We start from the raw sequence: 144,179 nt of genomic DNA on the forward strand, positions 1-144,179 counted from the left end.
AGTTGAGGAAACTTTACAAGGTTGCCTTACTACAAATTGTGGACAGTTAAAAAACAAATTTCAATGGAGTAAATTTTAAAGGTCTTATTGTCTTTCTTCAACCATTCCTGAATTGAACAGCAACCCATCTAGCAAGTTGTAAAGAGCTCCAAAGAGCTGCACAAAATGAAAGACTTTCATAGCATAAGGGGGTGGGGCAAGGAAATTACTAGCAATGACTGGACTGTTCCAGGCAAGGTCCCCTTCCTGTAGGGAAGTGTCTATCAGGCAGATAACTGCACTAGTTCTGATCAAGTGAGTCCAGATTGACTGGTTTAAAATCAGTCCTCTGGAGAGGTTGAAACTGTAATTAAATTAGTATTAAGTCTTCATTTGGTGACATGGGCTTAACACTAGTGACTCCATTTTGGGCCTGTTGTGTCTTTTTAAGGGGAGCCAAGTACACATAAGATTCCTGTGTTTTGCAGAAGCAGTGATAGCCATCATCTGTCTTGAGCTTTCTCTCTAGTAACAAATCTTCTGTCACCTGGGAGTTCCCACGGGAACTTAATGGAGCCAAGAGGTTTCCCATGGGCCCCTTCTTTCCTGAGGCCTCAGTTGTCAGTCCCGATCTTGCCCAGCCAAACTTCGAAGACAGGCTCCTGGGGAAGGACTGGGGAAACCCAGGAAAAGCATGAAGGAGTATGCACTGTAACATGTCAGAGGAAGCCCTGCACATTCAAACTGCACACAGCCCTGCACACTCAGCATGATGTCACCCAGTGAGAACATCAGGGTAGCAAGCATGAACTTACTCCCTACATTTCAGGTTTAAAAAACACATTCTTTTGGAATGCATTATTTTTTCTGAACCAAATAGAATCTGGCTTCTAGCGCCATTAGTGAGTATTAGTTCCTCTCCATAAGGTCACCAGAGAACTCAAAGCGACAGAATCAGTACAGAAAATGTTATGGGTAGCACTATTCTTTCTTCCCGCCAGGCAGTCTCCCTGGCTCCCTCTACAGAGGATGGCTCCTCTTCTGAGAAAATTCCAGCCCTAAAGACCACCCTTGAGGGGCAGGGGGGATGACCATTCATTCCCTGTCAGTGCAAGTGAAAGTCAACCCTCCATATGCTGGTGGTGGAAGCAAATTGCTATACCGCTTGGTACTTCCTGATGAGCTTAGGGAAGAACCAAATTATCCTCTGCATGTGCATGTGTGTGTGTGTGTGTGTGTGTGTGAGAGAGAGAGAGAGAGAGAGAGAGAGAGAGAGAGAGAGGATAAAAATTTAAAGAAAATACTCCAAATATGCATAACAATAACTTCAACATATTGGAATTTGGGATGATTTTTATTTCTTTCTTTGTACTTTTCTCTATTTTCTAAATTTTCTGAAACTGACTTGTAGCCATGATCAGAAAGAAAACCATAGAAACCCTTCCTTCCTTCCTCCCTCCCTCCTTCCTTCCTCCCTCCTTCCCTCCTCCACACTTCCTTCCTTCCTCTCTCCTCCCTTGCCTCCTTCCTTCCTCCCTTCCTTTCTTCCACTCTTGTCTTCACTCAGGCCTGTGGACTTGCAGGGCGCCTCCACTGACTGTAAGCCCCTGGGGTTCCGCTGCACACCAAGCTGCATTTTTGTTCCCTTCTGTCTGACTGCCATGAGCAGCCACTGTTCTTATTACCAGCTTGCCTCCTTCTTCACCATCTAGAGAGACAGGAGCTAAGAAACCCAGCGTCCTCATCTCACACAGATTAGGTCTAAGGTTGAGATGACTGGGACCCATGCCTGGAGTCTAGAATGGAGAGGGGATTTCCGGAGGCCACATTAGTCTTAGCCAAGAGGAGAGAGAAAGAGAGACAATTGGGACAGAGGGATCTAAGACACCACGGTGCTGGTTCTGCAATTCTGTGTGTTTTCACAAGAGTAATTTAGTCCTAATTACTGACAATAATTATTTCAGAGGCTGTGCCTCTGTTGTGAAGCAGTCTAGACCCCAGAGGCTCTCTGGTAAGAAAGGTCCCATTTAGAGATCAAGTGGGAGAGGGGGAGGAAGAATTCCAGGAAGGAGGGAAAGAGCCAAAGAAGGCCAGGGTGGTGACCAGAGCATCAGCAGAACATTAGCCTGTGGAAAGAACACCGGCCACCGGGCTGGGAGACCCAGCTCTGCGGCCAACTTGGACCTCTGTGCAAATGTGGTCTTTCTTTTCTTTATTTTTTTTTTGTTCAAGTATAGTTGACACACACTCTTACATTAGCTTCCGGTGTACAGCTTAGGGATCTGATGTCTGACATCTGTCACCTCTACATGTTATGCTAAGCTCACCACAAGTATAGCTACCAAATGTGGACCTCTTTCAGCCCTTACTGTTGCAAATGTAGACTCCCATCATTAAACCTCAGTTTTCTCATCTATAAAATAACAATAACATAATGCCAACCTTACAGGCTTGTGAAGATTGAATGGAAGATTCTAGAACAGAGGGCCTTTGTTGGATTATGGCCTTCCAGCACTCTTTCTACCTTCCTTGAGTAACTACACGTCAACTTCAGACTGAAGAACTTTCCCCTCCCCCACTCTCTGCCACATGCCTCAGTGGGCACCCCTCACATGGCTCAAGTGGCACAAAGCCAATCACTGCGCACAGCTCCCTGGCCCTCCAGTTCTCACAGGAAGAGTGCGTGTACACATTGAGTAACAAAAGCCAAATAGAAATTGTACATGAACCCAAAGTGAGGCCACTCAGGCAAACTGAAATGTCAAGTTTTCTTTCCTTTTTTTTTTTAAGACTCAAACTATATTCATTCAATGTAGGGAAACTGATTAATTCATGCCTGTCAGAAGGTCTTTTTGTGGAATGCCTTTGGTTTTTAAAAAGCATGAGTACAAATTAATTATTGCTTAACAGATGCACTGTTTTAGACATAGCCTTCTGAAACATTAGATCCCAGGGGGAATTAGCTACGGGGCTGCTTGGGTGTTAAAAATGATGAAATCCTAACTAATTCCCTTCTGGCTCTAACAATCCATGAGCATCATATGGAAACTGTAAGCCTTTGACAGGAAGAAGGGAGCATTTGAGGATTTGGGAGCAAAGCTTAACAATCAGGAAACCGAGTCATCAAGCAAAAGGAAGGAATAACTAAGCAAAGGTTAGCACTTGGCTCTTTCCACGAGTTTTCCCACTGAAGTCTCACCAAAACCTGGCAGGTTGGATTCCTATGCACACTTTACAGATGGGGAAAACTGAGGCATGGAGAGGGTATAATCATTTCCACAAGGTTACCTGTAAGACAGCAGTACAGTTAAGATCATGGGGCAGGGTTCCAGAACTTCAAAGGCTTGCATGCCCAGCAGCAGGAGAGCCCCTCTGAGCAGGCCCGGAAGCAGCAGCCACAGTCAGTTCCCTGAGCCTTGCATGGTAACTCAGTCGTGTTGTCTCTGGAGCCAATAGTTTCTGCACTGGAACTTTTTGATTCTCAAAATTCTTTTTTTTTTAATGTTTTATTTATTTTTGTGACAGAGAGAGACAAAGCATGAGAAGGGGAGGGGCAGAGAGACAAGCAGACACAGAATCCAAAGCAGGCTCCAGACTACAGGCTGTCAGCACAGAGCCCGACGTGGGACTCAAACCCATGAATGTGAGATCATGACCTGAGCCGAAGTCTGAGGCTTAACTGAGCCACCCAGGCGCCCCTTCAAAATTCTTGATGCTGTAGAGAAAGCTCCATGGAAACAAGGGTTTCACCATGTTGTTCTTTGGAGCCCCAGACAGAATGGCTGCTCCCCCAACCCTCCCAAAGATTTGGAAGTATTCTACTGTTCTGTTTAAAATTCTTCCTGCTAAAATTATCTACCATAGCCTCTGTTACCTGCAATGGATTCCCATTCAAGTCAACTCCGAACCTCATTCAGGTTAGGAATGGAAGGGAGGGAAATAGCCAATGTGAGTATTTGAACACAGAGCAGAAGTAGAACTCTTCCATGGAGCGGGGGGGGGGGGGGGGGGGGCTCACTTTCATTTCTTTTTCCAGTGGGTTCCATGTTCTTACCTTGGAGTAGCTCTGACTGGAGCAAGTTTGGGACTGTCGATTCCTGTTCTTCCTTTTCCACATTGTTGCAGAATTGCTCACAGAACACGTGCATTTAGGAAGCAGTGATAAATCTTCTTTCTTGGGTGCCCTCTAATTATATATCAGCATTTAGGAAGCCCTTGCATGTTTACAAAGAGTTTAACAAAATGTTTCATTAGCTATTCTTATGCTGATGATGTAATCTCACCAGACTCTGGAACAGGGCTCCAGAACTCATGTGGGGGAAATCTAAACATCTGTGTGACCAGAGTAAGAAGGAGCACATTCTGGGATTGGAGCCCTACCTCCATTGCCTCCCTGATGGAAGGTAGCACAGGGCCCTGGAGCCCCCAGGCCCTGTGTGAGCATTTCACATCCATCCCAGTGCTTCATGATACTATGCACCCATGGACATTTATTTAACCATTTGGTGTTATCTGAACCTTGACTATAAAATTAGTTGAAATTTGACGCCTGGGTGACTCAGTCAGTTAAGCATCCGACTTCCGCTCAGGTCATGATCTCATGGTTCTTGGGATTGAGCCCCATGTCAGGCTCTGTGCTGACAGTTGGCTCAGAGCCGGGAGCCTATCTTCAGATTCTGTGTCTCCCTCTCTCTCTCTGACCCTCCCCTGCTCACGCTGTCTCTCTCTCTCTCTCTCTCTCTCTCTCTCTCTCTCTCAAAAATAAATAAAACATTAAAAAAATTAAAAAATTAGTTGAAATTATAATAGAACCTAATTCCAGAAAATTATTGTAAAAATTAAAAGAAATAATATGTATGCTTCACTTAGAACAGGTCCAAGCAAAATTAAGTTCTATCTAAGCATTTTCACTATTAGAATTTTTCACTTGATTTATACATTTTACATTACATTTTACATTTGAGGGATGGGAGGCTCAGAGAAATGCAGTAGCTTACCTCAAATTTCTGCTGTCCCTTCCTGTCTGACAAAATGTCATCCTACTTCCTGGCCCAGGTCAAATGCTCCCTTCTCCGTGAAGCTCTCTGTCGTACACACACACTCCCCAGGTTAGATGTAATATTTCCCTTCATTATATTGTATACTTTCATAAGACTTAACACATTTTTGCCATATAGAGTCAACAAGGGCACTAATAATGTCCCTTGTTATGAATATATTTTTTAATGTTTATTATTTATTGTGAGGCAAATAAATGGTTGTTTATTTATTTATTGTGAGAGAGAATACATGTGTGCATATGCTGGGGAGGGGCTGAGGGGGGAAGAGAGAATCCCAAGTAGGTGCAGCACTGCCAGCACAGAGCCCAAGGCGAGATTCGATCTCACGAACCATGAGATCGTGACCTGAGCCAAAACCAAGAGTTGGCCATTTAATTGAAGTGAACAAGCCACCCAGGCACCCCAGTGTCCCTTGTTATGAATTGCAAGACTCCACAGAGACCCCATGTTCTAGTGTTTGAATGTGCCCCAGTGGCGAGCATTGTGGCCCTACACATGATAATAATCATCATAACATGTGTATATGGAACCATCTTTCACTTGTGTCCCATGGTTGAGGTCTAACCCTCCCCGTATGGACTAGGTATTGTTCTCCACTGCCTACAGTAATGAGTCAGAAGCTGAGAGATGTAATGTCATGTACCTCGTAAGAGATAGAGCCGGTGTTTCCACTGAAAAGCTTCTGGCTTTTCTAAGACAGTTACCGTCACTTAAATAAGAAGCTCTGGGATGGAGTGGGGGGGGATGGAGGCATAGAGAGGGGCCTAGAGAGTATAGTGTAGAGATAAAATGCAGTCAGGAGGGGTAAGGAGAGAACAGTGTGTGCAGGGAGAACATCGTGCATCGTCAGAGTCCTATGGTAGAAAAGAACAGTACAACTTGACCACTGGACCACATTTCCACAATAAAAGCAATAAAACCACCTGTCCTTTCCTTTTCTTCAAGGCTTTTGTGAACATGAAAAAAAAAAAAAAAACCAAAGCTAGAAAAACCCAGTGCTCCCCAAGAAACAAAGGATCCTTAATGTTATCCCAGGGGCAGTAGAGACGACTGGGCCGTCGGGTGCTCTCCCAGTCAGAGTATCCTGATCCGGCGGTGCTAACATCAAAACTACTGGGGAGGGAGCGCCTGGGTGGCTCAGTCAGTTAAGTGCCTGACTCTTGGTTTTGGCTCAGGTCATGATCTCACGGTTCGTGAGTACCAGCCCCCATGCTGGGCTCCATGCTGATGATGCAGGGCCTTCTCGGGATTCTCTCTCTCCCTCTCTCTTTGTCCCTCCCCTGCTTGCTCTCTCTCAAAATAAATAAATACACTTTAAAAAAAATGTTAAATTGGGGGCAAAGAGTCATTCCTCCTCCTAGCCACTGTTGTGTCTGATTCTCCTTCTCTCCAAGGAGCTGAGATGTGTCAGGACAGAAGATGAGGGACTAGACCTGCTGGGCTCAGGTCAGCCTAGAAGGAACCAGGTCCCCTGGGCAAGCATTGGCCATGCTTCTGGCAGGTCAACAAGACGTGGAAGTCCTTGTGGGGGTGACACTGGGGATCTAGACTGGAGGCCACAGCTGATGGTTGACATCTTGACACCCTAAGCAGAGGCAGCTAGGACCCATTTCACAAAAATAGGTTGATGATCAGAACTCCATTGTTTTAAATGAATTGTGTGCAGAAAAAAGTAAAAAAAAAAAAAAAAAAAGATGGGCACCATTTTCCCAGGTAAAATGCAACACCATAAGCAGTAAGTAGGCCACAGGGAAATTCTTGGTCACGTCAACTCAAATGGAAGCCCAGGGCCAGAGCAAGTTGAGAAGCAAAGGTTTCCTGCTGCCATATTGCTGGAACCCCTCACTAGGAGCCATACGAGCTTCGGGATGGGCCACACTGCTCTTCCAGGTGGAGTCAAGAGCCTCCATTTCCTGGGTCCTATCTCTGTCCCCTGCCCCACAGAACCTCAGGACCTGGCACCATCTGAATTTACAACAAGTTATATCTCTGCTTTAATAACTGATGGGATATGTGTGCCTGTGTGATGAGATGGAATTGTGGGATCACAGCCTGAGCTATGTGCCCACTGCATATTCAGTCATTTCCAGACTCTGAGGATCTATTTATATGAGAGTCCAAGGGGCATATGAGAAGGTCAGTGCTCAGACATGAGCACACGGTAATTCATTCTTTTCCCCCCATTTATCAAACATGACAAATAAAAGATTGTTCCTGACTTTAAGGTGAGAGAGGGAAGGCTTCCAGGAAGAGATGAGGCTTAGCAAAAATACTATAGGATAAGAATGAGTCCACTGGATTAAGAAGAGAGAGAACATCTGGGAAAATACCTAGTTTACTCAACATTTCTTTGCCGAGACTGTATGTGCCAGGTACTCTCCTAGGGAATGGGTACATAGCCAGAGAATGAAATAAACATGGTCCCTGACTTCGTGAAAACTGTACCTAAGTACTTACCATAGACACCTTATAAAACCCTAACTGGGAACCCTAATGGACAAAGAAATCTGAAAGAGATTTATTTTCTAAAAATTGGTAGAAGAATTGGACAAAGGTCAAAGCAAAGCCAGAATCACACCAGATGTGAATCTAACCAATGACTTTTAGTCTAGGGACTTGAACCAGTCCTAAGAAACTAAGTAGTATGACGAAGCAGCAGGTTGATGTCACAATAAGATCAATCTGATGAAATAGCTATATCTCTGAGTCCTTTAGTAGGATCCAGAACTTTATAACCCAATGTGCGAAAAGGCCAATGTGGGTGAAATACACAGTGAATCTCTGGGTATTCACTTGATGACTTTTGGAGCAGAAGAAATATAAATTGTTAAGGAGCTGGAACATGATCTCATATCAATAGCTTTGAGGCAGAGAGAGAATGACCCTGCAGCTGAGGGGTCGCTTAGTGGTCTGCGTCAAGGGTGGAAGTACTAGCAGGTGCCAGGAGGTGGAAGAAAATGGTGGGTGGGTGCAGCCATTGGTGAGCCCCTATGAGGTCCCCTCACAGACTCCTGAGAGGGACAGAAAGATTCAGGTGGGGTTAGAGTCCTAAGGACTCCATGGTGGCAACTGAGCCACACTAACCATTTTGGCATTACCTTCAGAGAAGGCAGGATACCCCAACTCAAAGCCCACCACCTCTTGTTCATCAAGACTCCTCCTCCTGGAGGTCAGAACACCAGATCTCAGGCCAAGATCCCTTGAAAGACAGAATGGGTACGAAAGTAAAGTGAGCCTGACTGACCAGTTTCTACATAATAACAGCTTTTCCATTCCAAAGTGGAGTAAAAGAGGTAGAAGCAAAAGGAGTGGCCAGTGCTGGGGATCACAGGGAAATCTGTCACAGACTTTGAGAGATACACGGATAAAAGGCAAATGCTCCTCCTATATCAAGACAGCCTTGCCCTCTGACCCTCCACATTCTTTCGTACACTCCTTGCATTTCAAAATATCTTACCTCTCCTTACTACGTATAACCTTCTTTACATTACCTGACCTCAACACCAACTGCCCACATGGGTAGTAGGTGGGGCTGATCCCCAAATAAGCCTGGAACTGCTCACTGCTCTCTGCCAGGCCTTGATTCTCCAAGGCGGGAGCAGGGATGGGAAAGAAAGATCTGGGTGAGGCAGTTTGGCACCTTAGCTTCTGGTATCAGCTTATAACACAGTATTTCCTGAAGGCAATGTTTACCTGGAGGAAGGACGATGAAGAGAAAGTCCAAGAGCAGCATTCAGCTGAGGTTACAAATCAGGAGAAACTGGGGCTCAGAGAGGCTAAGTGACTCAGCAAATATCACACAGCTCTGAAGTGGCAGAACTAAGCTGCGAACCCAAGTCAGATGTGAATTCCAAGTCCAAGTCAGAAATTAAATCATGTCCACAGGAATAATCCCAGTTAACATTTGTTGAATAGTTAGCACACATCATACCCTGCTTTAAGCACATTTTATGTGAAATAGCTCACCTAATCCTCACAACAAACCATGATGAAGATTAGTATTAGGGGCACCTGGGTGGCTCAGTTGGTTAAGCATCCGACTTCAGCTCAGGTCATGATTTCACGGTTCATGAATTCAAGCCCCACATCAGGCAATGTGCTAACAGCTCAGAGCCTGGAGCCTGCTTCAGAGTCTGTGTCTCCCCCTCTCTCTGCCCTTCCCCTGCTCACTCTCTGTCTCTCTCTCTCTCTCTTCTTCAAAAATAAATAAATATTTTAAAAATATTAGTATTTAAGGCAGGTACTCATAGGCTCCCCCCATATGAAAGTAGAACCCTCTTACTTTCACAAAAGACCTGCATTACTACCTATTTTTGCTATTTGAAAGTATTCTGAAGAGGATTTTCACTTTTACAAAGTCCTTACAGTACTAATATAGGTTTATTATAAAAGCAAAAGGGCATCATGTGAACTTCCAGAAAGTAGGAAATACTCTTATATCCATTTTACAGATGGAAAAAAAAACAACTGAGGTCACCCAGTTAGTGGGTGACAGCACCAGGGTTTAAATCTATACAGTGCACCTCCAGACTTTCTACTTTTTGCTCACAGTCAATAATCACTTCATTAAGCCCTTGGTGGGGAAATAGGCGCACACTGTGCCCTGAAAGCAAAGTAACCCTTGATTTATTCACTGGGACAGGCTGAGAGTCCAACACAGAGACCTCTGCCAAGACAGGCGGGGCAGCACAGCACCCTTTCCCCTAAAATCAATTAACCTGCTTCTAACCGCTGCAAGCCTCGAGGCTGCTCTATTTTCATACCAAAGCTGTACCCCAGATCTTCCTTACCTCACACCAGGCCAGCTGGTCATGAAGCGGCCGGGTACTTCTGCAGTCCAGAATGTAGGGAGGCAGAAGTGATAGCTTGCAGAGGAATGTGAATTTGGTCAGGGAGGAATTTGGACTCAGGAGAAGACATGCCAGTGAAGAAGATTGAAATCAGGTGCTAGAGGATCCCATCCCAGAACGATTTTAGGTCACACCAAGGGGAGGTGCTCTAGATATCCCATTCTCCAGATGCCATTAGCAGCCAGTGTCCTGGACCTTGGACTCTAAGCCATTGCAGAGAAGGGACAGGATGTGATGCTGGGTCTCTTGTCTTTTCAACTTTGACTCTGAACTTTGTGGGATGTGAAACCACTTGAATCAGGACCTCTAGGCCAATGGGCTTAGCTCCTGGCACTGAGCTACCCCATCCTTCCTTTCAGTGTCATTGAACATTTAGGTTCGAGGTCTATCTTTGCCCTTCTGGGCTGTGCAACATTGGGTGTGTTACTTCACCTCTCTGAGTCCCAGATTCCCATCTATCAAATTAAGAGAGCTGATAGTGATGGCACCTAATTTGCTGGATAATTATGAGAATTAAATGAAAGAGGAGATTTAGAAATACTTAGCATCAGGGTACCTGGGTAGCTCAGTCATTTAAGTATCCTGCTCTTGATTTCGACTTAGGTTATAATCTCATGGCTTGTGAGTTCAAACCCCACATTGAGCTCTGTGCTGACAGCTCAGAGCCTGCTTGGGATTCTCTCTCTCTCTCTCTCTCTCTCTCTCTCTCTCTCTCTCTCTCTCTCAAAATAAAGAAATAAACATTAAAAAATATTTTTAAATGCTTAACATCACACTTGGCACTTTATAAGATTTCAGTAGATGTGTGCTAATGCATTATTTTTTTCTACCTTTCATGAGGTACGATTGACACAAGAAAAGTATATATTTAAGGTGTGCAAGGTGTTGTTTTGATATTCATATACAGTGTGAAATAATTAGCATATCCATTATTTTGAAGGCGAGAGAAACAAAATCCCAGTTGGCACCCACTCAGGGACTTCCAGCACCCTCAGATCTGCCCGGTTAGCCACTGCGGGTGCCCCACGCCCCTCCCCTCTGAGGCCGCTGAGCAGCCAGCTCCCCCTCGTTCTGCTACCGTTTCTGCTCAGAAGGAAGGACAGATGTGGACATGACATGGGGATGTGGCATCAGAACCTGAGATTCCGAACAGCACACTCTGCCTACACTCACTCTGTCCCCATGAATTCTGATACTCTTCTAGGAAAGTTTTGAGAGAGAGAGAGAGAGAGAGAGAGAGAGAGAGAGAGAGAGAGGGAGAGGGAGACACAGAGAGAGAGAGAGAGAGAGAGAGAGAGAGAGAGACAGAGAGAGAGACAGAGAGAGAGAGAGAGAGAGAGACAGAGAGACAGAGAGACAGAGAGAATGCATTCTTTTCCTGAATTTAAAAGCACTGACGTTTTAATCTGTCCTTCCAAAGAGAAAATGGTTGGTGCTTCACAATTTCTTTGGAGTCAATGATCCTGAATACATTCATCGAAGCCGACTCTCATAAATCTCTATATGTACAAGTTAAAAAGATAACGAAGCTCTCTGATTCTGAGAGCCAGCCATCCTCGACAATTAAACATCCAAAACGCATTCACTTCAAACTCTTCTCTTTTGGAACCCAAAGAACTTTCCTCGCCTTCTCACTCCTTCTCATAATGATGCAATCAAAACAATACCCCTTGAGCATGTTTTCTCATCCGGTTCCAAGGCAGCCCTGGAGAGAATACAAAGTAAATAAGAGAATGGGGGCCCCTTTTTTTCTAAGAATTTAGACCAGGCTAAAGGCAAATTTAATTCTTTATCCCGTCAATATTGTCAGGTGGGTGCTAGAGACAGAGCAGTGACCCAAACAGCCATGGTCCTTAAGGCTCTGAAAGTTAGGGGCACCTGGGTGGCTCAGTCAGTTGAGCATCTGACTTCGGCTCAGGTCATGATCTCGTGGTTAATGAGTTCGAGCCCCATATCCGGCTCACTGCTGTCAGCCTGTCAGTGGGGAGCCCCCTTTGGATCCTCTGTCTCTCTCTCTCTCTCTGCCACTCTCCCACTTCTGCTTTCCCAAAAATAAATATTTAAAAAGAAAAGAAAACATTGCTTTAAAAAAAAGGATATGGAAGTTAAAATCTTAAAAAAACTATTGAAAATGAGTAATGAGCAAACCCCAGCTAAAATCAGGGGCACAGACTGGTAGTGGGAGCCAGACTAACTTGAGTTCCCACTGTGTGACAACACCCCAAAGAACACTGTGGGTAGGATAGGATTGAGCTCTGTAAGGGAGGGGCAGCAACATGCTGCTTTGTGAGGGCATTAACTGAGTGGCCCCCAGTCACATAGAGTATGGTGACTGAGCTGAGATCTGAAGCCCAAGTGTGTGTTCTGCAGCAGTAGAAGTGCCACTGTGGGAAGATTTGCCTAAGATCTTGAATGCAGAGCCCAGAGAACTGACTGGCTCCCTAATTTCTGGTGCCTGCTAAAGCAAATTCCTCACTTGAGACTGAGGTCCATGGAAATGGACATGATTTGCCATAGGTTTAACACATGTGTTGCTCTTTCCTTGTCTCAGGTCAAAGCCTCTTGCTTTGGGGAATTCCTGTTCCCAGCTCCCCTTTGTGTGAGATGGAAGGTTTCCCACTTTGTTCCTGGAAAGAGCCAGTCTTAATTTCTTAGGGTCACCATAACAAAGATCACTAACACGGCGTCTTTAACAACAGAAATGTATTGCCTCCCAATTCTGGGGGCCAAAAACCCCAAATCAAGGTGTCTCCAGGACCATGTTCCCTCCGAAGTTTCTAGGAGAGAATCTTTCTTTGCCTCTTTCAACTTGTGTTGGCTCTTGGTGTTCCCTGCTTGGTGACTGTGTCCTTCCAATCTCTGCTCCTGTCCTCAGATGGCCTCTTCCCTGTGTGTCTGTGTCTTCTCATAGGTACACCAGTCACTGGATGTTGGGTCTGCCCTAAATCCAGGATGATCTCACTTTCGTATCTTAAACTAAATATATCTGAAGAGATCTTATTTCCAGATTGGGTCACATTCTGATGTTCTGGGTGGACATGAATTTTGGGGATATACTCTTCAACTTATTACTGGACCCTATCATCTATTTCTTTGGTTTTGTTTGTTTGTTTTTAAGTTTACTTGTTTATTTTGAGAGAGACAGAGAGATCACAAGCAGGGGGGGGGCAGAGAAAGAGGGAGAGAAACAGAATCCCAAGCAGGCCTTACACTGCCAATACCGAGCCCAATGTGGGGTTTGAACCCACAAACCATGAGATCATGACTTGAGCTGGTCAAGAGCCAATCACCTAACCTACTGAGTCACCCAGGCATGCCTCTATCTCTGTTTTATAAATACAGATGTTGGTCAACTCAAAATAGTCTTTCCTACATGTAATATTAAGATAGGAGGGGAAAGTGGAGGAAACAGGGTCTAGAAGAACCTGAAACATTCTTAGGGTGTCATCAGGTGAGCTGGCAACCATATGGAATATGAACTATGAGATATTGCTTGTAGAATTAACCTCATCATTTGCCAACTTTGTGACCTTGGACAATTTATTTCACCTCTCCAGGAGCTCCATTTCTCAGATAAGTATTGGAAATTTCCAGGGGTTTAGAAATAGTGAACCACCCACCAAAGATTTTTATCTCTTCAATACTAGAGATTATTGCTTGAAAGCACCTCATCTGCCAAAGATCACATATCAAGTTCACTTTGCATCCTGTTGGGACCCCCTGGCAAGATCTTGCTGATGGTACATGTGTTACTTCCAGTCTGAGTCGTCTGAGTGGTTATACTTTCTCCACCCTCCATTTCCCCATATTTAGACTGAATGAAAGGGATGCTGAGGTCCCAGGGCAGGATGCAGTCCCAAGAAGGGCAGAGTCAAAGTCCCTGAGTCACCACAGGGAAGGCTAGCCACTAACAAGGAGCAAAGATGTCAAACTAGTAAATGGACCAGAAAGAAGCATCTGCTTCTCTTTGAGTTGGGGCTTTATTTGTGAGAGCACATAATGTCAGCCAAATGATACCCTACCCAAAGTCATGGAATAGTAAGATCACACGATTCCTCCGAGCCCCACACCCTTCTCACCATGCTTTCCTGTTCTCAGATATGAAAGGGAGTGGGATCTGGACTGAGGTCAGAATCTCCAGCCCAGAACCAAGACAAGCATTTGGCCCAGATAGAACTTATCCAAAATCTCTCAGAAAATGGCATTTGATGGATGCGGTGCAGAAAATCCAGTGCTAAGGGGCTGCATAGAGTAACGCTGGGAATGTGGCCTGCGCTTATCAGCATGAAGATTGAGGGTGAGCTCAGTGCCAGATTTGGAGGGAAATCTCCACACAGATGAGCAATTCCTCGGTTTGTACAAAGGGAGAGATTTTTGAAACCCGAGTGACCTCTTCCAGACTTATCTGCGTCTTCATTTTCCACACAACCAGCCCAGCACAGGACAATGTCTCAGATATGTTTTTACTGTTCTTTTAATAAACCTAAGCCCTCTCTTCTCTCTCCTGCCAGAGAAATGTATGGGCCTGACATAAAGAAATCACTAACTACAATTTTGAACATCAGATATTGTAAGTCAACTGTTGGAGTTTAAAAAATAAAATAAAATAGAACGCTTCTTGTAGAGTACATTCCTTTGAAAAGCCTTTGTGTTTCTCGGTATTGAAGTGATGGTGTTTCATTCAGTCAAACATAAGAAATTTGAAGCCATTGTAGAATATCCAGAGGAAATTTGCGGATGGAATTTTCTGCCTGGGATTAAAGGCATGTTTGAGCAAATGCTTAGCATTTTATTATACATAGGAGATCCCATCAGAGCTGGGGCTTTGTTTGGTTGTGGAAAGGCCTTTATTACTGCATTTAATGCCTTGTGTTATAGTTAGTTTTATACATTCAGAGCCCTGGGTTTGAAGCCTGACAGACGTGATGTTTAGGAATTCGTCAGAAGGTTTTGTCCTTGGAACCCAAAACAATGTTCAGATCTAGCCATCCTGGCTTCATCCCAAGGGAGAGACACTCCTAAGGGACAATGACAAGTGGGAAATGTCAGCAAAATTTTATTGCTCTTGGGCTCGTGCCCAAACTCACATGTCGTGCTCTCTGGTAGATTTACCTGGAGAATGTATAGGCATTCACCATATGTCTGTGAGGGATGGGTCTACTCTGACCCCACAGAGCAAAACCCCACATTTACCAGGTGACAACATTCAAGTCTGAGAGAGGGAGAGAGGGAGGAAGAGAGAGAGAGAGAGAGAGAGAGAGAGAGAGAGAGAGAAGCCATTATCATCCCTTTGCTACATAGTCAACCACCTTCTAAAATACCAAGCCTAGGGGTGCCTGGGTGGCTCAGTCGGTTAAGCATCCGGCTTCAGCTGAGGTCATGATCTCACAGTTCGTGGGTTTGAGCCCCGTGTTGGGCTCTGTGCTGACAGGTAGCTCAGAGCCTGGAGCTTGCTTCAGATTCTGTACCTCCCTCTCTCTCTGACCCTCCCCTGCTCACGCTGTCTCTCCCTGTCAAAAATAAATAAAAAACATGAGAAAAAAAATCTTTTAAATAAATAAAATAAAATACCAAGCCTAGTCAGAGGTCCAGAACTTACCTATCAGATGAGGAGCTCTTGAGCAGAGGGCAAAAGGAAAGCAAAGTTTGGGGGCTGGTGGGGGGGAGGGGGCGAATCATCTGGATGTATCTCACACCCTAAAACCTACCTTCCTTCAAAACACAACCCTCTCTCTCTTACCACATTGTGTGCCCCTGGGTAAGTTATCAGTCCCGCTTTAACCCTGTCCAGATGGCTGATGCGAACAATGAAAGGAATAATAATAATACATACAGTTCCTAAAGCAATGCCTGAACTCTACCGACGTGGCACATGTCCTAGCTCAGACCAAAACAGGCCCTAGAGATTAGGGGGATTCTGAGCACAAGCTAGAGATCAGGTGGCCTCAGCCTCAGCCGCAGAAAGGAGGAAGGCTGAGTTAGAAGATGCTGGTCTGGGAGGGCTTTGGGAGGAGGGCTTTAGTCTTTGACAAGACAAACCCTGGAGCAAGAGACGAGAAGCAAGCTCTCTCCAGGGCACGAGTACAGGTCACAATGAGACCCTCAGCTAGGCTGAGTATCTGGGGATTTTTTTTCCCCTCTGATGAAGCAGCTGGTTAGTTCCAGAGCCTTAGGCGGCCCTGGCCTGCTGTGGGGATAAATGGCCTGGGCTGCTGAGGATTGGAGAAAGGTGGGGGCAGGGAGCCAGGCAGGTTATTACAGATTGCAGGTGCCAGCCTACAAAGGAAGTGGAGTCTGGCGATCACAGGCCAAAGAAATGCCAGCGCTTTTTGACAACTGTCATTTGATTTAATTGTTCCGAGGCAGCATTGCTCAGCAGTAAATACACTGAGGAGGTTCAAGAGAACTCAGAGGTTCTGCTGGTCACTGTGACGTGAGGAACAACTGAATAACTCCATCAAAGGGGGCGGGCCAGGGGAGGGGCGGAGATGGCCGTGAAGGATGCCATGCTGCCCTATTGTTCCGGCAGGAAAATGTCCAGGACTCAGAGCTCTACGGCTCCTCTTCCGGGCCCTGCTCCCTGATCTAGAAGTTTATTCAAGGTCATCATTGGTCATTGCTCCTGGGAGGCCAGGGAGAGCTGGCATTTGCAGGTCTCCCAACCACTGGGCATGTGCAAAGAGTTTTCCTTAACCAGCACTGTTCAAGGTCATAATGACTTATATTTATTGAACACTTATAATTTCTTTTTTTAATGTTTATTTATTTTTTGGAAAGAGAGAAGACAGAGCATGAGCAGGGGAGGGGCAGGGAGAGGGAGACACAGAATCCGAAGCAGGCTCCAGGCTCTGAGCCCGACTTGGGGCTCAAACTCATGAACTGTGAGATCATGACCTGAGCCAAAGTTGGATGCTTAACTGACTGACCCACCCAGGTGTCCCTGAACATTTGTAATTTGAAAGCCTTGTGTAAGAGCATTTTAAGAATTACCTCATCTCAGTCTCTAAATAACTGTATGGATCCACAACAGTTATAATACCAAGTGTTCCAATGAAGAAACTCAGGTTCATGTGTGTTAAATAACTTGCCCACGAACACCCACCTGGTCAGCAAGCCCGAACTCATTCCAGTGCCCACACCCCCAAACTCCATGGCCTTTCTTCCAGGAATAAGAGCCTGACGGAAGCATACAGTTGGTGCCATTTCCTTAGGACGCATGTGGTTACAGGTAACAGATTGCTTGCCTAGGAGTTAGCTAGTATTAGAATCATTAGTACTTGCTTAATAAATTCAGCTCCTCATCAATGTAAGGTCTCTGGCCAAAGTCTCTGAAGTTTCCTTGGCCTTTTCCCAGTGTCTGAAAGATCCCATCACAGTTCCAACTGTGACATCCTACCTAAGAGCTACCACCCCTTTCCCTGTGCTCCTTTAAAGGGAGACTCAGGGGGCACCTGGGTGGCTTAGTCGGTTAAGCGTCGGCTTTGGCTCAGGTCGTGATCTCACAGTTTGGGGGTTCAAGCCCCGCGTCCGGCTCTGTGCTGACAGCTAGCTCAGAGCCTAAAGCCTGCTTCAGATTCTGTATTTCTCTCTCTGACCCTCCCCTGCTCACACTGTCTCTCTCTGTCTCTCAAAAATAAATTAAAAACATTAAAAAAAAGGGGGAGACTCTTCAAAAGAATTTTCCTTACCCTCTGTTTCTCCTTCATCTCCTGCCATTCTCTCAGGAACCCAAACTAGTCAGACTACATTTTGCACCAACCCCATTAAATTAGCTCCTTTGAAGGTCACCAAATGACCTCCAAATTGCTCGATCCAACAGTCAACTCTCGGTCCTGACTCTTAACCCATCAGTGGACTCTGATACACATGACAACTCCCTCCTTTGGGAAAGACTCTGCCCACCCTTGGTCCTCTTACTTTTCCATTTCACTCCTCTGCTGGCTTCCCTTCATCTTTGCCAGCTCCCAACTCTTGGTGTGTCTTGGGGATCATTCTTCTGTACATCTTGGACAATCCCTAGGTAATACTATCTGGTAGGGCTTTAAACACCACTCATAAACTCATCAGTCAAAGAGTATGTCTCCAGCACTAGATTCCATACCAAAATATAAGGCTGATTTTTTGATGTCTCTACCTAGCTGTCTCTAGAATTTACATGCCCCCAACCTGAACTTTTGATCCCACTCTTTTCCCCAAATCTAATTCTTCCTCAGATGACTCTTCTCAATAAATGGTAACTCTGTTCCTCTAGTGCTCAGTCTAAACCACTGGAATCATCTTTGATTTCCATTTTTCTTTATCACTCTACATCCAAACTATCAGAAAATCCTGTTTGGTCTAGCTTTGAAATCAATCTGTAATCAGACTATGTCTTACCAACTCTTCTATTAACCCTCTGACCCAAGCCACCTTTACTGCTTACCTGGGCTGTTGCAATGGCCTCTTACTCTTCTGTGCTTCTACCTTTGCTTTATCATATTACATTCTCCAAAGAGCAGCCAGGGTCATGTTTTAGAAACACAAGTCATTCCTCAACAATAAGAGTTCTCTTAGCCTTCCTACTCAGCCTTCTTCAAGAATGTGAAAGTCCCTCCTCTGACCACCACCACCCCCACTACCTCTCTGATCTTAATTCCTAATGCTTTCAGCCTACCTCAGTGTAATTGTAGGTTCTAACTACTGGCGGGTTACATAATCAGTTTATGTAGTCATGGCCAGAATTTTTTAATAAAATAGAAGAGACACTATTACAGAACATTGCATATAGTAAAGGTAAGCATTCTTTTGTAAAACTTTGAATTCAGTGAGAGCGTGTGTGCAAGTGAGTGTGTGTGCATGCATGTGTGTGTGTGTGTGTGCATGTGCGTGTGTGTGTGTGTGTGTGTGTGTGTGTACTGGGTCTCCATATAAAATGTACATCTCACTATGAGTCATGGTCCAAAAGTTTAAACCTTAGCTCACTCTGTTCCAATCACTCAGATGTCTCTTTAGTTTCCACAACATTGCAACCATACCTCCTCCTGAAGGACTTTACCCTCTGCCTGGATTCTCTTGCACCAGACACTTCTTTGCAATCTTTTCTCAAGGTTCACTTGATGAGAGAAGTCTTCTCTGGTCACATTATATAAAATAGCTCCATCCATCCTACCTTGCTTAAGTTCTTCTCATTTGGCTTCTTAGCACTTGTCATACTATAGATTAATTTGTCAACTATGGTGTGCACAGCAGTGCAGAACCATAAAAATGACCATGCATCTCAAGAACAATGCAATCTCAACAATGTGAAAGATTATGATTATTCCATGACCTTGAAAAACGTGTGTCAAGATGGTACTCTTACTATCACTTGTAAATCTAGAGAGAAATGATAAAATAAAACTAATACCCACTTTCCTTCCTACATGCCCCCTCTCAGTGACAGGATTCTATGTCGGCCCCATTTCCCTTAGATTTGCCAAGGACAATAGAACATGAGAGCAAATAATATCTAACTTCAGAGCAAAGTCTTAAGAACTAGCTCTTGGTTCATCATGTCTCTCTTTTCAGTCCCAACAGGGGCTTCTCCATATGCTGGCAAAGTAAGATATAGAACAGAGCTACAGACAACTCCCAGTGCTCTTGTAAGGTAAGTAAAAAACAAATCCTTACTGTTTTAAACCAGCAGTTCTTAAACTTTAGTGTGCACAAAAACACCCAGAGGTCTTGGTAAAGCAAAGATTGATTGGTCCCTTCCTAAGATGGTCTCAGTAGGTATAAGGGAGAGACAAGAAGCTGCATTTCTTTTGTTTTTTCTTCATTCAAATCAGTCAACATACAGTGTAGCCTTGGCTTCAGGAGTAGAACTCAGTGATTCATCTCTTACATATGACACCCAGTGCTCACCCCAAATGAACCCATCACCCACCCACCTCCCCTTCTGCAACCCCCAGTTTGCTCTGTGTATTTAAGAGTCTCTTATGGTTTGCCTCTCTCTGTTATACGCTGAGTGTTCTAAGTCAGAGAAAGAGCTATCATATGATTTCACTCATGTGGAATTAGAGAAACACAACAGATAACATAGAAGAAGGGAAGGAAAAATAAGATAAAAATGAATCTGCATGTCTAACAATTTTTAAGGGGAGGATGCTGCTGCTTTTTAGGTACCACATGCTAAGAATCACTGTTCTAAGTCACTAAAGATTTGGGGGCACAATTGTTACTGCAGCATAACTTAGCCTATGCTGAGTGGCAAAGAGCAGAACAACTTATACACAGATACAGGAAAAGAAAGACTCAGGCAGAAGGTACTTCAGGGCTTTGAAATCAGACAGATTGGAGTTAAAGTCCCCTTCCCCAATGTGTCAGCAATTGTACCAAGATTCATAAAAGTGAGTTAGAGTTTCTTCTCAGAAAGTTCATACCCTTTGGAATGTTATCTAGATCTTTTAAAAAAAAAAAAAACTGGTTCCCTAATCACTTCCATTGCTCAATGGTGTGACACAAATCCCTCAAGTGACATTACACTGAATCAAGATGGGCCAATTAAATTTATCCCAGAAATTTAAAATTTGATTGAAAGTATCGTAGTTAAGTTAGTTATTTCATTTTTCAGTTTGTTTAATTGTTGTTGTTGGTAAAGTAACAAAAAAGCCTGCGGGAAAAAAAGAAAAAAGAGACATTGAGAGAACTTTGGTGCCATAGCAAAGAGAACATGCTCTCAGTCTCGGTGTTCTAGAACGTTGATGGAGGCTCTCATCCCAGCCCTATGGAGAGGAGAAAGAGGAGGCCAACATCTCCTTTGGCCTCCCTGTGGCTGACCTGGACCTGCCTCTCACCTCACAGTTGATCTTCACCCCGTTCCTTCTCTCTGCTTATCACCTTCTCACCCCTTACTCATCACTCCATCCCCAAGCCCAGTGCCCATTCTCTCAGGGCTGGCTCTGGACTTAACTGCCTCTGTGGTGTTCTAGGTAATTCCGGCTCTCCATTACTGTGCTTGTCACAGTGTTCCGCATGTACTAAACTCTCATTAACTATCGGATGGGTAGATAGACGGATGGGTGGGTGGATGGTAGAATAGTATAGTTATTAAAAGTGTGAGCCCTGAAATCAGGCAGAATTGGTTTGGAATCCAGCTCCATCACTTACTACCTCAATGATTGTGGGCAGACGATGAAGTTTTCCACACCAGTCTTCTCATCTGAAAAATATTGTCTGCATCATGGAGTAGAATATTTAGTAATATTAGCTTTTCAAAAATCATTATAGGAGCTAGTTTATTGGATAGTGAAAGACCCTCCTTCAAGATTGTTTTGACAATGATGGACAAGGAGGAGGCACATGTTGAGGTAAGGGGAGGGGCGGGGGGGGGAGTGTAAAAGATCATTTAGAATTCAAGAATGTGTAAAATGATTCTTGCTATTCTGAAGACCCACATTGATAAAAGTGGATGAAACAATCAGCTTCAGGGATCTCCATGGACATCCAGAAGTGATTTGGGGAGGGTGAAAGGGAGATGCATATACTCCCTTTCTCCTTCTACAACCTTGAAAAAGTGAGTAAGAAGTGGCTTTAATTCCCATCTGCTGGTGCTCTAACAGGGGAAGCCATTAGAAAGCAGTTAACCCTAAAGGCTCTGATACTAAACTGCTTGTAATCCCTCTTCTTGTGGGGTCAATAGATAGAAGTCACTGCTTTTAAGAGTCAATGTCCACTCAGGAAAACAGAAATCCAAGTAGGAAATTGAAAAAATAAAAAGATACAATCCAAGGAACAAGTTATAAAGTGTTGCTGAGGCTGAGAAAGCAAAGAGCAGAAGGTGTGATAACCTGGGGCTGAAAAACTGCAGGAAACAGAAGCACCATAGCGCGGGAGGAAGAGGGGGAGGGGATGGTGGCGGCAGAGCCCAGGGTGCATTCACACCAGTGCTGCAGCCGTCTGGTCAGTGCAAGAACTGCCTAGGAGAGCTGGCTCCCAGTCTGTGCTCAAACCTTGGAGAAGGGTTGCTGATGACAGACACATGGAAGGACACACCCTTCTGAGGCTATGGTCACCAAGAACCAGGTGCTGTGTCTGACACCAGGATCATTACAGAGGGAAGCAGCCCTCTCCGGAGATGCTGCCAAAAAAGCACAAAAGGGAGCCAATACAAAGCCTTTCCCTTTCTGACAGCGTCTCCTTATTGATACAACTGAACAAGGAGCCAGATGGCAGGGAGTTCAGGAAATGTAATTTACAGAGGCTCCCAGCCTCAGCATTACAAAGAAAGGTACAAGTCTATTACCTTTACTGCAGAAGGTAGAGTAGGTTGGGAGGGAGGAGATGATGATGCTGATAATGATGATGATGTAGATGATGATGACAACATGTAAAGACAATGGTGATGATGACAACAATTATAATAGATATACATCAACAGCAGCAAAACCAGCATTTATGGCCAGGCATTGTCCTAGGCACCATATGGATTTACTCAGGAGCAAGAAGGAAGGAAAAGGAGAGGAATCAGAGGGAAACCAAGGGAAGGAGAAGTAGCCCCACTGCTCTGAGACTAAGCATTTCATCCCTGAGCATCTTCTGTCCTCTTCCTCTCTCACACGCCTCCCCTTACACACACAGACAGAGGAGAAACACACACACACACACACACACACACACAAAACAAGTGTTCACGGACAGCTGGGTGCTGGCCATGGTCTGAGAACTCTATAGAATTACCTTATTCAATTTTCACAAAACTCATATGTTGAAAAGAGAAACAGGACAAGAGAGGTTAAATAAGTCGCTCACAGCCAGTAAATAGCTCACAGATGGTAAAATTTAGTTCTGTCTGATTTCAGAGCCCATGCTCCTTCAAATTAAGTAGAAAGAGTAAAAGCTGTTCTCACCCAGATGTCCAAAACCAACGCTCCTACCTGCTCCCTCTCAGAACACCGCCTTCATTTCCAGAGAGGCTCTGGCTCTGGGGCTCTCTTTTAACTGGGAATCTACTGAGGGATTGGGGAGCTCCTGGCCTGGGGCTAGCCACTCTGGCCAAATGGGGATTTGCTTTGAGAAAGGGGTTTTGAAGTTGACAATGAAAGTAATTTCCCTTCTAATGGAGCCTAAATAGCAGATCTTGAAAGCCCAGTCAAGTGAAGAATCGTTTAAAAGAAAGAAAGAAAAATTCAAAGTACTGTCACAAGCTGCCCAACCCCCAAAAGCAGACAGGATTCAAACACAGTGAACTATCTAAACTGGAGAGAAAGGACCAGTAACCCTTTTATTGTCCACAGCTTTACTGAGATATCACTGAAATGCAGCACCTGTCGGTTTAAAGTATGTAATGTGATAATTTGATACATGTATACATTGTGACTTGATGATCACAATAAGGTTAGTTAACACCTCCACCTCCTCACATAATGACCTTTGTGATAACATTCAGCACAGTCCTGATAATCATAGTCACTCTGCTGTATACTAGTGACCCCTAGGACTTGCACATTCTATAGCTGAAGTTCATACCCTTTGACTAACATCTCATGTCCCCAACCCCTGTTCCTGGTAGCTACCCTTCTGCTCTCTGTTTGTGCTCTCTGTTTGTATGAATTTGGCTTTTTCAGATTTCACATGTAAGTGACATCCTACATACAGTTTTTATCTTTCTCTGTCTGACTTACTTCCTTTAGCATAATGCCCTGAGGTCTGCAAATGGCAGACTTTCCCTTTTTTGTGGCTGAATAATATTCCACTGTGTATACATCACAGGTTCTTTGTCCATTCATCCACCAATGGCCACTTAGACTGTTCTCATGTCTTAACCCCTATGAATGAAGCTGCAGTGCCTGGAAGTGCGCATATCTCTTTGAGATGGTGATGTCATTTTCTTTGGAAATGTTCCCAGAAGTGAGATTACTGGGTCACATGGTAGTTCTATTTTTAATATTTTAAGGGACATCTGCTCTGTTTTTCCAAAATGGTTGCACCAGTTTACATTTTCACCAACAGGGCAAAAGACTTTCCTTCTCTCCACACCCTTGCCAACACTTGTTATTTCTTGTCTTTTGTTGATAACTGCCACCCTAACAGGTGTGAGGTAATATATCTCATTGCTGTTTTGACTTGCATTTCCCTGATGATTAGTGATGTTGAGCACCTTTTATGTACTTTTTTTTGGCCATCTGCATAACCTCTTTGGAAAAAAGTATCTATTTCCCCCGCTCATTTTTTTGAAATTAAATTTTTAATATAAGTTATTGTCAAATTGGTTTCCAATACAACACCCAGTTCTCATCCCAAAAGTACCCTCTTCGATGCCCATCACCCACTTTCCCCTCTGCCCCACCCCCCAGCAATCCTCAGTTTGTTCTCAGTGTTTAAGAGTGTCTTATGATTTGTCTTCCTCCTTCTCTGTAATTTTTCTCCCTCCCCCTCCCCTATGGTTTTCTGTTAAGTTTCCCAAGATCCACATATGAATGAAAGCATATGACTGACTTACTTCACTTAGCATAATACCCTCCCTTTGCCCATTTTTAAATTGGATTTTTTAGTAATTTTTTTATCCTTGTTCTATTGAGTTGCATGAGTTCCGTATATATTTGATAAGGTGCTAACACCCAGGAAACTTTTTTTAATTTTTAAATTTTATCTATTTATTTTGAAAAAGAGAGAGAGAGAACAAGTGGGATAGAAGCAGAGACAGAGGGAGAGAAAAATCGAAGCAGGCTCCACACCATCAGTGCAGAGCCCAGTGCGGGGCTCGAATCCACAAACTATGCAATCATGACCTGAACTGAGAGCAAGAGTCAATCACTTAACCGACTGAGCCACCCAGGCACCCCTAATAGACATGTTTTTATAAGAAGCTGCAGGTGTTAAGGTTCATCTGTGTATGAATGCCTCCACTGAGAGAAGCAACCTAAACAGTGGTCAGTCAAGTTCATGTCTATATGAATGAGTGCTGTCTTTTTCTGAGAGATTTTCTGATATGAAAAAAGATAAAAGCATCCACTTGTGCCCCAGGCAAGAAGGAAAAGGGGCCGCTCTCTTTGTTTTCTTTTACTATTGATTTCCATCACCAGAACAGATTACAACAGACTTAGCAGAACCCAAGACAGCACACAGTTTCTATGCATCAGGAGTCTGATCATGGCTTAGGGTCCTATGGTTAAGGGTCACGAGGCTGCAACAAGGTATGAGGAAAAGCGGAATTCTCATGTGAGGCCAGAGATCCTCTTTCCAGCTCATTCAGGTTGTCAGCAGTATTCGGTTCCCAGCCATTGTAGGACTCAAGAAGCCTTGCTTCTTCAAATCCAGACACACACACACACACACACACACACACAGGATGAAGGAGAAGAGAGTGTGGGGTGAGTCACCTGTCAACACGAGACTTCCATAACATAATATGATCCCAGCAATGATGCCCCATTACCTTCTGTGTATGACTGGTGGGAAGTGAGTGATGGGGCCCAGCCACTCAGAAGGGGGATCATACAAGCGTGAGAACACCCAGAGGTAGGGACCAGAGGGAACACCCTAGAGTCTGTCAGCCACAATCCCTGAGGCTGCCAAACACGACAGTGATGCCATGTTGCCGAGAACCCCCCTGCCCACCTCCTTTCTCTCCCCATCTTGTACCGATATACACCCACTCCTTGCCTCCTACTAGCCCACGCAGCAGCTCCTGATCACACTCCCCAGGGGCCCGATGACGGGTCCAGGACAAGGAGGAAGGCCCTGGAGGGCCCTGCTTGCATTGGCGGGTCCGCACCTCAGGCCCCACACCCGCACCTGCCGTGGGAATGGAGAGGAGGGGTAGCAGCTGATGAGAAGAAGCATGGGTGTGTTTAAACCTTCTCCCCACATAATCTCTTACTGACCGAGAAACATCACAGGGAGGTGTCTGCGAGGAATTAACACTACTCCCTTCCCAACTCTTGGGCGGCTTTGCTCACCAGCCCCTCCTCCCTGGACAACCACGGGAGTGGGTTAGTCACAGAGGATGCTGGGTCATCAGTTAGGATGCTAACACACCACCTTCAGAAATGCATTAGCCCTGGTCCCACCAGCACATTCTTAAATAAGTCACAATAAAAGTGAGATTTGGAGCATCACAAATGAATTAAAAGAGGAAGATGAAAGTGGAGAGAAACACAGGCACGGCATGAAGTTTCATTTAAATAGGAAAGAAGACAGGATATAAAAGGTAAGAAAAATGAAGGGAAAGGAGGAGAGAAAAGGAAGGGATGAATAATTTTTCTTTTAAAACTTAATTCTGTGGCTATAAAGTAGGCCAGAAAAGCCCCCCAGGCCTGCTCAAAGGGAAGATAGCAGGGAAAGTGTAATGAGAGCCAAGTGGTCTGAGGTCAAGTTCATGACGATTGCGAGAAGGCCGGCCCTGTCTCTTGAGTCCGTACTGCCAATCACACTGCTGGATACAGAGGAGATATTCTGGAAATGTTTGTTAAATGTATCAGTCTTTTGTTTCCTACCCCAGCCTTATCACTCCCCTCCAGACCTCTGGTCACCCCATCTTCATTCATGCTTCCATCGATTCATCTATTCATTAGATATTTACTGAGTGCTACCAGTCTGTGCCGGGCACTATGATCATAAATGGTGTTATCACAGTGAGTCAGTGGACACGGTTGCTTTCCCCTTACAATCCTGCTCTTGGGCAGAAATCCTAAAAGCTAGAAGACATTGTAAGCAATAAGTATAAGTTAGTACCCATAGGCGAGGCATTTAACCCCAGTTTTTATGGGGTATAGAAAGCCTTCTGGAACTAGTTACACCCAAGTTAAGACTAACAGGTGACAGCAGATGAGGGAGCTTGGGCCAGAGGTCTTCCATGCAGAGAGAGGAATGTGCTCCAAGCCCTGGGGTCAGAGTAGCACATTAGAGGAAACCAAGATGGTTCAGAATGGCATGGGCAGGACCAGGTCCATGTTACCATGTACAAGAAGTGCAGGAACATCTGAGATACAAGACTGGAGGAATAAGCAGTGTCAGATAATATTAGATATTATGTTCTAAGGCAATAAAGACCACCTGAAGGGTTTTAGGCAGGCAAAATGGCATAATCCAATTTGTGTTTAGTCCAAAACTAGACAAAAGGAGATAAAATGGAAGGTAGTAATGGACCAAGTGAGAGATGAAGGTGACTTGAATACGAGGCATAGTGGAGATAATGGTAAGAAGTGAAGGGATGGGGAAAAAATCCAACAGAGCTTAGTGGCCAATGGGACATGGCAGAATGAGTCAGCAATGACCTTCCTCCTGGTATCTATGTTGCCCAACTGGGTGGATGGTAGTGCCATTTACTGGGAGAGTAGGAAGGTGTTTGGAGAGAAGACAAATGTCAGCTTCAAATGTAGAGGAGTTCATGGGACATCCAAGCAGGGAGATGTCCAGTGGCTTCCTGGGAGCAGTCTGAGCTGGCAGTGCCAGCAGAGAGGTGCTAATCGAGGCCACGAGACCAGGTGAGATTACACAGGCAGAGGTCGTGCCTGCAGCCATGCCCTGCCCTCTTCATTCTTCTTCTCCTGCCAGACCCTTAACAGACCCTGCCAGGTCCTTGACCAGAGGTGTGTGCATGGCTGAGCTCCCCAAAAATGGACTTTGTAGCAGCTTTTGAGAGGAGGGGGAGGGAGAGAGCTTCCTTAGCATCAGGTTTGGGTAGCAGAAAAGCTTTCTGCTGTTTCCACTGTGATTCCTAGAGCCAGAAGTGTGTATTTGGAAAGTTGGCTATTTTTATACTGCCTGTATCTGCTGCAATTATTTCCTTTCAGTTTTCCTTCGTGTTCAGTAAAAAATCTTTCTGAAATTATCAGTCTGTCTCAGTGGTGTTCAAGGGAGGGAGGAAAAAGAGAGTCTTGTCAAGCTTGGGCTCAACTGTTGAAAGGGATGCTGTGGGCCTTGGTGGCTTGGTGTGGTGTCCCAGGAGGAACCAGCCAGAAAGAGACCCAAATGGAAGGTAAAACCCTAGGGAGTAGGGTTGGGGCCTTTTGTACATCTGCCCCCTCCAACCTGGAGATACAGTCTTCCAACCTGGTTTTCTGCTCTCACTTTCTCTGTGAGATATAGCAGAGTGCTGTGAAAAGAAAAAGAATGTGGGAGTCAGACAGAAATGGCTTTGACCCCTAACACTGCCACTTAACAAGCCGAGAAACCCTGGGCGAATTATGTAAGCATTCTGAGCCTCTGTGTTCTCATAGTAAAATGGAAATAATAATAACCAACCTGCAGTGTTGTAAAAATGATGTCTGTAAAGCTCAAGGCTTAGAGTGGAACTCAGTAAATGGTGCCTGTTGTTATTATTATCCCTATTATGGGTAGTCAGAAGTAGTGAAAACAGCAGAGAGTTCAAACTCAGAAGTCAAGGATGAGGCTAAAGGGAATGAATCAAGGGAACTTAAAGACAGAACTGGGCCAACAATGGGAGTGGGTCCAAAGCCAGGCCACAAATTGAAACCCAACAACAGATCAGAAACAAGCGACTTAATAGGAAGCAGAGACAGAGAACAAAGAGGACATTAAGAGACCCCAGCTTTCGAAAGACGTCAACTTGAGACCAAGATTTGCCCCAGCCTTTCCATTCTTGTATTTTTCATGCTGAGATGGAAGCCTGGCTCTCGACTCCATTTCCGCGTGATCTGAGGCTGGTCCAGTGGCCAGGAGCAGCTGGTAGCCAGAACCAAAGTGGGGATTCTGAGGTTCTTCTTGGGATGATGAAGTTCTCTATAGACCCATTCCCACTGAGCCCCCACAGCTCACCAGTGGCTCTAGGTGCAGCCCATAAGCTCTATCCACCTTCTACATCTACTCTGTCCTTCAATCCCTAAGACACCAAGCAGGAGAAGACCTTAGCTGCATTCCATCCTGATGACCTTTTAAAGGCCGGACAAATGACTACAAATAACAATGCATGTTCCCCAGCCTGCCTCCTCCCTTTACCATGGTCTCTATTCCTCTCCCCACCTCTCATGGGAGGAGGTATACAGAGAGCAATCCCTTCCTGGGACTTAGAACTATAGAGATGACAATATGGCTGGGAAGGAGGTATACTGGCATGGATTTTTCTAGATATTTTTAATGCCAAAGCTTACATCACAAAATCCAGGGATTGCAAACTCAGTACAGTCAACCCAAGCCTATGCCCCCTTGTTGTTGGCCTATACTACCAGAACATGGCATCCTCTTGTGGGCACAGGACCTACACTGTCAAAAGAGAATGAGGTGGAAGACTTTTATTCAGTGGTTGGCAGATGAAAAGCCATTTCCCTGTTCCTGGACGCCAGCGAAGAACCAAGTAGCCTCAGGAGCTGTCGGCATCTGTACCATTAACATGAGAAGTCAGCTTAAGATCAAAGCCAAACTACAAAGGATAGAAGAACCAAGAGGGATAGGGGGACCTGGAGCTGTGGCCCCACATCCGTCGTTGAGCCCCTAAATGAAACAGACCCTGAAACCCTCTCTACTTCTGGATCAGTGCCAGTAAGCCAGCTTGAGGCAGATTTTCATTACTTGGAAATATCAGCACCTCTTCCTGACTTTTCTGCTTTTAAAGACTTTCTTTTCTCCTCCCACTTTGGATCAGCATGGACCCCAAATAAGGAAGGCCATGTCGTCATGCTCTTCACTCCCTGTTTGGAGTGAGGACTGCCCTTTGACCCTAAATTACTTAACCTCCATACGTCTGGCTCTTTATCAGTAAAATGGGACAATAATAGATCCACTATATGCAATGTGCGTAGGCCAGCAATGAGTGCTCAGTATATATCAGGAAGTGTTGTTGTTATAGGTAGTAGTGGTAGTAGCAGCAGGGGTAGAAACAGTATTAGTATGGGTATTACTAACCCTCAACTCTGATTCTGGGCAAATCTTCAATCACTGCCTTGTTCTGTGACCTGGGGAAAGTCGCTGGGGGAAGATCAGTTAACTCTGTAATGAATATCCCCCAGGTCTGGGGAAGAGCCCAGGATCTAAGAGATGCCTGGGTGGGACACCTAGTTAAGCATCAGTTCAGTGGACTGTGGTGACAAGGGGTGAAAGCCAGACTGAGGTTTCTTACCACAGAACTGGGAAAGAACACAGTTGACCAGGCAAGTCAGAGAAAGCCCTTACTGCTCATGGTTAGCCAACCTACGCAAACTGAGGTCAACCAGCAAGTCCAAATATAAAGAGCTGAGTCACAATTCAGGCACAAGTTAGAACAGAACTGGAGCAGGGCAGGAGGAATGAAAAATTCTAGGGAGACTGTATTCAGCCGTGCAGCTTTTGGCGAACTAGACTGTATCCACTAGATACTACTGTCACCAAGGGAGATGCTATATTCTCCACTTCCCCTTACTGGTCACTCACTGCTATGTGGGCCACAGGGATGGGGTGAGGGAGGGCTGGATTAAAGAATCAAGGTCCAAGAGGACAAGAGGTACTGAGGATTCAGTGGGAGTTATTGCAAAACTTCTTTGGGCTACGTGATTCTGTGAACTCTTAAACCCTAGGGGTCATCTCTGATATTTACTTTGTGCAATCGGCAACCTCAAAGCATCCTGAAAACTTCCTCTGAGACAGCAATCACCAGCCTGCCTGATTCCTCCCAGATCAGCCCCTTTCCCTGCTACCAAATCAGCCAGGTGGACAGAACACTTCTCCAGGGAAACCAGGCGCTATGACTTCCTTCCTTCATAATACAATTTGTCTCTGATAATCTACTTGTCATATGTGACTTTCCCCCTGGCTAGCGGCAGCGACAAGGGCCCCTCTCATTACATGGCTGCCAGGCCTGCTCCAGCCCAGCCTGCTGCAGAATTAACTTGTCATGTCCGCCCCACCACTGGGGACCCACAGGGTGTCACAGCCTCGAGCAGCTGAAACGCCAGCGGGAACGAGGATTGGATGCCTGCGTCACTTCCCATCTGCAGCACCGCAACCAGCTCGTTAAGGAGCGCACTGGAAGGTACCGTGGACAGATCCACGAACGAGCAGGATGGGGACCTGTCTTTGAACCGAAGGCCACAGGACACATGTTCGTAAGACATTTTACACCTTCCGGAACAGCTTCTCACATTCTCACATGTGAAGCAGGCCATGGGGAGGTGATTATGTCTCCTTTCACAGAGCTAGTTGCCAAGCTGCAGAAAAATCCCTGAACTTAGAGTCAGGGGCACCCGTTGAAGTAATGTCTCGGCTACTGACCAATTTGTGAACCTGTGCAAAGTCCCCTAGCTGTTTCAATCCTCCATTTTCTCAGTTCCAAAATCAAAGCCATAAAACTGACGTTAAGAGGACTTGATCAAACAAACAGAATTTTTAAATGCTTTGTAAATTTTAAGAGACTATGCTCATCGATCCATTATAAAGATGCTACTAGGAGATGAGGAAGTGTCAGCAAAGGCGGGAAGAGGAGGGGGTGGCCTGGGGTCAGAGTCCCTGGGCTCCAGTCTCTGCTCTTCCTCCTCCTCCTCACTCTGTGGCCTGGGGTAAGCTCCTCCACTTCCTTGTGGATCCCCGATTGCATCTATAAAATGGAAGGTAATAAAAGCTATGTGGAGGTTTATTTGGAGGATTAAGTTAGATAGCACAGGCAAAGTCCGCAGCACAGAGGCTTGAGAAACAGACGTGCAATGAATGGTTGGCACCATCATCATCACTACTCGCTTCCAGTTACTACACTTCAGGTTCAGAATCCAGCCTCCAGGATCACTGGTCCAGTGCTGCAGAAGGTCCCTGCCAATCAGATGACTCCAATGACGCTGACTTCAGAGAGATGGTTGGAGTCAGGGGCACGGGCAACCACAGTCCCCCTTTCTGGTTTTGTTTTTCTTTTTATTTTTTTAAGTGTATTAATTTATTTTGAGAGAGAGACATAGAGCATGAGCGGGGAGGGGCTGAGAGAGAGGAAGAGAGAGAATCCCAAGCAGGCTCTGCACTGTCAGCACGAGCCTGATGCAGGGCTTGAACCCACCAACCGAGAGATTATGACCTGTGTTGAAACCAAGAGTCCGATGCTTACCCGACTGAGCCGCCCAGATGTCCGCTCCCCCTTTCTGTTATTACAGACAAGAGACCTGGGGCTCCGAGAGGGAACTGAATTGCGCACTGTCACAGATAGAGGGAGGGAAGGAGCTCAGATGTTAACATAGGTTCCTGGGCTCCCAGTCCAGTACTGGCTCCTTCTACCCTCCTACTGACCCAGAGACTCACTGACCTTCGAGCTGCAGAGCTTGAGAGGCCACCGACTCACCCCATTTCTCAGGAAAAAAGGCGGTCTCGATGCGGACGAGGACAGCCACATTGCTACTCAGTGTCCCTCTCAAGCCTCCCGAGGAACCTCACACTGAACACCACTGCTGAAGCGAAAATCCCAAACTTGCAAACAAAAAGGAGAAATCGCTTTCAGGGAAATGAAAATGGTAAGGTGACTCATGAAACAAAAGAATGGCCTCTTTAAAAAGCTCTAAGAAAAACCAAGCCATCAAACAAACAAAACAATGGCCAGGCTAAGAATTCTACGCAAACTGTCCTTCCGAAACAAAGGTAAAATAAAGACATTCCCAGACAAACACATTCGGAGAAAATCTATGACCAGCAGGCTTACACCACCAGGAATGAGGCTTTCCAGAATGAAGGGAAATTATTGCAGACAGATGCATGAAAGTTCAAGAAAGAATGAACCAGCGTGGAGAGGATAAACGTGTGGGTCACTTTAACAAATATACGTACGGTTTAAAGTGACAGTAATAACAATGCCTCTTAGAAAGCACCACATGCGTTGAGGGAAACATACAATAACAAAAAACAGGAAGCAGCTGAGTGTAGTTAAACTTTAGAAAAGATGTAGCAGTGTTTGGAAGGTGATAAACAATAAAAAAAATTAGAGGTGATAAGCCAGATGAAGGAAAATAGGTAAATGATAAATACCAAACTAGCAAACAGGGAGTAATAAAGCAAAGAGCAGAAAGGACCCATAAAAAACAGCAAGATGATAAATTTGATCAATTTAACCTCAATTATGTCAGTAGTGGTATTAAATTAAAATAAATAAATACTCAAATTAAAAAGTTGTCAGCCTGAAGTAAACCAAAAAAGAAAAACCCCACAAGACTTGCCTATGTTCTGATTAAAAGAAACATTTTCTTTTCTTTTCTTTTTTTTTTTTTAAGTAGGCTCCATGCCCAGTGTGGGGCTTCAACTCACAACCCTGAGATTAGGAGTCATATGCTCTACCAACTGAACCAGCCCGGCACCCCAAGCAACAAATTTTTAATTATTTTTAATTTATTTGTAATTATTATTTTGAGAAAGAGAGAGGGACAGAGAGAGAGAGAGAGATCAAGAGTGGGGGTGAGGGACAGACAGAGAGGGAGAGAGAATCTTAAGCAGGCTCCATTCTGGGTGGAGCCCGACGTGGGGCTCAATTCACGATCGTGAGATCATGACCTGAGCCAAAATCAAGAGTCAGAAGCTCAACTGACTGAACCACTACTCAGGTGCCCCAAGAAACACATTTTAAACGTAATGGACAGGTTTCAAGGATGGAAAAGTATATGTCATATAATATGCAAATACTAACCAAACATTAAGCAAGAGAAAGCAGGCATAGCTACATTAATACAAAGGGATGGCAACTTCAAGAAAAGAGTTATGATGAGTGAAAAAGAGGAACATATTATAACGAGAGAGTAAATTTAATTGGAATATATAGCTATCTTCAAGTTAAAAGTACTGAAAATGCACCTTTAATATATACAAACTTCCAGAAGGCAGAGCCAATAGGAGAGACAAAACCACACAAGGGTCGTTTATTGCAACACACGTATCTCAATAATCACAGAACAATCAGAAAACATTCATGAGGCTATAGAAGATTAGAACCATAGGGCCAAATCTGACCAGTCGGACCAAACTGAATACATTCAACCACACCAAATATATATCTGTTGCAAGTGCATATGTAACATTCAGCCAAACAGACTAGACTGTGCTATGAATCTGATTTCAAAAAATTTCCAAAGAACGCAATAACTTAATGTGTAGACTCTGATGACTGTGGAATTAAATTAAAACTCAATCACAGAAAGATAACTAGAAAATCTCCAAATGATTTGAAATTAGATAACACATCTCAGACAGCCCATGTGCAAAATGGAAATTACAATGGAATTTTGGAGATAGTTTCGTCTGAATATTGAATATCTCAAATACTAAATATCTGTATTTGTGAAATGAAGCTAAAGCAGAACGGGGAGGGAATGTGTGTATTTATGTGCATATATTAGGGAATGAAGAAAAGTTGAAAATCAGTTATATAAACTCAAAGCTTGAAAAATAAAAAAACAAATTAAGCCTCAAGAAAGTGAAAGGGAACAAAAGTAGAAGGAGAAAAAAACTATAAGACAGTATAAAATATAAGACCTATGATAGAGAAAGTAACACAGTCAAAAGTTAATTCCTGAAAATATTAATCACATAAAAATGGAGCAAGACAAAGAAAACAAAGAGCAAATATGAGTGACACAGTTACCATATCAGGAATAATCAGGTACATCATTATAGAACTTGCTGATGTTTAATGGTGTCTTCTATGAATAACTTTAGGCCAATAAATCTTTTAAATAGATGAAATGGACAAATTCCTTGAAAACTACAATTTACCAAAACTCTTGTTAGAAGAAATAGAAAATGTGAGCAATCCTACAGCTAAATGGCTTCACTGGTAGATGCTATCAGACAGTTGGGGAATAAATAATTCAAATCTTTTTAAAATTCTTCCAGATGATGGAAAAACAGAGGACACTTGCTAACTTTTATTACAAAATCAGTATAATTTTGTCCTAAAGCCTGACAAGAACATTATAAGAAATAAAAATTAAGGTCAATATCTTTCATGAACACAGAAGCAATAATCCAAAACAAAACATTATAATATAATTCCATGGCTACTTTTATTTGTACGAGGAACACATTGAAAACATAAAGTATAAGAAACATTGTTTAAAAACTGCATGTCAATCTCTCTTGTGAAGCATTGAAGTAAAAATTATAAGTAGCAAGAAGAGGGAACAGAGGGAGGAGAAAATCTTGTAGTAAGATTTATTCTGGGAAGGCAAAGTTGATTTTATATTTAAAAATCAGGGGCGCCTGGGTGGCTCAGTCAGTTAAGCCTCCGGCTTCAGCTCAGGTCAGATCTCACATTCGTGGGTTCAAGCCCCGCGTCAGGCTCTGTGCTGACAGCTAGCTCAGAGCCTGGAGTCTGCTTCCAGATCTGTGTCTCCTTCTCTCTCTGTCCCTCCCCCTCTCATGCTCTGTTTCTCTCTGTACCAAAAATAAATAAAACATTTAAAAAATATCAGTCCTATAATTTGTCATAAACAGAAGAAAGAGAAAAACTATATGATTATCTCAGAAGATGAAGAAAAAGCATTTGATAAAATTCAATACCCATTCATGATCTTAATACAAAGAAAAACTTAATAACTAAAACTTGAAAAAGTTTTTTAATCTGATAAAGGATGTCTTCAACAAACACCTACCACTAACATACTTAATGGTAAATGTGACACTGGGAACAAGATGAAAGATTTCTACTATGATGACATTTATTCAATTGTATTGGAATTCTTAGACCAATATGGCAAAAAAAAAAATTATAAGTAAGAGTCATAAAGTTTGGAAAAGAAGGACTAAAAACTATCTTTTTGCCCAGAAAATGATTCATAAAATTGTGTAAGGAAAAAATCTGAAGGATCCAACAAGGAAATTATTATATTAATAAGTTAATTTAATAAAGCCAATGAATACAATATAATTAGATTAAAAATCAGGTGTATTTATATATGCCACAGCAAGCAATTAAAAAATAAAATTTTAAAAAAGTAATACATTTACAACATCAAAAATATCAAATCTTGGAAGTACAACACTTCTATACCAAAAACAACCAATTAAAACATTGCTGAGGGAAATAGGTGTGTTTAAATAAATAGTCCATATTTATAATTTAGAAGACTTACCATAAAAAGGATGTCCATCTCCCTTGAACAAATATATAGATTAATGCAAAATAATCCCCATCAAAATACCAGAAGTGGTGTGTGTGCATATGTATGTGTGTAAATTAACAAGCTAATTCTAAAATTTACATGAAAGTGGAAAGAACATAGAATAGTCAAGAAAATCTTGAAGATCAAATCTGGGGGACTTCAACTATTACATTTCTATATGGACTATTAAGTTATAGTAATTATGACTGTGTGGTATTGGTTCAATGATAAATAGAATAATGGAAGACAATAGGATACAGATACAAATCCTCACATACACTGAACCTAATTTTTGGCACACGCTTAATGCAACTCAGTGGGGTAGAGGGTTACGGTCTTTTAATACATGATTCTGAAGCAACATGGATATTCATATTTTTTAAAAAAGGATCTTAACTCCTGTCTTTCATCAAAAGTTCATTTGAGGTGATCACATTCCTAAATATCAAAGGCAAAAATATAAAGTTTCTGGATGAAAACATAGGAGAATATTTTTATGACCCTGGGGAATGTGAAATTTTAAAAAACAGGACAGAAAACAATAATCATAAATGAAAAATAGATAATTTGTACTTCATTAAAATTGACAACTATTATTAATCAAAAGAAATGATTAAGAAAGTAAATATGCAAGCCACAGACTACAAGAAATTCTCACTATATGGATCTGATGAGAACTCACAACCAGAAAGAAAGTGTATTTTTAAAAATGTCAAACAACCCAATTTAAAAATGGGCAAAAAACTGAATAGACAGTTCACAAATGACAATATCCAACTGGCCAATAAGACCGTGTAACAGTATTCAACATTGGGCAAATGCAAATTAAAACCACAATGGGACAGTGGCTCACCCCCTCCCCCATGAGAATAGCTAAAATTAAAAAGACAATTTCAGATTTTGGCAAGGGTCATAAGTGACCAAGAAATTTCACTGCTATGCATGTACACAAAAGAAAAGAGTACATATGCCCACTAGAAGATACATACATAATTTTAAAAGCAGTTTATTCATATTAGCCAAATCGTAGAAATGATCAAACAGTCCAACAACAGAGAAGGTGATAAAATGTGGTATATTTGGTATGGAACAGTAAAATAATAAAAAGGGACAAACCATCGAAACATACAAAAACATGAATGAATCCCACAGGTATTAGGTTAAATGAAAGAAGCCAGTAGTTTCCATTTTCTGGTGGTAGTATCCATCTCTGATGGATACATACATCAAGTACAAACTGTATGATTCCACTCACAGACATTCAAGAATAGACCAAATTATTCTTTTTTTAAGTTTTTAAAAATTTTGTTTATTTTGAGAAAGCATGAAAGTGGAGGAAGTGCAGAAAGAGAGGGAGAGAGAATGAATTCCAAGCAAGCTCTGCACTATCTGCACAGAGTCCGATGCAGAACTTGAACCCACGAACTGTGAGATCATGATCTGAGCCAAAACTGAGAGTCGGATGCTCAACTGACTGAATGACCCAAGCACCCCCAGACCAAATTAATCTATAGTTGATAGAAATCAGAACAGAAATTACCTTGGGTGGTGGTATTGACTAGAAAAGGTAGGAAGGAAGCTTCTGGGGTGTTGATGGTATTCTCTGCTTTGATCAGTATGGGAGCTATACCGTTGTATACATATATAAATACTCACTGAGATCTTTACTGGATGTTAGGTCTCAATAAAAAAGAGAGTGAAAGGGGTACCTGAGTGGCTCAGTCAGTTAGGTATCTGACTTTGGCTCAGGTCATGATCTCATGGTTCATTGGTTTAAGCCCCACGTCAGGCTCTGAGCTGTCAGCACAGCCAGCTGCTTCAGATTCTGTGCCTTCTTCTCTCTATATCCCCCCTCCCCACCCCACCCCCCTCTCATGCTCGGTCTATCTTTGTCAAGAATAAATAAAAAACATTAAAAAAATTTTTTTTCAGGTTTTTATGGGCCTAAGTTTTCTTTATTTTTTTTTAATATAACACAATTTATTTTTTTAACATATGCAATCATTTTCCATCATTTACAATACAGTAGTTACAAAATTTTTTAAGAGAGTGAAGTATTGAATTACCCTTTCAAATCCATTTTCCTGTTATCTTTTCCTTGTCACATTTTAAGCACATATTTATTTTATAAATAAGATGTCTTGATCTATTAGCAATATTAAACTTTTTCAGGTCTATTATTGATTAATGCTGTCCACTGATTATGTTATAGTATCTTTCATCATACAGAGTTTAAAATTTTTATATAGTCAAATATTTCTATCTTTTAAAGCATCTGAACCTGTAACTATGGTTGGGAAGTTCTCAAGATCAGATTGTACATGTAGTTCCCTTGACTTCTTATAAGATTTTTATTCGTTCATATATATGTATTTAAATATATTCATACATATTTAGAACTTTAATCTATATGGAATCTATTACTGTACATAGTGTTTTCTATGGACTGCATTTTGACCCTCTTCAAATTCATATATTGAAGCTCTAAACCGCAATGTAACATATTTGAAAGGAGGGCCTATATATGGAGTAATTTGGGTTAAATGAGGTCCTAAGACTGGGGTCCTGACACTATAGGATTAGTGCCCTTAAAGGAAACATGAGAGAAAGGGTCTGTCTCTCCACCAGGTGAGGACCCAGTGAGAAGGTGGTTGTCTACAAGACAAGAAGAGAAACCCCACCAGAAACCAAGCCCTTCCAGAACCTTCTTCTTGGACTTTTTAGCCTCCAGTACTGTGAAGAAATAAATCTCTGTTGTGTAAACCCACCCAATCTATGGTATATTGTTCTGGCAGCCACAGGAGACTAAAAAAGCATGTTCTGGGAATCCATTCTTCTCTTCTCGCAGGTACATAATCAATCCTTTTTAAATTACTTTTCTTTCTCCTACTGATTGAACTTCTCAAATATTTTGGGATCAACATGTGGATTCTCTCTTCTATTCCATTGAAAAGTTTTCCATCTCCCTGTGGATTTCAATACCATATGAATGAATAAATGCCCAGGAACAGCCACAAAAAAGGAAGAAGAAAACATGTATCAAACTAAGTATTATGGCTCCTGCCTGATTAATATGGGAGTTGCCAGTGGAGATGAATGGAGAAGTGTACTTTTACATATAGTTGGTGGAAAGGTGAAAGCCACAGCATTTGTAGAAAAAGATGTGTTTACCATCTATTAAATTTCATAATGTGTATTTCCTTCAATCTAGCTGTTTCAATTCAGGGTATATGCCTATAGAAATAAAAGCTTAAGTACAAGAGGACATGAATTCTAGGGTGTCCATTTCAGTAGTGTTCTAAGGGGCAGTGCACTGGAGACAAAAGTGAATGTCCATCAATAGAGAAATGGCTGAGTAAACTGTGGAGCATTCCTACCATGGAATATTAGTTAGTTCATTACAGAAAATCAGTTAAAGCTACCCAAGGATTTGGAAAGCTTTCCAAAAGGCATCACCGAGTGAGAAAAGCAAGAAAATGCAGCAAATACTACCCAACTAAATGGCTCTAGTCCCTAACTTTCTTTGTGGAAAGGTGTGGCCATGTGACTAAGTTAAATCCAAAGAAGATATAGAGGTAGTTGGTAACCTCTTCTTTTCTGTTTGTTTACTTTGTGTTGTTTTTTATTTATTTTTGAGAGAGAGAGAGAGAGAGAGAGAGAGATGAAAACTGGGTGTGAGCCCGGGAGGGACAGAGGGCAGAGAGAGGGAGACAGAATCCAAACCAAGATCCAGGCTCTGAGATGTCAGCAGAGAGCCCAACATGGGCTCAAACCCACAAATTGCGAGATCATAACCTGAGCCGAAGTCAGACACTTAACCAACTGAGCCACCCAGGTGTCCCTAGTAATCGTTTCTTGAAGGGAAAAGGATATACCTGTCCTTTGTCTACTTTTCTTCCATCTTATTTCCTAAAGTACAGATGTAATGGCTGGAATTTGAGCAGCCACCCTAGATTCCGAGGATTAGCCATAAGGACTGATGAGGATTGAGTCTATCTCAGGAGTAGCAGACCCAAGAGCTGGAAAGATCCAGAAGTAATGACCATTAGCAGTGGTCCCCAAACTGGCTGCATATTAGGGTCAGCTGGGCAGAATTTAATACTCCCAATGTCCCCCCAAATTAGAATTTCTGTGGGCATCTGTATTTGTAATAGCTAGGGTTGCCTTGTATGGCCAAGAGTGAGAATGATTATTTTAAATTTTCTTCAGTCTTTTCCCAATAGTGTACAATGAATAACAAGAGTCCCTAAGCCCATCCGTGCCCATCTGGTGGAAATTATAATTCAGTAGGGCTTAGGTGGGGACCCAGGAATCTGTTTGGGGTTTGGTTGGGTTGAGTTGGGTATTTTTGTTTTTACCAAGCACTCCGGGTAAAGCTTATCTTCAAGCAGGATTGGGTAACACTGTGTAGATCAGCGAATCCAGGCCAGGCCATCCAAATCACAGCAAAGCCATCAGGACCACTTGGACAGCTTCTTTGGCCTTTTAACAGCTTTATTGAAATATATTTTACATATCATAAAATTCTCCCATTTCCAGTGTACAATTCAATGATTTTTAGTAACTTTGCTGAATGACATTGTAATTTTAGATGCATTTTCATCCAATTTTAGAACATTTCCATCCCCCCTCCCCAAGTAAGATCCCTCATGCTCATTGACAATCAATTCCTATTCCCACCCTCCACCCCTGGCAACCACTAATACCCTTTCTGTCTGTATAAATTTGCCTTTTCTGGATGTTGCATAGAAATGGAATCACACAGTACTGGTCCCTTGTGTCTGCTTTCCTTCACTGAGCATATTTTTTAAGCTCATTCAGGACATAGTACTTACCAGTCATTTGTTCCTTTTTTGCTGAGTAGTATGTGGAGAGTTTGTTAAAATTCAGACCTTGACATGTGCCTGGGTGAGGGTCTAACTTTAGCTCCATTCATGATCTTGTGGTTCATGAGTTCAAGCCCGACGTTGGGGTCTGTGCTGACAGCTCTGAGCCTGGAGCCTTCTTCAGATTCTGTGTTTCCCTCTCTCTCTCACTCTCTCTCTCTCTGCCCTACCCCCACTTGCACTCTGTCTCTTTCAAAAATAAATGAATATTTTTTAGAAATCCAGACCTTGTCTTGGGTTCTTCCCTGAAGATTCTTCTTCAGTGGGATTTGCATTTTTAAAAAACATGCTCTCAGGCCTTGCTGGTGCTACTGGTCCACAGACCACATCTGAGTAGCAATGGTCTAGAAAATACAAAACCACAACCGCCTACGACTCACACACCAGCTTACAAGTAACCATTCATTGCCAAGCAACAAAATCTTGTTAGGAATATGCCCGGGGCACATGGGTTCATCCTGAGGAGGCTTATCATCAGAAGTTGCCTTTTACTTTTACTACATTTGTCCAACATGGAGAAGAAAATGTTTAACTTCACTAATAGTTGAAAGGATAAAAATTGAAGTCATATTAATCAATTAAACTGTCAACGATACATTTAAATATCCAATACTCAGGGTAGATAAAAGCATAGTGAAATCAGTGCCACCATTTATAGCTGATGGAAGATTAATTAGTAAACCATTTGAGATAGCAATATTTTCCATATCAGGATCCTTAAGATGTTTATGCCCCTTTCTCTTCTTAATTCTATTTTTTGAAATTAACCCAAGGGTGCCTGGGTGGTTCAGTTGGTTAAACATCCCACTTTGGCTCAGGTCATGATCTCACGATTTGTGGGTTCAAGCCCTGCATCGGGCTCTGTGCTGACAGCCTGCTTCATATTCTGTGTCTCCCTCTCTCTCTCTCAACAATAAAGAAATGTTTAAAAAATTTTTTTTCAAAGAAACTAATACTAACAAAATAGAAACACATGTATATACACAATGTTGTCCAAGGCTGTGTTGTTTTTCATGTTGAAGTGTCCAGCATTGTAGAGAGAGGAGCTATGCACATGTTAATGCATTTTAATGTATTCAAAATGGTCAGAGGTTAGGAGCAGTGATGAGTCTAACTTAGATGAGTTACATCCCAGCTATGCTGATTGCTGACTCCACGACAATGGGCAAATCATTTAATCTCTCTCTGCCTCAGCTTCTCCATCTGGAAAATGGCTATAATAATATTACCTATCTCAAAATATGTGATGACTGATTTTATATGTCAACTTGATTGGGTCACAGGTGCACGGACACTTGGTCAAATATTATCCTAGGTGTTTCTGTGAGAGCGTTTTGGAGTGAGTTTAGACTGATTAAATTGCCCTTTTCATGTGAGCTTCATCCAGTCAACTAAAGGCATGTATAGAACAAGAAAAGAAAAGGCTGACATTTCCCCCCTGGATAAGAGAAAATTCCTACTACCAGACTTTGAGTTCAGACATTGAATTTTTCTTGCCTTTAGACTCAACCGAAATGTTGCCTCTCCTGGGTCCTCAGCTTGCCGCTTACAGATCTTAGGACTTGTCAGCCTCCATAATTGTATGAGCCGATTCCTTACAATAAATTCTTTTTTCCCTCTCTCTCTGTCTCGTATATCAATTGATCAATCGATTGATCATGTATTGGTTCTATTTCTCTAGAGAACTCTAATACAGAATAGCAATATCTCCAATAAGTGGGAAGAAAATGCTAAAAATAAATTTTAAATTTGTTCTGAAAATTAAAAATATAATTATCCAGTGACCCAGCAATCCACTTCCAGGCATATACAAGAATTGAAAGCAGGGACTCAAACAGGTATTTGTGCATCTGTGTTCATAGCAGCATTATTCACAATAGCCAAAAGGTGGAAGCAACTCAAGTGTCCATTTATCTATGAATTGATTTAAAAAAAAGGATATATCCATGGGTGCCCAAGAGGCTCATTTGGTTAAGGTTTCAACTCTTGATTTCAGCTCAGGTCATGATCTCACAGTTCGTGAGTTCAAGCCCCACATTGGGCTCTGCACTGATGGCATGGAGCCTGCTTGGGATTCTTTCTCTATCTCCCTCTCTTTTACTCTCTCTCTCTCTCTTCCCCTCAAAATAAATAAAGGGACACAAATCATGAAAGACTATTAAATACTGAAAATGAACCATGGACTAAAGGGGTCGGGGAGGGAGGGAAGGGGTGATGGTCATGGTGGGGGGCACTTGTGGGGAGAAGCACTGTGTGTTATATGGAAACCAATTTCACAATAAACTATTACATTTTTTTTAAATAAATAAACTTAAAAATATGTTTTTACTGGAGCATATCCATATAATGGACTACTATTCAGGCTTTAAATAAAGGAAATGTTGACATGTGCCACAATGTGGATGAACCTTCAAGACATTATGCTCAGCGAAATAAACCAGTCACAAAAGGAAACAAATATGGGGCACCTAGGATTATCAGATTCATAGACAAAAAGTAGAATGGTGGTTACTAGGGGCTGTGGTGGGGAGGGAAATGAGGGCTGAGTGTTTAATGGGTGTAGTTTTGGGTTTGGAAGGCAGAAAAGTCTAGAAGGGTACCTGGGTGGCTCAGTCAGTTAAGCGCCCAACTTTGGCTCTGGTCATGATCTCTCAGTTCATGAGTTTGAGCCCCGCATTAGGCTCTGTGCTGACAGCTTGGAGCCTGGAGCCTGCTTTGGATTCTCTCTCTCTCTCTCTCTCTCTCTCTCTCTCTCTCTCTGCACTTCCTCTGCTCACGCTCTGTCTCTCTCTTTCTCAAAAATAAGAAAACATGAAAACAAAATTAAAATGAAAAAAAAAAGATCTATATATACCTGTCTATACATAGAAAAGAATGCAATCAAGACCAAGCAAATGTTAACCTCGTGAGTTCTGAGAGATGGTATTATAAGATACTATATGTTCACTTGTCTTGATATGTTTCTGCTCATCCCCATTTTGATAAAGGATATGTATTATTTTTTATAAGTGTCACCCCTAAATGATGATTTTACATGTTTAAGGGAGCATGTCTGCAGTACATAACCTTAACACGTCCTCGTTAACTGGAGATGCCATCCTCTTCCAAAAGGCAGCCCACCCTCTCCCCACAAACTTCATCTGCGCGTCCAAGACAGATCAGCAGTCCCCCTAGTATGGGCACGCCTGGCAGCTTCTGTCTCCCTGCATGTAGAAGAATTTCGAGAAGCAACAAAGACCTGGAGACTAGAAGTTCAAGGGAAGAGGAGTCAGGCAAGAGACTTGGCTCTTGTCACTTATGGACAAACTTGACACTTTCAAGTGTGACGATCAGTTCCAGTGACATCAGGGAACTCCCCCACATTCTGTGTAATCAGGGCTCAGTTCAACATCTCCAAGACCGTACATACTCATCTCTGGGCTCTCTGTGTCCATCACACTCCCTCTCTTGGCTCCTGTGTGATTGGAGGGTTTCAGGAGAAAAGCAAAGCTCCAGAGAATGTCACTGAAGGTCCTTCGCAATTCAGACTCATGTGGCCGCAGCCTGCTCCAGGTGTCGGATATGTGAACATGATGAGGCTACATGTCCCGTCCCATGCTGCGAAAGTTCAGACTGTGTGTGTGATTTTCTCTCTGCCTGGGCCTACTCTTCCTAGTCTTCTGCCTTTGTCAAGCTATCTCCCATTTTCCAAGGCCCAAGTGGATTGTCATCTTTGTATAGCCATTCTCATTCTCCAGGCAAAGTGGAGTTCCCCAGCCTCAGAGGGCAAGGGGCAACTACCCAGGCGATTCCCTCGTGATGTCTCTCCCCAGACAACTAGAATGGGAGTCTCCTATAGGCACGGGTGGTACACCTCTGTTACTACAGATCAGATATGTTTTGTTCAGTTTGACCTTGACTGTGACATATCACTAATGGCAGCCACAAGCCATCTGTTACATGGAGAGGCCATCTTATCGACTGCATAGCTGGCAAGAGAATGTGAAAATCTACGAGGTTCTTCGGGTGGGGGTGGTGGAAGAAAGACAACAAAATCTCTTATTCAGAAAGTTTTGAAACCATCCAAAGGATCATAATAATAATCATGAACTTGCCTGACTCCAACTAAGCAAGTTGGGCCCAAAACATTGCCCTGGTCACAGTTTTGCTTTGTACTGCTAGAAATGGAAACTTAGCTGCATTCGCCTGAATAATTCAATGGTTCACCACTTGGGAGAGGAACAATTGCGCTCACTCCATTGTTTGGGAGAGGACTGATTGAATGTTTCATTGCTTGAGAGGAACAATTGAGCATGAGACTATTTGGAAGAGAAATAATTACACATCCCATTGTTTCAGAGAGGAACAATTTAATATCTCATTCCTTGGGAGAAGAACATTTAAGGACAGACTTTCACCAATTTAGGACTCTATTCTACCTAAAAGTTAGCTTCCAAGCCATTTATTTGTTTGGAACAGAGAACACATTTACCCAATGACACAACGTTTGTACTGATTTGTAGATTTGTCAGCTTTCAGAGTAGGACCTTCACCCCCATCAACATCTATTATCTTTCCTTTATATTTGAAGATTTGAAGTATGCTGGATTGGATTTCATTTATACCATGCTGCCACTTTTGATACCGCATCCATAAGGATTTTCATTTCTGAATCCAGCTCTAGGTGCCAAGAGGTGGTATGATCTACCATCACTGCAAATATGTGACCTCTGCTTCCACTGTCCTTGTCAATTGTGTTCCTTCATGGATAGATGGGTTACATGATCCAGCTACGTGGCTGTAACTCTCAACCTTCCATGTAACTGAAATCAGCTGTGTGTGTTTGAATGAGAGAAGGTAACTCTCTGGACCAATCACTCCCCAGAGTATCCTGAATGGAACGCTGACTCAAACATTCTGCATCCAAAGGTCGTGTTAAGTCTCAGGTTAACAGAGTTCCATTGCTTTGTACGTCTTGTTTTCCAAGAGTAAGTGACAGTGAGTGGAACCATCTGCTGAGCCACTGGACAAGATTTCAAAGAGTTCACTCTTCATCTGGTTGCCCTCTTCTAGGCACTGAGATAAATCTCTGACAGTGGGGTGCCTGAGTGGTTCAGTGGGTTGAGTGTCTGATCCTGATTTTGGCTTAGGTCATGATCTCACAGTTCATGGGATTGAGTCCCACATCAAATTTTGTGCTGGCAGCCTGAATGGAATTCCCTCTCTCTCTCTCTCTCTCTCTCTCTCTCTCTCTCTCTCTCTCTCTCTCTCTCTCTCTCTCTTTCTCTCTCTCTCTCCTCTCTCTGTCCCTCCCCACCTCTCTTACTTACTCATTTGTGTGCTTCCTCTCTTTCTCTCTCTTTCCCCCATCTCTTGATAAAAATAAACTTTAAAATTTTTTAATAAAAAATAAATACATCTGACAGTGATAATGTCCTTCAGATAGATTTTATTTTTTTAACTTTATTTTTGAGAGAAAGACAGAGCATGAACATGGGAGGGGCAGAGAGAGAGGGAACCACAGAATCTGAAGCAGCTCTAGGCTCTGAGCTGTCAGCACAGAGCCCAGCGTGAGACTTGAACTCATGGACAGTAAGATCTTGACCTGAGCTGAAGTAGGATGCTTAAGTGACTGAGCCACTGAAGCGCCCCCTTCAGATAAGATTTTAAGTAAACCTTTTTACTTTCCATCTCTCTGTATTATGGTGGATTGTTTACAAAACTGGCTGCCATGGTTATCCTTCCTATAACCTCAGCTTTGGTTATTTTTTCCCATGCTGCCTTGGGCTTGGCTATATACCTTGACTTACCAGTGGGACAACATAACATGCAATGGAGACAGAGACTTGAAACGTGCTTATGGACTGCAGCTTGCTGTCTATTCTTAAAACTCTGCTACCATGAGAAGCCTGGGCTAGCTAGTTGGATGATGACAGACACTTCGCCAAGTCCCCTCTATCACCCCAACTCAAAGTCTGCCAACTTCCAGGTGTGTCAGTGAGGTCATAGATTAGTCACTCAGTCACCAATCCATCAGCTGACAACAGGCTCAAGACCAAGCTTAGCAGAGCTCAGCCAAGTTGACTCAAACCAAAAGAACCAATGGATCCACCGAATCAGAAGCTGAACAAAGGGTTGTTATTTTAAGCCAGTAAGTTTTGGAGGGTATTTTTACACAGCAAATGCTAACTAGTACAGGAATTGATACTTAAAAGCTGGATGTTGCTATTAGTAAAATCTTATACATGTGGTGTTTGGCTTTAGGACTAATGGATGAAGCCTGGAGAAGAGGCCAAGAAAATGTTAATGAAAGGGACAAAAATGGTGAGAAAATTGTTTGTGGAAACTGGAAAAACAGTGATGGAACCACGAGAGAAATAGGAAACAATGTTGACCTGTGTTATAAAGCAATGAAGCAGTCACCAACACTGTCATCTGTGGCACTATATGATAGCAAATGTACTTGAGCTTTTAAACCTTGGAAAAATTATTTCCAAGCATAATGTTGAAAGAGTCAGTTGGCTTATTTAAGTGTCTCTGTAAAGATACACAAAAAGAGAGGTTAAGGAAGAATTATCCTGTTTTGCAAGCAGAATTTAGAAGGCATAGAAGAGTCAGAATTTTCTTGATGATAACATAAATCTGTTTCTCAATCCAAGTCTTGAGCAGGTTAAAAAATTCTCAGAGTAAGTAATACCCTCAAGGTAAAGATAAATTAAGATGTGGCTGCAAAAAAACCTCTAAGCCTGATGAAAAGACTTAATGAGTTACCTATCAGGCATTCTTAGTTAGAGAAAGGGACTTAACAGAGTCTCAGAGAAATTGTCCCAGAGTAGAGATAAGCTTTGGTCAAATGGAGTGGACTTATAATTTGATACCTGGGAAACCCACAAAGTGTTGAGAGACTTGTATCAGTAAAAGAGCCATTAGCTTTAACTGGGGTAAGACTGATACTGCTCAAACTGTGAAAAGGCCTCTAGGCTCTGGACTCTACATGGGCATAAAGTGAGAAGAAAAAGCTATTCACTACCAACCCAGGCCATTTATTATGGAAAAGGAAATATATTTCAAAAGGTATGGGTGAGAACCAAGAGAATGGGCCCTTAAAAAATTATAGACTCAGAGTCCTTATCAAGGAGCTAAACTGAGTCCTCATGAAGGAACGTTTCCTTTGTCCACAGTAGGGGGGCAGGGCACCATCTGCCTGGAGGGCTTTCAGAATTGCTCTGGGTCAGGATTGCCATATGCATCCCATTAGTTTCACTTATATGGCTGTCCTTACCTGTATTACCAAGATATGAAGGGCACCCACATTGAAAGAACCACACTCGAGAAAGGGGCAAGATGGCGGAGAAGTAGGTACTCTGTAATTTTCACTGCCTGCATCTATCAAACTAAGGAGAACTAAAGCCATAATACTCTGATCTGCAAGAGTGGGAGGAAAACACACAGAGTCCACAAACAAGATAGCCTCATAGGTGCCTGAGTGAATGTGAACTGGGGAAATAAAAATGGCCCAGGGCCCAGAGGCACAAAGGGGAGGGACCCCCCCACCCCCAGCGAGGAGCCACAGAGAGCGTGCAGAGTCACTGAGAGATGAGGGCAAGAGAAAGAGAGACTGAAAACGCTCACAGAGCTGTCCCTAGAGAAGACAAGAACCTCAGCCTGGGACAGAGAAGGATCCTATTATCCATCTATAATCTCAGGGCACAGGGAGAAAGATCCATCCCTTTTAGCTGGTGCATTTTCCTTGGGCTCAGCACGCCGATTCCAGGTGGTGCCAGGAATAACTGCTCCCTGACTCCCCCTACTTGATCCTGGCTAGGAATCCACCCACCTGCGGGAGTACATCTCATCTAGGGCGGTAGCACTAAAGTGCATGGAATAGGATCTGGAAACGAGGCAGGGCTTGGAAAATACAACTTGGCCCGGCCACTGCACAGGGAGATCAGACCCAAAAGAGTGGGTTGCAATGCTTGGTTCGAGAAGGGATTGGGGAGTCACCATTCTTCTCCACACAACCACCAAGGCGGGGTCTCAAGGAGCAGCCTGAAAGACCGACCTACACCAAACCACGTCCATCAGCACTGGAGAGCTGCCTTTTTTTTTTTTTTCTTTCTTTCTTTTTCCTAATCTCCTTCCCCCTCTCCACCCACACCAGAGCCCGGGAAAGACCAACATTGATGCATTGCCATGATGAAATCAATCCTTGCTAATTAGATATATTTTCCCTTATCTCATTCTTATCTCTCCCCTCTACTGGTTTTACACGTTTAGACTGTTTTTTGTCTTCTAGGTTTTTTTGTCCTCCCCTTCTTTTTTCCTTTTCTTTTCTTTTTCTTTTCTTTTCTTTTTTTTTCTTTCCCATTTCGTTTGCTTGTTTGATTTATCTGTGTGTTTGCGTGCTTTTCTGCCCTGTGTGTTTGTTTTCCTTTCTAGGGCTACCTCAAGAAACAAGCCAAAGTACACATGGTGGAGAGTCCCAAATATCACTGAATAGGAAAAGATAATAACCAAAGGCACAACAAGAGAAATCAAGAGACACCATTAAAAGAACACTTCCCGAATGGAGAGGCCCTGGACAGTCAATGAGCCTCCTTTAATATAGCAATACTAAGAGGTGCAGAGTGCATAACAAGCTTTTAAAACTGACAAGAGACAGAAAGCTAGCCAAAATGACAAAACAGAATAACTCTCCTCTAAAGAAATTCCAGGAAGAAGTCACAGCTACAGAATTGCTCAAAACAGATATAAGCAACATAAGTGAGCAAGAATTTAGAACAATTGTCATAAAATTAATTGCTGGGCTTGAAAAAAGCATGGAGGTCATCAGAGAAGCTATTGATACCAAGACTAGGGACCTTAAAAATAGCTGTGACGAGTTAAAAAAATGCTATAAATGAGGTGCATAATAAAATGGAGGCTGCCACTGCACAGATTGAAGAGGCAGGAAGGAAAATAGGTGAATTAGAAGACACAGTTATAGAAAAAGAGGAACTGAGAAAAAGAGACAGAAATTGATCCAGGAGCATGAAAGGAGAGTTTGAGAACTGAGTGATACAATCAAATGGAACAATGTCCATATCATAGGAATTCCTGAAGAAGAAGAAAGAGAAAAAAGTTCTGAAAGGGTGCTTGATCAAATTATAGCCAAGAACCTCCTCAATCAGGGGAAAGAAATAGACGTTGAAATCCAAGAGGCACAGAGAACTTCCATCAGATGTAACTTAAATCGACCTTCAGCATGACATATTATAGTGAAACTGGCAAAATATAAGGATAAAGAGAATTCTAAAAGCAGCTAGGGATAAAAGGGCTGTAACGTACAAAGGGAAAACTATCAGAATGGTTACAGACCTATCTACTGAAACTTGGCAGGCCAGAAAAGAATGGCAGGAAATCTTCAATGTGATGAACAGAAAAAATATTCAGCCAAGAATCCTTTATTCAGCAAGCCTGTCATTCAATATAGAAGGAGAGATAAAGGTTTTCCCAAATAAACAAAAATTGAGAGCTTTCATCACCACCAAACCAGTCCTACAAAAAATCCTAAGAGGAACTCTATGAAGGAAATGCTGCAAGGAATACAAAGTACCAGAGACACCACTACAAACATGAACTCTACAGAGAACACAATGAATCTAAACCCATATTTTTCAATAATAACACTCAATGTAAATGGACTAAAATACTCGAATCAAAAGACATAGAGTAGCAGAATGAAGAAAAAAACAAAATCCATCTATTTCCTGTTTACAAGAGACTCACCTTAGATCTGAAGACACCTTCAGGTTGAAAGTAAGGGGATGGAGAAATATCTACCATGCAACTGGAAGTCAAAAGACAGCCAGTGTAGCCATACTTATATTGGACAAACTGGACTTTAAAGTAAAGGCAGTAACAAAAGATGAAGAAGGACATTATATGCTAATTACAGAGTCTCTCCATCAGGAAGAGCTAAAAAAATTATAAAAATCTATGCACCAAATTCAGAAGCACCAAAATACATAAAACAATCACAAACAGAAGCAATCTTATTGATAAGAATGTGCTAATTGCAGGGGATTTTAATACTCGACTTACAGCAATGGATAGATCAACTAGACAGAAAATCACTAAGGAAACAATGGACCTGAACAACACATTGGAACAGATGGATTTGACAGATATATTTAGAACTCTACATCCTGGGGCTAGGGATTAAACTTCTTCTCAAGTGCACATGGCACATTCTCCACAACAGATCACATATTGGGTCATAAAGCAGCCCTCCATAAATGCAAATGCATTGAGATCATACCATGCACACTTTCAGATCACAATGTTATGAAACGTGATATCAGTCACAGGAAAAAGTCTGGAAAACATTGACAAACATGGAGGTTAAAGACCACCTTACTAAAGAATGATTCGGTTAATCAGGCAATGAGATAAGAAATTTAAAAAAACATACAGAAACAAATAAAAATTAAAATACAACAATCCAAACTCTCTAGGATGCAGCAAAGGCAGTCCAAGGAGGAAAGCATATTGCAATCCAGGCCTATTTCAAGAAACTAGAAAACGTGCAAATTCAAAATCTAACAGAGCACCTAAAGGAACTAGAAGGCGAGCAGCAAGAGCACCCCAAACCCAGCAGAAGAAGAGAAATAATAAAGACCATGGCAGAAATAAACAATGTAAATTCCAAAAAAATAGTCGAACAGATCAATGAAACCAAGAGTAGGTTTTTTTGAAAAGAATAAATAAAATTTATAAACCTCTAGCTAGGCTCCTCAGAAAGAAAAGAGAAAATATCCAAATAGACAAAATCACAAATGAGAATGGATCTATTACAAACAATCTTTCAGAAATATAAGCAATTATCAGTGAATACTATGAAAAATTATATACCAACAAACTGGACAACATAGAGGAAATGGACAAATTCCTAAACACACATGCACTACCAAAATTCAAATGGGAAGAGATAGAAAATCTGAATAGACCCATAACCAGTGAAGAAATTGAATCAATTATCAAAAATCTCCTAACTAATAAGAGCTTGGGGCCAGATGGCTTCCCTGGGGAATTCTACCAGACATTTAATGCAGAGTTAATACCTATTCTTCTCAAGCTATTTGTAAAAATAGAAATAGAAGGAAAACTTCCGAATTCATTCAATGAAGCCAGCATCACTTTGATTCCCAAACCAGACATAGACTCAACAAAAAAAAAAGAGTACTACAGACCAATATCCTTAATGAATACAGATACAAAAATACTCAACAAGATACTAGCAAATTGAATTCAAAAGCACTTAAAAAGAGTTACCTACCATGACCAAGTGGGATTCATTCCTGGGTTATAGGGCTGGTTCAATACTCGCAAATCCATCAATGTGATACATCACGTTAACAAAAGAAAAGAAAAAATAATATGATCCTGTCGATAGATGCAGGAAAAGGATTTGACAAGATACAGTATCCTTTCTTAATAAAAACCCTCGAGAAAGTCGGGATAGAAGGAACTTACTTAAACATCATAAAAGCCACTTATGAAAAGCCCACAGTTAATATCATCCTCAAAGGGGAGAAGCTGAGAGCTTTTCCCCTGAAATCAGGAACACGATAAAGATGTCCACTCTCACCACTGTTGTTTAACATAGTGCTGGATGTCTTAGCATCAGCAATCAGACAACAAAAAGAAATAAAAGGCATCATAACTGGCAAAGAAGAAGCCAAACTTTCACTTTTCACAGATGACAAGATCTACTGTTTTTAAATACTCTACATAATTAATTTCTGCTTTTATCTTTATTATATTTACTGTGTGCTTTCTTTTGGTCTGTTGCATTGTGTTTTTTTTATTTTTAATGTTTATTTAATTTTTAGAGAGACAGAGAGAGAGAGAGAGAGACAGAGAGACAGAGAGTGAGCAGGGGAGGGGCAGAGAGAAAGAGAGACACAGAATTCAAAGACAGGCTCTAGGCTTTGAGCTGCCAGCACAGAGCCCAACACGCGGCTCAAATCCATGAACTGCGAGATCATGACCTAAGCTGATGTCTGACACTTGACCAACTGAGCTACTCAGGAGCCCCTCTATATCATTGTTCCACTTCTAGCTTTTTGTGTGAGAATTTAATTCTTTTTTTGGATTTTTACATTTTAACAATATAAGTGTTTAAGAATATAAATTTTCTTCTGATATGCTTTAACTATATCCTATACAGTTTTAAATGTAATTTTAAATTACATTTCATTGTTTTAATTTTGGCAATTTTTATATCCTCCTTTCATTACTGTTTTAGTTGATAGAAAAATTTTTAAATTTTCAGTTGGAAGAGACTTTTTGAAAATTTTTAATGTTTTATTTATTTTTAATAGAGAGACAGACCACAAGTAGGAGAGGAGCAAAGAGAGAGCATTTGACAAAATACAGCATCCCTTCTTAATAAAAACCATCGAGAAAGTCAGAATAGAAGGGACACACTTAAACATCATAAAAGCCATTTATGAAAAGCCCACAGCTAATATCATCCTCAATGGGGAAAAACTGAGAGCTTTCCTTCTGAGATCAGGAACACAACAAAGGTGTCCACTCTCACCACTGTTGTTGAACATAGTGCTGGAAGTCCTAGCATCAGCAATAAGACAACAAAAGGAAATAAAAGGCATCAGAATTGGCAAAGATGAAGTCAAACTTTCACTTTCCTCAGACAACATGATTCTCTACATGGAAAACCCGACTGACTCCACCAGACGCCTACTAGAACTGATCTGTGAAATCAGTAAAGTTTCAGGGTACAAAATCAATGTACAGAAACCGGTTGCATTTTTATACACCAATAATGAAGTAACAGAAAGAGAAATCAAGAAACTGATCTCATTCACAATTGCATAAAAAACCATAAAATACTTAGGAATAAACCTAACCAAAGATGTAAAAACCTGTACAATGAAAACTATAGAAAGCTTACGAAAGAAATTAATGAAAACACAAAGAAATGGAAAAACATTTCATACACATGGATTGGAAGAATAAACATTGTTAAAATGTCATTATTACCCAAAGCAATCTACACATTCAATGCATCCCCATCAAAATTGCATCAGCATTCTTCTTAAAGCTAGAACAAGCTATCCTAAAATTCGTATGTAAGCACAAAATATCCCGAATGGCTAAAGTAATATTGAAGAAGAAAACCAAAACAGGAGGCATCACAATCCCACACTTTAGCCTCCACTACAAAGCTGTCATCATCAAGACAGTATGATATTGGCACAAAAACAGACACATGGACCAATGGAATAGAAGAGAGAACCCATAACTGGTCCCACAAATGTGTGGCCAATTAATCTTTGACAAAGCAGGAAAGAGTATCCAGTGGAAAGAAGGCAGCCTCTTTAACAGGTGGTGCTGGGAGAACTGGACAGCAACATGCAGAAGAATGAATCGAGACCACTTTCTTACACCATACACAAAAATTAACTCAAAATGGCTGAAGGACCTGAATGTGAGACAGGAAACTATCAGAACCCTAGAGGAGAAAGTAGGAAACAGCCGCCTTGACCTCAACCACAGCAATTTCCTACTTGACACATCCCCAAAGGCTAGGGAATCAAGAGCAAAAATGAACTATTGGGATCTCATCAAGATAAAAAGCTTCTGCAATGCAAAGGAAACAATCAAGAAAAGTAATAGGCAACTGTTGGGCAGATAAAGGGCTAGTATCCAAAATCGACAAGGAACTCTCCAAACTCCACAACCGAAAAACAAATAACCCAGTGAAGAAATGGGCAGAAGATATAAACAGACACTTCTCCAAAGAGGACATCCAGATGGCCTACAGGCACATGAAACAATGCTCAGCATCACTCATCATCAGGGAAACACAAATCAAAACCACACAAAGATAACCACCTTATGCCAGTCAGAGTTACTAAAATGAACAAATCAGGAGACTATAGATGCTGACGAGGACGTGGAGAAACAGACACCCTCCCACACTGTTGGTGGGAATGTAAACTGGTACAGCCACTCTGGAAAACAGTGTGGAGGTTCCTCAAAAAACTATCAATAGAACTCCCCTATGATCCAGCAAGACCACTGCTAGGGATTTACCCAAGGGATACAGAAGTGCTGATGCATAGGGGCACATATACCCCAAGGTTCATAGTGGCACTTTCAACAATAGCCAAATCATGGAAAGAGCCTAAATGTCATCAACTGATGAATGGATCAAGAAAATGTGGTTTATCTATACAATGGAGTACTACATGGCAATGAGAAAGAATTAAATCTGGCCATTCGTGGCAACATGGATGGAACTTGAGGGTGTCATGCTAAGTGAAATAAGTCAGTCAGAGAAGGACAGATACCATATGTTTTCACTCATAAGACTAACATGAGAAACTTAACAGAGGACCATGGGGAGGGATGTTTTCACTCATAAGACTAACATGAGAAACTTAACAGAGGACCATGGGGAGGGGGAGGGGGAGGGGGGGAAAAGAGTTAGTGGGGGAGACAAATCATGAGAGACTCTTGAATACTGAGAACAACCTGAGAGCTGAAGGGCGAGGGGAAAAGGGAAAGGGAGGGGGATGGTTATGGAGGAGGGCACTTGTGGGGAAGAGTGCTGGGTGTTTTATGGAAACTAACTTGACAATAAACTATTAAAAAATAAGAGAGAGAGAGAGAGAAAGAAAGAAAGAAAGAAAGAAAGAAAGAAAGAAAGAAAGAAAGAAAGAAAAAAGAAGGAAGCACACCCAAGAAACCCTATCCACATCTGGACCTGATGTAGATCAGGAGATCCTAGATGTTAATGCTGATGTTATAATTGGATGATATTGTAGAGGACCCAGAGATGGGACAAGCATATTTTGTCTATGAGTGGAATGTAAACAATTTTACAGAGGGCAGACTATGGTAGATTGGAAAGGTAGCCAAAGATTCCTCTTCAAAAGGCTTACCACTGGGGTTTTCCCTCTCTTGGTCTTCTTGAATAAGCCATCACTTGAATAAGCTGGGCTAGCCTGCTATGTGAAAATTCCTGAGCTAGCCCCCTGGATGATTATACACATGTGGCACAGTTACCTCTTGTTGCTCTCAGCCAACAAACCACCAGACATTTGAATACCTCCTGGCATCATCTGGTACCAGCTAGCCTTTAGCCAGTGCCCCAGGACCAAATGAACTTTTGACTGGATGAAAATATATGGGAAAATGCTACTGAGATTCACTGAGTCTAACGAATCCAGAAGATCCACCCATCAGAAATGTGAGCAGAAGGTGACACACTTCTAAATATCTATGATCTATTATTAACCACCTTATCAGGATGGTACCATAAAGCCACTGGAATAAATTATATATATTCTAATTTGGAAGCCTTAACACTGGTTAATGACATGCTCCATCCATGCTGTGTATGTACCACTTCCCCTCCTTCATTCAAAACAACACTTGCTACTTTATTTACTGTGGAGAAAAGTCTCTCCTCTTCTCTAACTAGACTGTAAACTCTTCTAAGATGAAATGTGGCACAGTAGTTCGTAGCACAGACTCTGCAGCAGGATTGCCTGGATTCAGCCCCTAACTCTATGACTACAAGGTCTGTGACTTTGAGTAAGTCACGTAACCTCATTGTGCTCAATGTCCTTAGCTCAAACATAGGGGAAATAATGGTGCTCGCTCTAGGGCTATGGGAGAATTACATGAATCAACATGTGTGTATCTGCTGACAATGGGTCCTGACATATATCATTAATAGTGAATTATATACGTTTCCATTATGTGAGGTCCAGGATGAGTCTTGGGAATGCTGGATCCCTTTCACTTCTTGGTGTTTTGAGCAGTAACACATAACTATAAGGAAGAAATCGTTAATCAAAGAAGTGGAGAATTCCAAGGCACTAATAAGACTATAAGCCAGTGAAGCAGGTGTCACAGATTCATCACATTACTAGTATAAGGTATCTGGGAAACACTTTTCTTTTGAGGATCTGGGAGGGCTCCCCAGCCATTATCTCAACCAGCCCCCACCACGCACTGCTAAGCTCTAAGCCTAAAAACAGGTAGATGGTTTTTCCACAATGGTTCTCTGCTTTATTATCAGAATGTACCTTTGTGTGCATAGGAAACAAGAAAATATCTATTGTGCTACCTCAGAGGCTGGCCAAGGCTGAAAACAGCCCCCATGTGTTGGCATCCCAACTTCTTGGTAAAGTCTGCCATGTGGTCTGTGGGCCCTGCTTTTCACAGAGTTTTATCAAATTGCTGGACAATTACTGAACCATCAGGCAGCACAGTTTCTTTGAAGGCAGTGCTATGACACTGTTACATGAGACAAAGTCTGGGAATGAGAGTCCTCTACGAGTCGGTGACAGCAGACTTTCCTTAAAGGAGATGAAATGATGAATGGGTATTTCCATGAAAAGAGGAAGCTGCTTCAATGTAAAGAGTCTTATTTCTTCACACATGAGATATGTTAGCCTCAAGCCACACGTGGTCCCAGTAAGAATGGGGACCACTGAGCAGTCAGACACATTTTGTTGGCATCAATAAATACCTGCACAGATTCAATCACTCCCTATTACATACTGTATATCTATTGAATGTTGTCTTGACTCTACATCAGTATTTCCAGGAAGCCAGCTACAAATCTGGTGTTGAGACTCAACTCAGACCTATCTGGTCAATGTCCCTAGGGTGCATGGGGCCTGGGAAGCAACTCTCACCAATCTCCCCAGAAGCACCTTGTGTAAACTGACATTTAGGTCAGGTGTTGGCTTGTACTATAATAAGAAGATGCACTGTGAAGAGATCTGAGAAGTGAAGAATCATATATCCTTTCTTAACAAGTCCCTCCAGTATTCAGAAGAAAGAGACAGAGACAGAGGGAAAAGGAGGAGGGGAGGAAGAGGAGGCAGAGGAGGCAGAGGAGGAGAGAGGAAGGGAAGAAGAAAGGTAGAGAGAATGAATATTTGTAATGAACACTTTTTACATCGAGACCTGACACACAGCCCACAAATGTCACACGCTTAACTAAAACCAAAGTCTCAGGAAACAATATTTACTGAAACTTCCTGACACAATTTGGACACCTATTCTTTTTATTGTATTTATTGTGAATCCTGGTCACATCCGAGTAACTTGGTGCTTCCATCTACCAATGGATTGCACACACTGGTGTGCAGGACCTGGGGGTGGGGAGGGGGTGGTGGTAGTGGAAACCAAGGTAGACAAGAACTAAACGAGCCTGGGCTTTTTCTCTTTGCAGTGAGAGCTAATGACTGTTACCAATCAGAAAGAGGATATGAGGAGCACCGTCTCCTCCTCCAGCTTCAGTGATGAGCCTCCTGTCCTTTTTATGAAGTGCAAGTCACGAATCCCCTAAGATAACTAAAAATCTTGGGGAAAATGAACAGAAGACAAGAAAGGTGGTTGGGCAGGAATGAAACACACTGACGTGAGGGAAAAAAACAGATTAAGGTAATCTTATTTTTCACGGAGACTCTGAAGTTTCTCTCGTGTATGAGAAACTGCACTTTGGCTAATATGAATCTGCAAAGTGTCCAGAGACATTAAGTGATGCATCTGCAGCCAGAACCCTTAGCTTTCCAGACCATTCTTTTGTTCATTCAACATATATTTGTTGAGTGCCTCACAGAACTACAACAGCAAATGAGGGATGAAAAGTCCCTGCCTTCATGGAGCTCATATATCAGTGGAAGAAGGCGGAGTTTTTTTTAAATGAACAAAATATAGAGTATACTAGATGGTGATAGAGAGCCCTGGTTTCTTCTGTTGGGAAGTGGTATCTGGAGACCACACTATGGGAACTCAGGGTGCTCATTGCTGCCAGATTGGTCACTGTATCCAGGTTTTTCCAGTGGACCAAGCTCAAAAACAAGGTTTGGTGATCATTTTTCATAGGAGGAGATTCATTATGAGCCACACTCGAACTTCCAAATCAAATTCAGGACTAAGGAGCCTTGACTTAATCTCTTCAATTTGAAGCCTTCATACCATTTCTTCCACATGAATAATTCTGGTCCTTGACAATATTAACTCAAGCGCGTAATCTGTCACATGGCATACACACATAAGTCTCAGAAGAACCCCCTTGGGGGAGCCTTGGTGGCTTGGTCGGTTGAGCAACTGACTCTTGATTTTGGCTCACGTCATGATTTCACGGTTCATGACATCGAGCCCAGCATTGGGCTCTATGCTGATAGCACAGAGCCTGCTTGGGATTCTCTCTCTCCTGTCTCTGCCCCTTCCCCCTTAGCACTCTTTCACTCTCTCAAAATAAATAAATAAACTTAAAAAGAACCCCATTAACCCCACACCAACAGTAAGATCACCGCAGATGTCCACGTTTATTTTACCAGTGTTTCTATCTGTAGAGTATATGCCATTAGAGATGTAGTCAAACTATTGTTTTGAAGTCATTTGAAACAATTCTTCTCTAATTTGATTGTGGAACACACAAATTCATTCATTTCACTTTGCTTTCAATCTTTGGAGACTGCTGTTTCCTAGATTTGATTTTGCTTTGTAATTACGTAAAATATCTTCTTAGTTCCAGGGTTCATCCTGTTTCATATTGTTTCTTCACTGCCCTTATAGATATGCATAACCTTTCTTATCTGTTTTAGGTTTATCTTCCTATCATTATTATATACATATGCATATATACATGTATACTGTGTATATATATACATATATATTTTATTTATTTATTTATTTATTTAAAATTTTTAGCCTTGTCCCCATGTTCTAAAATTACACATGCTTTCTTCCACTTTGCTTAATTTACTTGCTTTGGCCCAGAATATTTCCAGAGACCACTCCACTGTTGTCCACAAACATATTCCCTGTTACAGCTATGTGGATATCTCAAGGTTTATTCGACTAGTGCCCTGTTGATGTACATTTAGCTTTTTCTATTCTTTTGGGTGCCTTTCTGTTTGCCCAAGGGCATTTTTAGATCCTCCTGTAAATTTCATGAAAACTTTGGCTCTATAGACAACAGAAATCTCAAGAGACCAGTTTGGAGGTAATACATGGAGAGAAATACACACTGTTTATGTCTTATTTCAACCTAACAAGGGTTATTGATCCCGTGTCGGGTCGAAAGCACAGTGGTAAGAACAATGGCTGTAACAGGGAATATGTTTGTGGACAACAGTGGAGTGGTCTCTGGAAATATTCTGGACCAAAGCAAGTAAATTAAGCAAAGTGGAAGAAAGCATGTGTAATTTTAGAACATGGGGACAAGGCTAAAAATTTTAAATAAATAAATAAAGGTGTCAAGGGGGAACACCACAATATAGAGAACCATCCTGCCCTAAAGGGCCCCAAGAGGGTCAAAAAAGCAACAATTAATTGTGCAATAAAAAGTAGAATGAGCTCCATATTACAATTATGGAAGAGAAAATATGTGATGATGTATTGCTGGGAAGAATTAGACATGACTCATGGTGAAAGACTACTGGATCCTTAAAAAAAAAAACTACAGACATTTTGGCCAACATGAGTGGAGGATGGGTACCCTGGGAGGGATTGAGGGCATGAACACAGATACACTCAGGAGATACGTGAGGCGAAGCTTGGAAGGGGTAAGAGGTGACTTACGGAGAGTACAGTGGTTCAAGCATGAGGTAGACATTGGAGTCCAAGTCCCAAATGCTCAATTAACTCTGATTTTCGACAAGTTCACTCAACAGGTACCTATGCCTCTGTGGAACCAGGCATTGTGGGGTAGCCCTTGTCCAGCTGAGTGCTGAGACAGAATTTTGCAGTGAGTGATATTATGGATGACCTCCCCCTTAAAACTCTTCACCCTGAACTTCCACCATGACCTCCCCATTTCCAAACAAAACTGTCTATTCTTCCCCCTCATATGTTGCCTTTCTCCTGAGGACACAGGGAAACGTCTGCTGCAGAGATAATCTGGCCATTGTTCTTAGCACAAGGTGTCTTCTTCCCCAGGTGGCCACCTCCATGGCTGGGGATGCACTGGCTTCCTTGACAGCCACCTCCGCTGCATACACATCTCTTTCCAAGGACACCCCAAGAGAAATTTCCCAAGCTTGGGATGTGGCTTGCATGTGTAGCATCTCAGCCATCCTACAATTAATATGGCAGACAAGATTCCCCACTTTGTCTTTGCCTTATTCCTCGGAGCTGGATCAAACTCCTTTAGACATTGGCATGTAAAGTCACCCTTCATCTTTCCACAGTAACAACAATGGCTAGTTTGATAGCCGACATTTTCATATGATTTCAACAAATTTCTATTGATTGCCTGTTTTGTGTCCAGAAAGTTTTAGTCACTGAGGGGTTATGGAGCACACAATATGTGCCAGGTGCTCTGATAAATATTTTAGGGCAGTTGGATGGTTGGATCCTTGCAACACATCTCTGAGATTAATATTTTTGTCAAGTCATTAAGTAAATGAATAAAATGAGTGTTAATTGGATTAACTAATGCAATAACTGAGCTTGTATCCAGTTCTTCCTCTGACTTGTTATCTAACTTTGGGAAAGTTTCCTTAGAAGTGTTTGGGGTGCCTGGGTGGCTCAGTCACTTGAGCAACCAGCTTCAGCTCAGGTCATGGTCTCACAGTCTGTGGGTTCAAGCCCTACATCAGGCTCTGTGCTGACTACTTAAAACCTGGAGCCTGCTTTGAATTCTGAGTCATCCTCTCTCTGCCTCTCCCCTACTCTCTCTCTCTGTCTCTCTCTCTCTCTCAAAAATAAATAAGCATAAAAAAAAAACTTAAAACAAGTGCTCTGCCTCACTTTCCCAATCTGGAAAATGGGGATTTTAGTAGCAACCTCATACTGTTTTATAAGAAATAAAGGAGTTTTATCTGGAATAAAAGTAAAAGAGTACCTGACCTATTTCTAATTGTATATGACATAATGACCATTTGTTTAAGCATTTTCTCCTATTAGAGAGATTCTAAAGACTTGAGTTTGTTTTTATCCTCTTATGTGAAATGGGGTTAATAATACTGACTTCACAGTTGAGTTGCAGGATTAGGGAGAATCTTTTCTGTTTCTAGGAAGGACTTCATAGTTCCTAATCTATGGTCAGTGCCTAGTAAATTTCCATTATTATAATTATGATTGTGATTACTATTAGGGCCACCAGTATTATTCTGTAATGATTAGCACTAGGGATAGAGAGAGTGTTCAAAAAGCATTTTGTGACTCACATGGAAATAAATGGTGTAGCGCTGATTCGGAAGTGCCCCCCACCACCCATGGGACCTGAGGGATTAGCACTGCCTCTCTCTGTTTCCTGAGTGGCAACTCATCAGTCGCTTTGGTTAACATTGAGTAGTAAGGGCTCACCCCTGCTAACTACTTAAAAACTAATATTGAGTTTGCAAAAACTGCTTTTTAATGATCTTTAACATCCCTCCAGGAAACCTCATTAGCAGGCACCGGCTCACTCAGGGCTGTGCAGAAGGTTTGCACGCATGGCCAGAGGCCTTTAGCCCCATTTGTCTCTGATTGAAGGCCAAGCACATGCCATGTACAGGCTCCACAGAGGCCCCTCCACCAGGTCTTTGAATCACTCCTTCCCTTTTGTCTACCTTGTCTGGAGCCATGGACCTTCCAGAAAGAGTATTGCAGTCACTTTTCAGACTTCAGTTCCACTCAGAACCTCCCTGCTCCTAATAACAAAGCATCACTCCTCTGCTCAGATGCCCAGCATGGCTCCCTAGTGCTTCTTTTACCAACTCTGAGCTCTTCGCCAGGAGCCCTTCCCACCTCTCTCCCTTACCTCTCATGACACCCCCACACTGAGACTGTCTACATCAGATGAATTAGGGTGTCCATCCCAAACCAAAGTTTGTGGTCTATTTTCCCTGCTTCAAAGCTTTTATGCATACAACTCCCATAGCCTGGCTGGGCACTGTTCATTCCACAGTTGTCCTGGGGCCAATATAATGGAGGAGAAAGAACTCAAAACATGGACTATAGAGAGAGGAGTTCTTATCTCCTTTTTGCCCTAACCAATTCTTGGATTGAGCCCAAATACATCATTCCAAGGTGCACCTGCTCTTTTTCATTGTTCAAAATATTACAACAGTGTTCCTAAACCCTGGCATGATTGACATCAAGGGCAAGATAACTCTTTGTTGGGGGAGTGGGGAGTGCTGCCCTGTACATTATAGAATATTTAGAAGCATCCTGGACCTTACTCACTAGATGCCAAGAATTGTCTCCTTTCCCCCAGTGATAACAGTCAAAACTATATCCAGACATTTTCAAATGCCCCGTGGGGAGCAAAACTGCCTACAGTGAGGGGGCATTTCCTTACAATGACTGTAAGACCCCTGTGATATTCTACCCAAGGAAATGTGACTTTCTGCCCTACCTGTCTAGACCCCTGTTAATAAGAACAATCATAGCTAATAGTTATTAGCATCCACTGTATGACTGGCATTGTCCTTACGAGATTTACTTCTGTTAGCTAAGTCTCATCACCTACCCCATGAAGCCCATACTTTTGTTGTCCCCATTTTATAGGTAAGGAAATTGAGACACAAAGAAGACAAATAACTTGTCCAAAGTCACAGAGTCAGAATTCCCTTCTAGGCAGTATGTCTCCAGATTCCCTCCTCTGAATCCATAATGCATCTTAGAATAGGAAGATACTTTGAAATATGGAAGATCTAAGCTTACATTCTAGCTCCAGGATCTATGGGTTCCAGAGCTTTGGGTAAAAGACAGATTCCCAATTTCCTTAGCCAGCAAAATAGAAATGATAAACCCTATATTGAAGGATTGTTTGAAGCTTAAAAACAATACATATACCTAGCTCCTAAAATTCTGTCTGACCTACAGAAAATGCTTAATGTAGGAGGCTGATGATGGTAGTGATTGAAATAAAAAAGTAAGAGTTGAAAAAGCAGGAAAAGGGAAACAATAGAATTCTAGAAAAAGTCAGTATATTCCTATGGTCCAGACAGTGCCTGGCATAGTGTCGCCACTACATCTCCATCTTTCTGGAATCCTAGAGCATGAGTTGGCAAACTAGATCCCACAGGTCAACCCACCCATCATCTATTTTTGTTAATAAAGTTTTATTGGAACACGGCCATGCCCGCTCATTTATTCATTGTCTATGACTGCTTCCATGCTATAATGGTAGAGCTGAGCAGTTGCAACAGAGACTGGTGACTCACAAAGGCAAAAATGTTTGCTATTGGGCCTTTTTCAGAAAAGGGTCACTTACCTCTAATGTACCCTTTAAATTAAGAAACACAATGTGAAGATCACTCATATCCTTTCATGGCTCAAATATAATTCTGTGATTTTCTCGATTCCCGCCTCTAAATTCACCTTTTCCTTGTAACCTTCTGTAATTGACTTCATCCAGCAAGGGCTTTGCTGACTATTTCCTTTCATTGTCCACCTTGCCCCCTCGGATGGAAGCACCATGCTATTAATTTACACCATCTCTCGTGTTGTTCATATGCAGGTGTCCATGACTGCCTCGAGTGTGTGCATGACAAATGCCCTCGTGTTTGTTCAGTGGTATTGTCAAGGGCTTCCCTCTGAAGCTGTTTGACAGTGCAATTACCAGCCTCACATTCAAAGGGAATAACAGAAAAGACTCAGGCCGGCCCATGACTGGCCCAAACCTTTCCATCTTCGTTTCCCTTCTATCCTTGCTGGTGGCTCTAGACCTGACTGGTCTCCTGTAGCCACCATCAGCTGTCAAAACTCTTCTCTGTCTTGACTGGTTACAGTAGGACAGACTCTCTCTTAAGAAGGATTTTGAAACTGGAATGGGAAGTAAAACAAAAACAAAAGCAAAAAGGAAAATAAGCTCTGAGGTAATTTTGTTTCCTAGGGACTAATGCTTAATTTCCAAGTTATATTCCAACTCAGAAAATTATTCTGCAGAATGATGCTATGATATTAACAGACACTATGTTCAAAAACGCAGCTCAGGGCCACCTACCCACCGTGTGACAAGGAGACATCTTTCTTCATTAGGGAAGAAAACTCTCTCCAGAAACACCCTCAGATGGGTTCCCAAGCTCCTACCATAGCTGCAAGGGAGTCTAAGGAAGTAAGTACCTCTCATTTCAGCTTCTGTTGTGAGAAGTGGTCTCTTTCAGAAGGAAGAAGAGGGAGGTGAACAGCTACCGAGCAGGAGCAGTCTGTGTTTGCCGTAAGTAGTCTCTGCTAGATAACAACATACAATGAAACATCCCATTTCTATATTCAACAATGTATATTGTTGTTTACAAATGTCAGCTACTCAGAGGGCCCTTGCTGTGAGCCTGTTTTTATCTTTGTTCTCAGAGGGACAGGCATCTGTTTTCCTTAGGATGATGGTTTTTTCCCGTCAAGAGGCTGGAAATTTCTAACAGATTCCTAGGGTCACTTTCCCAGAGTCTGGTGAGACTGGCACACTGGAGCTAAGAAAGGGAGGGCCCCAAATAGTCACCAGTCTTATGGCTTGGGCACTCTGCTAAATACTATTTGTGTGTGTGTGTGTGTGTGTGTGTGTGTGTGTGCGCGCGCGCGCGTGTGTGTGTTTATGTTTTGCTGTATTTGTTTTTGAGAGCAAGAAAGACAGAGTATAAGTGGGGGAGGGGCAGAAAGAGAGGGAGACACAGAATCTGAAGCAGGCTCCAGGCTCTGAGCGTCAGCACAGAGTCCGACGCGGGGCTCAAACTCACAGATCCCAAGATCATGACCTGAGCCAAATTCCAATGTGTAACCAACAGATCCACCCAGGCACTCCATGTGTGTGGGTTATTTAATTGTCACTGCAGCCTTATGACATAAATATGATCATCACAGGGCAGGGGAGCGAGGATGAGGAAGTTGGGTGCCTAGGGCTAAAAATTTAAGGAGGCACTCATTCTCAGGGCATCCCTGACCCAGAGAGCAAGTGCCCCCTCGAACTTTACCCACTAGGCTCCTCACTCACCTCGGGCTCATCCTGGCCACAATCCTCATGATTATACAGATGAAACAATCAGGGAGCTGGCAATTCATCCAAAATTACATTCCTGAAAATTGACATTAAACCCAGTCTGCCCGACTCCAGAGAACTCACACTGGGCAATGCTCCTTTGGGCATGAATGATGCAAATACCATGCAAACAGGATGTGTGGTCAGAGAGCTGACCAACTGCTGGCCATATATCTTGAAGACGGTGGACTCTGCCTCAGCAAGTACTTATTCACTAAGCATTGCATATTGACTGTAGCTGATAGAAGACAGCTCCCCACCTCCCTTCCGTCCCTCGTTTGCTGTCACTCCCAGCCATGGCTCCTCCCCCTTTTGTTCCATTCCTCTTCTGTGCCATTTGCCATCCTTCCTGGTGAAATACACGTGCAAGTCCCTATGGCACTACCGAACCTCTCTTTCGGGTAACTAATTAAAAATGTAAAATAGAGCGTTACCCAATGCCTCCCTGGTGTCACCCAATAAGAGACATCTCCCAACTGGATGCTTTTTGTTGTCTGCCCCTTAGTTTATATTTCCCGTATGGTAACCACTGAGGAAACTGAGCAGCACAGTTCTTTTCTACATGCAGGTGAATTTCACAGGCCAGTTCATCTAACTCTGCCTATGTTCTTTAACTAACCTCAAGAATCAGAGTATAGAAAAAAATCCATCTGGTCCTTGGAAAAGTGGAATAGGTTCAAATGGTGTTTATTATCTGATTAACAAGTACACACTGAGCTGCTGATGTGTGAGGCACTGTGCCCATCTTTACCAAAGACACAGGACACGTGTGCTGAGCTCCTGAGATTCTGTTCTCTCTCCAACTTAAGTGAACCTAAATTGAGGGGGGGAGGGCAATTAACCTCTACCCATAGGTCTGTCCTGCCACAAACATGAAGACCGGTTTTTATTACCCCCAAGTGAAGGGTCCATTACGTACACACCTCCAAATCTACCCAGCCACTGGTTCTCACTTTTACTTCCCTAATTAAAGAAGTAACAATTTACTATTTAACCATCTAGCTTCTCTCTACCTTATATCCCCAATTTAACAAGCAGGTCTCGGTCCTGTCCCACCAGACTCAAAGAGCTCCTCTCCTAGCCCTGGGTAGACATCATCATGTGATGGAAAGAACAAGGGCTTTGGAATTAGTTAGGTCTGCTTCAGAAAACCTGAAGTAAAGCAAGAACTGGATCTTGGTCTAAATATACTCTATTGATACTCATTAACAATTATACAACACACATCTCAGGGATTCTGAGATCACAGGGATCACTGAGGAGATGGAAGGCACAGAGAGGTTAAATTACTTGTCCACATTTTCCCAGCTGGAGAGCGGCAGAGCCAGGACAGCCTGGCAGCCCGGCCTGAGACATTGTGCTCTTTACAACTGTGCTTCACAGCCTCTCACATAGAATTCTTAGATAAAAATAATGACAACTAAAACAAAAATGCAGTAGCATTTGAAAGCAATTGGGAGGATTCTCAGCTGTAAAAAAAAGGCAACAGGTGAGCAGGAGCTGAGGTCAACATCTAAATTGGGCTTTGGGTTTTGATATCCACTCAGGAGCAGGAACAGAGATCTCCCTTCCTATGTGACCAGAGACACCTTCCTGGCACAGAATTCATAGAAACTCTGAATAAAGAATAAATAAATAAGGAAATTCTACAAAAGTTAGAACTGATGGGGAAACGACAGGGGTCTGAAGAAAAAGTATCACTTTTTCTATGTCTGTCAATTCTTGGCCATCAAGAACAGGTTTTAATAATCCACACAGCCAGGGGACAGTAGATAAAATGTAGGACTTGCAGTGGTGGGGGCAGGGGTGCCAAGGGAGTTGAATTTGGAACCCCGATCTAAAGATAAGACTCTCAGACAGAAATGCTGATGCATAGGAGCACATGTACCCCAATGTTCATAGCAGCAATGTCAACAATAGCCAAAACATGGAAGGAGCCTAACAAATGGATCAAGAAGATGTGGTATATATACACGATGGAGTACTACATGGCAATGAGAGGGAATGACATATGGCCTTTTGTAGGAAAGTGGATGGACCTTGAGGGTATCATGCTGAGCGAAGTAAGCCAGGCAGAGAAGGACAGAAACCATATGTTTGCACGCATAGGTCTAGCAGGAAAACAGGAGAGACCTAATGGAGAACCAGGGGGAGTGGAGGAGGGAGAGAGAGTTGGGGAGAGAGAGGGATGCAAAACTTGAGAGACTACTGAATGCTGAAAATGAACTGAGAGTTGAAGGGGAAGGGGGAGGTGGGGAAAGAGGTGGTGGTGATGGAGGAGGGCACTTAAGGGGAAGAGCACTGGGTGTTGTGTGGAAAACGATTTGACAATAAAATATTATGGAAAAAAAGAAGAAAAATAAATAAATAAAGATAAGACTCTCAAAAGTGATTTGGGAAAAATAATTAAAAAAAAAAAAGCTTGCTCTCTAGAAAGCAAGGTTGGAATGTTTGTTTATCTCTGGGTAAAACAGATTAAAGCCTCCACAAGAATCGTTCCCCATGGGGCTCCTGGGTGGCTTAGTCAGTTAAGGGTCCGACTCTTGATTTCAGGACAGGTCATGCTCTCACAGTCATGATATCGAGCCCCACATTGGACTCCATGTTGGGTATGGAGCCTGCCTCGGAATCACTCTCTCCTACTTCTTCCTTTCCCCTATCCCCTATCCCCCATGCTCTGTCTCTCTCTCCCATCCCCTCTGAAAATAAATAAATAAATAAAAAGTGTCCTTACCTATAAGTCTATCTGCACATGGGTTTGGGACCAGAATTCATATCCAATACATAGTCCAAAAAATATCCCAAACCAAAAATGTAGTCCAATATTGTAGTAGTGCACTCAGGGTCCCAGAAGAATAGAAGTCAAATTCTCCTCCAAGAGGCCCCTGAGGAATGAGGTCCCAGGGAATATGAACTCACAGTAACAAATTACATAAAGTATAGAAGCAAGTCACTATGATTGAAATCACAAACAACAAACTCTAAATTACAGAACTAGACTCTTAAAGACTCTCAGGGTATTGAATGTATGACAGAACATCATGTCCCCTCCCCAAAAAAGTTACTAAAACTGACCAGGAAATATTGAAAAACAATGAAATGGAGCTTTTAGAAATAATAAACAAATAAATCAAAATTAGAAACACTATGAATGGATTAAGTGGCAGATTACATAGAGACGAAGAAAGTCTTCCTGAACTGGAAAATAGGTTTAATTAATTACCAAGATTATAGTCCAGAAATGCGAGAGTCAGGAAATATGAAAAAGCAAGTAGAGCAAAGAGGTCTAACAAACAAGCAACTAGTGTCCACAAGGGGCCAAGAGAAGACTAGAAGATGGGAGCCATTTGAAGATTGCCATCAGAGAAATGTGCAGAATCACTGAAAGGCCTAATTTCATAAGTGCACTCAATCTAATGAATCCCAGAAAACAGAAATGCATGTTACTATCAAAGGGGCTATGGACTGTAAGCTGACCTTTCATCCACCATCCACAAAAATGGAAACCAGAAGTCAAAAGAATAATATCTTAAAAGTAGTGAAAGAAAATTTTTGTCAATCTAGAATATGCATTCTGAGAAACTACTTTTTTCAGGAACAACACTGAAACAAAGACATGTTTTGACAGAAACAAAAAAAAAGTACTTACTACTAAGAGACCTTCATAAAGTATGTATTTTGAAAAGAAGAAAAATGAGCCTCAAGAAAGATGGGATTCAAGGAGGGAGGGTAAGAGGGGAAAATTAACGTGTGTGAATCTCAACAATGTAGGAATATATAAATAAATCAGATGTTTTATTTGTGAGGTTTAAATAGAACTAAAATTGGATATCATTTTATTATTGGAGGGTAAGCAGCATAAAAACATCCTGTGATCCTTTTATTGTGCAGGAAGAAAATAAAGACAAATTTTTGGCTATTTTAAGTATACATGTCGAAATATCGAGGATAACCACAAAAAGAAATGAAATAGCTAACATGAACATGTGTAGTCATAAAAATATAATTTAAAAGATCTCAATTCAAAAGATGGCACAGAAGGAGATAAAACTGATCGGCACATGAAAATCAAAAACAAAAAATAAATAAATAAAACCTATGATCTTTACTCCCTTCTGCTGCTTGGAGAAGAGCAATGGAATCTGCCAATCGCCTGAGCTAGAGGAAGAGAAAGCACTGAGTAACGGAAGCTCCAATCCGTGCCATGATGCATGGCATCCAAATGAACACTGTCCACATGGTGGTGTCCACCCCAAACTGGGAAATGTACAAAAAGACTGTTCTAGAACAGATTAATCCTGTAGTTCCTCTTTAGCGGCCAATGGTAAAATCCTCAGTAGGATGTTTGCGTAAGTCAGGACCTGGACGATTCACCAGCAAAAAAAAAAAAAAGGTTAATGTGACCCAGCTGTTGGAGCAAATGTCAGAGTCGTACACATGGAAGAACCAAGGATAATAATAAACAAAAAATAACAGACACTATTCTGCAGACATAGAACTCAGTGTTTAGTGAAATTCAGTCGCCTTTCTAGCCCTCAGTATTCCACACTTTGCCCAGATTTCTGACAATTTTGGAGGTGAGGCCAGATTGGGAATACAGCTTCCACTTAAATATGTTTAAAATACTCAGAGAGAAAAAGGACAAAAGAGCATCAACTGTATAATAACTATGAAAAAATTACCTACAGATTTAAAAAGAATCAAATATACATTGTGAAGATAGAAAATACAGTAGTAGAAAATAAGTAAATAAAACCTCATGGATGGCTTCCATGATCAATCTGTAATTGAATTTCAATTCTACCACCTACTAACTAACCTTGGTTAAGGAAGTTATTTTATTTCTCTGGGCCTTAAATTCCACCTTTACAAAATGGTCTGTCAACGGGTATTTCATTAGGTTATCGTGGCATTTAAATGACTAATATACATAAAGCCTAGCACTTGGTTAATCTCAGCCTTGTTCCACATTCCTGCCTAGTTTACTGCTTTGTATTATAGTTATATCTATATTTGGTTTTTCCACCATTAGACTGTAAATCTTTCACAAGCAAGACCTAATAGAGAGTTTGCATAAAGAAGTCTCTAGATAAATAAAATTGTATAGAATATACATAACATGAAACATGCACAATATATGGAAAGTAAAAATATATTTGAAAATGAAAATAAGGGGAAAATCAAGGATGGGTATCCAAACATTATTCAAGAATTCTGAACAATTGCTCTAAATTTGGTTAGATGATTTCTAGCATTCAACCACACTTTTTAAGTTAGCTCAGAAGTCAGCCAACATTTTCTGTTAAGACCAGGGAGTCAATATTTTAGGATTTGCCAATCACAGAATTTCTGTTGCCACTACTCATTCAATTCTGCCCTTGTAGTGCAAAAGCAGCCGTAGACAGCATGTGAGTAAATAAGCATGGCTATGCTCACTAAGATTTTATTTATAAAAACAGGTTTCAGGTTGGATTTGGCCCACAGGCCACAGCTTTTCAACCTCTGAGGGAGGCTACCTTTTTTTTATGGCCTTCTGCCACTTAGTTCCTAGGCCGTTTTCTAGCTGTTATCTCACCACATGACGTGAACTTCCCCAGTTTAGGAACATGAGTGATTCACTTCTGCAACCGCCATTAGTAGCTAGCAAATGGGTAGGCACCGAATAGGTAGTCTGTAAATATTTGTCATGAAAATGAGTGCTTGAAAGCTGGGGTCTAGTTCCCCTCCCCTTAAACCCATACCAGTTTTAAGGACTCCTGACTAATGGAATGTGACAAAAGTGACATGGTGGATGTCTGGAGCTAGGACATAAGAAGTCTAACAGCTTCTGTGTGGGTCTCCTGCAACACGGTCTGAGAGCCATGTAAGCAGTCTGACCACTCTGCGTGAGAGAACATTTGGAGAGACAGATACCGAGACTACGTAGAAGAGAGTGACCTAAGACCATTCTTCCCATCCTCATCATCAAGGCACCAGGCATGGGAACAAGCCCTATCGTAAACAAGCCCTACATTCCAGCCACGATCAGCTGAGCACCACGAGTGGGCTCTAGCTGATGCAGTGTGCAGCAGAAGAATCATCCAGCTGAGCCCCGTCTAAATTCCTGAGCAAAGACATCACTGGAGACTACCATAAAATGGTGGTTGTTTTAGGCCACTATGTTTTGGGGTAGTTTGTTATACATCAGATTACTGGAACAGTTAGAGATGTAACCACACCATGGAGGTAAGCTCCATCCATTCCTCTGGGTGCTACTGTCTGAGAAGCTGTCTTTCTCTGTCTTAGAATTTTCATCTCCTGTCCTTCACTCCCAGGAGGCTCCCTGACTCTTGTTGATTTTGGAAAGTTCTGCCATCTCTATAGTTCAACAGTATGTATTTCTTATACCATCCTTTGGAATTCCATCCAAATCACTATTTCTGTGAAATTGTTGTTTAAATCTTACCCGGGTTTTTACTTTGTATGTTCCTGTATTTGTGGAAGATGGGACTGTAGGACCCCTGAACTCTTTTCCAGCTCAGCCAGTTCAAGGTTACACCAAGGATATCTGTACATTTAACTTCAATCAGGTCTTAATGTCTTTGCAAATCTTTCAGGGATAGGGCCTGGGCAAAGCCCAAGGTGTCACTTAATGAAGGGCAACAGTTCATGGCCCTCCCATAATCTCTGCATCCTGCAGCCAGGTGTGCTTAGACCTGGGCACAGCCGGACAACTTGTGGGTCTGGGCTCCCAGGAAGCGACACCCCACCTGCTGCTCTGCCTTTTATTAGGTGAGCATGAGAGTGGCTTCAGAGAAAGAAATCGGCATTTTGGGCTCCGATACCAAGCAGATTGAGTCTAGCTGCCAGATATTTAGAATAGCCCTGGAATGTCCAGATGACCAGCACGTAGAGGCCTTGGGAAGTGGGTGTCAGGCATAACTCCTCCCACTAAAGGGCAGGGCTCAGAATTAGTTCACTGGTTGCGAAGCAACTTGAAGAGAGCTGCTGGGGTCATTCGGCACAGGGGGTCTTGCCTTCCCCTGGCATATCCACCAAATGGTGGGCTCTCCTGTGTTGCCCCCTTGGCCCAAATCATCCTAAACCACCGTCTTTGTGTACCAGGCCCATCCCCCACCAGCTTTGCCCAGTGACCAACAGACATGCTCCTTGCCTCTTCTGAGCTGTCAAGAATTTTCTTTGCTCACACTCTGCATCCTTGAGCAGTCCTTCATGAATCCACAGCAGATGTTTCGTAGTCCTTTCATTTTCCTTTTTCAGAGGAATTGTAACAGGCTGTGCTTTAATTAGGATTTCCCTCAGGATACTCGGGCTTTTTTCCACACCCGGGAGTTTGCAGATTCCCTCCTAGTGCACCAGGCTGATTAGATTTCTTAATTCCCTAAAATTTGCTGTCTCAAAGCCTAATACCCTTGTAGTGATGAGGTCTGTTTCTCTCCCTCTCCTCTCCCTATTGTGCCATATCCAGGCACCAGTCACTGGTAAGGTGCTCAGTCTCTAATTTTGTATGAATGCCTTTCTAGAGTGGGTGAGCTGGACCTGCTGATGGAGCCTCTCCGAGATGGACAGCTTTGGGGAGCTGAAAGGTGCCTCTGCCCTGCTTTGGTTGGTCGTCCCCCATTCAGCAGAGTGGAACTGGCCCCACTGGGTTGGATCTCACTTGGAGTGTCCACAGCAAGCCCAGCACAGGGTTCAGTTGTAGCCTTTCATTCATTGTTCCAAGAATTTGTATCAGGCTCCCACTCTGTGCAAGGGGGACACAATGATAAACATGGGTCTTGATTTGCTGGAAACTATTATCTAATGGGGGAGACCAGTAAGTGAAAAGACAAATACACTGTAATGATGAGGAATGTGCTTGCAGCAAAGCAGGATACCTGGCTTGGGGAAGAAATCCACATCTAAAATGAGACTTGAAGGGTAAGTAGGAATTTTGGACCAAAGAGACTGGGGATAGGTTGAAAAGGCAAGGTGAAAAAGAGGAGAGTGTTCTAGACAAAAGGAAGCCCCTAAGAGGCAGTGAGGCTTGACCTGCGATCTGCAAGCAACACTTTGTTGCTGGAGGACAACACAAGGGGCAGGGAATCAGGGAGGGGCATATGCGTGAGGGGTCTTGAGGGCTGAAGATGGAATGGCAGCAGGGCCCAACCATGTGAGAACCAGTGAGCCATTTTAAGTCAGTGACACTGCCCTGGCAGAAGTGGATCTTGCCCCCTTTCTATGATTTATAGTATGGATTTCAGGACCCGGCACATCATGCTCCCAGGAACTGAGAGAGCCCCTAATGACTCCGGTGCTAGTGAAGCCTGGTCTTGGCAGCAGGTGTCTCCAAAACCTAAAACATACATGATCTCTGCTTGTTGAGGGCCAGCAAGATTTCTGACAAAGGGAGCAGCCTTGGAAAGACAAAGTGGGTCCAGTAGAGACATAGATGGAAAATGCAGCCTCAGTGAACCAAGAGCTGGGTGTTCTGGGCAGCAGAAGAAGAAGCCAGAGCTACAGGCCCAAAATGCTTGCGACTCTATTTATTGTCAGTGGCATCCTTGCTAGTTCTGTGTATGGCCCAACAGCCACCCCAGGTGGACCTGAGTGTGAACACTTATCACAGAAACATGGGTAAGTTGCAGTGTTTCAGACTTTGTCTCCAAAGATTCTTGTTGGTCTAGAGGGCAGAAGAGTAGAGGAAAGGGGCAGAGAGGACAGGAGTGTTTGTATTATTTTTTTGTCCAGATTCAGAGCAAAGCAGAGAAGTAGAAATCTCTTGAAGAATCCAAGTCCAGGAGAAACAGGAGTTCGTGGAGACTGGAGATCAGCCTGGAGTTAGGGATCAGGGTGAGAAAAACACAGTTTAAAGGGTAGAAAGACACCAGAAGCTGAAGTTGGCCAAAGGACAAAACCACAAAACCCCAATAACAGATTGGACCAAACCATCAGCTACAGAACATTATCAATTATCAATCAATTGATAACCCTTGTTACCAGTATTAGTTGATAGCAATGGTACTATTGATATCAACTGATTACATTCACAATTGATAATAAAAATGACAGGCATTTGTCAGGGACTTACTGTGTGTCAGACACTGCATTTTATAGAAGGTGGGCACGCAGACAGACACATACATACACACGTTTGTGCATCCATACAGTCAGATTACTAGATATGTAGGTAGACAGATAACAAGGTCTGTCTCCTTTTTCCTTCTGATAAGGAAATAAAACCTAAGGATTTCAAAGCCATAATTGGGCAAAGTGCTTTCAAATTTAATAGAAAATGTCTATGTAGAGCAAGAAATGGACACAGCCACTCTTATCTGATTAAAAATTATGGTAGTGTAAAAAATGGAATCATATATAGCCTGGGTGATGACTATTGGTACAGTCTTAACCCATACAGGACAAGGTATCTGATTCTTTTCTTTTTCTTTGTCTTTTTCTTTTCTCTCTTTCTTTCCTTCCTTCCTTCCTTCCTTCCTTCCTTCCTTCCTTCCTTCCTTCCTTCCTTCCTTTCCTATTTTAGGCTATTGCAGAAACATGGGAAGTAAAAAGTCAAGGAGGACCCAAGGGCAGATGGCTCTCCCATCTTTCCCCAACTCTACTTTGTCATCTTGGCTTTCCATGTCCCACTACTAGCAGCAGAAACAGATGCAAGAATCCTGAGATGCAAAAGGAGGCTGGGAGCTTGACAATTGCTAGGGAAGAATGATGGCCTGGAGAAAGAGGGGGAGGGGACAGGAGAGGAGGAGGGGAGGGGGCTCCTGTAGAAAGGCAGGAGTCTACCTGTCATTCTTCACTGGCTGTAAGATTGTCTGCAAGGGTGCCTGGAGGCTGGCAGCTGGTGCCACAAGCTGCTCTAAAAGCCCTGTTATCCGGAATGATTAGAACCAGTGAGTTGAAAGAAGAGAAATCTTTAAAAATAAAAGATGCGCACCTTAGAGATTTTGTTTCAATTTTAAACATCAACGCACCTTTGTTTCCCTTTTGCTGTAGAGTGCACATCTTCGTATGGGCTTGCAAATTGGAAATCCCAATCTTCTTGTACAAACCTCCTTTCCCTCTCAATTTACAGGTTCAAATCCCTTAAAACAGGATGAGGATGTAGAGACCAAGTGAGGCAATGTGAGTGAAGGCTCAGTCCCCATTCTTATGATTGTTTTCCAGCTGCTTACAATGATCTCTCACATATCTGGACAGTCTTTTTAAATGACTTAGCTTTTTAAGTTTTCTTCAATAGATTTAACTTAGTTTTTATGGAAACACTGCTCTATTTCCTTTTACATGCACATTTTATCAACTTATATAATTTCTAATTAGGTTAAGATAATAAGAGATGCAAGATGGCAAATGGAACTTTTACTGTTGACCCAGAATTAGCTACTTAGACTCAAAGCAAATGGCAAAGGAGCTTCCAGTTACTCACATTCTGAAGGGGGACTGAGAGTCCTGGGTGACAACACACCCCCTCTGTGGTGATGGCATCACTCAGTAGCTGAACCAACAACAACAGACTCCTTAATCCTATGAATAATATCCACACCTAAAAGCCTTATACCTCAACTACTACACGCCTAGATTTAAAATCCCTTCTATTTGGCTCAGTTGCACATTTAAGTACATTACATCAGTAATACAAAATGAAGTGACACAACTATATCACTTATACATTAAGAAACAAAAATAAGGCCCCTTTGGGAGACTTGAAATGAGTTAAGAAGAAGAATGTATAGATACAGTAGTACTCTATGGAAAGTATCTTCTGTATAATTAGTCAACCTCAGATAAGAAGGGGTTGAAGGGCTTAAAAACAAGGTTCTGATTGGAAAAACTGTATCATCACAGAGTTTTATCAGAACAAGTGAAGTTATGGTCTCATTAGTTTTCCGAGTCTGTCTATTCTAATGATAAGAGAGTAAGATTTAAAAGTGAAGCAGAAGAGGTGTCCTTAGGAGAGAGAAAAAAATGGGTGGGGGGGGGGATATTTGATGAGTACAAAGACTGCTTCCACGCTAATTAGGAGTAAATCATAAAAGGGAAGTCAAACTGCATATTGAACATGAACGTTTGCTCCCCAAGCCAGCAGACCAAGCTGTCCAGGGCAGCTTGGGTTAACATGCATCGTGATTTAGCGAGAACCTGTATAGTTCTCCCCCATTTGTTGAAGGTGTGCATTCAGACTCAGGCTGCAAAGTGCCCTGAGTGAATATTAACCACTTGGCACTTGTGGACTCCTGAATGGACCACCCTTGACAAGGCAAATCTGCTTCAAAAAAGGGATTAATAGGATCTTCAACTTTTGAAAAGCAGAGGCCAGGAAAGTATCTCGTTCAAATGTCTTTTGATTGCCAATGACAGAACTCAACTCAAACCACCTTCCAAAGAGGGGCATGGAGGGCGTGATAAACTGTTTATGGCTCATTCAAAGAAAAAGTAGGGTATTCTAGCTTTAAGCAAGGCTGGATCCAGTTGGCCAAACAATGTGGAAAGAAATCAATCCCTCTGTCCCTCAACTCTGCTTCCCATTATAGAGGCTTAATTTCAGCCTTCTCCACACTGTGGGAGAGTGGGGATAGAGGGCAGACGCTCCTACAAACTCAGTGCTTGTGCAATCCCAGCTTCAAATGAAGTGGAAAGACAGCTTCTTTCCAAAAGTAACAACAAAAGTTCTAAAATTGTGTTTCACTGATGCCCAGAATGGGTCACATGCCCAGGGTCTTAGTCTGCTCAGGCTGCTCTAACAGAAAACCACAGATTGTGTGCCTTAAACAACAGACATTTCTTTCTTGCAGTTCTGGAGGCTGCAAGTCCAACATCAAGGTGCCAGTGTTGTGGTCTCTGGTCAGAGCCCTCTTTCTAGTTTTCAGACTGCTGCCTTCTCTCTGTGTCCTCATGTGGTGGGGGAAGAGAAAGAGAGAGAGAGAGAGAGAGAGAGAGAGAGAGAGAGAGAGAGAGAGAGGGAGAGAGAGAGAACTCTAGTCTCTTCTCCTCTTCTTACAAGGACACTAATCTCAGTATGGGGTTCCCATCTTTATGACCTCATCCAAACTTAATTACCTCCCAAAGGCCCTCACTTACAAATACCATCACATTAGGATTTAGGGCCCCATATAACTTGGTGGGGACCCAAACATTCAGTCCATAGCACTGAACAAACAACTGCTGAAGGGGATGCTACATGGTGAATGGCCATGGCCACATTCATGGGATTTTATGCCCTTCCCTGAGGCCAGGGGGGAAGTCAGCTATGCCTGGACCATACACATTGAGTGGACCAGGAGGGCTTTTCTGGAGGAATATCAAGACACTGTAATAAGGAGAAGGGGGATGGGTCCCTGGCGGGGGGGGGGGGGGGAGAGATTTCTTCTACAGCTAAGAAAGGTCATTGAACTACCATTAACTGAGTATATATTATGTGTGGAGTAGGCTACATGCATTGTATCTTTTCATCTATAGAACCACTTTCAGAGGTGAATATCATTATCCCTATTTTACTATGAAAGAAACTGAGCTCAGGAACCATTAGAAGACTTTGCCAGGCAGCACAGAACTAGTAAGTAGGGATGCAGGGGCTCTAAGACAGAGATATTTCACCCCAAAGTGGCTCCTTCCCAGTGTTCTGACTTCCACTGTCTCATTTATAAACTCACTGACATAGCATAGCTCAGTCTGAGGTGGGGGTCAGGTTGGTATGTATCTCCCATGTGCTTGGAGCCAGGAGGTAATTTCACAGACGAGCAGAGAACTGAATGGAACCCCGGAAGTGGAGGCAGAGTTTGTTCATTGTGAAGAGAAGGCGCATTCAAAATTGTAAATACTGAAGAATCTAATTCTGTAAAAATCCGGCAATGAAAAGAAAAGAAAAAGACTTAAATCATATCCAAAAAGGTTGGGAGTAGATGCTTCAGGGAGTTAAAACCAAAAGAAATTATTTTCTTCTTTATGCTTTTCTGATCTTTCCCAGTTTTCTACCATGAGGATGATTTATTTTGAATCAGGGAAGATCTATTTTAAACAATTCTTGAAATACAGGGAGAGAAAAGGTAAAATAACCTCTAAGATTTTTTGAACCAGGTTGATAAGGTGGAAAAAGGTGTAAAAATCTTGTCAGTTTTCTGTGAATGAATCTTTTAAATGAAGCATTGGAGTTAATAGCAAATTCTCTGCATGAACAGAAGTTAATATTTTCATGCCCTCCAGCACTTGGAGGCCAGCAGCACACAGTGCAGGCATATATATTAACAACCTGGACATGGGTGCAAATAGCAAGGTTGAAAAACTTGCTGACTCAGCCAGACTCCCCTGACTGTTGGGGAGTGAAGCAAGGACAAACCCTGAGGACTTCTGAAGACTGGGAGGTTCTAGGATCATAGGCAGAAGAAAAAGTGAGCATGAACCTGGGAAAGGAAACAAAAGCGATTCTTCCCTGGAGCACAGGACCCTGGACAGCTCCTGTCCAATCCTCGCCTAAAATCCTTGTTTCTGGTGAAATCCACGAAAATAGTCCTCATCACAGTCATGGTCCCTTATGTATCTATCACTCATCACAGTTGACAACCCATTTTCTCATCTACTCTCTCCTTATAAGACAGGCAGAGCAGGGAACCAGGTCTCTTAAAAGTCTGTCTGTAATTATCCCTCATTGGAAGAAAAAGAAAACAGTAAGCTTCAAGCTATGTTAGAGGTTGGACACAGCGTTTTCAGAAAGCCAAAGTGAGCCTGGAATTATTAGCAATGGCTGATTGCAAAACCGTGAGCAGCGATGCTGTTTCTGCGTGTTGCACTGAGGGGAGAAAAATGGATTTGAGCCATTAAGAACTAAGCCTCCCTCCAGTAATGGGACAAAGCAACATCATAGGCCTCCCAACATGACACACCAAGAAGGACACAGCATCACTTCTGTGATATTCCTGCCAAAAATTTGTAACCTGAATCGAATTGCAAAAAAACATCAGACAAACTCAAGTCGAGGGATATTCTGCTAACAACTGGCCTGTTCTCTTCAATAATAACAAGGTCATGAGCTACAAAGAGTGAGCAACGATTCCAAGTTAAAAGACACCAAAAAGATAGCAACAACTGAACACACTGTAGGATTCTAGACCAGCAAACATTTTTTTTTTTACCAGAAAGGTCATTATAAGAACTACTGATGAAATGTGAGTAAGTCCTATAGACTAGATAATATTATTAAATCAATGTTAATTTCCTTATTTGGATCATTGTACTCTGGTCATATAAGAGAATGTCTGTTTTTAGGAAATATACACTGAAATACCTGGGGTAAAGCAGCAGGGGCATGAAGTTTGCAACTTGCTCTCAAAATTATTCAGAAATGATAGATAGATAGATAGATAGATAGATAGATAGATAGATAGATAGATAATGATATAGAATGATATTTCTAATTATTACATAGGTAAAGATATAGAGATGTAGGTATAGGTATAGAAATGAAATGATAAAGCTTATTGACAATTGGGAAATCCAAGTAAAGGATTTCTTTGTACTATTCTTGCCACATTTTGAAACAATTTCAAAATAAATAGCTTTAAAAAAGGAAAAAATAAATAAGTCCTCATTTCTGATAGGGCAAATTTGTGATAGATGGGCAGGTAAGAAGCAAGTCCCCACTGCATCTGCCAAAAGATGCAAGAAGAAATTAGGTGGTTGAATATGGTCACAGGTGAGACTCATAAGGTGAACACTGCTTGTCTGCAAAGTGCGTTGGACCTGACTTGACTCTATTCTTTCCTTACATAAGCTAATGTCCTAGAGTACTCATTAGGATCACCAAGAACCTCCAGCCAAACCTTTACCTGGAGAGATATCATAGCTCATGTGAGTATCATGTCCTGGGACAAAGGATTGGAGATGAGGGAAAACTAGCCGCTATGTCTCCTCTAATAATAGACTTCAGTCTCAAAAAACAAAAAGTAAGTGGTAAGGGGCACCTGGGTACTTTAGTCAGTTGAGCATCTGACTCTTGATTCAGCTCTTGTCATGATGTCACAGTCATGAGATCGAGCCCTGCATAGGGCTGTGCACCGGGCATGGAGCCTGCTTGGGATTCCCTCTCTCCCTCTCCTTCTAGCGCCCCCCCCTCAAAAAATTAAGTTTTAAAAGCACTTATTTGAATTCATCCAGGGGGACCGGCAGCTGAGGACTGTAATAAGCTGTTCTTACAACTGAAACAGTGGAACTTACCCATGAGCCAAACACTACATCCTTCACTTTAGCTATAGTAAGATGGCCCAGCAAAGCCCAATGTTCCTGCCTTCAGCCCACTCAAACAACATGGATGGATGATAGAAACCCTGCCTTCTGCAAGATGCCAGGGCAGGTGCATAATACTCAGTACCCAGGCCAGACAACGCCTGAGGAAATTGACACACAAAGACATCTTAAATAATGTGTGTGACATGTTCACAGTTTCTCAGAGGGCAATCAATAGAACCCCACCAGCAGTTAAATTTCAAGTCCCCCAAGACTTGAAGGGTAAGGGCTGCTGCTTTTTATTCTACCTAACCCAAGATCTATTTCGAGGAATAATTTCATTTCCACTTTGAAGATAAGAAAAGCTCAGAGATGTTAAATGGCTTGACCAAAGACACACAGAACAGAAGCAGAGACCTGAAAATTACACATTTTATATCCTCTAAATTACACATTTTACCTGAGGCACTTCAAGAACTTGTGATTTCTACATTGTTTCCATTTTTTATCCTCGGCCATTAGACAAAAACATTTTGTGGACAAAGTCTTTGTAAATTCAATTTTGAATGCACCACATTCCTGGTATAATACCAGTTACATAGTGCAAAATAAATATGTTTTGACTAGTTAACAGTGAAAGCTTTGTGACCATCTAGCCATGCAGTTCCCAACCTTGGCTATAGATTAGATCTACCTTTGGATTTTTAAAAAAATATATAGTTTATTGTCAAATTGGTTTCCATATAACACCTAGTGCTCTTCCCCACAAGTGCCCTCCTCCATGACCATCACCCTCCTTCCCCTTTCCTCCTTCCCCTTCAGCCCTCAGTTCATTTTCTGTATCCAAGAGTCTCATGATTTGCCTCCCTCCCCTCTCCCTAACTCTTTTCCCCCTTTCCCCCATCATGGTCCTCTGTTAGGTTTCTCCTGTTAGACCTATGAATGCAAACATATGGTATCTGTCCTTCTCCGCCTGACTTATTTCACTTAGCATGACATCCTCGAGGTCCATCCACTTTGCTACAAATGGCCAGATTTCATTTTTTCTCATTGCCATGTAGTATTCCATTGTATATGTAAACCACATCTTCCTGATCCATTCATCAGTTGATGGACATTTAGGCTCTTTCCATGATTTGGCTATCATTGAAAGTGCCACTATGAACATTGGGGTACATGTGCCCCTATGCATCAGCACTTCTGTATCCCTTGGGTAAATCCCCAGCAGTGCCACTTCTGGGTCACAGGGGAGTTCTACTGACAGTTTTTTGATGAACCTCCACACTGTTTTCCAGAGAGGCTGCACCAGTTAACATTCCAATCAACAGTGTAGGAGAGTGCCCATTTCTCCACATCCTCACCAGCATCTATAGTCTCTTGATTTGTTCATTTTAGCCACTCTGACTGGTGTGAGGTGGTATCTCAGTGTGGTTTTGATTTGTATTTCCCTGATGATGAGTGATGTTGAGCATCGTTTCATGTGCCTGTTGGCCATCTGAATGGTTTTTTAAAACCCCAAAGCCTAGAATCCACCTTAGACTGACTAAATACAAATAACTTGGGGCTCTTTGTGTGAGGGGATGGGAAGGGACAGGTTCTGCACCTCTTTAAAGTTCCCCAAATTGTTCTAATGCAGCCAGGATTGAAAACACAGATCTAACCAAAATCTCTCACTTTTCAGATGCAGAATTGAGGTATGTGGAGAGGGGAAGTGGATTTCTTAAGGTCTTACATAATTCAGTGGTACTACTGGGACTAGAGTGCTCCCTTCCTGGCTTTCTACCTTGCAATCTTTCCAATTATCATGCTGCTTCCTAATGCAGTCATATGTTTTTGAATGCGATGAGATGGAGTTCAGTGGTGTGGAACAGAATGGATGGCATAGAAAGAAGATCGATGGGATGGAATGGGAAGGGAAGGGAAGGGAAGGGAAGGGAAGGGAAGGGAAGGGAAGAGAAGGGGAAGGGAGGGGAGGGGAGGGGAGGGGAGGGAAGGGAAGGGAAGGGAAGGAAAGGAAAGGAAAGGAAAGGAAAGGAAAGGAAAGGAAAGGAAAGGAAAGGAAAAGAAAAGAAAGGAAGGGAAGGGAAAGGAATGGAAAAGAACAGAAAGAGGTGGGATAAAATGAGATGGGTTAGGATGGATAGATGGATGGATGGATGGATGGATGGATGGATGGATGGATGGATGGATGGATGGGGTGGGTTGGGTGGATGAATGGATGGATTGATGGATGAAGTGGAGTAGAGTTGAATGGAACAGAAGGAATGGGGATGATGGAATGGTATAAAAAGAAAAGAAATAGGAGAGCTAAGGTACAATGCAATGTGATGTGGAAGGATTATAAAATGAGAAAGACACTGTCAGGCTGAAAACACAGACTAGATGGTAGCTCCTGACATTCATGAATAAGACAGCACCTGGATAGTGCTCTCCAAACTCAAGATTTGGGGTGATTTTATTCCATGCTCTTCCAATTTTCTTCTCAGCTAAGGACAAAAATCCATAATATAAGTATTTGGTTTTCCAGTCAGGAAGCTCTGGATTCTTTTTTTACCCTGGCACCACCACTTTCCAGCTGGGCAACTTCTGGAAAGTTCTTCACATCACTAAACCCCAAGCCCTCTTGATGAAAATCATGCCTGTGTCACATGACTTTTGTGAGAAAATGTGAGGTACATGGGATACATCAAAGAGAAGAGAGCTTTTGATTCAGAGTTTTATCCATGTTTACGTTCTCAGAACCTGGCTGCTTCTGTGTCCCAGAGGGACTAGAGAGCTAGGCCAAGCTGTAGGCTCCTTCCCCTGGAAGGGCTTCATCTCACCATCCTCTGCTGAGTGACCATGCCTGACCTAAGACTGGGATCATGAACCACTGGGGCTCCTTATGAAACTTATCCTCATACACACCAAGTAAACATTTTGAAAACATTTTTATTCAAAAATAGGTGATAAAACCATTAGCGAATGTAATGGAAAGTATAATACGAACCACCTTATCTCTTTACAAAGCCACGAAAATGAGGCACCATTATTAATAATGAAAAGGGATGCTTCATTGCACTTGGCACAATTTGTGATTTTTGTATTTATTCATTTTTATTTTTACAGTGTCTCTCTCCCCTCCAGACTAAGCCCCAGAGGGCAGAAATTAAGTCTTACTCATCAATGTTTCCATAGTGCCTAGTATTTCTAGTACATGGTAAATGACAAATATATGTGTGTTAGGTGTATGAATAGCAAATAAATGAATGAATTAATGAATGGGATTTTCTAGGTTGGGGGCCTATGACTTTGGTTTGCATCCATTGAATGTCCAACAGTCTATTCAATTCTCAAAAATTATCCATAGAGACATGGAGTATGGAATTATCCATATTCTAATCTTGCCTACCTCAGTTCGCTGGGACTCATCCTGAGATGATATGCCTCCAGCTCCCTGGGTGCAACCATCTTGGAAGACATTCCTTGTGTCCCTATTCTCAAAAAGCTGAAGATAGGGGTGCCTGGGTGGCTCAGTCGGTTAAGGCTCTGACTTCGGCTCAGGTCAGATCCCATGTTCCTGGGTTCCAGCCCCGCATCAGGCTCTGTGCTGACAGCTGGCTCAGAGCCTGGAGCCTGCTTCGGATTCTGTGTCTCCTTCTCTCTGTGCTTCTCCCCCTCTCATGCTCTGTATCAAAAATAAATAAAATATTTTTTTAAAAAGCTGAAGATAAAGCTCCAGGGGACTGATCTGGTGCCGTGTCCTGGAGTGATCCTGTCACCTCCAGAGGCAGAACCATCAGCCTTCCATTTATAAGCTAAAGTGGCCAAGTAGTAGGGGACCTTGGAAACCAAAGGAGACCTGGAGGGGAACCATTGGAATTCAAAGCCGATCTGCACAAGAGTCAGAGTGGAATGACTTTCTGTGTCCTTACTACCTATGTCTGAATCCCAGGTCCACCAGGCAGGTGCTCTGTGACCTGGGAAAAATCCCATCAGTCAGGAATACCTGCTTCCTTGTCCTTCAAATGGAATGGGATAATAGAATATATCTAAGAAGATTTTGTGAGCCATCAATGAGCTAATGCAAGTGAAGAAATTAGAACAGAACCTGGTACATAGTAAGCACTCAGTTTTTGCTGTTTTTATGGTGAAGGATCCAGGGTGAAGAATGAACAGGTATCAACAAGCAACCAAAATAAGAAGACCTCAAAGAGGAGACAAAAAATTGTGACTTAAGAACTTCATTAGACTGCTTCTGGGACAGCATGCTCTTAGAGGCCTGCAGCACAGTGTCTGGACCATGCTGACCATGCCATGGCCTTCTCAAAGGTTCCAGCAGCATCTGATAATGGCCACTGCTGAGTGCTCAGAGCATAGCTGACTGGCAGAAAGGCATTATGTGTCCTCTGCCTGAATTCAGGGTTTGCTTCCTCCTGCCTCATCACAGGCTCCTGAGAAGACCAACTCGAAACTCATATCAACATTTAAATTGTCAGGATATGATTAAGCCTTGGAGAAGATTAATTACCAGCTTTCTTATGCATCAATTCCCCCCTGCCCACAAATGTTCCCTACCCCCCACTAAGCCTCTGAAAGAATCTAACATTATAAACAAGGATCTAATTAGCAACTTGAATTCAGGCTTAAGATCTTTTGTGAAGGTTTGGTCACAGATGCTGCTTTAATCTCTGAGGATTATTCTTCAGCATCCTGAGAGACTTCAGTTACTTTCCTAGGCCTTTGAGGAATTTTATCTCACTTGAATACGGCTGCCAGCCCCAAGGACCTGCTGAGGAGTGGACCCAAGATTAGCCCTTGCTGGGCTATAAAGAACTCTCTTTTTGGTATTAGAAATCCTTCCCATTTCATTTACATCTTCAGAGAAAGCTAAATCCCCCCACTCAAGTTTCTTTTAGTCCGGGTGACAAGGGAGATACGGATCTTCAAATGCTGGCTTCAAGCGGCAATTCAGCTATAGTGGTGAAGGCTCACCACGTGGCCTCCAGGGCTGCTGTTCCTTCCCCCTCCTCATTCCCACCACTCTGCCTTCAGGGACTCTACATGGCCTCTCACCAGGACCACAGTCTATCTCCACTCCACCTGGTTTTCACTCCTAGATGGCTTTCACCTTCCAGCCAGATTCATGGTCCTCCACACATCCCTGTCCAAATAAAACTGTTAGAGTTCCCAGCTGTCCAATGACGAATGTCCAGAGTCCTTACTCTAGCATTGGCGAGCTTTCCTGCTATGGATCCAAACCACCATATATATCCGCCCTTCTGCTTTACCCACTCTTCCATGCCTCTATTCTATAGCCATTCTGCAGCCAAGCTGCAGGCTGTGGCTCATTAAGGCGGTCCTGAAATCAATAGAGTGTGTTGTGACCAGCATTTTTAATGTGGTTCACAGCAAAAGAGCAAACACTTACATGACGTTCACCATACAGCAGGCTCTGTTCTCAATCTTTCACATAGATTCACGGACTTCTCACACTGACCCAGTGATGTAGGCACTATTGATACAGATGAGACACCCATGCACAGTGAGGTTAAATATACTGCCCAAGGTGATTAAGGTAGGCTGGAACCCAGATAGCCATGGCGTCAGAGGCCATGTTCCTCACCACTATGCAATACCGCCTCCATATACTGTAGAACTGTGTGAAAGAGGATAGAAAATACGGGGTGCACTGAACACAGAAAGGTAACTTTCAGGAAGGTCTGTAGAAAAATATAAATGTATACAGGCATTAGTGTCATGAGAAGTGTTCATCGAATTGAGTGTATGATATAAAATGTATGTCTTGCTGTAGCTTGTGGTCAAAACATGTGAAGTCCTAACCAAACCACAGGACTGACACCGGTCTCTCACCATTCCCTGCCTCCATGCCTTCTTCACCCACTCTGATCCTAGCCCTTACAATGTCCTTCCCCATCTTTTCCCTCTCTATACCTCTTCAGTCCAAATGTTGTCTCCTATACACAGCCTTTCCTAGTTCTTCTTCCATTCTGTCTTCCAAATTCTAAGTTTCCAGAGGACTTGAGTGCATTGATTTCCCCACTGGGACTCACTTTCTGAGTGACTGAGCCCCATCTTCCCAGAGGCTTTCTCCCTCACTCTCTGTGGGTCTGATGGTTTTCTGGCACTCAGCTTTCTGTGTTAATTCAGGGCAGTGGGAAGTGTGGTCCCCAGCCCAGCAGCTTCAGCACCACCTAGGAACTTGTTAGAGATGCAGATTCTCAGGCCCCACTCAAGACCTACTGATCAGAAATTCTGGGGAGGGAGGAGGGGGACAACAGCCATTTGTGCCATAACAAGCCCTCCAGATGATTCTGATGTTCACGCAAATTTGAGAACTACAAGGGTAAGGAAAAGCCATTCTTATTCAGTATCAGAGAAGAGGTTTCTCCATGAATCTGGGCCAGTTGACTGCAATGTGATGCTTATGAGGACAGGTCATGAGATCATCCTCATATATCAAGGCCAGTGATATTTCTCCCCCCTATACCAAATCCCCTAACCCTGGCCTCTGTGTATTTGTAAGCTATTTAGTCCTAAGAGAAGGGATGGATGTTTCAGTGCCAATCTGTTTGCTCAAGACTAATTCTCAGCTCTAAATTACTAGTGCACTGTTCTTGCTCATTTGTGGAGCCCAGCTTAGGACGGTGAGCTATCTGCACCCAGAAGGAGGCAGTAAAAGCAAAACCAGGATATTGTTCAGGGCCAAGGGAATTTGGGCAGAACACCAGTCTGTAAGGTGAAAGAAAGCATTTTAGGAGGTATGTTCAAGACACTGCAAATGATAACAATAGGCAATGAAAGTCCATGTGGATTTAAAATAGGAATAAAATTTTACAGAAGATCCAAGGTCACAGAAACAGCAAGCCAAGAAGGCCTGGGAGCTACGTTTTGGATTCAAAAGCATTTGCATTGACATTTTATATTTGAAGAAACTCAGATCTGCATTCTAAGAGGTTAAGAAACAGGATCACACAGTGAGGAAGTGGCAGAGGTAGGGTGTAGACAGAGCTTTGTTGCCCCCAGCCTCTCACCCTCAGGGAGCTTCCCCCCACTCATCTGAGTGCCCCCCCATTCCCCTTCCTCTCTGCTCCTACAGCTCTGATGATCGCAGGGCTCTGGTCCTTCTATAACTGCCCTTCCCTAGATGTCCCCACAGCTTCTCTGCTTATCCTTTTGGCCTCAACCCCAGTGTCACTTCCTCACAGAGGTCTTCCATGACCCCTCCACTGACCCTATCCCCCAGGTTAGTTTCCTGGGGGTGCCGAAGAAATCAGTGACCGCAGTGGGTGGCTTAAAACAACAGAAATGTATCCTCTCACAGATCTGAAGGCTGAAAGTCTGAATCACATAAACCTCAGCTGCATCCCACATGGCACTGTCCTCTCTGTGTCCATGTCCACATTTCACCCAGCTCACCAGTCATTGGAGCAGGACCCGCCTTAACACAGTATAACCACTGCGTGACATCTGCAAAGACCGTCTTTCCAAATGAGGTTGCATTTCATAGATACTGGGGGTTAAGATTTCAACATATCTTTGGGCGTGGTGGTGGGGGGCAGACATAATTCAACCCCAAACGGTGCCAGACAGTTCCCTCCATAGCACTTGATTTTCTCTTCTCCATAGCTCTTTGCTTATTTCTACATGAAATTGTCTATTTACTCAGAAGCATCTGTATTCATTGTCTCCATTCTCCCATTGTAGAAAGTAAGCTCCTTGCAGTCAGGGCGCCTCTGTCTTGTTCACAGTTGACCTGGAATGAGGCCTGGCACAAAGTATTTAACAAATATTTACCAGCTGACAATGACCTCTTCCTACTGGGGCCTTTTATTACACAGACCAAACTCACCAACCAATGGGGTATTTCTCCTAGGCCATTTGGAATCATTTTAAGAAAAGACCATGTGAGAAACTGAGATGTGCTCTTCTCTCTGAAGCTATTGGTTATGAGGATGATACTGCAGCGTTGCCCAATAAAATACAGAATGCTTAATACATTTTTTTAGTATAAGTATATGCCAAATGTTGCATGGGATATACTTATGCATGCAACATACAATATTTTTCAAATGTTTATCTGAAACTCAAATCTAACTGAACTTCCTATATACTTATTTGATAAATCTAGCAACTTAATGATGTTAGTCCCAAATTACCAGCCACCGTGCTGTGACCCCATGTAGAAAGCCTGCCTAGAGTGAAGCTTTTCTTCTTTTTTAAATAATTTTTAAAGTTTATTTATTTATTTATTTGCGAGAGAGAGTGCATGAGAGCTTAAAGAAGGGGGACACACACACACACACACACACACACACACACACACACACACACAGAATCCCAAATAGGCTCTGTGCTGTAAATGCAGAGACCATGTGGGACTCGATCTCACAAACCATGAGATCATAACCTGAGCCAAGATCAAAAAGTCAGATGCTTTGATGGTGGTGATGGTGGAGGGCACTTAAGGGGAAGAGCACTGGTTGTTGTATGGAAAACAATTTGATAATAAAATATTATGGAGAAAAAAAAAAAAGTCAGATGCTTAACTGACTGAGCCACCCAGGCATCCCAGGCTGAAACCTTTCTAGAAGAAAGCAGAACAAAGAAAGACTGATTCCTGGTGATATTTTCCAAGTACCTAGATCCAGTCAGGCCTAAATGCTTCCTTGAGCCCTGGGACTCCCACCAATCCAGATTAATAAAATCCTCTTCTTTTTTTCCCCTAAACTTTTTGTTGTTGTTCAGTTAAGCTTTGCCACTTTCAAATGAAGAAGTTCTGGGGAAAGCAAGTCACCTGGCAATCACTGCTGAGTCTTTGCTCCAGGAAGACCCGCAAGTGCACCACGTCTCAATCTCCTTCCTCGCTCTTCCACTGCTTCCCTGGGGACCCAGTTTCATTCTGATGTGGGCCTTTGTGTTCAGGCCAGACCTCTCAGCCGCCACCCCTGCACCAGCATCATCAATCCCATCCGGACACAGAACGAGCACCGACAAGACAGAAAACCTCCCTTGTGCTCATGTTGGTCACCCTTCTGAGCATGAATTCAGTATGTCACACCATGCACCTGTCCCGTTTGGGTCAGGAATGAAGAAAGAGAGGAACCAAAAAAGTGAAGAAAGTAGAAAACCCCATCCTGCTGCAGCAGAACCTCAGCCACGGCTCCAAAGAGACAGGGCCTGTTGCTAGGGCTGGGCACTGTACTGCAGGCAGCAGCAGTGGCCCAGCCTTTTGGTCTTCTCTCCAGCTTCGCTGCAGAGGTTCAAGAAAGACCCAGCTGACCATACAAGAGTGACAGCAAAGGGTAAGGTCCACAGAAGCAAGACAGTACCCCAGATGGCTGTACCCACAGGTGATCTGTGCAGTATCCTGCTATAAATTGCACCTCTATGGTTCTACATAACAACTTTCTTGGGAAGTGACAGACAGCTGGGATTGATACATTTAGTTTTGGCAGATCCTGATTTGATAAAGATCAACTCCTCCATTCCAAGCAGGAGAGAAAGAATAGGCCAAATACTAAAGTGCCGGTCCCTTAGCATCCAGGCAGGAGAGAAGAGAGAAAACTCGGGGCCTTGCCAAGAAATCACTCAAATGGTTCTGGGCAGGGACATTGACCTCTCTCCAAATTAAACACTCAGCCTTCTGAGCCGAGTATTTGCCAAGCATACAGTTTGCAAATCAAGACATTGTTTATCCATCCCACAAATATTTATTAAGACCAAACAATGTGCAGACCCAGTGCTAGGCACTTGGGAAACAATAATGAGCAAATGTAAACACTCTCCCTTCATCTGCCTTCTTCTCTATTTGGGAACATGGACATTGATCAAGTAGATACTTAGGTAAGTGAGAACATTATTGTGCTAAATGCTACCAAAGAGAGAAATGTGTACTATAAGAGCAAGTAGGGGAGGCTCAACTGAATTCATTCAATATTCAACAAACTCTTTGTGGTACTCCCTGCTATGTGCCAGATCCTGTTGTGAGTGCTAAGTTACAACCACACTTTACCCATCAACAGCTTGGATCTATTTATTAACTGGAACTATTTACACACACCCCCACCCCACGGTGAAGCTCATCTCAGTCCTGGCTTGTGGGGTGAACTTTCCTCCCATCTGATTACTGGCTTCCTGGCTACCTCCATCCCAGAATACACGCTTGCTGTACTTATTAGTTCAAGCCCACAGAAGTCCAGGGTCTGCCATCAGTCTCCCTGGGCTCCTGGGAAAGCAGGGTGCAGGCAAATGAGGACTCACATCAGAATGGAACAGGCTGTTATTTCAGTTTTTGGACTCCATCTGTGAGACTGTAGAATTTGGAGAATTACACAGTGGAATTAATGTCATACCCAACTGGTTCACATTCAGGAGCTCCCCACTTTGCTGGTGAGTCACAGGCTGGGCAGTTCAGAATTTTAACGGCCATGTATTAGCCTTTGTATTTTAGTTTAACATCCCTGGCTGCCCGTGGCTTCTCTCCAAGTTGTATGGTCTCGTGGCAGCTGAACTGTAGACCCACGAACCATCGTTAGCTGAGGAAAACCCAGTGGCTATTTCCTTGCCAGGAAAAGTGCCCTTGCTCTTGCCATAGAGTATTCTGGCTGTTTGCCCAGACTCAAAATTCTCAAAAATTCTATAAACTTAAAAAGCATCCTCCAGCTGCTCTGGACCTTAGCATCCCATGTGTTAGTCTTTGGCTGAAGGTAAAAACAACCCACTTCAAATGAGCCTAAGCAGCAAAAATAGAAGTAAGGAGAGGGCAGGGGTTATTAAAGGGAGATGTGGGTGAGTTACACAACCCAAGGGAGTAGAACACCACTGGGCCCTGCAAGGGTCGGGAGCCAGTAACTGAGAAGCCAACAAGAAGCAAGATGGCCCCAGATCCATCCATCAGTGTCCCCCAGTCTTTCATCTCCACTGACCTCTACCATACCTGGATCATTCTTCTCCTATGCAAAATGCCTATCTCTTTGTTCTGTGCGTAGATGGAATGGGTGGCTCGTCTACGGTTCCTGCTCTTCCATTCCTTGCTTTCTGCCACACCAGAGACTGACTAGCTGTCATTTTCCTCCAAGGTGCATAAATCTGCCCCTTCATTGCACTGCAATTAAGAAGGACCCACAATGTGCCAGACAGCGCCCTAAGCACATTATGAATATCCCCTCATTGAGTTGGGCTCCTCAGAAACCCCGAATCATCATTGTTGGTTAGAATCTTTTGGTTTTGTTTTTTAAAGTTTATTTATCCATCTTGAGAGAGAGAGAGAGAGAGAGCAAGAGCGAGAGCGAGAGCGAGAGAGAGAGAGAGAGAGAGAGAGAGCACAGAAGCAAGTGCACGATGTGGGGAGAGGGAGATTAAGAATCTCAAGCAGGCTCTTTCCTGTCAGCACAGAGCCTGATGCAGGGCTTGAACTTAGGAACCATTAGATCATGACCTGAGCCAAAATCAAGAGTCAGATGCTCAACCAACTGAGCCACCCCATGGCCCAGTTCAGGTTTTTTGTAAGGGTCCAATAAACAGCCTCCCCTCCCACACTTGGGAGAGACAAGAATATCAAGCCAAAATATTGTCTTTATTATTGATGAAGACTAGGTTGGGTTAGTATGCTCTCTAAAACAGAACCCCAGAACTGAAGGGACTTACCTTCTCAGACACAGACAAACTTGCCAGGATTGGCCTGGGGCTCTGAGCAAAGATAAGATGCACTGCCTGGAGGAGCAGCTTAGAACTCATTTACCCTAAGGGCAGCTAAGTCCCAACGAGAAACCGGTAAGAGCTAAGATGAATGTGATCCATTTGCTTCTAAATTTACCAAATAGATAAATCCCTTCATCTCCCCTGGGGCAGGGTGTCTGAAGAAGCCGAGAGAGAGGTCAGGAAGAGTGGAGCAAACTTTCCATGTGGAAAGAAACATTGAGAACAGGACAAGACAGCCTATCCTGAAACAACCATATTCCATACCATTCTTTGTCTTCATCACTTAAGGTTTTTAAATCTTTCATTAAAAAGTCTGATTTCCTTTTTCTTTCTTTCTTTCTTTCTTTTTTTAATGTGTGGTCATGTTTACCTGCAGATATTTTTTAGTTTGATTTTTTTTTTTTTTGTTTTGTTATTCTAGCAGTTGTCTCCGCAACTCTAACTACATATGATACTGAATTCTCTATTCCTTGGCCAGTGTCTACCAACTAGGACACAAGTCTCTTTTCTTTTCCTGCCACATCCTCTTTTATTTTCCCCCATGGCCACCCAGTTTTAGTTGATTATTAGATCTTTGAGTAGATTTCTGATACAAGACTTATCAGCTTTAAATAATATCTTTTGAACTCTGGGTAGGAAAACTTCAAAAGGCAGCATATGAACCTTCACCTTTTACCCTTCTGCCCTCTTCTTCCAACCTCACCTAATGAAATCATTTCTGTCTTGTGAAAGCTTACACAGTTTTGTACTGCAACTACAGTCTTCTGGTTTCCTTTAGTCGTTAGTCCCATGGTTAGATGGATTCCCACTCATCGTGTGTGAAGGGCATTGTCCAGTAGCTTCTTCAAGGACTCTGGGGAAATGCCTTCTAAGTGATTGCATGCTCAAGACTATCAGTCCTCTGTCTCTACACACAAACAATAATCCAAATGTGAAAATACATATATATATATATATATATATATATATATATACACACACACACACACACACACATATATATACACACACACACACACACACACACACATATATAATGATATAAATCACATTTTTTTCTGGTGTGTTTTATAACTATTGCTTCACTGCTTTCCCACTCTGAAAATTGCTATGGAGAAAAGACCGAGACCTCTTGAATGACATGACACTTTTCATGGTTGCCAAAATATTGATTCTTGACCTCTAAAATCTGGTGGCCTAGTTATTATAAGGTTGATCATTCCAGGCCAATATCTCCAGGGTGTGTGTGTGTGCAGGCACACACATGTGTGTATGTAATTTCTGGAAACTTTTCGTGAATTATGTTTTGATTATTTTTCTGTCCCACTATTAAAAAATTTTTTTAACATTTAATTTTATATTTTGGGAGACAGGAAGAGAGAGTGCAATCAGGGGAAGGGCAGAGAGAGTGGGAGACATCGAATCCAAAGCAGGCTCCAGGCTCTGAGCTGTCAGCACAGAGCTTGATACAAGGCTTGACCCGTGATCACAAGATCATGACCTGAGCTGAAGTCAGATGCTCAACCGAAATGAGCCAACCAGATTCCCCCATCCTACCATTTAAAAGGATGAAATCTCTCGTTGTGTTAAAGGGAAACTAAGAAAAAAAACAAAGGCGGACCACCCATTATGTGTATGTTGTATCCCCTTTATCCACCTTCCATCACTATTGTTTTATTTCTAATCCATTCTAGTCCTTTCCTTTATCCAGGGACATTTCATTTAACTCACTTTTCTTAATTTCTCTTCCACACCATTCATTATGTTTTTAGCCATGTGTAAGTATCTACCAATGTGCCTCCTTTTGTAAAAATCTTCATTCCTGTGATGGTTTTATTTTAATCTTTCTCTCTTTTTTGTTTTCCTGAGCTCTGCCAGATCACATTTAAACTTTTCTGTTGTTTTACATTATTTCTCCTTACCAATTTATGTCCACTTTAGACTAATTTTACAAAGGTTTTTTTTAACATAGTGATAAAGTATGTCTTTTCAAAAATGTGCTTTATAGTAATACTTTATAGAAAGAATGGCAAAGCCCCAGAGGTTGGCTTGATCTTTAAAAGCATACAACCCTCCTACCAACACACACTCACACACAAGGAAGATATCCACAACCTCACCACCACAAATTGCCCAGGGAAGGCTCAAGATCAACCTCATCACACCTGTATTTCTATTTGTCAAAACCACTAGATCTGTAAGACTCTCTGGATAGCACTTATCATTAGACTTTCAATCCCATCTGGTGACATATCCTCTTTAATTTAACAACTCACCTACCTTTCTGGAAAACTCTCTTCTCTGTCCTCTGGAGCTCATAGTCCATTATCAGCAAAATCACCTATATTGTCACCTCTTCTCTGAGTTATTCCTTCATGTTCCCCCATTAAGTGAAGCATGGCCCTAACTAAAGACAGACAGTTCATCTCCTACAGAGTTTTCCAGAGCTGGCTTATTCCCCCCAAATTCCTCTACACCATTGGACCTGGAGGTATGGTATTTGCCTACCTACTCATCAGTGCTTTTTGTTTTTCAAAGAATTTTCACTCCTTTCCCCCTGAAAAACCTTGGCTTTGAAGCTTATACCATCATACTACATCACTCACCACCCCACCCCTACCCGCCCTTGTCTCCAGAAGCCTGGATCAATCCTCCTCATCTGTCAAAGATTTTAGCCCCTGGGTCGCCTCAACACTCTCTGATGCTATTCTCAATTACGTCAGTATCTGTGTGTAAGATCCTCCTGATACCATATTCTCTGGATTTCTTTATGTCTTCTAGTTCAATGATCTCATTGTCCATTTAACTCAGTCTCTCATTCTTAAAATCACATTTAATCTTATTATTACTCCTGATTGTACTCCCTCCTCAATGGTTTTGTGCATCCTATGCCCTACCTCCTTTGAAGTGTCCAGTCCATTCTCCCTCTTTTCCCAACATCAATGATTTTTTAATCCAACTGGGACCTTCAATATACTGATTCCACCACCACTTTACTGCATCCCATTGTATACCCTTATTGCCCTGCTTATTGAGCTCCTATTTTATGTTCCCTTACATACATCTTCAAACACTTTTTTTCCCTCCCTTCAAGACATCATTAGCTTGGGGAAATAAAAGAATCTTGGTTAAATGCTTATAAACAAGAGGATATCTTCATATGATATGCATATGTACACACATGCACATGCACACACACAACTTCCCTGGGCTTACTTTGACACTGTGGCCATCAAATCCCTATGGGACCTTTAGAAATATCCAACAGGATAATAATTTTTTTCCTTTGCCCCTTCATTCTCTCTTCTAGAAAATAGTTGTTCATTTTCTCTGTTCTCAAATCCTTCACATGTCTTTCCCTACTTTAATCTCAGCTGATAATAATGCCTTCTGTGATTTTGAAAACATAGAAGCAATGAGAACCCCAACATGCTCCTCCACCACATACATGAACCTGCCAGATCTAATCCCAGGTACTGCATTCCCTTCTGTTGCCAAATATACACATGCTCCTCCTATTAAATTCTAGTCCTTCTCCTGTGCGGCAGACCCCCTCCTGTCTCACCTCTACAAGAATACTGCTCTCACATTTGCCTCCCCATTCCCCCACCTTATCAATATCTTTCTTCTAGTAATTACCATCACCACGCTAGCATGCCCATGCTCCTTGTATTGTTGGGGTAATCCAGAGAAGCAGATCCAATCAATATATCTGTATCCATAAACACAAAGAATTGACTAATAACACAAGCAGAGCTTTTGAATGAGATGATTTTGAAAAGCCAAGGACATTTTAATAATGATGAGATCAAGTTAGAGAAGAATCATCTCTACTGATTACTATTTTAAAAGTTTAAAAATAAAGTTCTTGTATATTTCAAAAAAAAATCTGTATCTTCATCTTTTAAGAGATGTATTATGAGGAATGGGCTCGTGCAATTATGGAGGCTGAGAAGTCCCACAGTCTGCCATCTGAAAAATGGAGACCCTGCCAGTGGGGAAAGCCAGTGGTATAGTTCCAATCCAAGTCTAAAAATCCAAGAACCAGGGGAGTTCTAGTCCAATTTTGAAGGTCCAAGAACCAGCAGAACCAATGGAGTCCCAGTCCAAGGAAGGAGAAGATGGATGTCTCCACTTAGCCAGGCTGAGAAAGCAAATTCCCCCTTCCTCCACCTTTTTGTTCTATCCAGCCCCTCAACAGATTAGATGAGGCCCACCCACACTGGGGACCTTTCTTCCCTCTATGAATTCAAATGCTCATCTTATCCAGAAACACACTCACAGACACACCCAGAAGTATTGTTTAACCACACATCTGGGCACACCATGACCTGGTCAAGTTGACACATAAAATTAACCCTTGTACTCCTCAACCCCATCTTCCTGCAGCTGCTACCTCATTGCTCTGTTCCCCTTTATAGCAAAACTCATGTTGCACTTTCTCACCACCCATTCTGACCTTAGCCAGTGGGCTTTCATCTCTGCCCTCTCACAACCCAGTAAATGTCATTCTACCCTTCAACTTGCTCAAGCAGAAAGCAGTGAGCTGTGTTTTGCCTCCCATGCCCCACCTGTAGGCTGCCTCCTGGATTTATGGTCTGCTGTGTGAATGTCTCATTCGGTCCTGTCTTCTCTGCTTCTCCTTCAGGCTTAACTAAGCCCAGGGAAACTCCTGCCATGAATCCACACACCTGTACCTATTGCTCCAAATAAGGACGTTCGTTCGTTGCATTTGCCCTTTGGATGTGCCATGTACTTGGGAGAAACACGTGTGACCATGTTCTCCTGAGATCTGCAGCTGTGATCATCCTTTTCTGCACCTTCCCTCACCTTCCCTGCTATTCACTGCATTTGGCCCTTCCTCTCTCTATATATTGGGGTCCAGGCCTGCAGATATCTTCTGGTTTCATCAGAGATGGAGCTTTCATCTCTTTCCACATAATTCTTCTTGCTTTGAGAGTAATCTCCAAGAGAAGGAAGAGGAAACAATATCTCCACCATTTTAACACTAGAAATCACAAGGTATGTGATTAACACTTTGCTTTGAGAAGATAAATCTGGCCACAGTATTTAGGTTGGGTTGGGAATGGGAAACCAAGAAGAAGGACACCATTTGGCAATGGCAGATGGTCCAAAGAGAGGTGTTCAGGAGGCTATTTATTGGAAGTTAGAGGCAGAAAAGGCTAGAGGATTGCGTAAACGAGAGCCTTTGGTGCCTCCAGCGATATAGCCACTGCAGTATGCCAGTCAGGGCTCAATTAACTGTAGGTAACAAAAACTAATGCTGTTTTAATTTTCTTCCTTCCTTCCTTCCTTCCTTCCTTCCTTCCTTCCTTCCTTCCTTCCTTCCTTCCTTCCTTTCGTATCCAAGGCAGTTTATTAAAGCTTATAAAATCATTAGAAAGTCTGGGAAGTAAGTTCTAGACAGAGAATGACAAAGACTTTATTCTAGAAGAATCTAGGAGAACCCCCCCCCCACCCTCCGCAGAACCAGCTCATAGAGAGAGGCTTGGTAACAATAAGGCTTTTAGGGAGTTGGGCAGACAGAGCTCTAACTACTGCCTCCAGGATGGCATCACGTTAGCCACAACCCAACATCTAGGAGCCCAGCGCCACAACTGGTGGATCCAGGGACAGTGCAGGCAAGGGATACTGTGGGAGTGGGGAACCACTATTTGGAGAATTGACCTCTCTAGAGTCACCGTGGTTGAGACATGGGTGGTAGTGACACCTCTCTTGTGCTGTGTTCTTATCTTGCTCCTGAATCCAAGCCTCACCTGAGGGGTTGGCTCCCTCCTCTCCCACAAATAACTTTTTACTCTACATCCCATATTATCATATTTGATTATTATGACAGGTATTATTAACCCTCATTTTACAGACAAGGACACTGAGGCCCATACAAGGGGAAATACTGTATCCAAGGTCACCTAGTCAATAAATGACAAATTTGAGACTTTGCTTAACAATCTAACTCTAAATATCTTTGTCTTTCTTCTGCATGTTAAATCCATGAACTTCTTTGACTAGGTCTCCTTTTCAACTGAGAAGGGCACCAGCCTTTTCTGAGCGAGTAAAATAAATAGGCTTCTTCATCACGATTTCTTTCTGTTTATTTGTGCCAGATGGTTAATGCTGTCACCAGGCCAGCTGAGGGCCACACACAACATTACTCTGTTCTGTAGGGGCTTGCTGTCTTCCTCCATGTTGGATTTGCCTATATGGATCATCAATTAAGTTTTCCCCTCACTGGTAAAAGTTATTGATGGTCACATGCTCCTGAAAATCTGAAAAGAACCCTCTGGTCCCTTCAAGCCACAAGTCCTTGTTCAGCCCATAAACTGATTAGGGCCCTTACTGGTCCCAACTTTCCCTGATGACTGGAAATTCCCTCCACAAACCCAGCCAAATCAAACTTCTTATTATTCCTGGATGTGTCCCTTTGCTGATATGATTTTCTCTGCCTAGATTTTCCTTTTCTTCTTCAGTGCTTGGGTATCCACCTCTTCATCATCCTGCAAGACTGATCTCAATCACATCCTTTTCCACAATATTTTCCTTGTATTCTCTACCATTTCAAAGTGAGGTCTTCAACTTTTGAGTTATTTTGACACTTCGATCTGTATCTCTTTTATCACATCTCTAACTTTCTACTTGATATTAAATAAACCTGATGGAGGCTGAATTACCAGCCCCAAACCTTTTACTACCCTGTGATAATATTATAGATCTGCATTCTTGGCGCAGTCAGCAGTACATGGCCTTGGGCTTTGACACGTGACTTGCTTTGGCCAATGGGACTGTTAGAGAATGTGACACAAGATGATGCTTGAAATGGATTTGCAGAGCTGAGCCTGGGTTCTTGCATTTATTCTTTTCCTTAAAATTTTTAATGTTTATTTATTTTTAAGAGAAAGAGAAGAGAGAGAGAGAGAGAGCACAACAGGGGTGTGGCAGAGATAGAGGGAGACACAGAATCTGAAGCAGGATCCAGATTCTGATCTGTCAGCACAGAGGCCAACTCAGGGCTTGAACTCACAAACCATGAGATCATGACCCAAGCCCAAGTCAGACGCTCAACCAAATGAGCCATCCAGGTACCCCATCTTCATGCCATTTCTGCCTTTTGCCAGGAGAATATCCAGAGGTAGATGTTGCTCCAAGGAGAATCAGAAGGAGCCAAACTACAACTTGAAACCAAGCCCAGCCTGACCTAGATCAGCCAAATCCCAGCCAATCCAGTATCTGTATGAGTCAAAAATACTTGCTTGTTTTGCATGCCAATGTGATTTTGCTAATGTTTTTATACAGCAGTCACAGACTAAACACACATCAATGCAATTTCATCTCCTTTCCTAGCTGGTGCAGTCCTGGAAGGCAAGCTTTCCATCTTACTCTTTGTACAGCTTTGTAATGATGACTACAGCCAAACATTATAAGATGCCTACTATAGATCCTACAATAAAGCCAAGGCCCAGAAAGTTTTGGTAAGTTGTCTGAAGTTCCATAATGAAGCAATAGTGGAGATGGGGTTCCAATCTAGGAAGCCTGCCTACAGGAGCTTGATGCAATATATCCATCTGCATAAAAAAAAAATGTTCACGAAAATATTTGTGTATGGAAAGGAGAAGGAAAGGCACAGACAAAGGGGAGAGAAAATTGGGGTGCCTGGATGGCTCAGTCGGTTAAGTGTCCGACTTCAGCTCTGGTCATGATCTTGCAGTTCGTGGGTTTGAGCCCCACGTTGGACTCTGTGCTGAGACCTCGAAGCCTCGAGCCTGCTTTGGATTCTGTGTCTCTTTGTCTCCCTCTCTCTCTGCCCCTCCCCTGCTTGTGCTGTCTCTCTCTGTCTCTGTCTCTTTCTTTTTCAAAAATAAATAAAACGTAAAAAAATATAAGAAGAAGGGAAATAAGGAACAGCTCTGATTTTTGTTGTATTTTTAAAAAATGTTTCTAGATTTGCTACTGAGATTTCTAAAGCAGCATTGAAATTTATACCCTTGGAGAGGATGTTTATCATTTTGATTGCCCAGGAGTCATTCCTTTCCTAAGAGCACCCAACTACCTTTTAGGGAACACCTGTACCTGTGTGTCTTGGCGACGTGTGCATCCTGGCAAGGCCTCTTGCTACAGAACCCCTCCATCCACAGGGTCTCCTGCCCCTCTGCCACAAAACAGAATAGCCAAGGGATGGGCTTGTGAGGCAAGCTGACCCAAATGGCCACTCTTCCCAGGACTCAGGTGAATGGTGGACATGTGCATGCCCGGCCCTTGGTTGGGAGCCATGGTTGGGGCTCTTAAGCCGAGTTCTCCTGAGCTCTCCCCAGCTCCTTCCCTTTTCCCTGCCCAGTCTCAGCCTCCATTACATCTGTGAGTTCCCCAGACCCCGCCAGCGAATCTTCTAAGAAACCCAGTGTTGGTTTCTGTTGCTTGCAACCAAAAACCCTGATTACACTATTCTTTTCCTCAAAACAGTTCCCATTGGAACTGTGTGCTCCACTGGCCTGAAATCATGAATGCCCTAGATTTTGAAAGAAGTACTTTCAAGGCCAAGTTGCCTGTTGGTTGTTCTTTTGCCAACTGTAGTCTGAATGAGAACAGTTCTGGGCCTAGTAGCCATTGGCCAATATACATCTACTGTCCAGAGAAAAAAACGAACATGATCTATGTAACAGCTTCTGTCACTAAATCACAGAATGTTAAAACCAGATAGGTTTTTAGAGAATATCAAGGCCACCTCCCTCACTGAAGACGTGAAAATAAACAAAGCCCTGAGAGGGGAGATGACTTGACCAGAGATGAACAACTTAATGGCAGGGCTGAGACTAGAATGAGGGTCTGCTGATTCCCATCCAGGGCTCGATTCATCCCTCCACCTGCTGTCCATCCACCAGAATGTTTTGTTCCTTTGGCATCGTGGTTAAGAATGCAGTTTTAATGGACAGACCCCTCGGCTCATATCCTAAGCCACTCATCAACTCTCTAACCCTGAGAGCACCTCTTGCCTATTTGCACTTTGGTTTACACATCTGTAAAACGGAGATCATTACAGGATCTATCCCCTAGGACTGTGATGAGTAACAAATAGTATAGATATATTAGCTTAGTGCCTGGGAGATAGCAAGTGCTCAATGAATATTAGACATCATTACAGTTATTCATAGAGGAAGTGACCTTGCATTTCAATTATTCTTCACTGTAGCATTTTAGCAGAGATAAAGCGAATGTGCCAAGGTCATGCATCTTGAAACTGACATGCTGTTCCCACACACATGAACGTGTTGTCCCAGGCCAGGCCACTGTCAGCTGCAATTGACAGGAAATCTCAACCTAGTGAGAACTTTCTGATTCATGTAACTGAAAAGGATGGTTGCTTATTTCAGTGTTGGGTCCATCTACTTACACAGTGGTCTGTCATTCTCTCTCTCTCTCTCCTTCTCCTCCCATTGCTCCCCCACCTTTTGGCCTTGTTTCCTACTCAGTTGTCTTCATCCTTAAATAAGCCCTGCCCACATGTAGATTCTTACATCTCTAGGCCATCTATTATTATTATTATTATGGTAATAATTCCTGTGAGGAAAAAAGAACGATTATTTCCCAATTATTCCTGAAAAATGTCTGGAATTCATGCTGATTAAAGTCAGGTGTTTGAGTCTAAACGAATCATCTTGGCCAGGGGCACTTTAGTGATTGATCAGCCTGACTGATGTGCCCATTTCTGGATCTGATGGTATGGTCACCCCCACTTAATCACATAGAGTATAGAAAGGGATTTGACAGCAGAAGATAGGATGGAGATGTGCAGGCCAATGCAACCAGAATCAGGAGCCCACCTTTCCACTCTTCTCTATTATGGAAAGACCCCTAAGGCCCTCATTTGCTATCACTGCTCTTCCCCTCTGGCCTCCTCCATTCTGTCAATCTCTTCATTCTTCTTCCATCTCTTCCTTAGAACTTAAAATTTCTTTTTTTTTAATGTTGATTTATTTATTTTGAGAGGGAGAGACAGACCACAAGCATGGAGGGACCGAGGGAGAGGGAGAGAGAGAAAATCCCAAGCAGGCTCTCCACTGTTAGTGCAGAGCTCGATGTAGGGCTCCATGCCACAACCTGCAAGATCATGACCTGAGCTGAAATCAATAATCAGACACTTAGCAGACTAAGCCACGCAGGCACCCCTAGAACTTACAATTTCTAGACTCCTAAAAGATCCCCAGTCCCAAATCTGAGCCTCAGCCACTGTGTATAGCTCCCTGCACCAAACATAGCATCGTGGTAACCTATAAGCACAGTTATCTTTGGAGCAGATCTGGAGACTCAGGCAAGAGGGTGACCTACTTCTCTTTTCTTTAGCACCTCAGATCCCTCCTGGGTCAGGGGCTCATCCATCAGCAGCTAGGATCCTCTAAAGAAGAAACAGTGGGAGCTCAGACTTGCTGAGAGCCAGCATGACCTTGAGCACTACCAGGGAAGGTCAGAGTCATCCTCCCCTACTGACCGTAGTACTGTAACAGCAAGCAGGCTGCCTAGCTGTTCATTCATAAGCCTTGGGCCCGTATAAAGGAGCACATATAAGGGCTTTGGAGGCATAGGTTCTAATACTACATCTGCCATTAGTAGTCAATGACCTTTGGCAGGGCACTTCTCCTCTTGGATGTCTCAGATTCTCATCTGTAACATAGAAACAATAATATCTATATGCCAGGGGTGATGTGAGCATTAGATGAGACTGCATGTGTTGATCTCTAGGGGAGGCTCAGCACTCTTTGGGCCCCAACCTTTAGGCCCAGCCATTTGTCTACTTTGGAATGAGCCAAGATCTAGAACAAATATCTCCACCTCCTTAAACAGAAGAATGCCAAACTGGTGAACTAGATTGCAAGACACAAACTGGGCTATGTGTTCAAAGGGTCAACTGTTAAATGGGTGAATGGGTCAGTATAGACACACCAGGTGTCTCTTCCTCTTCCTCACCCCTGCAGCGTGAGGGCTGGGGCTCCCTCCCGGATGTGAAAGGATCGAGTTATTTTCCTGTCTTTGTCTGTCTATATCCCTTTGTGGCTACTGGTATAGATTAAGAAATATTAGGACAGGAGGTTCCAGGCTTCGGGGCCAATCTTTCTCTTTCTGTCTGTCATCCTGACCCCATATCCTCTAGGGCCGGGGAAGTCTCTCTTGTTGCAATGGCATATGGGCAAGAAATTTAGACTTTCCTGCCCTCAGTGTTCCCTTCCACAAAATAGACATAAATAAAACCAAACCTCCAGGTCATTGTAAAGATGATGTGAAATTGCAAGAGCAATGCAACTAACAGTGATTGAAATATTGTAGGTACTAATTATAAGTCATTTATGCTTTGCTCTCATTCTTCTTGTAAACATGATGGCATCTATCTTTTGTCGCCTTGGCTCCCTAGCCCAGCTCCATCAAGTAGCTTCTGATAAATGTATATCCTTCCCAGACAGTGGACAGAACCCAGAACTTTCCTTTTGATCCACTAGGATTTCTTTTTAATTCTCTTTGTTGGAATTCATCTGAATACCAGATATTCCTGGTGTTAGAAAAAACCATTTATACGTTTGATGTCTGATATTGGTCAAAAGGTGTCTGACCAATGTCTTGTCTACTCGGAGCTTCACACCCTCACATCAGCCAATAGGATCTTCTGATGGGCTTTTCTTATCCTTTGTGTGCCATTCATCCCATTTTGTTTGTACTTAAGGGGAAAAGAATAGCCATGCAAGGAACCATGGACTTGTAGCCATCCTAGGTTTGAGTCTTGGCTCTCCAAGTGCCAACTGGGTTGCTTTGGGCATATCACTGCCCCTCTGTGAACCAGTTCTTTTACTGAGATGAAGATAATGATATTTTCTTCATTCGTGTTGTGAGGATTTGGGGATGGTTATGATATAAACCCACGCACCTATTGAGTATTATTGAGTATTTTGTATGTTTTCTACAAATCTCTCTCCCTCTCCTACTAGACAGTAAGTTCTTAAGGTTGATATATTATTACATCAATGATACCATTCATTCACTGACCATTCATCATTTATCACTGATATGATTCGATATGTCAGTCATGTGAGAACCCTGTAAGTTCTAGACCACAGAAAATATCCAATGTGTTGAATAATCAAATAGATTGATGGGGATTCTCTTCCAGAATATACTTAATTTATTTCATTTGCAGGACCTCTTGGTAAATAATCTTTCCGATTCATTTTTGGATTCCTTAGCTTCCTCATCTCTCCAGTAAATCCTTCCCAAAAGAATAACTGAATAAAGGAGTGATAGAGAATTCATACCTTCCTTCTCTCCTTCTCTCCATTCCTTTGTTTCTCCCTTCCTTTTAGCACACATCTACCACCTAGCTTGTGTTGGCCACTTTACTAAACTAGACTTCATTCAACTCTGTGTCCCTGGCATATACAGCCTGCACCACACAGTGAGCAAGTGTATAAAAAGGCAGTTTCATTCAACTCTGTGTCTCTGGCATACACAGACTGCATCACACAGTGAGCAAGTGCATAAAAAGGCAGTTTGGCACTGTTGTTTAGTTATCAGCCTCCAAACTAAGACTACCTGGGTCTGAATTCCAAATCTTATCTTACTAATGGTCTGACCTTGTACTAGTTAACCAACTTCTTCAATCCTTAGCTTCCTCATCTGTAAATTAGGAGTGACAGTAACTATCTCACAGAACTTTTGTGAGAACTATATCAGGATATATGTTCAGAGCACATAGAACAGTTCTAATCCATAGTATTATTAGTATTATGGGCTGAACTGTGTCCCCTAAAAAGATATGCTGAGGTCCTAACCCTTGGTATCAGCGAATGTGACTTTATTTGGAACTAGAGTCACTTCAGTTGTAATCAGGTTAAGATGAAGTCCTTAGGGTAGGACCTAATCCAATACAACATATGTCATTATAAGAAACGGAAATTTGGACACCGAGACACAGACATGCAGAGAGGGAAGATGATGTAAAGATGTGGGGAGAACACCATGTGAAGGAAGAGAGAGAGACTGGAGGGAGCCTCTATAGGCCAAGGAATACCAGAGATTGCAAGCAAATAGCAGAGGCTACAAAGGAGCAAGGAAGGATCTTTTCTTAAAGCCTGGAGAGAGGACATTACCCTCCAAACACCTTGATTTTGGACTTCTGCTCTCCAGAACTGTGAAACAATACATTTCTGTTGTTTTGAGCCAACCAACCTGTGGCACCTTGTTATAGCAAGCCACAGAAATGAATACCCTTAGCCGCCATGATGCATATGTGATTTAAGTGCTTTTTAAAATAATTTTTAATGTCTATTTATTATTTTATGTTTTATTTATTTTTGAGAGCAAGAGAGACAGAGCATGAGTGGGGGAGGGGAAGGCAGAGAGGGAGACATAGAATCTGAAACAAGCCCAAGTTCTGAGCTGTCAGCACAGAACCTGATGTGGGGGTTGAACTCACAGACCACAAGATCATGACTTGAGCCGAAGTCAGACACTTAACTGACTGAGCCACCCAGGTGTTTCATAATGGTCATTTATTTTTGAGAGAGAGAGAGTGGGGGAGGGGCAGAGAGAGAGGGAGACACAGAATCTGAAGCAAGCTTAAGGTTCCAGCTGTCAGCACAGAGTCCAATGTAGCGCTCCAACCCATGAACTGTAAGATCATGACTTGACCCAAAGTGGGACTCTTAACTGACTGAACCACCCAGGTGCCCCTTAAATGCTTACTGAATACAAGAATGAAGAAGGGCACCTGGGGGGCTCAGTCAGTTAAACATCTGACTTGATTTCGTCTCAGGTCATGATCACATGATTCATGAGTTCAAACCCTGCACCAGGCTTCATGCTGACAGCACAGAGCCTGCTTGGGATTCTCTCTCTCTCCCTCTCTTTCTTCCCCACTCATACCGTATCTCTCTCAAAATAAATAAATAAATTTAAAATAAAGAATGAATTCATGCATTTTGGACTCTTCTTTGGGTTTCTGGTACTCTTTGGGAGGATTCAGAAGGAAACCTTGTTTGCAGAATCTGAGGAGTTTTTATTGGAACCGTTGTTTCATGACATTATGGAAACAGGGTCATGAATATCTTCAGCCTGGTTTACTAGGTTCACTTTTTTTAAGTGTATTTATTTATTTTGAGAGAGAGAGAGAGAAAGGGAGGGGCAGAGAGAGGTAGAGACAGAATCCCAAGCAGGCTCTGGGCTAATAGTGCAGAGCCCAACGTGGGGCTTGATCCCACAAACCACGAGGTCATGACCTGAGCTGAAATCAAGAATAGACCACTTAACCAACTGAGCCACCCGGGTGCCCCTCACTAGGTGATTTTTAACTGAAGTTTATCGAAGTCATAAAAAAAGCCCGCTCCTTCACTGATGTCTCCTCATTCTTATACAGCTTCAACCTTATGCCCATCACCATGATCAAGCCATATCTAAGGACAAGCAACAGGCATATCACCCAGAGAGATGAAAAGAACCAGCCAAGTCAGGCAGCCTCTGTCCCCATTTCAGAAGGCTGATCATCAGTGGTCACATCCTCACTGGTCTACTCTCTGCATTTGATTTGATTCTCTCCCATGAGTTCTAAAAGGGCTCCCCAAGGAACAAGTCTTCAGTCAAAATCTTGGCACCAAGTATATATATGACCTGAAAACATGTTCCATGTCTTAAGAGTATTTTTCCATCAAACATCCTCCTGATGGTCAGATCAGTTGGAAGGTATGTATCTTCATGGATTGATGTATTCTTGAGGTGGACAGAGTTGGTTATCCACCCAGTATCCATTTGTCCATTTCTTCGGCCTACTCCACAAGCCACGAGCCTCAGGACGCTCACACCCCTGAGTTCAGGAAGAGATCCTAATTGGCTTGAGCGTAGTCTCAGTTTCCTGTACAAGGGTTGGTTCAGGAATGAGCACTACCCAACTCAGGGCCATAGCATGTGAGCGGAATTCTGCCAATGGGCCAGTAAGAAAATTTCCTCACTCAAGCAAAGAGGCAGGGAGGGAGAAGAGGAGAGGAGAGAAGGAAGAGATAGAACCTCTCTTCTTCTCCAGACATTACTGACTCTGGATTTGACAGTTTCAGCCTAATGATGAAGGTAACACTCAGAATAACAGAGGAGAGATTTATAGAGAATCTGGATCTTTAATACAAATATTGAATGGCTAAATCAACCAATTTGGAAGCCTGACATGTTTTTGGATATATTCTGTCATATGAGCCTGTAAATTTGCTTTATTATTTACACCAGATTGAGTCAGTGTCTGATACTAGCAAAATCAAAGCATTTCAATAAATAAAATATGAAATATTTTAAAAACAAAATTAAAATATTGAAAATAACATTTATCTTGCTTTTTCACTTACCAAGAGATTTTTCCAATGTCAGTAGATAATCTTTATAAATTAAATTTTATAGAGACATTATTATAGTTTGAAAATGCATCATAACTTATTTAACTATTCTCACACTTTGGGGTAATTAGGTTATTTCCATTTTTCACTATTATACATAACATTGAGGTCAACATCTATAAACAACCCTATTCAGCTCCTTAAGATAGATTAGAGAAATTAAAATTCTGGCTTAAAAAAAACTTTTTAAAGGTTTCTGATATTGCCAAACTGCTTCTGAGAAAGACCAAGTCAATTTATACTCTCATTAACATGGTATAAGAGAGCCTTTCTCACCACAACATAAGTCATGGGCAATTTATTAAGATAAAAGAATAGTATTCTCATCTTAATTGAAATATTTGATTACTAGTGATGCTGTGTTTCCTTTTATTTAATGGCCACATATATTTTTCTTCAACAAATTGCCCGTTCATGTTCTTACTGATTTTTAATTGAGATTTTACATTTCCCTGCAGACTTTTGAGAGCTCTAGGACTAATATGTACCATTAAGCTTAAATTCATAATTTATTTTAGTGCTCAGTATAATTTCGTTAGGTGGGTTTGATTAAACTCATCTTACAGAGGAGAAGACAGGCTCAGAGAACTTAAAGAACTTTGTAGCCATCACAAAGGTGTGTTTCAAGTGTGAGTGCAGGTGCACACACCCTAACACCAACTTGACATTCGCCACTTGGAGTGACTTCAGCTAGCACCCACACTGTGCTCTCTTTCCTGCAGCTGGGCCTTTATACCTTTGCAATTGTCCAATTCTCCATGTAAAAGAGCTTCTGGTCATTTGCTTTAAATTTTTTAATGTTTTATTTATCTTTGAGAGACAGGGCATGAGTGGGGGAAGAGCAGAGAGAGAGGGAGACACAGAATCCAAAGCAGGCTCCAGGCTCTGAGCTGTCAGCACAGAGCCCGACGTGGGGCTCAACCCCACAAACCACGAGATCATGACCTGAGCTGAAGTCGGACACTTCATGAGAGAGCAAGCCAGGCGCCCCCCTGGCAATTTAGTTTTGAAAAAGGTAAGTTTATATTTCTTCCACTAGATATATTTCCTCCTCTTTTGACAATACATATAACCTCACCTTCTTGTGAGTGAGATATTTCCCACCACCAGAATACCCCCCAATGTGGCAACTGTAGCAGAAAATACAGATGTTCCTAATGCGTGAAACCCATCCAATAACTGACTGCACCACCTGCTTCTTGCTTGTTAGCAAGTGCAGGGATAATTGCATCCCATGCTTGAACTGACAGATGATACAAGGGGTAGGGGACACTCTGAGCTCTCATTTTGGGGGCGATCATAAAAGGAATCCAAAGGAGGAGACTGATGGGGTTTATCAGGGCTGGGAACTCTAAAGCAGTGGTTTTGAACCCCTTGTAAGCATCACCACGGAGATTTTTAAAAGCGCTCCTACTTCAGGCTACACTCGATACCAACTAAATCGGGATCTCATGGGGTGAGACTTAGACATCAATATATTTTTTTAATCCACAGACAATTCCACTGTGCAGCTAAGTTTAAGTACCAATGCTACAAAATCACACCCTTGGTTTTCTGTCTTAAAAAGGAAACCTTGCACCCAGAGATGCGGGAAGGCTCTAGGAGAGAGAAGAAAAGAGTGCTCAGGGAGAGTGTGGTGATCTGGCAGGACCAGCAAGACCACACTGGGATGGCATCTTTCCTCACAGCATACCTCAATGTGAAGATGTCCTTTGATGTAAAAGTAAGGTCTCTCTGCTTGTTTAGGTGACACGTGTTGAGATTCTTCCATCCACCTTTGAGTGAATTCGTACACTGAAAAAGTCAACTCACTATCTGAAGAGAAGGGCATAAGTCAAAGACTGAGGTGGGTCCTTGGCTCAGAAACCAAGTAATAGGAGATGAAGCTTATACACTTTTAATAGACATCTCTTTTGAGCCAGTGAAATAGATAGGAGTTTGGGGGCAGACAGGACCCAGAAACCCTTCTCACTGAGTGTGATAATACTATGATACTCCTCCAACTCCAAGCTCCAGTCACATGCTTCTGAGCCAGACATTTTCCTAGAAGTTTAAAAAAGTTCTAAGAGGATGCCTCCCTTCCCACACCAAACAAACCAAAACAAAAAGGGCAAACATGCAGAAGTAACCACTGGCCTCTAAATACAGTGAATTTCCATTTCATCCTTGCCTCTTTTGGTTCATCTTCACACTTTCACACTGTCTCTCTAATTAAAGGCTAATTAAATGGTCGTTGTCTAGGCACAAATGTGCTTCAACATTTCTGTTGTTCCAGAAAAATATTGCTCTCATGATCACAATTCAAACTATTGCTTTATGTTTTCCCGTAGTTATGTGTTTCCTAAGCTTTCTTTCCCATCATCATTAGCAACTACATTCTAAAAGTTCTCTAGTGCAGAGCAGGAACTACAATTCCCAACCCACATATGGACAGGTCAAGAGCATTCCCAGACCCAAAGCTACACAATGGGAAAGCTGAGGAACACTGAGGCAAGGATGTGCAGAGAGAAAAGCAGTTCAGAGATAATCAGAAAGCAGACAGATGCTGAGAGATCCAAAGAAAGAGGAAGACATAGGGATTCTGGGGTTCACAGACACATGGAGACATAGGAGAGAAAGATCCAGAGTCAGGACTAGAAGGGTCTTCCTTCCTGGTTTGAGAGTAAAGCACCTGCAGGCAGGTCTTAGCAACAAAATCTACTGATGGATGGTGCTAAGTCATTTCCACTGCTCCTTTCTTCTATACAACTGCTGTGACCAGATCAGGGGTGACAAATGAGTCTCAACATGCCAACTGCAATCAGTTGGCAGTCACTTAAATGCTGTATTGACAGGATTTGAGGCTACACCTGCATGCACAGCAAAAGACTACAGTGATGGATTCTCAATGTCTGCCATGGATGTGGGTGAGGAGAATTACAGCACTCGTGCCAGGTGTTCATCTCGGAAGTGGATTACTTCTAAATTCAAATTTCAGCTCTAACAGTCTATGATTCAATGCAACCATAGCAAAAATGCAAGATCTTTTCACTAGACCACGTTTTTCTCTAAAATTGTGACTATTACCTGCCATCATTGAGTATGGGGAGAAAAAAATATGATATAAGGAATATTTCAAGAGGGAACATTTGTGGTTTTTCTTCTTTTTTCCCAGAGCTTCTAGAAATATGAACATTTTAGAGTGCCAGAGGCTGCTTTTTGCATCCCTTGGAGAGGTAGAAGAAGGGAGACAGCTGGAAAAATTTAGGGCAGTTCTAAATTATTTAAGACCCTTTGCTTTAGTTGTACTTTCCAAAAGAACACAGGCACCAAGGTTTCAGCCACATGTACCCTGCCCACTCAGTAAGAAATATGGAAGCTTAGGCTGCAAAAAATGAAAACCACAGTGTGCGCTAGGAAACATCTGAAAGCTGGAACGTAGTGATTTGTGTTTTATAGTACAAGCACTCTGTCCTCCAGGAACGAAAATCTGTGAAGGAGGGGGGATCATTGGAAAGTAGTTCAGACACATGGTAGTTCAGAGGGTGGTGATCTTTGGGAACAGAATATCCTAGCTTGGGATCTAGCACGAGGCTGCCCTTGGGGGTCTAGCCCTCCTATGCCTTCCAGCAGAGGCAGCTCTATAATGAGATGCTCTGGGCTAAGACGTCTAGAAACTGAGTTTAGAGTCTAAGTACAGTGGGTCCTTGAACAACACGGGGGTTACAGGCACAGACCCCTCTTCCCGCCCCCCCCCACAGTTGAAATTCTGAGTATAATTTCTGACTCCCCAGAAACTTAACTATTAATAAGTAGCCTACTGTTTACCTGAAGCCTTACTGATAACATAAACAGTTGACGAACACCTCTTTTGTATGTTGTATGTTGTATGTATTTTATACTGTATTTTTACAGTAAAGTAAGCTAGAGGAAAGGAAATGTTAATAAGATCACATGGAAGAAGGAGAAATACATTCACAGTGCTATAGTGTAAGAACTCCATGCAGAAGTGGACCCTCTCAGTTCAAACCCAGTTGTTCAAAGGTCAAGTGTATTTCAGAAATCTGCTCATCTCTTTCTGACTCTCCTACTGTCACCCTAAGATGAGGTCCTCATTAATGATCTCGCAGACTCCTGCCAAGGTCTTGTTTCTCCTTCTCTGTCTCTTGTGACACACTTGTCCATCCTCACACTGCAGCCACACTGATCTTGTCAAAGTGTACACTTGATTGTATTGCTCCTGTTTAAAACGCCTTGATGGCTCCTTTTACCTTTGGATAAAGTCCAAGGTCCTGAAAATGTCCAAAGAGATCTGACCCTACCCAAGAGACTTCGTATCTCCACTTGTAATATGCCATTAACTCCAACACAGTTGAGTTTCCCTGCAGAGTGTGCTCTCTTCCCTTTATCCCTGTCTTCGCTTAGGTGGCTCCATCTGGAATCAATGACCCGTAGGTGTTCTTCTGGAGAATTCTTTAGCCTTCCATTTTGACCCCTTCGTCATATCATGACATTTACCATATTTTGCTATAATAAGTATACTTGTTTCTATGCTCTACCAGACAGGAGCTCCTTGAGAATAAGAGCCAACCTTCTCATCCCTAATTTTTGCCATCTGAATTTGTGCTGGGCACCTCACCCATCTTTGGTCAATACAATGAATGAATGATATAAAAAAAATACCTACCTTATACAAGGCTCAGTCCCACTCTTAAACAAATTTACCCAAAGGAGGTAACAGTGTACTTAAAAGTCAACTTGAAATTTTAAATGGGTTTTACAAATAGTCTACCTACCCCTTTCGTAACTAATCTTCCTATTTTGACCATTTTCTCAGTGAAACGTACTCAGCTTCCCACCGCTTCCCAATCATGTGGAGTTATTGTCCCTCCTCAACCCTCCCTTAACAGCTAAGTTCACATCTTCACTTCAGCACAAAGTAAATCTTAATTTCACATATCAATATAAACCTCAGCCTCCCTAGCTAGAATCTGAGTGCCTGGAAGGCAGCAATTGTGTTTGGCTTGTTTGTCTCGGGAGTAAAAAGCCACAGTGCAGACAGTAAATGCATAAATACTATTTAAAATAAACAAGTGACCTATGAATGCAAACATATGGTATCTATCCTTAACAGGAGAGACCTGGCAGGGGACCATGGGGAGAGGAAGGGGGACAGAGAACGGAGGAGAGTGAGGGACACAGATCAAGGGAGACTACTGAATATTGAAAGTGAACCATGGACTGAAGGGGGAGGGGGAGGGGTGATGGTTATGGTGGGGGGCACTTGTGGGGAGAAGCACTGGGTGTTATATGGAAACCAATTTGACAATAAACTATTATAAAAAAACAAGTGAATTATTTTTAACTTATTTTTACTGAGTACATATTAACTTCTCACAATGAGATGAGGTAGGTACTATTGTTTTGCTTATTTGGCAGATGGTAAGTGACTTGTTAGAGGTTATATTACTCCCAAGTGTCTGAACCAAAACTTGAAGCTGGAACTGTCACACCAAGTACTGCTTCAGTGGATGGATGGGTAGATGGATGAGTAGATGGAGTGATGGGTGGATAAATGAATTATGGTTGGGCAGATGGATGGATGGATGGATGACGATGGATATGTGGGTGGATGGATAGGTGGATGAACAGGTAAATGGCCTGGGCTCTGAAATCATGTGGAAGCATTAGACATTCTTCACCACCATCACCTCTTGATGTCTTGAAGAGACTAGCAGTTCTACTATTCATTTATGAAATAATTTCAGTGGGAAGGAGAAGAGAAAATCTGAAAGGAAAAACTTAGGTTGATTCACCCAGAAAGGAGCATTCCTTACTACTTTTATCCTATCTGCAAACTTATTTTCGTACATAAATTAATTGTTAAGACTTCATCTGGATTTTTTCATTCTTTTTACTCTCTGAATATCACTTTTTGTGTGTGCGTGTTGAGTCTCTCCCCATTTACAAAGGAAATATTGATATTTTGTATTGTAAAAGAAATTCTATGATTGCACTGAAAGAGATAAATGGAGTTATCTGATTTCAAATGCTGCTGGAAAAAAAACTTATTTCTCCTTGATTCTTGATGCTTCCCTGTTCCAGAAGGAATTCCCACTTAGTCTAATTAGGCTCTCTCTCTTCTTCAGTAGGTCTCCATCACTCATTAGTTTCCAGCTGGGTGATGCATTACAGGGAGCTTTCTAATTACCTTTATTTTGTAGGCATCCAAACTTGCAGGTGGCCAATGAATGCTTACTTAAGCCAGATTGCTGATCTCCACTGACCAGTGACCTAATACCTACAATCTGCTTGTTCTCTCTCTCTTTCTTACTCTATTAAGAAACCAGGAACAAAGACTCACACCAAACAGTATAAAGAGCATCACCACTATAGGTTTCTTAAAGGATTGACATACTCAAGGCAGAGAAGCAGGGATTCACTCTATTTCCCTTTCTCAAAGCCTAGAGTTTATTTAACACAAGATTTTTCAAGCAGACCATCCTGGTCCAACAGCAGCTCTCTCTGTGCTCTGTCAAACAAGCTGGTTGCTACCACTGTCTTCAACGCATCGGCAGCTCACAGAAATTTTCAATAATCAGTGTTACTGTATAATTTATCATCCAAATTAGGGCACTTTGGGAAGTCAAAGTAGGCACTATTGCAGGAAAAAAAAGTGCAAACTAGGACCATCCTGATCAATAACCCTATCAATAAGTGACTTAAGCATTTGTTCATTCCTCCCCTTAATCTCCATCCATGTTTTCCAAGTCAGGTCAGGCTTTGTGATCAGGTGCCAGGTGCTCTGACTCTCACTGGACACACTGTGCACCTGCACGAAACTCCCTATGTCTCTGAGGCTTACTTTATCATAATTGCCTGGGTCATTGCGTTCCCTCAGAAACTATATGCTAGGTGACAGCACGCACTGAGTCTCTTCTACGTCCCTAGTGCTTGGCACAGCTCCTTGTATAGAGTAGATCTCTAATAAATACTTATTTTGCACTTGCATGGGGAGTACCTACTATGTAACCTGGCCACTTATGACCCAATTAAGACCTTCAGATCATAGTAGTAAGTTGATAACAATTCACCCATCCATTCACTTTTTATTAATTTAGATAAATGTGAATAAGTATAAAATACTAGAAGTAATATAAATAAGTATTTAAAAATAAATTTAAATAAATATTTACTGAGCCCCTAATTATCTGCCAGCCACATCTTTATTTGCGGGCAGACTTAGTCAGGTGTATTTAGTTGCTGTAACTTTGTTTTCTATTTTCTTCTACAGTGAATCCGCTGATAGATGGATCCTATCCCTTTTAATTCCCAAATTTTCTTTTCCCTTTGTTGTTTTTTTGCTGCCCAAAACACAATGCCTCTTTCCTAGCTGTAAAGGTTGTATATCTTTTAAACTGGGTCAGCATATTTTGCTCCCTATATACCACAATGGGATAATATGATAGATTAAGCCTAGACAGTCACAATTAATTCCTAAACAGACTTAATTTGATTTCCCTTCTCCAATAAACCCAATTTACCTCGGTAGAGGTATGACACGTCTGATTAGGCACAGTGATGCTCTGAGCAGCCAGCCTCACAGAGAAAGGCTTGTGTGTGCAGAGCAACATGAGGTCAAAGCTGAGTGGGATTCCTCCACACAGTGTGATTAGCTGTAATTCAGCAGAACCTCCAGATTGGTGGTCTGCCCTTTGCTCTTTAACTGGAGAGATAATTACACAGGGAGGAGGTGGGGAGGGGGAGCCAGGGTCACCCCTCACTTAGCACTAGAATTACAGAGAAGAGACCAGTTCAGGGGAATAATTATATAATTTTCGGATGCTAACTCCAAGTCCAAATTCATCTCCCATGGCATCCTACTGAGGAGAGAATGGGGTCAATTCCAGTGCTATGGAGACAGCCTCCTTCCTCAAGGGAATTCAGAGATACTAATGCTTAAGTCACTATGCGAAGTATTTTTTTTTCCCATTGAACAAGTGTTGATTAGGCCCTTCTTAATGCTTGGGGCATAGGACTTTTGGACCACACAGCTTTGACTTTGGGTGTTAAGGGTAGTGAAATTAATAAGGAACACCAATTCTTTGACCAGTTCTCAACACCTTTAGAGGCTGTTGGTTGCAGACTTTAGATTTCCCCATCTAGTCATCATTATTAACTGCTCCTGGAAAGGCTTCAGATATTCCGGAACGCATCCCTTATGTGGACAACTTCATCAACCTACCCCCTCTCTCTTCTCTTCTCTCCTTTCTTTTTCTTTCTTTCTTTCTTTCTTTCTTTCTTTCTTTCTTTCTTTCTTTCTTTCTTTCTTTCTTTTTCTTTCCTGCTTTCTTTCTTTCTCTCTCTCTCTTTCTTTCTTTCCTCCTTTCCTTCTTTCTTTCCTTCTTTCCTTCTTTCTTTCTTTCCTTCTTTTTATTTCTTTTCTTTCTTTCCTTCTTTCATTCCTTACATCTTTTCCTTCTACCTTCCTTCCTTCCTTCCTTCCTCCCTCCCTTCCTTCCTTCCTTCCTCCGTTCCTTCCTTCCTTCCTTCCTTTCTTCCTGTAGTCTTCCTGCCCAGTTGAAGCCCAACACAGGTCTTAAACTCAAGACCCTGAAATCAAGATCTGAGCTGCGATCAAAAGTCAGATGCTTAACAGACTGAGCCACCCAGGCGCCCTGTTCTACTTCTCATTCTGTAGCATTCCTCCCAGGATGTGATGCAGACACCTGGCTCTGTATATTCAATTCTTGTTCTCGCCCTGACAAGCCGTGCAGCCTTCAGTGAGCTACCTAACCTCCCTGAGCCTCAGTTCCTTCTCAGGATGAATAAGGCCAGTACGACCTGCCAAATCTCCATCAAGCAAAGCAGCTAACAAACACTAGCACTTCACATATTCTCCATAGAACACAGAGCCTTTCTTTCCAAGGAGTCGCGCCAGTGACACACTGCCCATGAGAATATTTCAGACCATTTCCTGATGAAGCAAGGAGGTGTCACAATCAGGGGTCCAAAAATGACAGCAGGGAAAAGAAGACCAAAAAAAAAAAACAAACAAAAAACAAAAAACAAACAAACAAAAAAACCCACCTCTTAATTGTGACTCTGTTGAACAGAACAGAATTTTTAATTAAGCAACAAGATGGGAGACACCATGCATTTCCAGGCAATTATGGAGCACTGGGGGGGGGCGGGTGTTGGTAAGGTAGAAGTCTGCAGGCTGAGGGACTTCAGTTCACCAGTTCCCACTAACACACAGCCCAGGATGTCATGTTGCCGATAGGGAGCGGTGTTTGTCAATGAAAATAAGAGAGCTCTGGCAGTGACACTGAGAAGGTCACCAGAGGAAAAAGATGGAATTTTTTTTTTGGTCTGAACAGAATGATCCACAGCCCTTTCCATCTCGTGCTGAGCACACACAAAATAGCTCCTGATGGACAGATTTAATATCTTATTTAATATCTTATCCACAGTTGGCTCTCCTCACTTCAGTGTCAGGCAGGACTGGAGAAAGCAGGCAGGGCCCGTGTGGGAGAGATGCAAGACCAGGGAAGCTGGCTGAGAGACCGGGAGGGAGAACTGGCAGAGGAATGTGGAAATCCAGGGCAAAGACAGGCTAAGAGAGGAACCTGGCACAAGACCTCCAGATACATGCATACATACCATACAGATGGTATGTCAGTGTTCATTCACGTCCTCAGAGCAATGCCAAGTGCTTTGTAGACATAAAACAAAGTCTGGTTTATTATACCCATTTAACAGAAGAAAAAGCAATTGAGGCTCAAAGACATTAAATACATATGTTTTGGAATTTCCCCAAAGTTACACAGCTACTCAGTGATGTCCGAGGATTTCAATGCAAGTGTTTGATTCAAAACCCACACTCGTGATCACTGCACAATCATGAAATACAACAGATACGTTCAGCCACATTCAGAATCCGAGGAGATGGATTCAGAAAGCAGGTGAGTAGAGGGTTCAGAGTGTGTACTAAGAGTCAAGCTATAACCTAGGTAGGAGCCCAAACATCGCAGTTGAACTATGGAGCATCATATCACTGTCAGGCCAAAGCAGAGAGATGGTCCAGAGGCATGAAGACAGTCTGAGTCCCAGGGGCCAAGATCAAGGCAAGGAGAGCAACCAGTCAGAGGAATCTTCCCACCGAGAGCCAGCCCTGTGCATCGGCCTCGGAGATCTGTGCACTCCCTGGCAGGAAGGGTCCTGTCCTGGGGCTTTTTAAACCTCTCCCTGGGGGTGCTGCTTTGTCTTGTCTGCCTGGAGCCTTCTTACCCACTGGTCAAAGGTGCAGGTTGAAAACTGGCGACCACAGCATCCTGCATGTGGGTGTATTTTGCCAGAGCAGTGTTGTTGTTTTTATTTATTTATTTAAATTCAATTTAACTGACATACAGTGTAGTATGGGCTTCCAGAGTAGAACCCAGTGACTCATCACTTAACATATGACACCCAGGGCTCATCCCAACAGGTGCCTTCCTTAATGCCCACCACCCATTTAGCCCACCCCCTCATCCATCTCCCCTCCAGCAACCCTCAGTCTGTTCTCTGGATTTAAGAGTCTCTTCTGGTTTGCCTCCCTCTCTGTTTTTATCTTTATTCTCCTTCCCTTCCCCTATGTTCATCGGGTGTCTTTCTTTAATTCTGTTATCTGAGTGAAGTCATATGATATTTGTTCTTCTCTGACTGAATTACTTCACTTGGCATAATACACTCTTGTTCCATTCATGTTGTTGCAACTGGCAAGATTTCCTTCTTTTTGATCACTGAGAAGTATTCTGTATAAATATAGTATATAAATATACTATCTTCTTTATCCATTCATCACAGTGTTCTTTAAGAGGTTAAATCCAAATGCCTTTGGAGGGAGTGGGTATTCTGCACTTGCGGGATGCCTCGTCTCTCCAAATTGTCCCATATCTGGTCACTTTAAATATTTATTTTACGTCGGCTTCTGGAAAGATCTGAGTTTATAAGCCCAGTTTAAGGACCACCACCACGACGAAGGTGCCCCTGAATGACTCAGGCAGAACCTTTCTCTCTGCTCTGCAACACCTTGCATCTGACTGCATCCTAGAGTTCATCGCTCAGCCATTATGCTTGCATATTTCTCTCCCATAGGAAAAAGTGCCCGCCTTGTTCATTTCTCTGGTACTCAGCAGACTGTGTGGATCGTAGAAAGAGCTCAATAAATAGTAAGTGGAAGAATGAATATTTGGACCTTGGAGACTTCCTGGGATGGGCTGGGATCATGATTGAGATGGTAACTCATTGGCTATCCTCATAGAAATCTATACAGCCAGTGCCATTTTCAGCCCAAGAGACTAAGAGTTTGGGTCTCAGATGTTTGTCCTCCTGTCCTCAATATGTTGCTGATGGCAGCAGAGGTCCTAGCCTTTGGCATCAGTGCTCATAGCAGGAGCTATTTACAGTGGCATACCAGCCATTCTGGAACTTTCTCCATTTTCAAAATGGATATGATTAGGGGTCGGGGGGGGGGCCTCACTTTTATGTTCCTGGGAGGAGTACCTGGTCACATCACACACATACATGCGCACAATACACACCACTCCCACACCACACACATACGTGCACACAATACACACCACTCCCACACCACACACATATGTGCACACAATACACACCACTCCCACACCACACACATACATGTGCACAATACACACCACTCCAACACCACACACATACGTGGACACAATATGCACCACTGCAACACCACACATATACGTGCGCACAATATGCACCACTCCAGAGTCATCAAAAACTCATCTAAGGCAGACTGACACAGAAACTGTGGAAGACAGACATGGTGGCAAGTAGTAAAGCCCTAAGGCAAGAAGATGCAACAGAAGGGAGCCCGGGAACACCAGACAGGCTTGGGAAAGCCCAGCTGTGTCACTAATAACTGCAAACTGGGCACATCAGTTACCCTACATAGGGTACATGGTAGGGGGGTGAGGGAGAGACGCAGGAGACATAAAATCCAACTTGAGTGGCTTAAATAAAAGGCGAATATTACTGATTCATGTAACAGCAAAACACAGAAGTAAACTGAGCTTCAAGTATGGATCCAGGCCTTTGGGTTATGTGATCGGGACTGTTTCTCTCTGTCTATTGCCTCTACTTTTCTTTGTGTTGGCTTCATTATCAGGTGGACTCTCTTCAACCAGTGACCCTCAGAAATCCCAGGCTTACTTAATATCCCTGGGTTCGAGTCCAGCCCACAAGAAAGTGTCTTCCTCCTAGTAATCACCGAAGTCATGAGATGAGTTCTGATGGACATTCTGGGTCACATGATTACACCTGGAGCTGCAGAGCGGGTCAGCTCACCTTGAACTTCATGAAGGACCTCTGGGCTTTGTCCTTGCTCCATTTTTTTTCTTTCTCTAATTCCTCCCTAAATGATTTCATCCAGTCCTATAGCTTTAAATGTCTTCTATGCCCTGAAGACTCCTGATGCATGCCTGCAGCTTTGACCTCTCTTCCAGAAGTCCGTACTCATGTATCAAACTGCCTCCTTCATGCAACTCTACTTACTCGTCTATTAATCACTTCAAATGTGGATTTCCAAACTAGAATTCTTCATTTTCCACCCCAAGCCTTCTCTTCCTCTAGTCTTCCTAGTTTCATTAAACAGCACCGCAGCCACCGTGCTGCTCAAGGCGGAACCCAGGTCATCCTTGATTCCTCGCTATCTCTGCACTTGTCTGATCCATCAGTCCCTTGAGTCCCTCCTTCAAAACATCCCACATCTATCCACTTGTCACAGTTGTAGTATCCTTCTAACTGAATCCCCGGCTCCCTTTTTCTGCCTACTGTTTATTCTCCACACAGCAGCTTGAATCATCTGAAAAGGACACAAATCCTTCTCCTACCCAAACCCTCCAGTGGTGTAAGTTCACTCAGAATAAGATCCAAATTCTTTTCTATGACCCACAAGGTCCTCCATGATACAGTCTCTGCTGTCACCTCCCTGCTTTGATCTCCCTTCACTTGCTCACTCTACTTCAGCCATGCTGATCTTCTTGCTGTGTCTTGAAATGCCAAGCTAGTTACTACCACAGGGTCTTTGCACCTGCTTTTCCCTCTGCCTGGCACACTGGCCCCCGAGAACTATCACATCACTCACCTCTTCGATTTTTGACTTCAGAGAACTTCCTCAAAGGAAACTTCCTTACCACATAATCTCCTTTTCCCATCCTTTCGATCCAAATCCTATACCTAATTTCTCTTGAGAACATTTGTCCCTTCCGTAAATTACATATTTACCTTATTTCCAATTTTCCCTACTAGCATATAAGCCCCAACAGGACAGGAATCTTGTCCATCTGAGTCACCACATCCATCATACCTTTCATAGTATGAAGCACACGACAGAAGCACAATAAGTAAGGAATGAATTGATGATAGAGGATGGGTAACTATTTTTTTAAAAATGAGGGCAAGGGGTGCCTGAGTGGCTCAGTTGGTTAAGCTGTTCAGGTCATGATCTCATGGTCCGTGAGTTCCAGCCCTGTGTCAGTCTCTGTGCTCACAGCTCAGAGCCTGGAGCCTGCTTCCGATTCTGTGTCTCCCTCTCTCTCTGCCTCTCCCCTGCTAACACTCTCTCTCTGTCTCTCAAAAATAAATAAATGTTTTTTAAAAAGTTTTTGAATGAAGGTAAATCTATTGGCATCAGAAGATATGAGTGTTGGGCAGGTGCTGCCCACAATACATCCCTACCTAAAAATATTTGATGATTGGTTCCACCTATTTTCTGAGAATTTCTAGTAACTAAGAGGTGCCACACATGGTTACACACAGCAGAGTCCAACCTTTTCCGCGGCGCCTGAGTGCTTGGCTAGTTAAGTGTCCGACTTAGGTTCAGGTCATAATCTCCTAGTCCTGAGTTCGAGCCCCACGTCGGGCTCTGTGCTGACAGCTCAGAGCCTGGAGCCTGCTTCTGATTCTGTGTCTTCCTCTCTCTCTGCACCTTTCCTGCTTGCACTGTGTCTCGCTATCTCTAAAGTAAATAAACATTAAAAGAAAAGAGTCCAATATTTTCCCAACTCATCCCAAATGCTAGATTTAGGAAATACTTCAGGTTCAAGAAAGATTACAGAGGTTGATACAGGGTTATGGTTTGAGTCTACACAGGGCCTTGGTTCCGAAGTTCAAGAGTGAACGGACAGTTTGTGGAGTGGGGAGCAGAAGCTGTGGTCAGGAAAGGTGCACTGCACCAGCCTCCATCACGTACTTCATTTCAGCGTCAGGGCGCGTTGATGAAATGTTTTCATTTCCTTATTTACGCAAGACTAACTGTGAGGGTAAGTATTTAAGGGGGTGAGGGTAAGAGTCCCATCATCCTGAATGGGGTTGATTTCATTTCCTACGTAAAAGTTGAATGACTCAGAATACATGAACTAGATCATTCTCTTCCTATTAATACAACAGAGCAGCCTAACCTATTTTCAGATTGTGTGACACCTTTTTTCCCCTCCTGAAGCGTGTAGTAAGAGTCTGATTTTAAGAGCAGCTGATCAGCAATGTGGCCTCATTTGCAACGATGAAAGACTGAAATTGTTTTTACCTGTTTTCTTTACCTCTTTCAATCAATCGCCTTGAGATTTTAGAGATAGCTTCATTGATTCCCTAAATCTCCCCACCCACCCTTCTATCAATACTGAGTTCAAGGTTACAGGAGGCACCATTTGTCTTATTGATGTAATTCCTCCTTCTATTTCCACTAGCCTACCTTGGATCGATTTTATTAATAATACAATTGGTATCTTTCCACACTCTGCCCCTCCCTCAATCCCCAAATACATCTCAACGTTTGCCTTTCCCTTAAAAGCATTCACTCTGTCAGAACATTCTGTATAACGGCACTCTCAAGAATGAGCCCTCCCTTGATTGTCTCTGAGCTGAGGGTATTCAACCTTCAAAGAATATTTTTTAAAAGCTGCATGGTGTATTTAAGAAGGTACAAGCTTAGAGAGTCTTTATTTCCAATGTTTACATGTTATTTTCATTCCATAGGGTTCTAAAGTCCCACCTCACTTTATTTATCCTTTTACTAGGAGAGATTATTGTTTTTATATACTTCAAACTCCTTTTTCTATTGTAAGCTTCTTGAAGGTAGATATTGTATCTCGGCCGCCTTTGAGTCTCCCATAGGGCTTAGCAAAGAGCTTGGCAGATAGGAGGCCCTCACGAAGTACTTGGAGGATCCAGAAGCAAGTGAATTGTTAAGGTTTCCACGGGGGCATATATGTTATCCTCCTCCAGATTTCCTAGAACATAGTCTCAAAATGAGTGAGCCAACTGCCCTCAGCTGAGCTTCTAAGAGCCAGGGCAACCCTCACCTCTGTATCCCCAAGAACAAACCAGCACAGCTCATGACACAGAACAGTAGGTGTTGGTTAAATGGTAGAGCAACAGCAATACTTTAAATAATATACATACTACAGTGAAAAGTTGCACATAACGCTCCTTGGATTTCACAGGGTGCTAGACTTTTTCTGCTGAGAAGAGAAACTTGATGAAGGGCACTCGATGAGTCGAAAGGTGCCCTCCCTTCCCCAAAAGAGAGTCCATTGGAAAACTGTATGGAGGGTCCTCCAAAAATTAAAAATAGAACTACCCTATGACCCAGCAATTGCACTACTAATTATTTATCCAAGGGATACAGGTGTGCTGTTTCAAAGGGGCACATGCACCCCAATGTTTATAGCAGTGCTATCAACAATAGCCAAAGTATGGAAAGAGCCCAAATGTCCATCGATGGATGAATGGATAAAGAAGATGTGGTATATATAGACAATGGAGTATTACCCAGCAGTCAAAAAGAATGAAATTTTTTTTCATTTGCAACTACGTGGATGGAACAAGAGTATATTATGCTAAGCGAAATTAGTCAGAGAAAGACAAATATATGACTTCACTCATATGAGGACTTTAAGATACAAAACAGATGAACACAAGGGAAGGGAAGCAAAAATAATATAAAAACAGGGAGGGGGACAAAACATAAGAGACTCTTAAATATAGAGAATAAGCTGAGGGTTGCTGGAGGCTTTGTGGGTGGGGGGATGGGCTAAATGGGTAAGGGGCGTTTAGGAATCTACACCTGAAATCATTGTTGCACTATCTGCTAATTAAATAAATAAAATATTTAAAAATTTAAAAAATAAAAAATAACCCTTTAGCAATTAAAAAAGAGAGAGAGAAATCCAATTCCATGGATGTCCAAACCCATGGACCTTGTGGATGTGACCTTACTGGGAAAAAGGGTCTTTGAAGATGTAATTCAGTTAATATTCTTGAGAGATAGGACCATCCTGGATTACCTGGTGGGCCCTACATTCAATGACAGATGTCCTTAAGAGAGACAGAAGAGGAATGTGACCCAATGAGGAGGAAAGGCCATGTGAAGAGAGAGCTGGAGACCAGGGTGAGGGATGCCCCAAAGGAAGGAGCAGACACCAGAGGCCAGAAGAGGCAAGGAAGGACTCTCCCCGAGAACCTCCAGAGAAAACACAGCACTTCTGGCCTCCAGAGCAGTGAAAGACTAAGTTTCTGGGGTTTGAAGCCCCCACATCTATGAAAGTGTTTTCGAGAAGCCTCAGGAAACTGACACAGGCACCAACACTGGGTTTTTATGCCACTGAATCCTCTCAACACTTAGTGTTTTCACTGTCACAAAGGAGGAAAGTAAAGCACGGGCACTGAAACGACACCGGTGCCGGAACTAGTCAGGGGCCAAGCATGGCTCACCTCGAGCAAGTGCGCAGCAGACCTTCCTGGGAACCAGGCCTTGCGCCCAGCCCAGGTGAGGCTCTGAGGATACAGACCACGTAAGACGGGAGATCTTCTCATGAGGAGCCACCAGGGGATGCACTTCCTTCTCCCCAGGCCCAAGTCCTTTCCTCTGTGCCTGTTGTAAAAAGAAACCTTATAACCCAGGAATGAATCCCACTTGATCATAATGGATAATTCTTTTTATATGCTGTTGAATTCGATTTGCTAGTATCTTGTTGAGTATTTTTGCATCTGTATTCATTAAGGATACTGGCTTGTAGTTCAAGCCCCACGTCGGGCTGTGTGCTGACAGCTCAGATCCTGGAACCTGCTTCAGATTCTGTGTCTCCCTCTCTCTGCTCCTCCTCTGCTTACACTCTGTCTCTCTATCAAAGAAAATATATAAACATTAAAAATTTTTTAATAAAATAAAAAATAAAAGTTCGAGTTGTTTGTGGGTTCTTATGTTTCCTTTTTAAATTTTTTTAATATTTTAATTTATTCTTGAGAGAGAGACAGAGTGTAAGTGGGTGAGGGGCAGAGAAAGAGGGAGACAGAATCTGAAACAGGCTCCAGGATCTGAGCTGTCAGCACAGAGCCTGACGTGGGCCTCGAACCCACAAACTGTGCGATCATGACCTGAGCTGAAGTCAGATGCCCAGCCAACTGAGCCACCCAGGAGCCCCTGGTTCTCGTAAGTTTCCTAAAACTGCTTTCACCCTCTGAAGATTGTGATGATGAGGGAAGTTAAAATCAGATTACACCAAAGCCACAGAACAGTTATGAGGCGTCAGGATTTTATTAAGAAAGAATTACCTACATCAATACCGAGGCAATCTATTCTTTTAGGTCTTACTACAAGTTGAATTATGGCCTATTATAGAGACTACTTAAATAATTACATTTTTTGTAGTCTGCTTATTTCATCCTTTTTTTGGTACGAGCTTTATAGAGATATAATTCACATACCATTCAATTCACCCATTTAAAGTGCACAATTCAATGGTTTTTATAGTCACAGAGCTGTTGCAACCTTCACAACAATCAATTCCAGCTCATTTTCATCATCCTGGAAAAGAAACCCCACACACAGTAGCAGGCATTCCCCACTCCCCCCATCCCTTCTCAGCCCTACATTATCACTAACCTACATTCTGTCTCCATGGACTTGTGTATTCTGGGCATTTCATGTACAGATCTCTTTTGACGTATGATGGGTCATGTCCTGATAAACCCATCACAAGTTGAAAACGCATTTGCTACACCTAACGTATCAAACATCCTAGCTTAGCCTAGCCTGCCATAAATGTCCTCAGAACACTTCCATTAGCCTGCAGTTGGGCAAAACCATCTAACACAAAGCCTGTTTTATAACAAAGTGCTGCGGGTCTCATGCAGTTCATCAAATATCATACTGACACTGAGAAGCAGAAAGGCAGTCTGGGTGCAGAAGGATGGTCAGTGTCAGGCTGTTGACCCTCGTGATCACGTGGCTGGCTGGGAGCTGTGGCCGGCTCTGCCCAGGATCAGGAGAGAAGACCGTCCTGTGTATCACCAGCCCGGCAAAAGATCCAGATTCAAAATTCTAAGCATGGTTTCTACTGAATGCCTATCACTTTCAGGCTTTCATAAAGTCAGAAAACCCCATGTCACGTCATCCGAAGTCAGGGACCTTCTATAAATGGAATCATGCAACGTGAACTCCTGTGTCTGGCTTCTTTCATGTCGTACAATGCTTTCGACATTCCTCCCTGCTGTCGTGTGTATCAGTACTTCCTTCTATTGCCAAACAATATTCCAGTCCATGGATACTCTACATTTTATTTATGTAATTGTCAGCTGATGGACATGTGGGTTGATTCCAGTTTGGGGCTATGATGAATAATGCTGCTATGAACATTCCTGTGCTATTTCATCCTTGAAGAGTTCTATTACAAAGCTCTTGTTAAATTTTTTAAATCTTTTTTTAATTTGAAAGAGAGAGAAAGCAAGTTTGAGCACGGGAGAAGCAGAAAAAGACAGAGAGAGAATCTTAAGCAGGCTCTGTGCTCAGCACGGAGTGTAACATGGGGCTCCATCTCACAACTGTCAGATCATGATCTGAACCAAAATTGAGAATCAGACACTCAACTGACTGAGCCATCCTGGCACCTCCAAAAAACTTGTATTATTATAAACCACATTCTAGCATTCTTTAAGTTACAACTCTCAGCCTTAATTTCATTTCTTGATGATTATTTTGGGACACAATATGTTCTGTCTAGTAAACTGGTGTTATCGTCAGTGTTGTGGGAAAAGCAGCCTGTTCCTACAGTCAGAGGTTAACAGTACCCAAGTTACTAATATGTTACTAATCACAATAATAACAACAGCTACCAGTTGTTGATTCCCTATGTGTTAATTACTTTCCATTCATCCAGTCGAGGCACCTAATTTATCTAATAATTCTCCTACTGCTGATGGATTTGGGCAGTTCCCATTTTACAACATTAAGGTTAATAGTTCAAAAACCATTTTCATGCAAATTTTTGTTTCTTTCTTATGGAACTATTTTCTCAGGATAAATTCACAATCATGGTAAGAAGGATAAATCCTCTTCTAGTCTCCATGCTCAACTGCTGTATTGATTTGTAAACGTATTTAGAAATACCCAATTCAGCACACTTCACCAGGACAGGGGCTGACTTTCTATATTTTTACAAATTTTGTGTGTGGAAAACACAAACTACTCTGTACTGTCTTAGTTTGATTTTTCTTTTCTTATCTCTTTGCTGTTTTGTTGAAGAGTAAGACTGAGCCACCTCGTGGAATCTTTGCCAAAAGCTGAAATTAAATGAACACAAACTTTGACCCAAAAGCCTTATACGCACTCTGACCGAAGGGGTGATAACATAGCTAAATTAAAGGTGATTATTTGGCCCAAGAGAGAGCCTCAGTGGACTTTCCCAGAAATGGCTGCAAAACTCAATTCCACTCAATGTTTTATCATCATTAATGATTTGGAAGAAAAGAGTAAACAGCATTGAAATTAACTTCACAAATGGCTCTAAACTGAGAGAATTGTAAATAGCAATGAATAATGAGAACTTACTGAGGGACCAGAAAGGTGAGAACTCACAATATATAAAAGCCAGTCCATCCTGGAAAACAAGGCTGCCAGGTCAGGAAAACAGAGTAACTGGTACAAAAGTAAGGAGGTGCCACAGGCCCACATCCACGGGTCACCCACCTAGCACATGACAGGGGCCAGGGCCCCTCAGATCCCCAGAGGCAACTGCCTTTTCAATGCCGTGAGCACCCACACATGCTGTTGCTTTTGCCTGACTATATTCCCCTCCCTTATTTACCCAAGTGATTCCTCCTGGGACTCAGTGCAGACGGAAGCTACCTCTCCTAGCCGACCTCCAAGCCACCCTCTGTCCACCCTCCTCTGCATCTCAGGAGCCTCCTGTGCCTACAGTCATTCTAGTGCTTTTAAGAGACCACGTTTTGGAGTCAAAACAAAAGATGGCTACTATGGTATGCTAGAGTTTGAATCCCTTCCCATAAAAACATACAAGGCAATTGGGATAGCAAAACGAAAATGCCACACACAATTATCTGCAATACAACCAGATGACTAGATATCCTCACGAACACCATCATAAGACCCGGGGAAGACAGACCACTGATGTTTATGCTGCACTGTATCCATGTGGATCCGTGTAAAAGGCAAGGAAGGGAAGCAGAGGGGCATCCAACAGACGGGCCAGAAGAACTCCCAAAGAGCATCCCATAGTCCTTAAACACAGTAAGTCAACTTAGGAATAACAATGGACACTAGGGGAGATTTCCAACATAATCTGTGAGTGAATGCCAGGGGGTTCATGCAAAGCTGAAGCCATCTATGCCATATCAACACCCCAAATTATCTGATCAACATAACATGCTCTTTAAAACAAAGTTCCAGGGGCACCTGGGGGGCTCAGTTGGTTAAGAGTCCAACTTCAGCTCAGGCCATAATCTCATGGTTTGTGAGTTCGAGTCCTGTGTCAGGCTCTGTGCTGACAGCTCAGAGCCTGCAGCTTGCTTCAGATTCTGTGTTGTCTCCTTCTCTCTCTGCCCCTCCCCTGCTTGGACTCCATGTCTCTCTCTCTCTCTCTCTCTCAAAAATAAATAAATGTTTTTTTTTAAATTTTTAAATAAAACAAAGTTCACATTGATGACACTTCTGTGAACAGAGGTGAAATTAATAGGATGAGGAGACAGGAACAAAGGACAAAGACATCCAGATAAAAGTGGAGGAAGGAAAAGGATCCAAGAGATGTCAGAATTCATAAGGACTTGACTTTTGAACCCTTCACAAAACAACAGAAGAGAGAAGTCCAGAGCTAAGGTAGAAAATCTTTCCTGACCACCCCTGCAAAGAGTGCCAGAAAATACATTTCATGTAAAAATGATCATCAGGAAAAGATTATGCACAAATCCCACACAAAATTATTGTGAAAACGGCCACATAAGCAGAGAACAATGTCCTTCCATACCATGAAAGAATAACCAAAAATTAAATGTTTTTAAAGAAACAGATGAAGGATGCCTGGGTAGCTCAGTTGGTTGAGTGTCTGACTCTTGATTTTGGGCTCAAGTCATGATCTCAGGATTGTGGGATCGAGCCCCAAATTGGGCTCTGCTCTGAGCATGGAGACTGCTTAAGATCCTCTCTCTCTTTCTCTCTCTCTCTCTCTCCCCCTCTGACCCTCTCACCCACTCATGCACTCTCACTCTCCCTCAAATAAAAAAATTTTAAACAAAAATAGAGAAAGAAAGAGATGAAACTGTTTATAACCTAAATCTATGCTGATCTAACAGAAATTAGAAGCTATCATAGAAGATGTGAGGTAACAACATAAATCATTATAAGAAATACTATAAAATGGGGTAACACTCAGGAAAGAATTAGGAACAAAGGCAAAAGAGCATTTCAGGAATGGAGACTCACACTGAAAAGAAAAAAAAATAGGAGAGGTAAAGAAACACAACAGACAATGCCTTAAAAGAAATAGAAGCTGTAAAGGAGGAATTTTTAAATAAAAAAATAAATAAGAAGAATTGAACAAGAAAGTGACAAATGCAGAAGATGGTCAAAGATGATCTAGCACATGTGAAATTAGAGTGCTAGAAGAAAAACATCCAAAGAAAAGTAACCGAACAAAACCTAAAACTATAACTTTAAAAAACTATCCAAAAATACTGTTGTTGTTGTTTTTAATTTGAAACTGCATTTTAAATGACACATCCTATATCTGGGTACAATCAACCCAAAACAACCAGTATAGAGACATATTCTAATAAAACAGGTTGACTTTGAAGGAAAAAAATGCCTTAGGGCATCCAAGCACAAAAACGAAGTCACTTATAAGGGAAAGAATATCAGACTGTCATCAAATGTTTTGAGGGCAATGCATACAATATGCCAGAAGACAAGGGGCAACAGTTCATATATTCAAAGAAAGCGAAGGTGAATGCTGAGTGAATGAAGCCAGTCCTAAAATACCAGCCTTGCATGATTCCATTTATTTAAATATCTAAAATAAGTAAATCTACAGAGACAAAATGTAAATGAGTGGTTCTCAGGGCTGCGGAGAGGAGTTACTGCTAACAGGTACAGGGTTTCTTTTGAAGATGATGACAGAGTTCTTCCACTAGACAGCGGTAGTGGTTTCACAACTTGGTGACTATATTAAAACCATTGAATTGTCACTTCAGAAGAAATATGTGAATTAGATTTTAATAAAGCTGTTAAACGAAAATGGAAAGAAAGACAACGTGACCCAAATATTTTATATCTAGCCAAACTAACCTTTAGGTATAAGTGCTAACAAATGCTTCTCATCAAGAAAGTACTCAAGGAGGAACACCTAAGTTAAGCTCAGTCAGTTAAGCATCCAAATTTGGCTCAGGTCATGATCTCATGGTCTGTGAATTTGAGTCCCACATTGGGTTCTGTGCTGATGGCTCAGAGCCTAGAGCCTGCTTCGGATTCTGTGTGTGTGTGTGTGTGTGTGTGTGTGTGTGTGTGTGTGTGTGTCTGTCTGTCTGTCCCTCTCCTCCTCAAAAATAAATGAACATTTAAAATTTTTTAATAAAAATTTTAAAAAAGAAAGTACTCAAGGAGTATTGTTCCCAAGAGCTCTTCCTGAGTATCCACTTGAGTGTAAGCTTCAGCTTGCCAAAGTCACTGGCACACACATTATATATGTATATATATAGTAGAGCTAAGACTATTATAAGGCAGAGTGTACAGAATGCAGTGACTATAGGTCTGACAGTATAGCTTTAAAAAATGGGTGGGAGAGACAAATTAAAAATATAGATTCTCAAATATAGAGAACAAACTGGTGGTTGCCAGAGGGGAGGTGGGCCAGGGATGGGTAAAACAGGTGATGTGGATGAAGACCACATTATCATGAAGACCGGTTATCATGACGACTGCTGAGTAATGTACAGAATTGTTGAATCATTATATTATACACCTGAAACTAATATAACACTGTATGTTAATTATACTTGAATTTTTTAAATGGGTGTGAGATGAGGAGAATGCCTAAAAATTCAATTAAGCTAGTTGATTTACAATTATTAACTGGGTACTAGAAGGTATTACTTGGGGGAGAGATGAGCAGAGGAAGAAGAGGTTATTCACTGATTTCAATAATGCTCATTGCAAAGTACCAATAGACTATAATTTAAAATGAGGAATTGAAGGTATTTATGTAAACTATTAGTACACAGCTGGAAAAAAAGAAGAAATGAAGTATATCTTTATACACCTCTATGGAGTGGTCCCAAAATATATGCTTCAGAGAAAATAAGAAAGAAGAAATAGAAAAGTACATATAATATGCTCCTTATTGAAAAATGAGGTTATACATATTTGCTTCAATTAAAAAATCAATAAAAGATAACCCATAAATATTTAATGGTTATCTATAAGGGAGGAAAGGAATAGGATGAAAGATACAGAGACAGAAGCTAGACTTACCTAACTATATCTTGTTTTGTAGATTTGGTTTAGGATCATGAATTTTTTTATGGAATTGGAAAGTGAATTGAAAAGCAATAACTAAAAGTAAAAAATAAAGAAATTTAACAATATGAACAATCTCCAAAAGCATATCCAATTGGTGGCAGAGCCACCCAGAGAAGAATTATTCCAAATAACTTTAGAGACAGTAATTTTAACTGTAAACCTTTAGTAGACTGTATACCAAGGATCCACCACATTACGGAGCAAGTACTGGTCTTGTTTTTCTGTTGGGGTGTGTGTGAAGACAAAGCAAATTTTTATGATACTCTCATTCTAAACTTCCCAATTTTCATGAGATCAATTTCAGAATAGAAAAAATACAAATGTAATAGAGAAAAGATAGCAGGAAAGCTCTATATTCCTGATATTTGATTGTAAGCATCCATATAAATTCATGATGTATTTTATCTGTTAAAAATGTCTTAGCACAGTCCACTGAAAAGACCTAAAACCCCAATGAAAAACCCAATGAAAATCCCAATAGCAATGAGCATTCCTAAAGCACACATTCTACTCTTGAAATTTCATTTCCCAGGAGAAGAAATCAGGGCTCCTTAGAGAAATGACTGATTCCAGATCTGGAGCAGGAAATACACAAGGTGAACCTAAAACAGATTGCCACACAAAGTTCCTAGGAAACTATCAAATCTTACTAGAGTAAGGTCGAAACAGATCAGAAACCAAACTGGAAGGACTCCATCTGGTCAAAAATAGGACATTTTGAGCTTCAATGGAAAAAATTTCAATGGGTTGAAATACATGGAATTTATTTACATCCATGAATGCATAATGATGCTTTAAAAATTTTAAACTAATTGGTCACCATTGGGATGATATTAGAGAGCTCAATTTACTATTTTTAAATACCTACTTTCCCTTATTTCTAGACAACAAAATAGGATTACTATGTTGCCATTTTATAACTTCTAATTAATTAAACATAGGCATTGACAATCATCACCAAGATCAAAAAAGATACACTATTGCCTCCTGATGGAAAAGTCTTGCCAATAATAATAATAATAATAATAATAATAATAATAATAATAATAATTGAACCTGAATCTGATCGTTGCCAGTTTATAGAAAGCAGAAAGGACATAGAAACATTTTAAAATATAACAGTTGGGTACAAATCCAGACCACAGGAAGCTATAAAGAACAAAAGACACACTAATCCAGACCACAGGAATCTATAAAGAACAAAAGACAGACTAATAGTGGTGGGGAGGGGGGAGAAAGAGAGGAGGAAAGTATAGATTAGATTTTTTAAGAGTCAAATTACATATCAAACAATCACAAGGTGTCAACCTTTTTGAAAGAAGTTATTAAAACTGACACTTAAGAAAAATGGATATTGGAACAATATCTTGGTGTTTGATGACATTAAAGAATAACTTAAAATTTTTAAGATATAAGAATGATATTGTAGGATCTATTTCAAAAGGAGTCCTTATTTTATAAAGCTATATATAACTATAATAATTCTGGAGCAATTATATAATGTATGAGATTTGGTTCAAAATTATATGGACAAGACACATACATACAAATGAGTTCAAGAATACAGGTAAATCTGGAGAAATCTGAATAAGACAGCAGGCTGTATCAATCCCAACGTTCTGGTTGTGACATTGTACTATAGTTTTGCAAGATATTCCCACTGGGGTAAACTTGGTGAAGCATACACAGATCTCTCGGTGCCATTTTTTTAAGATTTTTAAAATGTTTATTTATTTATTTTGAGAGAGAGTGAGCACAGGTGGTGGAGGGGCAGAAAGAAAGGGAGAGAGAGAATCCCAAGCAGGCTCCATACTGTCCGAACAGAGCCTGATGCAGGACTCAATCTCAAGACCCATGAGGAGATCATGACCTGAGCCAAAATCAAAAATCAGCCACTTAATCAACTGAGCCACCCAGGCACCCCTGTGTTCTTTCTCATAGCTTTGTGTAAATCTACAATTATCTCAATAAAAGTTTCAGCTAAAAAAAAAACCACTAATATGAAGGATGTTGGTAGAGTTAAAGACATAAGATCAGCGAGGTTGGCAATGAATTGATAATTGTTGAAGGTGAGTGATGGGTTCAAGGGAATTCATTATATTATTTTATTCATACTCGTATATGTTTGTAATTTTCTATAATCTAGTTTTTGTTTGTTTTTAATATTTATTTATTTTTGAGAGAGAGAGAGAGAGAGACAGTGTGCGAGTGGGGGAGGCGCAGACAGAGGGAGACACTGAATCGAAGCAGGCTCCAGGCTCTGAGCTGTCAGCACAGAGCCTGACATGGGGCTCTAACTCACGAACCGAACCGTGAGATCATGACTGGAGCCAAAGTTGGACGCTTAACTGACTGAGCTATCCAGGCACCCTTATAATCTACTTTTTAATGCACTTTTTTTCATATATCTCCATCTATGAACTTCTGAAGACAGGATTTGTGTGTTAAGTATCCCAGATTATTTGCAGAGGACTTAGATGAAAATATGTCAGTTAGATAAACTCATGAAGAAATGGATGGAAAAATAGTTATAAATGAGTGTATAAACAGATGGAAAAATACATCAAACTGGTAAAGTCTTCAATCCCAGATCTGATGCCAAAGCATTATTGTTACCAATTAGTGCCAACCCAAGGACCGAAACACACATATATGGTAGACTAAACTGATGACCAACATCCGATTCCCCACCTTGGTGAGGGATTGTAATTCCACCGAAATCAAATTTGTTGTATGACTTCCTTTGGCCAATTAAATACGATTAAAAAGCCATTTGTGTCACTTGCAGGAAAATCTTTAAGAAACACTTCACCATGTTCCTCTCTTGGTCTTGGGCAGGGAGTCCAACAGAAAGTGGCCGCTCCCTTCCAGTGTGTGGGCCCTGAGTAATATGAGGAAGAGATACAGTATGTATATGAGTACATATGTATATGAGTATGTAGTGTTTGTAAAAAAATTAGCCTTGGCTGTTCTACATGCCCAGGACTTTTGAGCGATTTGTTATTACACTGTACAGTAACATAACCTAATAGAGGGAATTACCGGGGTTGCTTTGTCTTGGTGGAGCAGAAGCAAGAACAGTAAAATCTGGTTAGAGTATAAACTGGATCAGAGGCAGCAGAGAGAAAGCGAACTGGGATGTTATAGAGGGAGGATCCGCAGGGCTGGGAAGATGAGCAGCGGGCATGAGGGAGAGAGGCAAGGATGAGGTATGAATGGTGCCACCATTACTGATGCAAGGAGCACTGGGAGCCTAGGGGCTATTACTGAAGGGGAAAGTGGGGATGACTCTGGTCTTAACTCGAAAAGGCTTGGGCAAGACGACAAATACACTCTGTACATTCCAGCCGCTCAGTGAGCAAGGCAGAATCTCAACACTGACTGCATGTATGGAAAGAGTGGCAATGTGAAGAAAGATACCCCCACGCCTCCCCAGCCTCCAAGCTGGGCTGGGCTTGCAAAATCCCTGGCAGATGGGCACGTTCCCGCTTCTCACCCTTTGCCAGGAAAGGCGAATTCCCTGACTTTGCCAGGAACCCAGCAGTGTCTGACAAGGCCAGTGGTCAGCAGGTTTTCCCCTTAGCAAGCTGGCAGCACTCACCCCTGGGGTAGGCAGACCACAGAGCATTAATCAATAATCACTTTGATCAGGGCGTTCAAGAATTGCCTTTGGAGGTAGGGTTCCAGAATTTCTGAGCTTCAACCTTGAAAAGATTTCTTTCCAGAAGTCTCTTCATGTCAAAAGTAAAACAAGCCATGAAAGATCTAAGTAATACATCTTTATTTGGTAGTTTCCGACAGTGGCACTCACTTATTGATAGTACTAAAAACCAAGCAACAATCACCAAAATTATGATTTATTTAGCCCTTCACTACATGCCAGCTATTGTGCAAAAGGCTTTATATACATCACCTCGCTCATTCATGTAGCCCTCACATCAACTGTATGAAGTTATGAAAATAATGTAATAGAAAACACAGACGTTACAGAAAGGCAGATTCTGGGAGTATGGCTCTTCTGTTTGCTGAGGAAGGTGATGGTTATGGGGATGTAAGCTTGGAAGAATCAGAGGTAAGTTATTCTATATAATCTGAGGACAGGAGAATGAAAATAGAAGGAAGAAGAAGATGGAAGAGGTAGAAGGCAATGCCTAGAAGCTGCGCCCTGAGTATGAGAAAGGAGAATGGAGCACGTGCAGGCACATGTGCATGTGCACACATGCACACACTCACACTCACACACACACACACACACACACACACAATTGGTGAAGCATTTGGAAATATCAAACAACTTGATATTTGTTGCAGGACATAGCATGTAAAACATCTCTGAATTCCCTCGACAAAATCTTTAATGAAATATACATTGCACACTAATGCTTTGAGAGGAGGATTTTATTGCGGAGGGGTAGTTATAAAGCGGTAATAATTCCTGCTTGAAGGTTAAGGAGAAACAAAACCAAGGATGCTCAAGGTACTATGCTAAGTGACATAATCCAAAGACAAATACTGTATGGTATCACTTCGATGTAGAATCCAAAAAAAAAAAAAAAAAAAAAACCCAAAACAGGCAAATTCATAGAAACAGTAGAATGATTGCCAGGGCTGGGGAAGGGGGTGGAAGAAATGGGAAAATATTGATCAAAGGGTTTAGACTTCCAGTTGTAAGATGAATAGTTTCTAAGGATCTCATGTATAGCATAATGACTACAATTGATAATACTGTATGGTCTACTTGAAATTTGCAAAGAGGTGATGAATATGTTAATTAATTGATTGTGGCAAATATCTCAAATGTATACATATATCAAATCATCTCATTGTACATGTTTAACATATATAATTTTATTTGTCAATTATACCACAATAAAGCTTGGGGGAGGTAGGGAAAAGGATGCTTATGAGTTCTTTACAGTAACAATGACAGCAACATTTATATTGAGCTAACCAACCCCTCCTGAACTTAGAATGTGGCTGTATTTAAAGATATGGGTTTTTTTAGATTTATTTGTTTATTTTGAGAGAGAGAGAGAGAGAGAGAGAGAGAGAGAGCGAGCACGTGCGCATGCTCATGCATGTTCTGGGGAGGCACAGAGAGGGAGAGAAAGAATCCCAAGCAGGCTCCTTGATGTCAGTGCAGAGCCTGACACAGGAATCGATCCTATGAACTGTGAGAGATCATGATCTGAGTCAAAATCAAGAATTGGGGGGCACTTGTGTGGCTCAGTCAGTTAAGGGTTTGACTTTGGCTCTGGGCATAAGCTCACGGTTCATCGGTTCAGGCCCTGCATCAAGCTCTGTGCTGAGAGCTAGCTCAGAGCCTGGATCCTGTCTTTGGATTCTGTGTCTCCCTTTCTTTCTGACCCTCCCCCGCTCACTTGCTTGCTCGCTTGCTCGCCCTCTCTCTCTCTCTCTCAATAATAAATAAAACATTAAAAAAAGAAAAAAAAGAAATCAAGAGTTGGCCACTCAACTGACTAAGCTACCCATGTGCTCAAGATATGACCTTTAAAGAGAGACTGAGCTAAAACGAAGCCTTCAGGGTGGCTCCCAATCCAATATAAGCAGTGGCCCCACAGGAAGAGAAAATCTGGCCACAGACACACGTGCTCAGAGAGGAAAGACCACGTGATGACTGCTGTCTACAAGCCAAGGAGACAGACCTCAGAAAAAATCAACCCCACCAATACCAGAATCTTATATGGTCAGCCTCCTGAACCATTTTAAAATAATTCTATATTAAGCCAGTCTTCAGTCCTTTGGTACGGCAGTGTCCAGCAGACTAACACAGTCTCTCTGCAGTTGTCCCCAGGTCACTGAGCCCCACAGGAATGAGTGAAGAGGGAGTCTTCTTATTCTCAGCTGGCCTGTCCCAGGGAAGGTGCCACCCCTAAAGGAACAGGAGATTCATTCTGCCCATCCCCCGCACCGACCTCAATCACCCTTCTAGGTCTAGTGTGAAAGGCCAGGCCGTGTCCCTTACCAGCTGAGTCACCTCGAGAGAATGACAACCTCTCAAAACCCCAAAGACCCCATCAAGAAAATGAGGAAAATGGGCAATGCCTGCCCAACAAGGCGTGAGTCAGGCTAGACAGGTCTACTGTCTGGGAAAGTTCTAGCCACCACACTCAGCATACACTCAGTCAAAATACACAACAACCCCGTCACTACAACTTGGATATTCTTAGGACTCTTCTCCTGTAGGTCATGGCCAAGAGTCAGGATGCACAATCACATACACCTGGGCACACATTGCTAGGTGACCATGAAGTCAGCTCTCTGATCTCTGCTCAGCTGTAAAATGGGAACAGTGGCTCCATCTCAGGACTTTTCAGGGGGCTCTGATGAGATCGTATGCATAAAGGTCTCAGCGTGGAGGCTGGCCCTTCCTTATGCTCATCACCAAGGTTATTAGAATGTTTAGTTTTGTTTCATTTTCAAATGTCTCTTTTTCCTTTTCCCTGTAATGCTGCTAACTAACATGAGCACAGCTCACTTGGACTCATCTGAGGGTACCATGCGTTAATCGCCAGTCAGGCTGGTCTACAGATGGGCAAACGCGGAGCCTCATCGATGTTCTAACAATTCACAGGGAACATGATTCCGCCCTGGACTGTGTTTTTCAAGCAGCCTTTTATTGGCTTCTAGGGAATGGATACCTCCTTACAAATCTTTGTTTTAGAGATGGCTCTACTTAAAAGGGCAAAAAAAATGTTCAAGGAAGGAGTATTATATTCTTGTTCTCAGACATTGTTCTGGAAAAGAAACAGAAAGTGCTCCCAACAGGTCGGCATCAATACAATTCTATATTTAATCGTGTGGTTTGCTTTTGTGAATTCTTTATTAGCTGGTCATTAAGAGCATAATCGCTGATTGGAATCGGTGCACAGGGAGGAATTTCCTTGCCGCCTGCTTTTGAATCTTAATTGTAAGGCAGATGGAGGGGGTTTGTGTACTGACCTGGGAATGAGCCTGAAGACATCTTTTTGGTGGTGTCAAAAATAAACAAACAAGCCCACACACAGCCGGGATCAGAACTGAATGACCTGGAAGGTGGTAGGAAAGGGGAACCAAGAGAGACCCTTCAGGAGCTGAACTCTGGCTCCAAAGGCCAAGGAATTTGGAGTGTGGATGGACCGCCAAAGGGGCAAGGGCTAGAGAGGCTACCCCAATCGATTTTCAAGCTTGTACTGAGCCCCTAGAAAGCACCCTATGCTAGGTCCTCCACCATAACAACCAAATGCACAGTCCTGGGAAACCTCCCTATTCTACCTGACCTGTTTCCCTGTAGAACGGAAATAATAATACCAAATATGCTAGAATTGTCATGAGATTTAATGAGCCGATATCTGGTAACAGCAACTGTTGCATAAGAATTACTGTAGATAACGTTTATTAAGTGTTGATGATGTGCTGAGGGCTTCCCATGGCTTGTCTCATTCAACACACACAATCCTATCCTTCGCAATTTATTATTTTAAAAGAAAAAAAGCCTTCGACTTAAGGGAGTGAAGAAGCATGCCTTGCTCTCAGATCCAGCAAATGTAGGCTAGCACTGGGCTTTGTACTCAAGTCATCGATTACAAAGTCTCAAGTCTTAATGACCCTGGTAGCGTGGTCAGTGGCAGAGGCAGGAATATCTGGATTCACTGATAATTAAGCCATAATCCTGGCCCCTAAATAGCTTGCAGACTGATAGGGAATGACTTAATGACAGAAATGACTTAACAATGCGTTAAGTACTGGAATGGAGTCACAGACAAAATGCTGTGAATACGTAAAGGACAGAGGCGCTTATCTGGCTGGTGGAGTTAGAACAGAATCACCGAGGAGGTAATATCACAGCTAGGGAGCTCATCAGGCAGAGAAAAGAGGGAGAGGTGGGGGCAAAAAACAAAAACAAAAATACCTCCAAAACAAGGTATGAAGTCACAAGATCATGAAAGGGCCTGTTTTGTCCAGGCCACGATGAAAAGTCCAGTGTGCCTTTACCGGATGGAGCCTGTACAGGAAGAGTAGTCAGCCGCGCATGCAAAGGTCCATGGAGGCCAGCGGTGAAGGGCCTGATGTATACAAAGTGATGGAATTTATCCTCATGGAAACCAAGAGGTGAGTGGCGAGTGAAGCAGGGCAAAAACTTACAAATTGTGTATTTTAAGAAAAACTCTGCTAGCAGCAATGGAGATCATGGAGACCGTCCCTGAGAAGATGAAAAGGACTCTGAGAATTAGATCAGGCACTGATGAGTGGGAGACGAAGTAGGACCATGACATCGGCAAACTATAGCTTACAAACCAGGCAGGATGGGCTCTGTGGCCCAAAAATGAAATACACGTTCTAGAGATGGAGAATCATGTCTGCTTGGAGGTCAGACACAGCAATGGAGGAGGTCTTGACATGAGAAATGAAGGAGGGGGCAGGTTAGATAAAACTTTTTGCCTGGGGAAAATAAGGATGCATTCAGACATTCGACAAATTCTCACTAAGCACTTATTAAATTGTAGGCACCATGAGGGGACGGGGGGCACAAAGATGAAGAAATTGCCTCAGTTTCTGACCTTAAGGAGCACACAGTCAATACATGGAGTCCAGGAGGTGTCCGAGGGCCACAGGGGAAAGACCTTGTCAACATGCCCAGGGTCTCTCCACCTTCTTACAGAGCAAACATGGATGACAAGGAAGGTGACCTAGAGGTCACCTCCCAAGGAGGAAATATACTCCCAGATCATCACAGCAACCTGGTGAAACTAAATTTAATAAAGACTCACCAAGACATAGGAAAGGATTCTTTTTCCCTTCAAGATGAAAAGAATGGAGATTCCACTGACCAAAACCTGGTGACCTAAGTGACAACAGTGTAGCATTCTATATTAGCATTGTAATAAGATAGAATCACCTGGTGCCATTGTAGGAACATGGGATTTGGAGTGTCACCAACCCAGGTGCCACGTCAGGCTCTCCTGTTGACCCCCCGAACCATCTCGATTGGTGGCTGCATCTTCCTCCTGCTTGTGTGGTCTCTTCATCTGAAGAATGTGGACAGTAACACCTCCCACTTAGGGTTGTGGTGAAACTTACCTGAGGGAACTTTATAAAACGTCTATGGAAGGGCCTAGAATACAGCATGTGACTGTCAGAGTCCCTGCAGCACATCCCAGTACATATACATCTTTCCTCCCCATCTAAATTTCCAAACAAGGAGAGAAATAAAATGCGAGAGCAAAATAGAGGCCAAATATCAGCTTTATTACTGATCATCCACTGCTGTATAACAAACCACCTTAAAATTTAGTGGCTTGAAAACAATATTTATCGTGCTCATAAAGCTGCCATTTGGGCAGGGCTGCATTTTGGACAGCCTGTCTCTGCTCCACTCGCATTGGTTGGAGCCTCAAAGCCCTCAAAGATCCAGGGCTAGAATCATCTGAAGGCTCTCACTCACAGCTGCCAGCTGGGACCTGTGACCAGGACAAAGACACATGTCCTCTCTATATGCTGGCTGGCTTCCATGAGCAGGCATCCCCAGAGGACCAGGTGGAAGCAATGTCCCTTTTATGACTCAGCCTTGGAATTCATGTGGCATCCCTTCTGCCATTTTCCTAGTCCTGCCCAGATTTAAGGAGGGAACATGAAGACCCTCTTGGTGGAGAAGTATCAAGATTATGTTTGAAGGAGGAGGGGTGGGATGGGCTATATACCGGTGCAGCTATCATTGACTAACCCACTGACAGAAGCTAACCAGTCAGGCTAAGATATGGAGGAAGGATTAATAAAAACATCCATTTAGAGGTGCCTGGGTGGCTCAGTCAATGAAGCGCCTGACTTCGGCTCGGTCATGATTTCGTGGTTCATGAGTTCAGGCCCCACGTTGGGCTCTTTGCTGACAGCTCAGAGCCTAGAGTCTGTTTCGGATTCTGTATCTCCCTTTCAGGAGCCCCTCCCCTGCTCATGCTCTGTCTCGCTCTCTCTCAACAATAAATAAACATCAATAAAGCATCTATAGACAAGGGTATGGGGAAGAATTTAGGAAAAGCAAGTAGACCTGGTTGCAGTGGGAGCTGTCACTATGCCTCAGCTCTAAGACATAAGGGGAGGGAGTGATTGCTTGACGGAGTCACAAACTCCAGTTAAGGAATGCAGCTGACCGATGGCAGCTGGCAGGGAGAGAGCCACGGGAATAAATACCGCAGCCTTACCCTCCTCCTTCCGGACCTCCCCCGTCTGAGACTAGAGGGCGAGCATGTATTTTAGAATCCAGCAAGGAACACGGAAGGGAGGATCTGGAGGGCCCAGCAAAAGTCACCAAGCACAAAGTCCATGTTGTAATATCCGGCTTTTGGTAGGACTGCTAAATGGATCCACCAACTTCCAGCCTCCTAATCCCGAACTAAGACCAGCCCATGGGGAAGAAGTTTGCATCTGCATTTACCAGGGCCATTGCCTCCTGTAGGTCATGTGGGAGAGGAGGATAAGACCAAACATCCCTCTTTGCTACTTAAGTCCAAACAGGAATGCAGAGAGATCACCCCTCCCCACCCCTGACAGTTTACTGCACCGCTCTGGAGGTGGGAAGCATAAGGGATGCAGGGGGTGCTGTTTTTATAATAGGAAGAGTCTGTACCAAGATCATGGGTGGACTCCCCCCTACCACGGCTCAGCCATGTTCCTCCTTTTGTTTACTTGCCCCCTTTCTCCCTCAGAAAAGGAAACCCAGGCTGCGTGAGTGCAGTGCATAGCGTAGAAACAGAGATTTTGTCTGTATTAAGCCAGCGGCATCATCCATCAATTTCAGGCACATCAAACAGACCAATTTAAAACAAAAGACTTTTCATTGGATCTCTGCATTCCCCGTGTACACAAATAATACGAGAGGAGACAAGCAATGCCTGAGCATCTCAATCTTACTCCTTCCAGATCCTAACAGAACCTGACATTCTTCAGGGCAACTTTTCAAACAAACAGCCGGGAATGGACAGGAGGCAAATGCTTTGTGCAAACACCAATAATTCTCATTCTATCCCCTTACATATTGACATGTTCTAACTGTAATCTTTTTTTTTTTAACCTGCTCTGCTTTGGGAGAGGGCGAAGAGTCTCAGGAGGCAATTTAAATAACAGAGAAGGTAGAAGAGGAGGGGAAGAGGGAGGTGAGACATTAGCTTACTAGTGGCCCCCCAGGACCCACTTCAGGCTCTGTTGGCCACCCCCTCTTTTCACTGTCCCCACACCATGAATTAATTACACATGGCATTTCCTTGTTCATGTGCTCTACCCTTCCACCGTCCTTAAAGGTAGAGACAGCTTCTTGCTGGTGGAAACGATGCCTTTCTCAGCGCTACATAGCTCAGTCCCTGGCTCATTAAACATGAGGGGTGTGATGGCATGAAATAAGCCAGGCTGGAGGGAACACACCAGCCCTGGAGATAATTGTCACACTCTTTCCCTTCTCCAATGATACACGCTCCGGAGAAAAGACGTGTGAAATTGTGGTACAGCCTGTAATAATCCTGTACTGCATCGTACTAGTTAGTCCTGCCGTCAGGACCCCCAGGCTCCACCATGACACCAGAAGAGTCTATTTCAAATCCCGGAAATAGTGGCACAGAGAGCAGGGCGGCCTCAGTTCAAATCCCTGCTGACCTTATTACCAGCTGTGTGATTTTGGTGAGATCGCTTCCCTTTTCGGCATGCCCCGGTTGCATCATTTGGAAAAGTGGACATGTAACGGAACCCACCAGCTAGGGTGGCTTGAGAATCAAATGAGCCAAAACATAACATTTTTGGTACAGTGCCCAGCATATGGCAAACACTGTATTAACATTAGCTACTATTAATAAGCCTTGTGATTTTCATTATTAATGTTAATAGCTTGTCTCTGGAGGTCTCCAGAAATCTCAGGAGTGGAGAGGATCTTAGAGGTCCTGCGTTCCCCCCTCTGGCCACTGAACCTCTGGTGGGTGGGGGGCTGACCACAGGGGGAATTAACATTTTTCAAACACCTACTATGTGCCAGAACAATCAAGAGATGTCTAGCCCACTTCATCACACTTTTGTCTCAATAAAATTCAGTGAGAAAGATGTGGCTATTCCTCTGTTTTACAGATGGGGAGTGCAAGTTCAAAGGGAATGTGGTCTCTGGTCACACAGTTAGGAAATGGTGGAGCTGGATTCCAACTGGGAGCACCACACCCTAAAACCTTCCTTAGCAG

Source organism: Suricata suricatta, chromosome 10 (genome assembly GCF_006229205.1).
Source record: "Suricata suricatta isolate VVHF042 chromosome 10, meerkat_22Aug2017_6uvM2_HiC, whole genome shotgun sequence".
Taxonomy (NCBI): Eukaryota; Metazoa; Chordata; class Mammalia; order Carnivora; family Herpestidae; genus Suricata; species Suricata suricatta.